Raw genomic sequence first — 144,179 nt, 5'->3', positions numbered from 1 at the left:
GATTTGAGTAGAAACCATCGGTAAAGATACAAAACTTGACATGTTATGTGGTATGTATAAATGTCACCAAAGGCGTCAATAGTGTAACATTTTAACAGATTCTTTTTATTTTCACAAAACATGTAACTAGTTATAGCGCACATAACGTGTTTTATTTTTCTCGGACGTCTCGAATCATGTTGTATTGACCAAGTGACTTTTATGCGTTTAATACCTGTATTATTAATAAATAGTATAATGGAATAAGAAAGTTAAAAATCAGTTACCCTATACATTTCGTCAGAACTTACTAAAACTGAGATAAAATGGTAGTGCTCATAGAAAATAACAGTGTTGGTATATTAGAAAGCTTCCGTCCATCAAAAAAAGAACGGAATGATTCAGCTTGTAGGGATTTTCATAATAATTTTAATAGTTTTAATTGTAAATACATCAAATAATAAATAAAATTATATTTTAGTAATAAACGGACAACCTATATCACTACTCATACGCGGAACTCTTTCGTCCTGCCATAAATTCGGCGGACAAGTAAAATAAAAAAATGACAGTTTGACAAGTGTCAATATTATTGTGTTTTCTAGGCCCGTTTGTTGCTATACGCTTGAATATTAATTTAAATCTTTCATTTCATCTTATATCCATTTCCCTCTTCTCTTACTCTGACTGCGCTTCACCTTCTATCAAGTTAGCTTTGAATCTATCGCTACATTGGTGACCCCGCTTTAACACGATGTCGCATACAAAGAGTGAGAACAAAGGAGCCGGAGAGCCGCTTTCGTTGGATCGCGTAGGCGTAAGAGTACCTCCTTTTTATCCATCGAAACCCAAGCTTTGGTTTGCTTCGCTGGAAAGCCAATTTGTTCTAGCTGGAGTTACGTCAGAGGCGACGAAATACCACTATGCAGTATCGCATCTAGAACCTCAGTACGTGGAGATCGTCGAAGATATCATCGAGGCGCCAGCTACGGCAGATAAGTATGAGACGCTTAAATCGGAGCTCGTAAAGAGGTTGTCAGCTTCCCGCGAAAAGCAGGTCCAGCAACTACTTCATCATGAAGAATTGGGAGATCGCAAACCATCGCAGTTCCTGCGGCGGTTAAGGGGATTAGCTGGTTCTGAGGTGCCAGACGATTTACTCAGAACTCTCTGGGCCAGCCGTTTACCCAACAGCGTACAAACCATCATTGCGTCGCAGGCTAGGATGAAACTTGATGAGGTCGCCGAGCTAGCTGATCAAGTGCTGGATGCAGTATCACCGAATTTGCAAGCAGCAGGAGTTTCCACAAAACACGATAGTGGGTCGAGTGAGATTGCTGCGTTAACACGACAAGTCGAAGCGCTAGCTGACAAGGTCGACCGTATGTCGCGGTCAAAGTCAAGAACCAGGCAGTCTTCAAGTCGTCGTGGTCGCTCTACGTCAACAAGATCGCACTCGAATTACAGGAAGTTCCCGACATGCTGGTATCACTACAAGTTCGGTGATAAAGCAAAAAGATGTGTCAAGCCGTGTGACTATACGGGAAATGCGTAAGGCAGTCGATAATGGCGACCGACGACTGCCCAAGTACCGGTCGCTTGTTTGTTACGGACAAACGGACGAAATTACAATTGTTAGTAGATACAGGTAGTGATTTGTGTGTATTTCCTCGCAAATTTTTAAAAGATTATCGTGCGAAAACAAATTTTGAATTGTGTGCCGCTAACGGGTCAATCATAAATACGTACGGTTTCTATCATTGCGTACTAAACCTAGGGCTGCGTCGTGACTTTGTTTGGCATTTTATTGTAGCCGACGTAACGAGGGCGATAATAGGCGTGGATTTCTTATCACATTACAATATTATAGTAGATGTCCGAAATCAACGCCTTATCGACGGTAACACTATGGTCGCGACCGTGGCTTCGCTTGCCTTTAGTAACGAAAGTATTTCTTCCGTGAAGGTGGTTTCTGGTAACTCTGTCTATCACAACATACTAGCAAAATTTCCCGAAATCACTCGCCCACATGGAATACATCGTACACTGCACCACAACACTGTCCATCACATCCGCACTACACCTGGGCCACCGGTCTCTTGCACTCCCCGTAGGCTTGCGCCTGATAAACTGAAAATCGCTAAATCGGAATTCGAGTCTATGTTACAGAATGGTACTTGTCGGCCTTCCGAATCAGCATGGGCTTCACCCCTTCATCTTGCGCCCAAGAAGGACAATGGGTGGCGTCCTTGTGGGGATTACCGCATGCTGAATGCCCGGACAATACCCGACAGATACCCCATTAAACACATTCATGATTTTTCCCACTCTTTATCAGGCTGCACCGTCTTCTCTACCATTGATTTGGTGAAGGCCTACAACCAGATCCCGGTCAATCCAGACGACATAGCGAAGACAGCGATCACAACGCCGTTCGGTCTTTACGAATTTCCGTTCATGACGTTCGGACTTCGTAATGCCGGACAGACGTTTCAGCGATTTGTTGATGAGATGCTGCGGGGCCTGGATTTTACCTATTCATATCTAGACGATTTTCTGGTCTTCTCGAAGGATCAGAAGACCCACGAAGAGCACCTTCGTCAACTCTTCGAAAGACTCAAGCAGTACGGCATGGTCGTCAACACGGCGAAGTGTGTCTTTGGCGCGTCTGAGGTAACCTTTTTAGGCTATAGAATTTCAGGTAAAGGTACGACACCCCTACCTGAGAAGGTCGAAGCCATCACCAATTTCCCTGTCCCAAAGACGGTAAAGGAACTACGCCGCTTCTTGGGTATGGTGAACTTTTATCGTAGGTTTATTTCAGGCGCCGCTAAACAACAAGGTCCTCTAAACGCACTGCTGACAGGATCAGTGAAAGGTTCACACCCAGTACATATTACTGGTAAGTCACTTGAGGCTTTTGAAGCCTGCAAAGAAGGTCTGTGTCAGGCCGCCTTGCTGGCTCATCCCAAGTGTGACGCAAGGTTGGCGCTTGTTACTGATGCGTCAGACAGAGCTATCGGTTCGGTGTTACAGCAACAGTCTGATGGTGAATCCTGGGAGCCATTGGCATTTTTCTCTCGTGGGCTGAGTCCTTCCCAGCAGAAATACTCACCCTACGATCGAGAATTGCTCGCTATTTATGAGAGCATAAAATATTTTAGGCACATGCTCGAAGCTAGAACTTTTACGGTCTACACCGACCACAAACCCCTGTCTTTTGCCTTCCAAAGTCGAAAGGAAAACTGCTCGCCAAGACAGTTCCGACACCTGGATCTGATTGCGCAGTTTACCACCGACATTCGTCACATCTCTGGTAAGGACAACGTGGTAGCTGATACCCTCTCGCGAGTTGAGGAAATTTCCCAGCCAATCGATTCAGAACAGCTGGCTGCTGCTCAACGTTCTGATCCAGAGCTTAGGCAACTTGCAGAAGGTACGACTTCACTGTGCCTTAAGAAAGTCAAGATTCCAGGTTCCAACACAGAGCTGTTTTGTGACACCAGCACAGACATGGTTCGACCGTTTGTTCCCAAGCTGTTACGAAGAAGGGTGTTCGAGAGTCTACATTGTCTCAGCCACCCTGGTGCCAAGGCAACAGCCAGATTGGTCTCTGAACGTTATGTTTGGCCGGAGGTGAAAAAGGACTGTAGGAACTGGGTGAGAGCATGCATAGCGTGCCAACAGTCTAAGATCACGCGTCATACTAGTGCTCCTCTCAGCAACTTCAAAATTCCTTCAGCTCGCTTCAAATTCGTCCATATTGACCTGATCGGACCATTACCTTCATGCCAAGGTTACAAGTATTGTCTCACAGCCATCGACCGTTTTACGCGTTGGCCTGAGGCAATACCCTTAGAAGAAATTACGGCCGAGGCAGTTGCAAAAGCTTTACTCAGTGGCTGGATTTCTAGGTTTGGTTGCCCTGCTGATATCGTGACAGATCGTGGCAGACAGTTTGAATCAGCGTTATTCGGAAATCTTTCACGCATCGCTGGATTTACTCATCGCCGAACAACCGCCTATCATCCCGCCTGTAATGGCCTCGTGGAAAGATTCCATCGGCAGCTGAAATCTGCCATAATCTGCCACGGTAACACAAATTGGATCGAGTCTCTCCCTCTTGTATTGTTGGGTGTCCGCAGCGCGTTCAAGGATGACTTACGAACTACCTCAGCAGAAATGGTGTATGGCGAACCATTGCGTCTGCCAGGTGAATTTTTTGATTCTGAAACTGACTGTCCCTTAGACTTGACGGAGTTCACTTCAAGACTTAGGAATATAGTCCAAAGCCTGAAGCCCACACCAGCCTCTCATCATGGGGGAAAACGTTCAACATTCGTTTTCAAGGATTTAACCACTTGCACTCATGTATTTTTGCGTGATTGCACGGTTGGTGGCACCTTGAAACCTGCGTATTCCGGACCATATGAGGTACTTCAACGAGATAATAAGGTATTCACTATCTTGGTTAGGGGTAAAAGAGTCACGGTATCGATAGACCGAGTCAAGCCGGCCTACATACTGTGTGACCCAGACACCACTCCATACATACCTTCAGATCACGCATCACACAAACATACTTCACAAAAGCATGACAAACACGACACCAATACACGTCATGTACCACAATCAGAGAATCAGAACCCACCTGATCGAGAAGTAAATACTAAAACTAGATCAGGTCGTAAGGTAAGATTCCCCGACTATTATCGCCCTTGACGGTCTCAAGGGGGGGCTGATGTAGGGATTTTCATAATAATTTTAATAGTTTTAATTGTAAATACATCAAATAATAAATAAAATTATATTTTAGTAATAAACGGACAACCTATATCACTACTCATACGCGGAACTCTTTCGTCCTGCCATAAATTCGGCGGACAAGTAAAATAAAAAAATGACAGTTTGACAAGTGTCAATATTATTGTGTTTTCTAGGCCCGTTTGTTGCTATACGCTTGAATATTAATTTAAATCTTTCATTTCATCTTATATCCATTTCCCTCTTCTCTTACTCTGACTGCGCTTCACCTTCTATCAAGTTAGCTTTGAATCTATCGCTACAAGCTGTTATGATTCGTTTAGGTAATACAGCGGTATCATTTACATTGTACTCGATATTGTGTTTAGTAACGTAGCTGTAAGGGTTATAATGTCATAAAGTTGTCAAAATTTTAAGTGGAAGTGTGGGGGGCAAGTATAGACCCGCCGCGTGGCCTGGCGGCTCCGACAAATTATAGACGAATCTCCAGCGGTATTATTTTTTCAACGCGGCCGGGTGAGAACTGCGTGATTGGGGACCGGCCTGAGATTACAGGTTGCAGAGACACGCCACAAGGCGAGTTCTCTCACTCACTTACAATCATCATTTTACCATATTAGAGCAACTAATTATGGTTGCCAGGTTACCGCCTGTGGTGCTAGTTTTCATTGATTTTACTCATAGATGCTTATTTGTTGATATTTTAATTTGTTTAATTGAATTAATATACTTACCGGATGAAAAGAATATCACCTCAAGGTGTTTTACTGTAAGTTGTTTTGCCATTTAAAACAAAACTTCAAACCGGTCTAAATCTATTTTATATAATATAAGTGTAAACCGGTTTCTACTTTAGCAAACCAATTTCATTGAATCCGATCTCACCGGCTAAATAACCAATTTTGACACGTTGAATAGGTACTATGTTAACTGTCATTAACAATTTTATGCAAATTCTAATTTGGATCACAGGTTTAAAATGGGCAAATTAGGGGGAAAATACAGGGCTCGGACGCCGATGGTACGTTTATGCGTTGGTGCGATCATTGGCTGCTCGCGCCCGCTAAATACGAGAACACAGAAGAAACCCCTCAAATGTGGGTCATATTTTTAATTTTTAACCACGAGACTTCGTTCATACTTATCTCTTTTTACCTATTTGGCTATATATAATATGTATCTATGTACAGTATTGCAATTAACACAATGTGATTATTATAGCTAAATTGTAGGTTTTTTAACAATGCCATCTATGATATATAATTTGTTTTTAGGGTTCCGTACTTAAAAGGTAAGAACGGGACCCTATTACGTAGCATCCGCTATCTGTCTGTTCGTCTGTCTGTTACCAGGCTGTATCTCATAAACTATGAATTATGTATGTATTTCCGTTGCCGCTATAACAACAAATACTAAAAATATTAATAGCAAATAAATATTTAAGTAACAAATGTGATGATGGTACGGAACCCTTGGCCAGTTTATTGACATAACTTTATCGCAACGCAAACGAGAGTTACTAGAGCAAATCACGAAATTTCAATTCCATACACTTTTTAATTTATATTACGCCCATCCTTCCGACAGGCCGGTTCGCAAGTCGGTGAGGACTTTTCGAATACAGATAAGTGGTGAATTAGGGATTATTGCTGTGAATAATCTTCAATTTTGTAGTCTTTTTACATATATCAGCAGTTTTATGATTATACGAAAGTAATAGATCTAATAATAAGCACTTATCCATCGTGATAACGTTTTATTAAAATGCATTTGAAATAAATATATCCGATATTTTTAATATAAGTACTTCAGAATATGGAACTTTTAAAAGAAATATTTTACCTATGTTTAAAACCTTCAAAACTTCTTATTGTTTACTCCATTCATACGTATCATATACAAAACCAGTCGAAGAATTTGCTAACAAATTGTTATGTGTTTGAAGTTAGCGCTGCGCGGCCGGCAGATTACAAGGCGACGTAATAGGCCGGCCGAGTCCCACCCTATACTCATCTTAATGCTCTCGCAATTTCACTCAAAATAATGAACACAATAAAAAAGACGTTTTTGGCAGATCCCTGAGATTCGAACACACGAGCCAACCGACAATATTATTAATGTTATTATGATTCCTGTGAAAGATTGCAAATTATTTTATTTTGGATGCACAATACAGTCCTATCAATGAATGAATGTCTCAAAATATTGGTATGATATTTACTAACCTAATTAAAATTTACTAAAAAAGGAAATAATGTTGAGGTATATCTTAACGGTATGCCTTATAAGTAAAAATATGTATGTATTTTACCATATAATAACTAATTACATATTAATATATACTACTACTAAGTTGCTGACATGCAGTCCGTGTGTGCATGACCTAATTTAAGACTGCCGGCGAGAGCTCAACTCCTCTCTCAATGCCTCTTGTATTGATCCCGTGAAGATGAACAAAGATCGTGTTGTTTGATCCAACGAAATTGTTCTACGAACTTACAAATGACTTTTTGTATTATTGGAACAACTTTTACTGAACGCTCTTCATCTAAATTGCGGTTTTGAGTTTGATCAAAAAGTAATTGTAAATTATCCGAAATCCTTTTTAATATCACATCAGTATCAGACAGTTAATAGGGTTCCAAAATACGTAATGAAAGGGATAAAGCTTGTTATAATTAGGTTTCCCTCTCACATGATATTCAATGTGAATTTTCAGGTAGCTGCTAAGCGCTACACTAACTCACTTTAGTATATTGATACACTAGTAAAAGTGAACGCAGATTTGCCTGCACCTCACGCACTGCTGTCCCCTTAGAATTATATTACACTAGAGACCCGCCCTGGCTTCGCATGGGATTAATTTATAAATTCCTCAGAAAACCTTCTTTCCAACATATCAAACAAAAATAAAATCCGTCCACAACTTTCCGAGATTAGCGCCTACATACAGAAATAAAAAAGAGGGATTTTCCTTTTATAATATGACTAGCGACCCGCACCGGCTTCGCACAGGTGCAAAATTCGGAAAAAATTATACATAAAAATCACTCTACAACACAAAAACACCATCATACAAAAAACCGCATCAAAATCCGATGCGTAATTTTAAAGATTTAAGCATACTACAGACAAACAGACTAAAATAGCGACTTTGTTTTATACTATGTAGTGAAGTGAAGAAGTTGTGTGCAGCTCACCGACTCAGAACAAAAGCGATCATGGCTGCGAATGTATTGTGTACAGAGCGGCATAGTATTTTTAGCTTTTTCTTTTTCTGCGACATCCTCAGAAAGAACAGAAGCGGTCCTACTTTACTCTGCCCAAAATCGGCTTTCAAAACTGCATCTGTTGTGATAATGCTGCCTTGTCTTTGTTCTAGATTTCGTCTCTATGAATATTTCCCATATGCGTAAAACTATGATACGTAAGTACCTACTTCGTATTTATTTTATTTTATAAACTACCACCTCTATGATCTCTATCACCCTACATAGGATACAGGTGTATTACAAGTAGATATCTGTTTATTAATACAACATTTGAAATGAGTTTCCGTGGAACTGTCGCTATATTCGTTGATAACGAAAGGCTAGCCCTTTGATAGGGTTGAAATAAACAGAATTGTTTCAATAGTCTGATTGCCGACCAATGCTCTCAGTCAGTCAAGTGGATGTGTCATCATGATCCAGATAGGCGGTTCCTCTGCAAATTTTGTACAAGTCAGACAATGTAAAAATCGTACTTACCATGAAGTAAGTAGGGCCCGGGGTTCGCTTATGACCACCATTATTAGAATCGTGGTCATAAGCGAACCCCGGGCTCCCCTGCAGAGATGTGACGTTGCATCCTGAAAAAGAAGACTAATAAAACAAAAGCCAAAAAATTATTAAAATTGTCATAAATGATGGATACAACAAAAAATATATAGAATAATTATAAAAATTATAAAATAGAAAAAAGCCAAGTATCAGCAACATGCTTCGTCAAATGGCCACAAAACCTCTTCAGCAACATTTGTGAATTCAGTCAAAGAATTTGAAATATTATCTAATTGACTGTTGGATCTACCCCGTAAGAAATACAGACGTGAAGTATGTATCTAATTTCCACGTGAACCGTATTTTGTCAGCCCTATCGAGTTCCAATCTGATACCGTTGGAATATGACGACAGTTTGCGAGCTGGCTTGCTACAGAACATTCCCGATACACCTAAGTACATATTCAGATAAAGGTTCTATGTTAACTGCTGAAGAATCGAAGTTCAACCTTCAGCTCTCACTTTTAGCTCCCTATGCAAAATTTACTTTAAAAGTGCTCACTTCATTCAAATAATATAAAAGTCATCAAATCATTTTCTTATGTGACTTGATGCTTATGATAGGAAAAGTCTTTTATGTAGAGATGAGGAAATCGGTTATGTATGTAATAAAAGCTAAGGTTTTTATGTTACCTGAAAAACTAAACTATTGTGTATAAAAATCTGAATCACGAAAGCACAAAAACAGAAACGCTATAGCAAAGCCACTGCTAACAATATCAAGAGTCGTCAAGACCAAGGCTTGATTTGTATAGTTCATTTTTTTTTGTCTATTTTCTTGTAAAAGTATTTCTCAATTTTCTTAAAATTGTTACGAAATATACGCAGAGTATCGCTGGCAAAATCAAGATAATTTTGAGCATCTTGAATAGGTAAGTATGAACAGGTCAGGAAGAAAAGAGGGGTGGAGATAAGAGCATGCCCATATTGCCCAGTGCCCATCTGATACCGGCTAATACGACGACACATCGAGTGCTCTACGCTTATTTTTCTATTTCTTGTCGTTCCATTGAAACAACAACAAAATAATCGTCATGAGGATTATGTAAATCTTATTTCGTTAATAGTAGTAGGTTTTTGGATTCAGCTACCAGTATGTGTCAATATGTCAGTACGGTTTATACGTACGTTAAAATATCGTAAATTTATATTTGTAGATAGAATCCATTTAGGTCAGGCTAAAACGATAATGACAGTTGTTTGTGTTGAATCAATTAACAGCTCAGAAATTACAAGTCCATTTACGGAACTCCTATGAACGACATTAAACGACAACATCAAACAATAATTTTGGAAAAAGCAATTATCATTATCCAGATAGGAAGGGTCGGGGACTATCGCATTAACATCATAAAAGGGGCGAAGTTTGTCTGTGCCCTCGGGAGGCCCGTCGGCGATGAGACAGTTACATATTACGCAATAAAGAGCTGTTCTCGCGGAAGGAAGTGTGAAAATGAACAACATCAAGGGGTTATCTTAAATTACTCACTAAAAACTTATTGCCAGAGCGAGCATGGATCGTGAGGAAACTGTCATAAAATACCTAGAGTACGGAAGAAAGTCTTGTCTGACTTACCCAATCCAGTACCGTGGTTATAGCCTTGGGTGAAATATATGTATAAGAGCGCAACCGGGACTAACGCAAGGAAGAGGATGATGATGATGTCAGAAGCTAGAATTTCGTAGATACCATACGTTAAGGTTAATTTTATTCTTCAACACATTACTTCTATTTAATTAATCGATACTATTTTGACTCGGTCTCTCCTTCGTATAATTCTACAGTGCCCATTTATGAAGTGTTGCATCTTACGTCTCTTTAAGTTACTACGAGGGTGAGCGGGAAGGGATGCGGGCGGATTTCCCGCGAACAGATAAGGGCGCGCTATTGGGATCGCGCCATTCTCATCCAATTACACGGTCGAGCGGGCGCGGCGTGGCGCAGATAAAAAGCGGAGCAACCTCGACGCTGTCTCCGCAGGGATCGTCGCTCTAACGTTTTCACCTACCACCCGTCCTTTGTAAGCGACACAATTTGTGCCATTTCACAACCAAAACGGGCCACGCGTGAAGCGGTACGGAATCATATGTTTTCTTTAAGCGTACGTTTCTTACGATTCATTCAACATACGTTTTTGCAGCGAGCTAAGACTGGTTAAAAAAATCTCTCTCAATCAAATTTACTATGAGCTCTTTTTTATTGTTTAGTCACTTTTGAACTCTACCGATTACTCAATATTTCTTTTTTACATTTTTCAATATATTTGGTGAAAAGAGGCAACTGAACGCACTATAGTTATAACAACTTTAAAAAAGAACCTACTTAAAAGGGTTTGAAAGTTTTCAGCTTTCATTCTTCAGTTAATAATTTTTGAACTGTTTTCTGTTATACACACCTATCATTTATGTATAAATTAGCACATAGGTTGAAACGGAATCAAAGAGAAGTCGTATTGGGAATTGCATACATTGTCAGACCACGAGCTCTTGATTCAATTAGAGCGATCGCCCTCGGGAGTTAACTCCAGCCTGGTTGTTAACTCTCTTCTTGTAGGATGGTACCTTTAAGTTCAGTTATTTAAATGGAACAAAAATAATTCAAGTTATAAAAAAGTCAAAAAACCGTGTACAATTATTTTAAAGCGGAAAATAAATAATAAATAAATAATAAATACAAGGATACAGTATAAAATATATAAAGGTAGTTGAATATCCTCCAGGTTAGTCAGAATGTACTACGTCAAAGGTCATATAGTACCTAGCTGCTACTGCACGACAAACACTGAAGACTTGTATAGTTTCTATTAACTCTTGGAATGATTAGATTGGATTTCTTTTTATCTGCCCCTAAGTATACTCAGCATAAGTCCCGTCTTAGGCTTAATAATGAAACCTAATAAATTACAATGACATTTGTTTTCGGTACTAAGCCCCACCCTCTGTCACAACAGAACCCAATCCGACAGCGCGACCGCCGCCGTATGTAAATAGTTTACCGAAAGTCGCCGCTCGTCCATCACGCGTTGTCACATAAATTATGCCGCGGTGAATCCGCGGTCGAATCATTGTTTGACTTTTATCTTATTACGTACATCTCCCGATTTTGTTCGCGTCATATTTCTTCTGAGTTATCGGCTTTTATCTATCGTTTTGTGGCGAGTCGCGGTATCGATCACCCGATCCCTGGTGCGGGCCGACAAATGTCTCAGAATGTTTTGAGTGGATTAGGTGAACTGTCGGTCGGCGGTCGGTCACGGCGATGACTAATACGTCTCTCTGCTTATTTGGAGCGCATATCGACTTATTGTCCCTTATCTGATGATATGCTGCGCAGTACCGCGCTGCCTGCAGTGCGTGGCCATTGCTGCAGCGCCACGATTCATTGTGACTAATGACTGCTCTTCAGAATGTCTAGGAATTATTCTACACTGATCGCTGCAATAAATTAAGTCACGCAATTGACTTTTAAAGAATGTTCGATTCAAATTAACTTACCATAACTTGATCACGAATTACACCTTTTTAAAAATGCAGATCGCAACTTCTTTTAATGTAGCAGATAAATTCATTTGTTACTTTTATAAAGCCCCGTAAATCTTTCCAGGTGAACCATCGGGAGGTGAACGGCAGTAGCAGCAACACGAGCCGTTATCTACGACGGATCACGCACGTGACACCCGACACCACGGTGGCATTCCCGGATCCGCGTTAAATTAATGAAAACATCCATCCATAAAGACCCAAAGACCTCTACTACCTTATGAATGAAATTCCAACCTGTACGGTTTCGAATCCTTTTTTATGATGATCATAAATTAAGCGACCAATTCCCAACCAAAGTCACAGTACGGATAAAGGAATCATTTTTATAATATCCTCAGCGCTTAACAAGGGTACAAATAATGCCCACGCACATTCACGCGGCTATAAGTCGGGATCGGGCAAGCTGGCCAGTGACTGCTAAACTGTTAATATAAATAATGAACTGTGTTATGGGCTGCCGTGGTAGGTAGTCGTTCGTTGACTTACAAGCTTTTTGTTGTTCAACTCATATCTTGGAATATAGAGTCTGGTCATTGAGCTACCACTGCGTTACCTGCATCTTTTTGGCATTCATCACTCTCTCGTGAAAGTTCATCGCTTAAGGGTACTCTTAACCTGATCTGCCACTAGTACGTGCCTGACAAACTTCTGAAAAGTGCCTATTATCATTCTGGTATCTTCATATTACCTATCAGCAATCTTCTTCATTAGGTCACTATGCTGTAAATGATATAATAACAAAGACAACAAAGTAAATTTTTTAAACATCGCCTTACAGAAATCTAGAAGTAAGTAGTTTTCATCTGCACAAATAGTGATAAAAGAATAATTCATCACCAAACCTACTTTCTACAATTCATTAGAAAACAGTTATGCGATCTTTAAACTAATATTATTTGCATTTAAAATACCTAAAGATTTTTAGTACCAAAATGTTTATGTTTGTGATAAACATGTAAAAAATAAACACATAATTTAAGTGGCACTTTATCATTGAATACAAATATGCGTTGCCATATAATTCCCTCGGTAAGCGTAACACAATACGAGAGAAGAGTTATAATTTTCGCTACTGTCGCCCACGCGGAGCCCGTGTCCAAAATGACGAAAGTAGAGAAGTAAAACAGATATATTTTAATATCTGTTTTACTTCTCTATTATATACTGATTGGTCTTCCCTGCCTCCTATTACATTTAATGGGATAAAAATAGATTGTAACGAAAGGGTCAAAAATTAAGGTGTTCTCTTTGACTGTCGGCTCTCATGGTCCCCTCAAGTGGCGGAAGTTAGCAGGAAAGTATTCGCTTCAGCAAGATCACTCACAAGGCTAAAAAAATTCTTACCCATTGCAATAAACCTTCACTTGCCCAATCTTAACTCCTTCCTGTCCTTGACTATGCTGAATTATGCTATCTCAATCTTTCTGAAGATCTACTAAATAAACTTGAGCGCCTTCAAAATTTCCGTATCAGGTTCATATTTGGCTTACGCAAAGGCTTATGACCACATCTCCTCTTTCCGTGCACAACTGAAGTGGCTTCCAATCAGGCTTCGTCGCAACTATCACATTCTCACACTACTTTTTTCTATACTTTTCATCCCTTCTACTTCTCAGTATCTTAAAGACCGCTTCACCTTTTTTCATCAGAATAACACTCACACTTCCCGTAGTCTAAAAAATTGCCCTTCGCCTCAATACTCCTATTAATATGACTGCCTACTCTAAATCCTTTACAGTTCAAATCATTCGTCTGTGGACTGCTTTACCCGTTAACATACGCACCTCACAAACAATAGGTACCTTTAAAACGATCTTGAAGAAGTACTATTTCTCTTCATAACTTTGTATATAATAATTTTCATTTTAATCAAGCTATTTTATATAGGTAAATGTATATCATCTTTATTATTTATTAATTTTGTGTAATATTATATTATGTACAAGTTTATAGTTTATGTATGTATGTAGTTTTTTTATTATTATACATATTATACATCTGTTAGGTAAAATCTGTTGGGCGCTACCCACCTGATTCCAGGATTTTACCTTTCACTACCCAAAGGTTGGCTGGATGAGAATAGTTAGCGATAAGGCCGCCTTTGCTCAACAAATTCATAATGTATGTTCTTCTACATATGTATTTTTTATGGGCAATAAAGATAATTTGTATTGTATTGTATATTTGATGTATAAATTTGCTTTAAATCCCTAAAAGTAACTAATAAATAAAGATAAATAAGATTCTCACTCTCTCTCTCTCTCTCTCTCTGTGTGTGTATGTTATCGTAACATGATTTTAGAACCTTGTAATGAGGTAAGATTTGTCACAAATATAAGATTTCATGAACCACGATCATTATTTTCTAAGCAGATGACACATGAGTACATTACATACACTTAAAGATCTTTTTCTGGAGCCCATTAAAAATTAATACTATTTTTCTATTTCTCTATAAAATTACATGACATAAAATCTTTAGGGACATCTGCTTTGAAAAAGTGTGTTGGTAAAAACTTAGAAAGATCTTTAATCGACAAGTCATTATTGAGTTAAAATGGTGCTATTACGATGGTTTTTATAGAATAGTATCTGATATAGTTTTTACATTTAAAGAAATTTTGTATGAAATTTAACCTTTTACCTAACTCTGTTTTATGGTCTCGGGCTCCGAGCATGACACAGAGAGGCCGTACCCTCAAATTTACTGACCCAGCTCATCCAGTCGACTGAATTATTTCATTCTCTATCACTAAAATCAAACAATAAGGAAATATGATGTTTTGTTTCTCGCGATAGTTTATACCAAAATACTGGAAGATTCTTCAGATTTGATTGTTCACTAGGAAAATGTTGGGTTCACGATTTTCATTTACTGTACCGTCACCGTCACGCATTATAAAGGAAAAAAAATTACATCCCGGAGAATTAGGTAAAGACTAAAATCACAGTATTTCCTAAAGTAACGCCTGTACAATATGTCTAAGTAATAAAGAATGGTCACTATGATGTTTTAACAAATTTGGACAAAGCTGCCAGGACACCAGTATAAATTGTCGTTTACATGATTAAGTGCTAAGTTACGACGCCCACAGCGCGCGCGCAGCGTGATCCAGTCCCCATTCACTGCTCCACAGATAATATTACCTTACTGCCGAAAATATCAAATCGACAGGAAGATGTTATCGCTGCGGAATGTTATAAAATTGAATATTTTCATATATTAAGTGGGCACTAAGGCATTACCCCTGCGGTGCATCTCTTCCGGCGTATACGCTTCTCATTCTCCGTGTCAGGGTTGCTTACACCTGAAATACTCGTAATAATGACTAGGAATACTCTAACAAGCACTAAGCTATTTTTTTATTACATAAATTTCCCATATTTTTCTCGTCAGTAGTCTCGAAAGTTAATTCTGAAAAGGCTTTCTGATTTTAGCAATTCTTAACAATTTAATTCGATATATCACGACAGAAAAGCAAAACAATAAATTTCGACTCTACGTAACATACATAATATGGTCAATTCTATCCCTTGTGGGGTAGACAGAGCCAACAGTCTTGAAAAGACTGATAGGCCACGTTCAGCTATTTGGCTTAATGACAGAATCTCTACGTAACTCAGTAAAATAAACCAAGAACCAACTAAATTATGATCTTGCTGTTTCATCTTTAGTAGCAGCCCTGGATCCAAAATCTACTATTCAATTTTTATGTTAGATTTTATTGAGAATAGAGATGTTATTTAATATTGATGTTAACGTCTCCACTTTGAAACATGGACGTTTTTCAGCATGCGTTACGGCCCATTGTTATCGAATTTTATTGGGCTATATATATATATCTAATAGTAACTGAATAAATAATACGTTCTCTGAAGATGCGTTTATTTCTTTTATTTAAGCTTTTTTTGTTATTAAAATAAGACGAAAGACATTTCCCTATTAATTATTTAAACTTCGATTTCTGATAATCAACTAAATAATAGAATTACTAAGTATAAAAACTTCGCAATATTTTCACTTTCACAAGTATGTTCTTTTATCTAAGTTTGCAACTAATTTGATAGCATATTAAATGTATCTATTGGACGATGGTTTTTACTCAAATATATAATCGTATAATCAGTACCACATACTGTTAGATAATTTGCTTGTAAAGACACAAGTATACGAGCTATGACACCTGCTATGGCCATCCTCCCGCCATTGATAGAAATAAAACCTGCTACTTTGAATAAATACTCTATTAAAAAGACATAAAAACACCGTACGCTGCCAAAGTGACCACTTAAAATGAGCTCTGCATTTTGCAATAGATTCAAACACTATTTATCGATCTAAGATGGGTTTACTTACAAACTGGTTATTCTTCACGTGTAATGTAATACAGCCTTATAAAGCTAAGTCTACATGATGTGCAATTTTGTTCTGTGAGTTAGGTGACATTTAACAAAACATCGTTTACATTACTTATAAATACATTTCTTAGCATAATTGTGCAATTTATTACAAAAAGAACAAATATGTCTATCTTGGCAATACTGAACTGCAGGCCTAAGATTAAATTAAATATTTAAGACTTAATGGATTTTATGTCATCAAACAGATGATCTTGGCCTTTCAGTCAGTCTTAAGATTACGGCTTTGTCTATCCCGCAAGAGATATAAACATGGTTATATGTTATGTTTGAATTTTTTCGGTGTAGTGTGTTAGTAACTAAACACACTTTAATTCACATTTTGAGAATCAATATCACTTAACCAAATCAGTCGGCAAATAAAAGTTTTTCAAAAGAGTAACAAACGCTTTTACTAAGCAAACCTCCATAAACAACCTTATGTCGATTTTTCAACAATTTAAAGATACAGACGGAAGAAAATACAAATGCACGTTTATAATCGAACTTTAATTTAATTCAAATATTTTGATGGACATAGCTTTACATCGACCGCTCTAGTGCTTCATTAGTCCACTTGGAGACACGCTTATTAGTATGCGAAATTGATTCCACTACCTACGCTCACTGCTGGCGGCTTCAAACTAATTCAAATGACACAATGATATTTTATTTCTGCCATCGAACAGTTTTGGCTTTATAAACAAAGAAATTAATTGCACAGTTCTCCCATTACCATCTTAATGTTTATGTCTCAATCAATGACGAAATGTTTAAATTATACTAATGATACTCATAAGTAAGGCGATTTAAATGCACATTTAAAGAAAAATCGCCCTAAAGTTCGCCTTAAAAGAAATTGAAGAAAAAGTCAACTCTGCTTATTTTCTTCCGAATAAGTTAGTGCACCTAGGCAGCTCATTTTAATACATGCCATGCCGTATGACATTGCGTAGTTGTAACGAATTTGTAATCGGTCTTCCCTCTAAGCTGAAAACAGTGTACCTGTTTTGTTTGTATTTTTTAATTTTTTATCGGAAATCGCGTCCGTAGTGTCGTACTGAATATCAATTAATAGGCGTCAGTGCGCGAGCTGCAAAAGTGTAAAGTGCAGTGAGGCGGCGGGCGTTTCGTAAATCACGCCCGGTCGCGGGAATCGACAGCTCTGATGAACTGGACCTGGACTCTTCATGTAGACTTACTACCCTTATCTGGTTCTATATTGGTTTTATGTATTTATAAAACACTGATTGATATGCTTTCTGGCCGTCATATCAAAGCAAAGATGGATATAGGGATTTAAAATTAAACCTATATGTGGTTTATGAGATCTATTAACTCTAAACTAAGAGATTCCTAAAGAAATATCGATGGATATCGATACATAATTTTTAATGCGAATTGAGCCGCGAGATACAGAGCTAAAGAATATCATGATGAGTTTGAAAACTATTAGCAAAAATTTTGTCTTTTTTCATAAATATGTAATTACTAGAATTCATCAAGGAATGTGGAATGAAATTCAACAGCATTCTTACCAGTAAATTTGAGTTGTAGACCTTACATCTTACTAAAGGATTAAGGAGGAGAGTAATGTAGTAAGAGATACTATAACACAAAACTTATTACCAATTCCACCGAAAAAGGTGAAGAATACTGCAAGACGTATAAAATAATGTCTCATGTTCTCAATTTAATAATTTTAAATAACTTAAATATGATATTACTATAACAATACAGTTATAACTGAATGAACTGAATGAATATACTCGATTACGAGATCCTGAATTAAAATTTTATTTATTTACATTGTACCAGAAAATTTACAGTTTCGCATACAACTTAATTTACAAGTCGAAATGCGAGGCTGGCAACACCGAAAAATTCATATGGTTCACAGGTGAAAAACAACTTTTTGTACCCAACTTTAGAGTAATTTTAACATCGAGCTTTCTGAATTAATGTAATACTTAAGGACATAAAAAGAAATGTAAACATACAAAGGACACTCAGATATATCACGTGTTTATTCCTTCCCAAGTAAACCCAGCTATAGTACCATGACTTATAGGCTGCGTTTAGCTGGACGGTTTTATGATGGAATTGACATTCAGGTAGCGACATCGCCTAAAAGAAGAATTTCAAATTTAGTACTTGCTTGACTGTTACAATCACCGCCGGAAAGGAAGCAATTAGCACACACTATATTCTTTAATCGCTCCCAGACCAACATCGGAGCATACATGCACAGGACATTGGTTTTTTTTGTGTTTCCTACAAAGGCGTAATATTTAGGTGATTTTAAACTTAAATATTTTTGTATTTCGTTTGTTCAATTTTCTTACGTGTACAATAAATATGCGTGCTCTACTTTGTGCAAAATCTCCACCAACTCTATGGGACCAACAATACATATGGCACGTGAAAATTATTGCCGTACGGATTTTTCGAGAGCATTAATGCAAATTTATCGGGCCGCGCAGCGCTAATTGCGAGCGACGCGCTCTCGCTGATTGTTTTCTCCTTCGATTTATGGCAACACCTATTGCCGATTTAAAGCTTTAATTGTAAACGATTCGCGTGTTTTATTGGATAGTCAGCCTGTATTTATTCGATTGGAAGCTCTGCGTGCGGTTTCGTTATTGATTTTCCGTTGAATGCGTTTGCAGTGGCTCGCCATTTTAAGTTTTCGTAGTCGTTTGCGAGTTCGAATGGCGTGAAATACTTAAAGTGACATATCGAGAACAATATATTTTAACTAATAAAGTATTTCTTTATATAACTGTATATGTATGCTACGGTATTGTATATAATGTTAATATAATGGTATTGCATTGTTAATATAAAAACACTATGATGTTTATTTTGCTTGATTTGAAATTGAAATTTTAATATTAATTAAAGAAAATTACACGAATAATATGAAACAAATAAAAGTTGTGAAAATTGTATATTACCTCTAGTCAATAGTAAAAATGTTAAATTAAGTTACGTCACAATCTCCGCCCAATGGTTAGCGAGGAACAAAGTTGCAGGAGCCGCGGGCGGCGTTTTTCACCAAGTTTTCCGGGAGCGGAAGTTCGGCCATTATTATTTTACGCGGGCAACAAGCGGCGCGATAATATCCTGCCTTTGCGCCGCTGCCTGCCGGCCATTAATGGTCGAACGTGTCTTCTTACTTCTCGCTTAATAGGTGTAATAACTTAAAAACGCAAGATTTGAATTTTACTTTTGATGCTGAAGGCGATTTACCTAAAAAGAAGTGAAGGTTGTGTTTAATGATGAAGGCGAGATGTGGGCATACAATAAAGATTTACCTAAACTGATTTTACCAATGACTGATAAATAAAAATATTTGCCTATGAAAGTTATTTCGCGCCTCTTTCCCGAAAGGCTCGATCATCTGTTGGTCTGATCTATTGCAGGGACATCTTTTGATTGTACATGTATACAATCACGTCTTTATCCCTTTCAGGGTAGATAGATCTAGTTTTGAAAAGACTGTAAGGCCACGTTCAGCTGTATGGCTATGTGGCGACATCTCTCCGCCACACGTCGCAACAGCCAATAACACAACAACTATCGATCATCGCGAAGAAATTGACGCGCTCAATCAATAGCAGCTAAAAATCAAAATCGCGCAAACAAATATTTCACAGATTGGAGCTTAAATACAATCTCCGACACAACATTATCGGAGCCGCGGTCCCCCAGACATGATATCTAGCCTGGCGGAAGATCTTCCCTTTGGTGGCGGTCAAGCCGAATATACGCTCCCGCTACGATGGTGACCCAACCTTCTTCATCATCAACTCCAATCCTCATCATTATTACTCCTCACTCTGCAAGCGGTCTCACAGCAAGCCAGCAATTGGGTATCGCAGCAGGTCCATTGCAGCCAACTCAACGAGCTTCCTGGTCCTGTCTCTCCACTCACACTCGCATCGACCGATGCATCTACCGCAGCCCACGCCTCTTCGACGGCCGCTCTTCTCTCCAGCGTGGCAGCTCTACACGATATTTTATACCGCTACAGCTTTATGATAGAATCAAGATTCAAATATTAGGAGACAGGGTGGGCTATCCCATCGCCTAAAAGAACAATCCAAAGTTACCAAGTTAATTTACATTTCCCTTTACATCTGCTTGGGCACAAAAGTAGTTGGCACAAACTAAATAGAGATACTATGTAGTTGGCACACACTATGTTTTTTCTTCGCCACCCGTTCAGCATAAAAGCTTATACCAAATAAATGAATGCGCTCCTTTTCCCTTAGTCGCCTTTTACGGCTTTTATTGAAAATAAATGAAGTGATTCTATGCTAACGTACCGGAAACTGAATCTAATTTTGTAAAAATAAGTAATAAAATAAAACATAATAAAAAATCTATTGACCTTATTGACCAAAGAGACAGGCCACAGAGAATAATGTTGTTTTCAATTCGGCACACGTCAAGGCGAACGGCGTGTGTTTTGCGTAATCCCCGAATAAGGCTTAGTGGGGTCTAAGCCGGGTCGGGTCGGCCACCTCGCACTTCGTCCCGTAAATCAATCCAGTCTTGCGACGCGGCAAAAATAAGAGGTCGCCAGTCCACAAAATATAGAAAGCTCGAATGAACGACTCCTTTACGTATATCCTCTAGCATTAAATATTCGACTCTGATCGAATCCAATTTGAGGACAAAGAAGGAAGGTCTTTTATTCATTACACGATTGTTGAGGTCGTGAAGAAACTACCAGGACTAAAGGACCAGAAAGATGAGAAATAATCTCCGGTCATCTCCGAATCTCTCCTTTGTGTATCCATTGAACCGGGTGCTTCTCTTCTTCTTCCATCTGGCGCATTCTCACCTCACTGTAGAGGTATCCGGGGTTCACCGTGACCATGATCCTGGATTGATTAAGTCAGGTTTTTATACGAAGCAACTCCCGCAACCGCTGTGCAGGGCCTTTCTGTCAATTCCTTATTTTGAATCGCTTACTTGCCGCCCAAATCCGCTTACTGCCCCGTTCACCCGCTACTGGTGTTCGCCTGTCGGTATTCAAGTCAATTAACTGGGTATTGGTTGGTTTATTGACCACAGACAAAACACTTCCACCGCTTTTACTAGGGAATATTTGTTTTAGTAAACATACAATGAATTCGAAATGCAGAGGATCGACTATTATAAACTATTCGACAAATTATTTCTTGGAAAGGACGCATGGTTCAAACTAACGAGGCTAACTCAATCTGTGTAATATGTCCCGTAATATATTTATTTATATAAGTGAGTTAGGGTTCCTATAACTTTTATGGTGAATATATAGAAACAAAATCTGACAAAATATATTATTACAGAATGCTATGACCATGATAAAAGTAAATAAATATAATAATAACGTAATTATAACAAAAGGTAGATGAAATAACCTTTAAAGCGTTACCCCAAAGAGTGCCTACGCCTACGAGTTATAAGATACAAAGCTATATAATGAGAAAGCTTACGTTAACAAGTTTTAAATGTGATTGTCTCCAAATGCTGCTTTCTCGTGACGACGATGGAACCATAAAGTAAAACAAGAACAGAAAAGTTACAAATTCACATAAAAACGATTAAATGTTTAAACAAATTTCTCTGAGCAAGTATAAAAAGCGAGTGTAAACAGAAATAAAAGAGGTAAGGTCTACATGAATATATGAAAGTTTCACTTCAAATGGTGGACGTTCTGGTGAATGGTCAAGGTAAACCTTGAGTCGAGAAGTTCTATGAAAAGATATAGCCCTTGCGGGGTAGACAGAGCCAGCAATCTTGAAAAAGCATAGAGACAACGTTTGGATTAATGATAAAATTGAGATTAAAAGAGTGACAGGTTGCCAGCCCATTGCCTAAAAGATAAATCCCAAGTAAGTATTCCAAATAGTAGCAAGAATTTCCTTGTAGCTTGCACAAAAACCTTATTTTATGATAGGATAGAATGGTAAATATAACGAAATAACATAGTTGACAGTCCATTGTCTGTTAAATTATTCACGAAATTCGTCGCTCTAGATCTTGAACGCGATTGTGCGATATGGGGAATTACACTCGTTTCCATATTTCATACGCGCCGGTGAAACTCTGATGACAGTCGTGACAGCCTTCAATCGGCTTTTTGTTTGCTGCTGTACTTAATGATGGCTCTTTGTGGACGAAATATCGACGAATAAATAACAATAGTTGGAAAAGCAACAGAAAAAACATAAGATTATAGTATTTTACTGTAGCTAATTGATTTAAAATTACAACGATATCATACAACGTTGGTTTATTTATTTTTTAAACTTTATTAAATAAAATGCAAATGCATACTGCATACCTAATACCTAATAATCTAAACTGGTATACGCCTATATGACTTATTGTTTCTATGCTCCTCGAAAACCTAGCATCCTTGATCAATACCTAGTCGTTACTACATCAAAATTGCTCACTTTTGTTTTTTTTTCTATCGATATTCTTTATCTCTTACGCATATTTAATGCTATATACGGTAGGAATAGGATAAACAATTACAATTATGTGCTTATAAATTTTCAACAGTGTTGCTTACACTTTTACTTTAATTTTAGACTGCGCCTTATATAAGTTGTGAAATTAGATAGTAGACACTATTTGTACTTAGGTATATATAATGTGCGTTATAGATAAACCGTTTTAATAGACAAACATTTGCACTAATTTACAAATCAGAAATTAAATTACGAAACAATCTGTTGCGTTAGTTCGCGTAATTGTTTCAGCGTCCGTCCACGTTCATTACGCCGACGTTTCAATTCGACACATCTTCAGGGTTTCACCTCGCCCAATAATTACCAACACCGTCATTAAGCCGTGCACAACAAAACGTAATAACCTTGCAATTAGACGTCTGTCATTAGGTCATAATAGAGTTTCGTACAATTTGTGAGTAAAATCGTCAAGCGTGTCACATTACCGAGGTGCATTAGGGCGTTTACACAACACGAAATTGAAATGAGCAGTCCACAGATTATCGTGATAGACAAACAAAACGCTTTGTCTGGGTAATAACGCCTTATAGGGGGTGCTGCCACCGCGGTGTCGCCTGTTGTTTACTGCTGCCAAGCTATGACAAATTGTTATCCGAGGGAATTTATTATCGGGCGGTACCCAATGTTTTATTGCTTAATAAACTGGAAGAAATTTGAGAATATTTTTAAAGGACATTCAAGCTTAAAAATAGTATCTTAATGATAGGTTAAATTAAGTACATTTGTAGATATAAATTTTGTAGATATAATAGCTGCAAAAATTAATTACAATCGTTTATGTTTTTCTGAAATCAAACAAATAAATATCTAACTTATCTTCTTTGGATTTATAAAAAAAATATTATTCAAAATTCATTTCATAAACTTTTCATAGAAAGACATATGAATGTTTTTGTAATAATATAGATGTGAATATTATTTTTTTTACTACATAAATTAGTGCATGGTCTCAAATTAAATCCCTAAAGTATCTTATTTGAAGGTTTCAAAGAATATATAATATTGTCAACATAACTTCACCCCGTATACGAATGTCTAAAAGCGGACATGTGTCGAATATCGTCGAATATCCGGCCGATTTCGGCTTCGGAACGATAATATCCACACGTCTGGTATTAGGAGCCGACCTGATAAGATCGTATCGCGGAACGTTAAATAACACGTTTCCTGCAATCATCGTGGTCATTTTAATATAATAATTGTTATATTTGGCCTAGCGGCTTTTCGGCGTAATGACAGCAAACAATCCGATGATTAAACACCGAAAGTTAGGTGAGCTGTTATTTTGGTAATCGATCTTGACACTGATCATGAAAAGAGCACACAATTATCATACAATGTTTTTGTCTTTCACTTTTCATTTTATTTAGCTAAATAGGTACATGAAGAAAGTCTGATCTGAAAACAAAATTTTAGTATATAATTACTTACCTTATTCTAAAAACATGAGAAGCTATTGTAATGACTTTAATTTTTACAATATTTCGTAGCTTAGATTCATTTAATTTTCATTCATTCAAATAAAAATAACTCCATATTATTTGTGGAGAAATGACGTAGGAAGATATATTATTACAACCCGCAACCTTTAAATTAAAGTAAAATATCTTTTGATGAACACAGGTAATAAATATGAAATTAAATGTGATGGAAATAAATGTCGTCACATTACGAAGGTGGGATCGCGCAGACGGCGATCTGCAACGGCCGCGCTAATGACGGCCAGCTTATTGTTTTAGATCACTGCCGCCCTTTAATTTACTGCATCGCCTGTAATTAAGGAAGCAAAAACACATCCATTTCACCCCTTCGTCATATAACTGCATCTGTGGTTGAAATATGGGGCATTTGAATTAACGAACCCGGCGAGCTTTTTTGGATTAGTTTCGGTTCAATGGGATCTTCCCATAATCCTAGCGATAGAAAATTAAACTCACAAAATGTCTTTCACTGACAAACCACTGTACCCCGCTTTGATTGCGTAAACGTTTCAAGCGAAAAAAGTTGTAACGGCCGTCCAATTAGTTTAAGAATCCACACAGAAGCGCTTCGCCGACCCTAAATTTTTCCCAATTAAATGCAAAACTCGGCCGGCACCCGCGGCTATATAAAATTTAAAGTCCATACAATTCGCGCAACACAAATTTTTATTACCTTACTCCGGTAAGTAAGTAAACAAAAAGAACAAAATAGCCAGCCTCAGCAGAAGATGTCGTCCGTGCTATATCCCACTCGGGACACAAGGGTGTAAAAAGTAAAACAATAAGGATTCCGCGCGGCTGCGAGGGAATATTTATTGTTAATGAAAATGGCGGGATTTGAACTAACGTCTTGTAACTAAATACCCTCTCACGGTTAAAGCGGGCACTAATTTGGTTTTTATAGCGCGTCTTTAATTTGATTTGGCGGCATCGCAACCGCTCCACTATTGCCTGTAGGAGCAATCAATTTGGCTGGATTATATTTTTTCCAAGGCGGCGCCCTGCGATCGCGACTCTCCCCGAGCAGAGCTTGCTTACGCGCCCGCAACACGATCGAGCCGGAAAAAAATAAAATAAAACTTAAGCCCCGTTTAATTTGAAGGGTGGTTCTGGGCTATTAAAGTAACACGCTTATGTATTGCAAATTATATTGAAATTTGTCTTCCATTACTGAGCGTCTTCCTCACACAAATGTTGCCCGCATTACGAGCGGGATTTTATTTCTCGCTACGCCCACCCTTGTCTCCCGGTTTTTTACGTCGGAAGTTTGTGGTGCTTTTTTCTCGCTAATTAAAACTCTTCCGCGCCGTTTCCTGCGAGAAACGAGATCCGATCAATTAATTTTTGGGCGGCGTAAGCCATTTAGAAATTTACTGGGCCCAATAAAAAAACAATTTTGTATTTAAAAGGGTATTAAAATGTAATTGATCAAATAAAACTTTGAACAGTCTCTCTTTTAGTTTAAAAAAAAATAATATTCATTTTGAATAGAATATTATATCACTTTTTCATGGGACAGGATACCAAGCAATAAACTCAATTTTTTTTTTCGTAATTGCGTGAATGTTACGTGTTAAATTATTAAAGCTTATTAAGTGGTTTTCTAATGGTCACCCATTTTCGCCACACATTGCTACCAAAATGAAGTAACAACATTTTATTCAATTGTACTCTATCATTTTGCTGGTAGATAGTATTTCATTTACGACATCCTTCATGGCTACAAACAATAACACCAGTGGTGGCTTACGAGTCCGATGATGGAGTCACGCGCGCTATTGTCTCGGAGTCAGACGACAGAGGCTTTCATCTAATATAAGTACTTGATACGCACGGCCCGCAATTACTTCAAACTACCGAAATTGCTGCCTACCTGATGCTTCTGTGATTACTGAAGGGTACCCACAGTGAGATTGCTTAGTCTTGGTATTGACTGGACATTTGGGACGACGCAATAGAATATACGATGCGGTACATGTATAGATCGGTACATTGAGTAGATACTTAAATGTTCTACGCAACACTTTAAAGCAAACAGGCTAATAAACTTGGGATTCGTTTTTTAATCGATGGGCTAGCAACCAATCATTATATTATCTCAATTAAATCATTTAGCCTTACAGCAGAACGCGGTTTTTCAGTCTTTTCAAAATTATCATTAGGTATACGAACCGTTCTATGTAATACGAACTTTTTCGGTCTGAAATAAAAAAAAAATATTTTTATCCAAGTTTGATATCAACTACTGTCAAGTATTTAAGTTAAATTTAGGGCCTACATGAAAAGTGTAGTAAAAAGCACAAAGTACTAGTAAAGGAGAAAATTTTAACATAGACAGGTGACTGACTTAAAAGTCGGTTATGTCTGTAATTCCCCGATCAACAAATAAAATTAAGCTTTCTACAACCGCCATCCGGCACAAGCACGACTATCAACTACTGAAACAAAACATAAAATAAATAATATAGGTTCCAATAGCACTACCCTTCAATCAGAGGAAATGAAGGCTCCGCCGGAGTAATTTGTCGTTGTTCCACAGTAGGCGGCTCAAGCACGCGCCGAATTAAATGGAAATCAATAGCAATCGGCGAACGTGACCGGTGACCCTTACATCTCGCCGACAGGGACCGACCATCGCCGTATGCAATGCAACATTAATACTTATAACTGTTTTTTTTATTTGTTTGTGATCTACAGTAAAATAACGCAAACAGCACTTGCAGTAGCACAGTGCTTTTATTCTGGATTGAGTGCGTCAGGTTATTACAAGAAACAACTCCTATCCGACCCTCAGCGACTTTTGCAGGGGAACCTGCCTAACCCGTATTAGAACATGGTTACACACACAATTTAGTTGCATGTATGTGCAGGTCACGAGGGCGATGGATACCTAATAATATAATAATTTATAAAGAACTTCAAATGCATACATACATGTATGAAATAGGTACCTAAAACATACATGTACTTACTTACAAAGACTTTATGTACGTAGGTAAACAGGAACAAAACATCATAAAAAGCATAGAAACTGGATTCAAGAATTCGACATAATAATAGTCGTAATATTTCTATACATAATAATACTATAATAGTTATATACAACGCGGTATCTTTCAACGGGAGTTGAATTGAACAAATCTTGCTGGAATCACTACTTTCAAACACAACAATGACTGGACCAATCGTAATAGTCTGTGATTACGTACAGTCAAAGACTATTACTGAAACAGGAGTAGGTAACTATCAGAAATTGTTAACCTGGCTCAGAAATTCCAACGACCGATGGATAAGCAGTGCAATACCAATTTTTTTAACTTTATGTGAAAAAAGACATGCGGTGATTTTTTTTATTCACCAATTCATGTAAACAGAAAACATACTTATAGGAATGATAAACTGAAGAAACAATAGTATGTACTGTACATAGATTTCTAAAGAAGATATCTTCCAGCAGACCAGAGCCAGGAGACATGGTGAAAAAAGAGCGTGTACATTTTCAAAAAATAGACATAATATAAAAAAAAATATGTTTGTAACCTATTGTGAAATGGTCTAAAACTATGACTACACTCTACGCTCTGTGGGTGATAAACTAAGGAATCCAAAAGTAAGTATTTTCCTCCATCAAGCAAATGGCAAATAACAGAAATGGTTGTCACTTCAAACATATGTATAATACATTCTATCAAGTATAATACTACTATAATACCTAACAATATTGTAGTCTTTCTAACTCGACATAGAGTTTCTCATTTTTCTATGACAGTCCTAAGGAACACGTACACAGAGAATACGGCCCCACTTCCTTCGATTGTCGGCGTTCGATGATTGATCAATCGGTGCAATGGAAGGTGGTCTAATTGGTGTAATTCCACGTTTGTTTGTACTGGTGACCATGCCGGATTACTGGAATTCTCTAGTGCCTTCTGGATTCTATATTTATCGGCAAAAATGAATCAAAGTTTGGTATTACTACTTTATTTTGGTAGTGTTTGCGTAAAGATCTCACATATAACTTAGTCCACACAATTTCTGTTGTTGTAGATAATGCACAAAATTTCGCCATACATGTTTTCATTTATTACTTACGTCATTATCAACACGTTCGTCTGTGCATTTAAATCCTATTATACAAATCACAATTCCTATCCATAATAACTTTAAATATATTAACAAGTAAACTTAATTTCACATATAAAGGTATAAATACGAGTATATAACATAGACAGTTACCTACATATACCTACCAGTTTTTACAAAAAAAAAAATATTCCTGACTATGCAAGTACCCACCCACCAAACAACCTAATAAGAAAATAAGGTAAATACTCGTACCATTACTATTTAGGTGACTTTAATGTCTCACTCAATCGTAGTTGTTTCTGTTCAGAAAATTAGCGACGATTCACTTAATAGTATTTAAGTTAATGACAGTAATTTCTCTGTTTAAACAATGAACAAGTTACGAGAAACATTATTTTGTGCGGCTATCTGATGGGTTGGGTACACTCATGTCTGAAGCAATATCCGCAAAAGGACAAAATATCGCTGCAAATAAACGTTTAAGTTTATGGACTCGAAAGATATTACCGATTCGTGATCTCCTTTTTCTTTAGTTTCGCCCGGTCGGCCATATTGGCGACATGTGGCGGGAGATTTAGGCGGGAAACGTGCCCCGCTATATTAGATTATGTCGAAATGAATTGAGCGCTACTATTGGATATGTTATTGACGTAGATTTGCGATCGGAGGAACGAACTGATATTTCGTATTGTTATTAAAGACTGGGCGCTCCCGCAGGACGTGCGCGGCGTCCCAAGCGCCGGCTCGCCCGATACGCCACCCTTATGGACCTATCGTTTAGGCCTCTTTATATTTTTCTTATGTAAATACACTTTCATATCCGATGAGCTTTATTTATGTGGGAATCGTTTTAGCGAGATAAGTCTCTCTGTTTCAGTGTTCACCTCTCGCGATGCATGTAAATTTTGTTTGTTTGGAATACTGATTTATTTTATCCCGGGCTTCGCGTATCTTACCTGGTATTTTATAAGCTTCATAAAGGGAGAAATGATAGATGTTTTTGATAAATATCCCGTTGGCTTTGACAAACGGCCGCCTCGGTTAGCTTTGAATTATAGCAAGCAATACGGGTGCTGGTAAACCAAGAACACGTTATTCTGACTTTTTTTAAGTAGCGTGTACTGCCTTGTAATGATATTATTTTTACTTTCTTTTACTGGTAATAACAACAGGATAAACTGAATAATGCTCAATCATAAATCCTTGTACTGATTGAAGTCTTGAAATCAGGGTTGGTAAAAGCATGGTGGTAGTGGAATAGTGTTGGTAAAAAATATCTAGTTCTGAATTTATTATAAAAGAAACATAATAACACATTTTCCATTTCTGCCAATTACTTTTAAAATTTAAGATATACGTACTATTACGGCATCTTTCAACAATGTATGACTACTTATAAGTGGTTAAAGTGAATATACTCGTAGACATGTGTGTTTACATTATCAAATATGTCCAAAGTGTCGCTGAACATCAAACGGGGTTGTGCCAGACCATCAGCGCTGTTAAAGTGTGTTCAAGGGTTTCAGCGCGATAAACAGTAGTACTTCGGAAGCCCAGTACAAGGGAAAAACGATAACAGTTTTACCTACATCTTATGTTTTCCAGTAAAGTAAAACAAACTTTAAAGTAAAACATAATACCTAGTAAACATTCATCATCAGCTAGACCTAAAGCAATATCCGTTATATATGTAAACTCATAGTAATAGACACATTTATGATAAAAAATAATATTATGCCAATAAAAAGCAAAAGATCTTTACCAAGCTAGGGATAGAACGCGAAACCTAATTTTCAGAGATAACATTACTGCGACTGAACTTTGGACTACTACTTCGCCTGTAACTTAGACCACAAGTCAAGGGCGGGCGCACGCGCCCCACGTCGGGCGGCATCTTTGATGTCGAGGGTAGTTACGAAAATTAATAAAGAGATGCATGTAATTGCTTCCTATCTCAGAAGATTAGTGCACTTTTTCTGCTTTTATCTTGCTGTTTAACGAGCCCCGCAATACAAACATTTAAGAAAATTCTTAGTAATTTATCCGTAAACACTCAACATTAAAGAGAAGAAATAAATGCCGCTAATGAAGGCTATAACACAAATTTTATAACAGCAGTGAGTAGACTCTGTAGCTCATAATTATTAGTGTCAAAAGAGACATAATGCATGAATTAATTAGTATTTTTCCCGAATTGATATAGTTTATTTGACATAAGTATTATTTCACTTATTAACAAAAGAACAATCCAAATTAATTACTGCGAGTAAATTATTGTAGAAAGGAGAATGCATAGATCGTGACAAGTGAAAAGATAAAGCCTCTACCTTAACGTTTGGAAATGAGGCGTGATTTATTATATGTAGGTAAGCATGTTAAAAAAATACGAGAGTAATTATAATTATAGTAAGAATGGAATCTCTATTTCTAATTATACTCGAACACTAATTAACCAATTCTTTAACTATTCTCAAAAGAATATAAACTATCTTTAAGCCACTTACAATGAAGGCGTAGCAGATAAGTTATCAAAGAGTAAAAAGTAAGCGTTCTCCCGCGGAAAGATAAAAGCTAAAAGCTTATTACTCGTATCTGGCAATAAACAGTAGCTTAGACTTGTGGTGCCTCATATCAAGTATCTTTTATTAGTGATTAAGTTTATTTTTAAATTTATTAAGTACCTAACTCAAAGTTAGGTTTTAGTAACTTTTTGTTTAACAAATTACAAAACGGTAAAAATAATATAAATGTATATATGCATCTACATTCTGAATTAACAATTAACATAAAATGTAGTTAAGGATAATACCTCGACCAGGTTTATGAAACGCCAATCACATCTATAAACGGTTGAATCATTACTAAAACATTTGGAATATCTCGAGTCAACGAATGAATAATGTTAAAAGAAACCTATCAATAAAACTGAATTTAACGTGTCCCTAAATAAAACACTTTGTTATTAAGTTGACAAGCAACCGTAAAAATGCTCCTTTAAAATGTAAAATAAACAGATCAATCATGTTAAAGCGATCCCACCGGGCTCGCTCGATCCCCGAAAAGAAGCCTACGTAAGCGTCTATTATAAAGCACAGATGTTACCACAAGACCGATTTCTAAACCCGTTCCTCTCTCGCAAACGTTTCGCGAACTGGACAGAGAAAGACAACAATAAAATGATACGTATTTTTTATTCTTTTTCAAAATAAGAATTGTTCTACATTCGGTAGAGTGATTGACACGCGGTCGCCCGCGGCACCCCCCGACGCGCGACATTAAGCGTTTCACAAGATGGCCCTTGTATTATTATCATTTTATAATTTATTACGCTAATTATGAAAGGGAATTATTTAAAAATGAAACAAAGGTATCACGGATGCCATTTACGCGCGGTAAAGCTTTGCGGACGTGTGGCGTGCTACTTTTTTAAGCAAATAAATCTAGGAGGCCACATCAATCAAGTTGTCTGATGGACGGGAAGTCCCGTCCGTTCCACATTATTATGTAGATCCGTGATTAAAGCTTTTTTAAAAAATAACGAATTCACAATCTGTAGGTGTAACATTAACATACCCCTTTAATTTGACGTGTAGGACGTAAATACCGGACAGAAAGGGTGTATTTTTCTAATTCATGTTTTTGTTGGAGATATTCCTTTAAATGTTGCTTTATATATCTGGTCCAAACAATTAAAGGGTAATTTCACATCAGATTACACTTATTAAATACCGTCAGCAATATAAAAACACAAGGTACTTTAATTTATTTATCACTTAATTACAGTGCATTGTAAGTAGGTATCTATTGGAATAGTTGTAGCATCCTAAGCAATGTTTTTGTTTCGTGTAAAAATATCGACATGCCGATAATTCATATTGTAGCCTAGATTCATTCGCATGATTTGAAAACCATGGCTTAAAGCTAAACTGGCAAACTAATATTATGTTCATAATTCGCACAATCTTAAGACACAAATGACACACCCATAAGATACTCGTATATACATATTCATGTGCGGTAGTAATAAACCAATATTGTCATTCGGGTGGCCCCAGAGCGGTCGGTCTAATTGAAACTCCGAGCCCAACACGACGTGAGAAGACTGGCCATCGGCTAATCCCTCGGACTCTATTGCCCGGTGCCCCAGATCATAGAACCGAAGGAGATGTGGCAAGATGAACAATGGTTGTAAACCACGACCTTTAGAAATAAAAATCAACTTTGTGTGGTTGATGTGTAGACACTTTTATTTCTAAAGTATATTCTTAACAAAATTTAAAGACGCCTAAAACTAGAATGGGGTATTTTGCATATACAGGGTGACATTTAAAACAACTGCATCTTTTTAAACATAGACTATACCCATGCTTCTAAGCCGTTTAAGCCTATTTTAATTTAAATTAAACGTAATCATTTTCACATTTAAAAACCCTCAAAAACTACGTCACACGATTTATTAAAAACCAATACTACAAAAAGAAATTAAAACTAAACATGTAAATAAATGTGTGAAAAATAAATTATTTTTCTAGTATCAAGATCAAGTAAAGTACAGAGTTGTCGAGATCGCTCAGCTGAATGAATTGTGTCGTTGACCTCTGAATCTTACGCGTCGCTTTTCCGCCGGCCGGGGTGATATGACGTATTTAGGATCGTGGATTTTGACACTTTTATTTTTTTTCGTACTTTCTAAAATATGAACCGATATTATTCTTTTAACGTTTTTAAATATCCTTTAGATGAGTACACTTAACAGTTAAATTTATGCAGTTGAATTAAAAGTCACCCTGTATAGTCATGCAAGTAGTCTTTTTTTTTAAATAAATTACAGTTATTTCTCTGTTTCGTGACTCTTGGCTCTGTCTTTCCCGTAAGGAATGAAGACGTGATATATGTTTGAAGTTTCGTATTTTCTGAAGAAAACCTCTTACTTGTGTAATTTTGCAAGAATAATATTTCAGTAAGCTCCCCTTGGATATTCAATTTTATTTCTATGATCTTAACACAGGCCCATACATATCTATGTAATTGGAGATTTCACGAGATAACACTATGACCTCTAATTATATTATGGGACAGAGTATAGCAATAAAATTACTTCTGCCACATTTGTTGGACACCGTTATACATCTGTAAGTAGTATTGCAATCAAATAAAATATTCGAAACCAAAAGTAGTAGAATGAAAATATCGTTTTACGTAAATACCTACATAAAATCATACGCCGGATAAGTAGGTAGGCAGAGACTTCATCTTTCTAATGCAATGAACACTGCACAACCTCTGACATCCCCTCTTTCGCATCAACGACGTAATTTGTTTTTCCGAGAATTGTAATGAAAAGAGATTTAATTTTTTAACGCCGATGATATAATTCAATATATTTTGCAATAACAAACTGAATAAAAAGTATAAGTAATAACTCTCATTTATTGATCAAGTAAGCTCAACTTTAGCTAAATGAGAAAGTTGAGTTACTTTAGCTAATCCGTTTAGTCAAGTAAAACGCTATAAACCTTAAGCATCGGATTAGAGATTATCATCATCGACTCCAAAGACCATTCTCCTAACTTGAGCTAAATGGGGCTTTATGCAATCAAGTAGTGTTCTATAAGAAAGTAATTTACAGATTCTCAAGAAACTTCTACGCATGTTTATTTATTCAAGTGGGCTTAAAAAAGAATACAAAAGCTTGGCAATGTGCGCATACTGTATTTGTATCAGTAAAAAAAATAACATTTTAAATATGATACAGTAAAAAGTAATGAAAAATTTACTGGATTGTGAGGGCAACTAATGTTTTGATGACGTGTCTTGAGTTACGTGTGCCGTGTGGTTCTCGGCACCAATACAAAAAAGAAAAGGACCACTCCATATCTTTCCCATGGATGGGACAGGCTTACAAACTTGGGATTCTTTTTTAGGCGATGGGTTAACAATCTGTCACTATTTGAATTCTATCATTAAGCCAAATAGCTGAACGTGGCCATTCAGTCTTTTTCAGACTGTTGGCTCTATCTACCCCGCAAGGGATATAGACGTGACCATATGTATGTTCTTGAGTTACGTAAGTATATAAGTATGATTGCTATCCGATATTCTGACGTAAGATAACTTGAATCTTAGTTTTAATTTCCAAAAAAATAAGGAAATCCCTTATAGTATTTAAATTGAATGTAACACCGACAGTTTCAATCCTAACTATAATTCGTACGATCCAGGAGAATTTCGTGCGTGTTTCGACGCTTTCTGTCACAGATCGTGATCCCATAATCCCGACGCACTTGCAATTGAAACATCGCCGTAGAGCCTAAAACAGCCGTGGCTTAACGCTTCTTGCGCAAAACTTGATGCCAGGCTTCTAATTTGTGATTCGGGTCTTAGGCGCCGAAATAAGGCAAATTCACGAGTCAAATACGCTCGGAGAGAAGAGCTTTGTGAATCGTAGGCGATAAAATTTATCCAAGATATATTTAGGTTTGAAGTAAACGAATTGCGGGTATTTGGAGCATTGGACATGAGAATTGTAGCGTGGGGCCGTTAGACGTCACAAGGGGCTCTTCGTCTCCGCAAGACTGTGTGGCCAGTAGCCTAATCCTTATTTATAGCAAGACGCTCTGCGACGCCTCCTCTGGACCAACTATTTGTCAGGCACCGGAGGTCAAACCTGGCATCAATCTTTGTTGCTAAATTAGCGCTAACAATGGGTCTTTCATAGAGGGTAAGCTAGAAAATTAGTTTATAAAATCGTAACTCAATATTCTTATTAGCATGATCTTGGCGTCAATCCGCACTTCCCTTGACAAGGTGCAATCCTCACCGATATAATTTACGTTCAATCGCGACTCAATTATCTGAAAAATTATCATGTTAATGAAATGATCTGGCTTTTATAATAACATTTTTCAAACAAAAGTTTATGTGTAAATAAAAGCGTTTGTCTAAACCACACCAAATTGCCCACATCTCAATGGCAAGGATGCTTTGTTACATCACACTCCACAATCGCAAATCTCGCCATTTATCATGACAGCTACACAACGATCGACTTCCCCGATTTTATTAATAGTGACAACGTTATCTACTGACCACGTTAACAATACCAAATGGACATAAACTGATCAGCTAAACTAGAACAAAATCACCCCCGACAGTTAGACACAACGGGCACTCGACAAACAGCCGGCAAGCCTTCGTGTTGCTCTAAATAACACGAAAGTTACACTCATCTGTCATTATTACGACTTTATTTTGGCAAGTCACAACAGGGCGGGCGTGGCGACCGCAGGACACTGTTGACCATTACCCCCCTAAATACTAGTGCAGGTTTTTTTCTCATTCATACTGTACTGACCACTGCCCCTATGCGGGGTGCCGAACGAGATAAAATCGTAAATTATAACCCAATTCCATGGCTGTTAAAACTTGACAGATGAAAAGGTCTGTGCTTGGTGTATCGCATCTACATCGTTAACATTTAAAATTAAATGAGGGTACTTTGATATAGAGACATTTAGAAATGATTAACATCCACATTTTGAATTTAGTATGATCATCATTGCAGCGAATAAAATTTTCATCATATTATTGTTATTTTTTCTGAATTAAATATTTTAACGAATGCTTGATAATATTCAACAAGTATTTAGTCGGATTTTCTTCGTAATGTGTTGAAATACCTGTTTTTTAAGTATCTTTAAGTATGCCAGTTAGTAAAACTTTATCTTATGATAAACAGTTCTCTTTCAATTTATAAAATAGCTAAAAAATTAAAAGGCTATTCTGGGCTGCATTGTTCAACTTCAGAAAAAAGTTTCGTCATTTCCTCAGGTAAATGTTAAAGAAAGCTTAAGAAATAAAGTGAAATAAGTCACAACCAAAGAAACAAATTAAAACAATTCCTCTTTAAAAGTAATCACACAGAAGCAGTTGCAAATACTCAGTAGCAATTACATGATTTATATAAACTGAGGAATTTTTCATTTTAGCTTACTGACTACATTCGATCCAGATGGAAAAGGGCTTCGTTATACAAAACAATGCACAATTATTTATTTTACTGACAGGTCTAAACTAAAACCTATGTTAAGGGGCCATATGTCTAGTCAACTAATCAATAAGACCATCTAAGAATGACTTTGCGATGAACAGGAAATGAAGCAATATTAAAGTACAATAAAGATCTGCAATAACAAATAAGATAAAATAATAAATAAAGGATAAAAATTATCCTTAAACCTACTTTAAGTTTACTCTTTCTTATTAACCCAATGCAATGAATTAGGTATTGAAAATGAAACAAAACATGTAAGACTCAGTACAGCGTATTGCGATCGGCCCACTAAATACCTTTAAATTGTTACAGCGCCTCAGCAGACATGTTCTAGTGTTGTGCCCATGCGATTAGGATTATTAAATTAAGACTGGCCGGACCCCCGTCGTTCTGGCCCATTCTGTCGCCCACGGAACACACGGAGTCCTGATTTTGTGCGAGAAAATAAATGCTCTCGACATTCTGTGTTATGACAGCATGATGTAGCGTGTGGTATTCAATATCAATCGGGAACAGTATCACTTTTACATCACAATACGTGTAATGTGACGGTACAATGATTAATTATTGAGTCTGTAGAGCGAGTAGGGATGGCATATTGTTAAAACTCTCGAAGTTGTAAATGTTTAGAATTGTATTACAATCTGGATGCTGAACATAATTTTAAGAACCTTCCTTCATTACTACGAATATCGGATACCTACGTTTCACAACCTAAACTAAATTAGACCTAAATTCTATGTCAAGACAACTTAATTCTATTAGTACCTACCTCAGAAACAAAACTAAAACCTATCCACTTTTTAACTGATTATAAATATAAACAAAAGTGATAAAATTTTTAGAACTAATAACATGCGCGTGCCACAGGGATTATTTCCCTTGTATAAAATAAACAATCGTTGTATTTATGGTCCATGACAAAATTTAAATAAAGGTAGGTTCACACGATGTCGTGAAAAGAAAATTAAAATTTAGAAGATATAGATGATAGCAGCCTACCTGGAAATACATAGCCTACCATCACTTCATTCTAATTTGAAATCCTGGTATGACATATTGTGATGTCACAAGGTCAGATTAAATATATCAGTGGGGAAAAATCACAACATTATGTGGAAAATACATCTGCTCGCGCTGCATGTGAAACCACCCTTGTAATCATAACCTTTGTACGACGCATTCTCGATGCATTCTGACTAATAAAATAACTCATGTCCAATTTATGTTAATACAATAAATAGTGACATAAATAATTTTGAACGAATGCCGAGAAGACAATTTAAATTTATGTAAGAGTGACGTCTTTAAAGTAGCGACTGTTTGAGTGCCTGCAATTGAAAGATTTGTGCCTCGCGGCCCACCCCACATAGATGAGCTCTACTAAATTTATATTTATACTATAAATGGTGTTGAATTAACAATAAATGTACCTACTTTTATGAAATCCCTTATGATCCTTATTTCTAAATTTATACTTAAAGCGAATTGTCAGGTATTTGCTGTCTGAGATAAGCCTTGTTTAGACTTAGGTAATACCTAAATTAATCGAAGATAAGTACATCCACACTTAAATGTGAATAGTTATAAGTACAGTACGTATTACAATTTATTAATAGCAATTTTCATAAAATTGACTAAGGGCGCTACAGTGTACTTTCCTGAAAGTGGCTCTCAGAAGTAGACATAAAACCATACGATTAATAAATGGCTTGACAAGCTCTATCCGATCTTATATCGGGAAAATTGTAAAGTACCGTAACTGAGTAACCATCAAGCATCTTTACTTACGTTTACATACATGCATAGTACTTTCTATTTATTTAATATTTTGACTTCAATTGAATGTGAAGAAAGATAATTAGTTAGAATGGGAAGTCTTCAAAGAGATATTTTGTATTAAATAAATTGTCCCTACAGAGTAAAGGACAATTATGACATTCACATTGAATAGTAGTGAAAGTCTTTAAAACGCCTTCTGTCTCCCATTGTCATGTGAACGGCTACGTTAAAACAGGCTATTTACACATCTCCAGGCGATGTCTGTTACCCGGAAAGTGTTCAGGTTACCACAATAATAATGACATAGTAAAATAATTGTATCAAAAGTACAGTAATTTGTAAAGAAAGAGCGACAAACCCGACAGATGCTTGCGGCCATCTTGTGGCGACGGAAGCTAGTTTCGTGACTTTGCGACCGCAATGTCGCTTTGAAATCAAATTCCAGTAATTCTGCCAAATTACCAACAAAACGGCATCGAAAGTTGAAGTATCGTGTAAACGAGGTGCCGACGAATTACCATAACTCTTCATTAGTCATCTCCACCCTGTAATTTCTGCCAACTTTCTAATTAAAATATTACGGCTCCTATCTTAACGACAATGTTGGGGCATGTTATGATAAGTAAACACGGCAGTTTCCGTTTCAAAAGCTTAATTGTATCTACTCAACTTGACACAGGTTCATTTAAATTAACTATAATGGAATTTTGACATTTTACACTTAGTCTATCGGTAAACTACTTATCGCGCACTAAGCCCTACTAGCAGCCTTCTACATCAATAGATAACCACCTACTTCAAGTGATTAAAATGTCCATGTGTAAAGTAAACTTTCTCAAACTAAAAATAATTTCAAAAAATATATACCTAACAAGATATCTCTGAAATTAATTTTTTCCCCGCTCAATTTCATAGCGAGGCGCCGTAACCGTAAAGGCCATGAAAACGTGGGCTAAACAGGCCGGGTTTATTAATCAAACGGATGACATCTCCAGGCTTAGTAGCATTTTTCTCAAGGATGTCGTGTTCATTTTATCCGCCGGGATGGCGGGCGTGATGAGAAATTAATCCAGGGCAGGTGCCCGCTGCAGGTGCGGGCCTGGCCAATTTGCTTCAACGATAAGCCGCGCCTGAATCACTGGTCGGTGTAGGGATCCTGAAGAAAATAGACTTGAGGTTGTAGCCTGCAGCCTACGTTAGGTAGCAGATTTACTTAGATTAACAGCTTTATCATTGAACAGTATAAATACTGTATACATTTTGACAAAAGATCCTTCTTTCCGTAGATAATATCTCGATTCTTTATAATAATTTAATCAAATTAGGTAAGTAACATAAAAGTGCAACTTTTGATACTTTAACACAACAAACATTATTTGAAATGCATAGAGAATCATCAAGTGATAAAATAAACCTAAACATGGTTATTTCGTTTAATATTAACATTATTTTGTAAGTTTGTTTTTAATTTTGAAAAGCTGAATAGAACCTAATATGTTGGGTTGGTAGTGTTGGTACGGACTGAACATAAGAAGTGAAGACTAAAAAGGCCTAAATATGGAAGTGGAATGTTTTAGAAATAGGGGAAGACTGAAAAAGAAGGAAATAAGTGACTATTTAGATGGCAAATGACAGAAGCAATCGGAAAAACCTAATATACTGTACCGCCCCAAGTAAATAGTGGGAAACGGTAATGATGAAGAAGTAGTATGTTACGTACATTAACGTAACTTGTAGCACAAAAAAAAAATGTTTTTCTGTCTATCAGTCCCAAATTCGAAATACCTCTGTAAAACATTATGTACTTACCTAAGGTTTAAAATTAGGTACCTACTTAAAAAAATTAGAAAATTGCCATCAGTCCAGCTTAAATTGAAAAAATTTTACAAAGTTATCAAAATATATGAATGAAATAAAAAAGACCGACCGTGTGGTTCCCGGCATGACCGTGTGGTTCCCGGCACCAATGCAAAAAAGAAAAGGACCACTCCATCTCTTTCGCATGGATGTCATAAAAGGCACCTAAGGGATAGGCTTACAAACTTTGGATTCTTTTTTAGGCGATGGGTTAGCAACCTGTCACTATTTGAATCTCAATTCTATCATTAAGCCTATTAATAGATATTATTAAATAGCTGAACGTGGCCATTCAATCTTTTCAAGGCTGTTGGCTCTGTCTACCCCGCAAGGAATATAGACGTGACCATATGTATGTATATATGTAAATAAAAAAGCACTTACCCGATATTATAAAAAAACTATTTTTTTTATGAAATTACAAGAAATAATACAGTGATTAAAACCAACCTACCTCTAGACCAAGCGAGAATTCAAGACGGCAGCTGAATAACTTCAGCAATTATTATGTTTCAGTTTGTTCCAACAGGAACGGAAGCGACTGCGGGTAATCCGAACATATCTCAGTACATTGCTCAACGCGACGCAGCGGGACTTAGCGAAAGCCGAGCAGATGCTTATCTCAATAACAGTTTTATTTTATTTTTGCAACGGTTGAGCCGCTCCCGGAGGAGCTGTCTGATGAAAACAGAGGAGGCGTGTGCAGCCACCATGTTTGGAAATACATGCATAAATGTTCCTTAGTAGGTACGCTACTGAATATATATACAAATGTGGTTGTATATTATTCTTCGTGTTAAAAAAATACAGTTAGTAACTGAGTGTGTTTGTAACTAGTTAGTTATTATTAATTCTAATCAATCGCCAATTTATCATACATAATCAGTCAGTGTAATAGAACTTTCTGACTAACGTACAACGCGCAGCTGAAATTACTCAGCGTAAGAAGTGTAATATGTAGATTTTTTGTGAATTCGCATAGGAACAGAACTAGAAATACGTGATTTTAAAATTGCGGAGCCGTTGGCAATAACAACCTTAATATATAAAAAGGCAATAATTAACCGAGATTACAACGCACAGTCCAAATGGCTGGTTTAAGAGATTTGAAATTTGGCATTACATAGGTTCCTTGTGTGGTCTAAGGGCATATTAAGGAGGATTTTCTCGAAATCAAGAGGGAAAGGAAAATAATGCGATTTTTCGCTTTGCGCAGGCGGTGTCGCGAGCTTACTGTAGTTGTCAGTATAAAACCAGCCAAAATTATGAGCGTGAATGAGATCAGCGACAAACTTGCAATGAAGACTGAAGTTTATTTAGTCGCGAATTAACGACCGCGTGCAGTAAACCGTGCTTTGGGATCGTGGGTCGTAAAATACACATTGTGATCTGTTCTGTCGACGTCGCCTCAAGACATTGACTAATTAAATAACAAAGATAATCTATTTAATAACAAACAAAAATGTTCATTATACAATTTTTAAAAATCACGCGTACCATTCTCTTTGGAGCAGAGTACCAACTAGATCGTTTTTCCTGGAGTGCCTTTGCGAAGAGAGCAGCTTATAATGCTCGAAGAAGCTCACTCTCCTCGGTTTTGAGGATATGACATAGAAGAGGAAGAAATAAATGAAGGTGCAGGGTGGATTGAATCAAAAAACTCATTTTGGCTTTAAACCTTGATCAAAACACTAAATCCGACAGTAGGTGACGCTACTGGCGCTACTGTATCCGACGGTACAAAGGACGGTAGTAATAGAAAGGAGTTTTTGCTTTACGGTGTAACTTAGGCACTTAAACCGAATGTTAAGCACTTACTTACTATAGGTATTTTGATAAACGGATAGTAAACTAACTTTATAATTGATTGTTTCCAATAACGAAATATTCCGTCAATCCACAGTAATAAATATATAATTATGCACGAATCCCATTGCACGTTTTACAACCTCCAATCTAAAAACCGATGCGATGGTAGCGGTTAGTATTTTAATGAAACATTTTTCTAAGCAAATTCAATTAGAAACTTTATAGGACGGACTTTTTATTATAAGAACTTATTTTGAAGTAAACATATTAAACCTTATATCCTAATGTACAGTAGCGTTAGTTAAAAAGTGGTTAAAAGTAAAAAAACTAAAAGGTGAAAACCCCCGCGAGCTGACGGCAAAGCAAGCACCACCGCCAACGTCTCGGCTTCTAATTAGATCATTTGCAATAATTGCCAGCCCAGATTGGTTTTTTCACGTCGACAATGTCCCGCGGGACCCCGGAGACACTTGCTCTAATGAACACTTCTAGAACAAAGCGTTGAATAAAAATCCAATGCAATGGTTTGCTGTGCCCTCTTAACTGACCTTTTTATTTAAACCTGGAGTAAAAGATCGGAAACTGCTACGTATAAGTTTAAGTAATAAGATGTGATTTATTTTTGAAGCCTTTAATTTCGGTTGTGTCTGGGAAGGAACGAAGGAGTAAAGAAGTGTCTGTAGATGGACAAGTTGACATTAATCACAACATGCACCTACTGGGCCCTAGCTGCTGGTTCGGCTTATATTTCCTGGCGAGCTCATCATGCAGCAGCATCAGATGTTCGCACTGCTCCAAATACTACCTATATCTCGGCGCTCTGAAAAATAGTTACGAAAAATGCGACGTAGAACCCACAAAGATTAGACCGTTTGACAATAATTTATTAGTCCAAAAATCACAACATGGACCCGCTGGGTTCTATAACTGGTGGTTGCTGGTTGGGTTTGTCTTTCCTGGCGAGCTCGTCACGCAGCAGCACCAGGTGTTCGTAGTGCTCCGCGGAGACATCTAGCAGCTCCACGCACAAACGCAGAGCGGCAGCTTGGCGGTTCTTCTCTTCCAGCATGACTGTATCGGTGGCTTGACTCACGGTCAGGACTTTCTCGACCATGTCGTCAAGGCTGCAATAACAAAATGCTCAATATAATGAGCTCTTAATAAAATGTACTTACGAAAGCACTTATGTATTAGGAAAACACGCAGTTAAATATGTGTTAGATATATAATAAGAAATTAAATAAAGTCAGTTAATAAAGTACTATGAATACGGAAATTTTCTTAAGATGTATGGTCTTATAATTAAATATATCAACTAGGCCTATGGTGTAGGTGTGTTGTTTATAAACATTTATTACCTAAATGCGTTTAGCGAACACATTAAAAATATCCTATTAATATAAAAAAATAATTTAAATACCTGAAGCAACTTGCATATTGAGATGCTTTTATTATGGTTATTTTAATAAATCAAATTTCAGCGATATCGCGCAATGTTTTAGGCTGGGCGCTATCAACTGTTCATTACTTCTTTTTGTGAATGTACCATATAGGTAGTTATTAATTATTTTAAAAAAGAAATCTTGAATTGATCATAAATTATGCTTACTTCCGCTTTCGAATTTCAAGGTAAAGGCTGAAGAATAAAATCAAGAGCGCTACAACAATGGCATTGAGTTGTGGCCATGAAAGATGCTGCTGGAGTACATGGAACCTAATGACCCGAACCTTGGGTACCACGTCCCACACGGAGAAGTCGGGGATGAGTAAAGTTAATGGCAGCGCGAACACAACGATGGCAATCACCACCACTACCGTATCACACTCATTTTTGTTGCTAGACATCACTTTTGTAGAAAAAATGCTACACTACATTTTTCTTATGATTGACTAATGTTAGACAAGCTTTTGTCAAAATTTTGTAATAGAACTTTTCAGTACAGGTATAAAGAAGTTTTTAGTTAGAGGAATTGAAGCTGCACACGTGTCAAGCATACGGGGGATGTAACTATGGCTCAATTTCAGTACTCAGGTCTGAGCTCAGTGTCTGAGACTCAAACTCTGTGATCTCGTGAGTATCTCAAACTCTACAATCTTAAAGTATAATTATAAGGTCTATGTTGCTTAACCAAGAAGTTCACTGGGGAAGTTCATAAGAACAAAGCCAACACAGAGCATGAAATTCAAACCTTAGCTTGGGTGCTTACTAGCTACTTTTTGTGTAAAGGTAGTAATCTGAAATAAAATTAACTGAAATCAAAACATCAAGAATGAACACTTTTGTAAATACCTGTCAATGTTAACGTCGCAAAAATAGATTCAGGCCAAAGAAGAACTGTGTCCATCAGTGAAACGATCCGGCGAGGTCGCCACTCGCGCGGCATATCAATTTCGACTAGGTACAAACAATAAAATTGGACGGTCTCCGGAGAGGGCTTAAACGATTCGCCGTTTTGTCTCGGGGCCCAGCTGCGTAATGACCGGAGTAGGAAAAAATTGTCAGCAAGAAAACGCGAGGGTAGTTGGGTTTATGTGCACGCGGCAGCTGGCGGCATCGGGCGACGCGCTCCTAACGGCCTCTGCTTACCTCGCAAAACCCGCGCCAATTTTATTTATCGAAAATATAAACCGATTTGCGGAGGGCCGTCGTAAATTCTGAAAGGTTGATTTATGGCGGTTGCAGGGCGCGCTTAAGACAAAGTTGCTTCTTAAGAACTTCCCTGCACACACTAAATCCGTTCTTCTAGTATTCCTCATAAAACAGACATGAAGATAAATATAATATTTTTTTAAATCGGAAACTCCTTCTCTTACAATAGGTACAACTGACTTGCTTACCTTTCTTCTATAAAATAAGTGACAACTATTTATTCATCACAGCTATTTGCTTCGAAGCTCCGGTTCTTAGCATAAGTAGGTATAAGTAGATAGTTGTTAGCGCTTATGTCCTTTATATAATTATCTAAATTCTACGACGAGACTGATACACTTATATTTATGTCAGAAATTACATTTAACGTTTGTATGACATGGTAAAAACTCGTATTCCTCTTAAACTCTCTTAAAACTACCTAAGGTAGGCTAACACTATCAAACCAGATCTTGGCCTCCGAGAAGTTGCAAAGCCTTACAACAGGTACCTACTACCTTTATTTCGTCGCAAGTAAAAACATATTCGCGTGCCACTTATCATTATCTTTCTGTGTAACAAGGCCAAGTCTCTGGATCCCTGGTAACCCTCAAAGGACCTGTAACAGAAAGTGGTCGTGTTTAAACAGACAACCCACGCGATTCAATTAGGCAATTTGAGGGTTGTGGGGTAGAATGCCGCTCCAACACTGAATCAACACTTAAGTAGGTTTTTTATGCACGTTACCTACCTATAAGTGGTACTTATGTCTGTGTGTACTTCGTTTAAGTAGGTATAAGGTTTTATCGAATACAATTTATCGTGGAAAAGATTTTTTCTAATCAGAATCTAAAATAAAAATCATCATAACATTTACTACAATGCGCCCGCGGCTCCTGTCTCATTTTCCACTTTTTTTGTTTACAAATGGTAATCCCTTTTTAGTAGACTATAAAAGGTACCTACATACCAGATTGATCTAGAGATTTCATCTCTTGACCAAGGCTCTAGACCAAGCAGATTTGGCTGTGCGTTGATATAATATCAGTCAATCCGTCAGTAAATGTCGTTTTTTAAACGTAAGAACTCATCACATAGATACGAGTAGTTTAGTGACCTGTGGAACACACAGGTTATGCTGTGTTCACAAGCCACACATCTAACCTATATTTCAACCATTTAACCCACAGGTACAGGTTTCTTTTATTTTCCTATGAATGTCTAGAAAAAAAAATATCGTTAAGTATCTTGTAAATCAAAAGCAGATACATAATATTCCTCTTAAACTCTCCGTGTGCCGTGTGGTTCCCGGCACCAATAAAAAAAAGAATAGGACCACTCCATCTCGTTGCCATGGATATTGTAAAAGGCGACTAAGGGATAGGCTTATAAACTTGGGATTCTTCTTTTAGGCGATGGGCTAGCAACCTGTCACTATTTGAATCTCAATTCCTTTATAAAGCTACACAGCTGAACGTGGTATATCAGTCTTTTCGAGACTGTTGGCTCTGTCTACCTCGCAAGGGATATAGACGTGATTATATGTATGTATGTATAAATAATATTCTAAATCTTCATGCATATTCACAATCGTATATGCAGTAACATAATATCAAGTCAATGTACTTACCAATATGAGTAATGTACCTATATGTAATATCCCTTAATTCTTTATACCCCTGCGCTGACCCTCTCATAACGTTGTAGTAATAACACGCAACCAATTCACTTACAAGAAACCAATCAACAAATACCTATCACGTAAAGTATGAGCCGAACTGATATGAGGACATTAGCCACATGGCCCCCGAAATTACAGGGAATCTAATGCCGCTTATATCGTGTAATTGGTTCCGAATTAATTTGCTTTTATGAAGGGCAAATTGTTTTGGTGAAGCCCCGATCAATTTTGTAAATTGATTAGTGTAACAAGTCTCTCACAGGTAAACGTATTGGGTCTAGCGCATAACTCATATCGTACCACTCCTTTGTTACATTTCATTCTATTTGAAGAAAACTACTATAAATTTAAATGTAAGGTCACATTAAATCGGAATAAAAGAAGACAATTACTCCGATTTGTTTGAAATACACACGGTTAAAAGGGAAAGGCTTAGATGACCCGTTGCAAGGACTACCTTGCTCAAACAGGTAGGTAAGTAGGTACGTTCTGATAAAATGTCAGGTCTACACGGACTACATTAAACCAACGACCTTACATGAAAAGATTTATGAATGAATATAAATCAAACATATGCAAGGCTTGAGTTTCTCTTTAAGGCGATGGGCTAGTATCAAATCAACCTGTCACTATTGGAATCGCAATTCCACTATTGGGCCCTGTCAATCTTTCGAGACGGTTGGCTCTGTCTACCCCGTGATATTAATGTATGTAATATGCAAGAATCGTGATAAGTGTAAAGATGTATAAATTTGTTTTTCATTATGCAGTTTCTAGATTAGATCTTGGCTATACACTACACATTGGGTTGCATGGAACGTGCAGTTTTCCTTAGGGTCTATCAATCTGAATTGTATAGGTTGACCTAAAAAGCGGATTTTTGGATTTTTTCCTTTACACAATTTTGGACGGGATTCATAGCCCTGACCTGACCCTGAAGTCTGTCCGGCCATTACTTAATTATAGCGACCTGGCAACCCTATGTCAAACAGACAGCACCTTTCCGCTTAAATGATGATGATAACTTAGCACCCATGTGCAAATAGAACAAAACAATTATCAGGTAGACGTAGAAGTTATTATTTTACAAGAAACGCGTCTTTATGGGAAGATATTAGTAAGAAACAACGAGAATCAAAAATCAAATTGTAAATATAAGATTTATTATCTATATGGCTACAAATGTATAAAATATCAGTCACCTTTATAGTACTTAAAATATGTTTACACATGTCTGTATACCTGCAACGCTGCATCCATGATCTCCAATCAGTCTCAAAAAAGTAATTCTATGTTTAATATTTTTTCTGATAATCAACTTTATCGGCCCACACTTATAAATTTGAATTTGCATGAACCTTTGCTTATCTTGAGGAAACAATATAATTTATGGTCACATGATATACAAACATCTATAAATAGGTTTTTCAAAAAGTATATACATAAAAAGCTACACTTAAACTAAAACAATGGTTATCACAATACGTGCAAGAATAAAAATATTCTCAGGTTATAATATATGTAATTTAAAATTTTCGATTCGTGTAAGGAAGTAAGAATTCAACAAAAAATAGTCATTGAACATATTTGATTTAATGACCGCAGATCGATTATGAGAAGAAAAGCATAAATCTATCTAATAAAATTGTTTTTTTACTACTTATTTCATTATTATAACCTTGTTAGAGGAAGAAAAATATTCAATCCATAAGAAATATTTTGTCGTAAAAAGTCCAAAAAAATCTCTTTTCTCAATTCCGTAACTAAGACCGTAAATAAAAATATGCCGACAAATAAACGATGGGGAATTTGCAAAATTTCATTTCAAAAAGCCCTCATTTTTCGGCTTGATTGGGGTAAAACTATTTTATATATTTGTTACTATGTATCTTAAAACGCATACTAATCATCGGATCATAAAGTAATCTTAACTTATCAATTAATGACTGTAAATATGAATATTAAAAACCTAGGTAGTAGCTACTTTTTTTTACTGGCCAATTGTATGATTTCGTTAAAAGTTTAGAACAGTATTATTACATTGTGCAAAATATTACACTCCATCAATGTAAAAGTATATAAGTTACCTGCGAAAATTTGGTCTTAGGGTGACCGCAAAGGCCGCACCTCACACACTCGAGTTACTTTATACGAAGTTGTATGCAACTTACGCGGTCACCTGCGATGCTGTCGCCGCACAGTAAATTTTATTACAGTAAAACATTAGAAAGATAATTTATGCTTGATACTGAAGCAAAATATCACAATTAAAATGAAATATAATTTTACTATAAAATTAAATCATTTTATAATTTTTACAATTTTAAAGTGAAACAATATGTGATATACAACGCAATTCTAAAATGCATTTCTCTCAACGAATATAATTAATACGTTTTTCTTATAAGTAAACAAATAAATGAGATTACGCTTGTCATTAATATCGAAACTGACATTTCATGCTTGCAGTGGTTTAGTCATACCTGTGTTGCAAATAATTTTTTGTCGTTATGTCGAAAAATGTGTCTAAAATTTTTTGTGATTTTATAGAAAAACATGTTGTTGATAAATTTTGCTGCAATTGAGCCTTTATAAAATCTAGCTAAACTAAATAACGTGTGTCCAACTGTGTGGAAAGAAAATATTTCGTGTGTCACATATAATAAAATGTTAGTTCGCTTAATAACCCTATTAGAATTCAGATTTATTTCAAACGACAGTGGTAGGCGTGTTTATCTATATAAACACGCCTACCTCTATAGGTACATGTATTTAATAATTGTTTATTGTTATCATTCATGCTATACCTATCCAAAGAGAGAAATATATAATATTGAGATTATTTCCTTTGATTCGCCTTTATTGGTGAAAAAGACCAACTCAGAATATAATATACATTATGTGCCTTATATACACATATAAAAGCTTATATTTTTATATTTGTGACCTTTTTATTTTTATTTAATTTTACGACTAGTAAAGCACTAATTTTATTTTCTCCTAGATCCCATCACTTAAAGGTTGATTGAAGATTATAAAACAAAGCAATAAATTGACCTCTGATATGATTTTGTCGTGTAAAAATACATGGACTTAAAAAGTTTGAATAACATTTAAAAATTCCACAGATCTATAATTGAATTGACAAATTCTTTCAATTTCAATTTTATATTTTTTAAAAGCCAATGTGTGCGATCATTATTACGTTGCATTTTTTGTTTTAGAACCACTTTCATACCAAAAGCAACTAAAATCATTATGATGATTTTAACGCGTTTAAAAGTAATTAATTACAAAAATTTTTACCTTTTATAGAATTGAATCACAAACGCAAAATATTACTCTGATTGTGGTTTTTATCATCTTTTTTAAAACATAAACAAATTCTCTAAAAACCTTATTCTTTCTTCTGTCCTTTTAAGGTCCCGATACAGAATTCCGATTGTTAATAAGAATAAAATCTAGTAAATTACAAAACAGGAGCCCTCATTTCCCGACATTTTCAATGCTATGCTTTCAATATTATGCTACATCAAGTAGATTCTCTAAATACTACATTCACTTCAGAGCACATCCTTTATGATAGAGAGTACAGATAATACTAGGTCTCAAAAACTTATCGCGTTATTGAAATTTTTTTCTTATATCAGGTCATACCTTAAGCAAGCAGAGTTAAAGCTTTATCCTTAAAAGAACTACATTATACTGTAGGATTTAACTCGTCGACAGCGTCCATGAGACTGGCCACTGAATCCACCTTCATACCTCTCTTGCGAAGAGCATTTAACTCCTCAACTAGTTTCGATTTATCTCTGCCTAGGGTCTCCCTGAAATGAAAACAAAACAAGTTTTGAAAACACGAAAATATTAAACAAAACAAACTACCTAAGTGATTTAATAATGTTACTGTTTTTTAAACCAACTTCAAGAATTTTTTCAAGTCAACTGTGTTATTTTATGTATGTATCGTATTGTGTATATGTATTTTTATGTATCTTCTTTGGTATTTATGATCTGATTAGAAAAAATATTTTTTGACTTCAAAAAATGAGGAGGTGATCAATTCGAGCATATTTTTTATTAGTCAATATCACCTGGCAATAATTTTACAAACAAAACGAAACCCGAAACAAGCTTAGGATATCTTTATTACATATTATGTATCTTTGTTGAGTAGTACTTCACTGCTCCATCCATGCATATAAAGCAACTTTTGAGCTATTCTATTAATTAAGAAAATATAGTGTGTGCCAGTTGATTTTATTTCTATGCGAATTGTTAATGTAATTATAGGGAGAGCCTTATTATAGCGCTGGGCTAACAACCCGTCACTATCTCTGAATTTCGAATCCATCATAAAGGCCTTTGTGATTATGTGACATTTGGCTGTCTTTTCATGATATCTATATCATGACATATATATGTATATGATATCATGACATATGTGTGTATCTCAACTGTAAGAATAATACTTTAAAGACTTTGTAATCTAAATCGCGTCACGGCTTCCGATGTAATTTAGGTTGTTACTAAAGCTTTACATCTACGAGTATAATGATAATGTAATGTAAACATCGTAATCTTCAAGCAATAAAAGATAAGGAAGGTAAATATTAGCTTGAGATTAACCTACAAAACTAGTATAATATACTTTAAGTACCTATCATATTAACAATAAACTCCAATCTATAAATATTTTTTTCACCTTTCGATTGTTAACCCGCGAAATAGAGAAGTTGTGCAGATGTTATTATGTATTGCTTGTACCTCGACAGACCTTTGAATTTATTTCAAAAAATCTCAAAAAGCAATAGTTAACAGAAAATCTTCAGTCTCACTACAACTGTACAAAGAATGCCTCCGTTCCAATGACAATACATATATATGTTACTGGAAGCAAAGACTGCATTTTATTCATAAAAAAATTGCAAAACAATGCTTTTTAAAATTTTCACATTAAACATAACAGAAATCTGACTCACCATATAGATATACAAGTGTGCAGCAACGGAATGTAAATGAGCAGAAGATCGCTGTCGCTGACGGCTTCGTACCGGCGCAGCGCTAGTTGTGCCCAGCGCTCCACGGGGCCCGCGAGCGCCCCGCCGCTGGCGCCCGCACAGGCTACGATGCGGCATAGAGCACAGAGCACAACGCGAGACCTGTCTGTGTACACCTGAAAAACATATTAGTAATATTAATAATAGGTCAAGTTATCCAAATTCGACCAACTGGCATGAAGAGTTATGAATGTGGATGAAGCCAAAGAAGTATGCAGGAATCATGGCAAGTGGGATAATATCGTTTATATATATGTATAAATATTTGCTAAAACTAGTCTATGACTAAGCATTAAGACCAATTATTTTAACATTATAAGATATGGTCTATAACTTAATAAATTAAGTTTTGAAGATGATTTTATTCAAATATATTCTTACCTTATTTAATAGTTTGAAACTGGTTTCTAAAATAGACAGGGCTTTATCATACTTCTCTTCATGTATGAGCCTTTTTGCCTCATTTAATTCAGTATCCTGAAAAAATGTTATGGCTGCCGGAGATTCTCTTAATCGGGATTCACTTGCGATCAGCTCTAGCAATGACTCAAAGGCAGAACATCTTGATGATATCAAATCTGGATCAAAATTACCCACCATCATCTGAAATTTTATAATACAGAAAATTAAGATCTAAATTTAGTTTTCATACAAACTGAAAGTTCATGTTGTAAATTATTTTTAAATCTCCTGAGAATTATATTTCTTAATTAATTAATCTTAATCCTAGGATTATTCTTATTAAAATCGTTCAATTATAATTCCTAACAATTTTAACTCCACATTAAAAGATTATAAAAAAAACTAACAGCCTTATGAACTGTGAAGTCTCAAATAACCAATTGTTTCTTTTATCATCATGTCAAATTTTTAGGCAGTTGTACTAGGAAAAATTCTAATTACCACTTTTTTGTGATATTATTTGTCATTCTGAAGTACCTATCCATTATCACAAAGGTAACAGTATAACAATATGATATTCATATGGTTAAGTACAGTATTGAAAAATCATCAAAAACAAAAACTTACGTCATTTAGGTATATGTGCAGATAAGAACAATGCAGGTACTTAAATTTACCTATTAATCATTTTGTAAAGGTAAAAAAGGAAAGTATTGCACAAGAATTGGTACACACTCAGCTAATTACTTACGCTCTATCAAACACAAAGTGCCTAATACGTATACAATATGCATAGGTAGGTAATTAAATAGCTTCCTGACATTGTTCTGTTCTTCATGACGTAGTAACAATGATATACTTACCTACATAAAAGGGAAATTACCTTTCTAGGAAACGATACACCACTAAGCAATGAAGGATATTCCTTTCTCAAGCCATTGTATAATTCCAGAAAATTGGTATAACGCCTTTCTACATTCGCTGGATCTGTATCATACATTTCGTTGACTCCTTTGTTGTTCCGACTTGCTTGCATCATGTATGCCACAAATTTCTTCTCATCACCTTCCACAGTTCTCGACGAAACTATTTCAAACTTTAACATGATTGTTTCATAAAATAATTTACTATTACGGGCGTTCAAATTTATTTAAAAATCTTTATCCGTAAAAACAAACAAAAGCAATAAGTCTATTAAACATCAAAATATCAAAGAATGACTGACAGGACAGGTGACGGGCGTTGGTTGAATGACAGAACAGCCAAAGTGTAACCAACCTTCACTAAAATATTCCCAATATCGTCGTATTGAGTTTTTAGTCTGTTAACTGTCAAGGAAAATAACAGTCACAGGCGTGAACATACCCTCTTTCGTCTATTTTTGATTTATTTAATATGGCCAAAGATGTGGTTTTTAGAATTACTATCTGTCTGCATGTTTGTATTTGCATAACACAAAAACTATTGCTTCGGTTGGAATGCAATTTTCTTATAGGTGTTTTGTTAGATCCAATTTAAAAATTACAAAGTTTTCTCCCTCCACTACTCCCACTAAATTTAAACTATTAATTTTAAATATATAAATTTTAAATTAACAATTAAACACCCTGCCTCGTGGCGAGGCGTTGGAATCTCTATTCAATTTGTAAATATTGTGTTGATTTTATATCAAATTTGTTAGGTTGTAGCGGGAGCAATGATTCGGCTCGATCGGCCACCAAATGGAAGATCTTCCGCCAGGCTACGTGTTATGCCTAGGGAGCCGCGGTTCACCAGGCATAACACCTAGCCTGGCGGAAGATTATCCCTTTGGTGGTGGTCGAACTGAAACATCGCTCCCGCTACAAGGTTAATACTTTAATATAATTTTTGGTCTATTATAGATTCCATTAAGTTGATAAATAATAAAGATATATTTGAATAATATATTTAATATTCGTCCAATTAGGTACCTATAATTATATTTAAAACTTTATTGAACTTCAAAGGTACAATAGGTAGAATTAGTGCTAATAGCATTCTCTACCAGTCAACATCAAGAAAATAGCAAACAGATAAATTATCCGGTGATAATGCAAGAAAAAAATACACAATTGTTTAATTCATAAACATACATAAATAAGAATATAGATAAACATACATAAATATTATAATGAAGAAAAAACAATGTACTTTTCCCTTAAACTTATGCCTGTTGGATGTCCGTCTGAAGTCTTTGGGTAAGGTATTCCTGAGTCTTATAGTTTAAAGAGCAAATTTTACACTTAAGGTTACGCAGATTTTGTTTTACGGGGGATGAAATCGCAGGCAATAACTAGTATTCAATAGAAATCGTCCGTCATTGTCATGGCACCTAATAGGACAGGTGAACAAAAATAGTTCTTTCGAATTTGGAAAAAGTAGGTTTATGTCATTGGTTCTGTTCCGGCTGCCTTTGATACTTGGAATCCCGAAATTTAAAAAAAAAGAAATAATCACGTTCACGTTTCGATTCCTATTAATTTCAAAATTACGGGCAAAAATTCTATGCTGGCAAGCGTGAAAGAATGACTGTCAACGTGACATTGACAGATTAAATTGAAAAGTGACAATGACAATATTTTTGTTCTTTTCTCCCTTGTGGCATTTGATGAAGAATTATGAAAAATAAATCGTTGTGATTGTGACAATCAAACTTCTTCATTTATTGCCTGTGTCGAAATTAAGTTAATCCCACGTCAATCCTCGGTTGTCCTCGTTCCTCGAGTACCAGCTATGGGTGATTTACTTCGTCCATTCTCGGGACTTTTTGGAACAATATCCGTCACCAAATCCGTTATTGTAACACTCGTGCTTGCACTCGACAAAAATCATTAATATAGTCGATCAAAAACACATTTTGGAAAAAGTAATAAGAACCTAAGATAAACAAGGAGAGTGTGGAGGGAAAGGTCGGAGTGGGAAGACCTAGACGAACGTATCTTGATCAAATTAAGGACGTCCTGGTAAAGGGTCAGGTCAACAGTACCCGAAACCGAGCTTGTATGAAGAGAGTTATGAATGTGGATGAAGCGAAGGAAGTATGCAGAGATCGTGGCAAGTGGAAAGAGGTAGTCTCTGCCTACCCCTCCGGGAAAGAGGCGTGATTTTATGTATGTATGTATGTAATAAGAACCTATGTACAGCACAAACGATATTTTTTTAGACTTACAACCCGATAGGACCACCTATTTCTCATAGATTTTATTAAGAGTCGATTAAGGTAATAGCCCACAGACATATACCTAAATAATGTTTTCAATCTGTAGAATAGGCACATTTATCTAGTAGCAAAGTTAAATGATGGTGATATGTGTCTGACCTCTTTTGACAACTCCGGCAACCGTGACCGTGAAGTTAATTTTTTAATATCAACTCAACACTATCACCCTTCTTATTTATAGAGAAATTTAAAGAACCGAGGGACCGTCTATGACCATGACCCAAGGGAACGTCTGGTGGCTATTCAATTCAAGGTGTAACTCCAATCACATCTGACCTCCATAACCGTGTTATCTGGCAAGGAAAAGGGAACGCAGCTTAAATCATAGTCACACATTAATCTAGTTTCCCAATGCAAGATTTCTTTCAATGTAGCTAGTTAGCTAGCTAGTCAGTTGTACTGACTAGCTAGCTAACTAGTAGTAGTAGTAGTAGTAGTTGACAAAATGTGGGATGCTCAAGCGGGATTTCGAAAGGGAATGGGATGTACTGATCAGGTCTTTTCCTTGCGGTGCATAGCCGAAAAGTTTTTGGCCAACAGTCAAAAAGTCTATTGCACATTCGTAGATCTGGAAAAGGCCTATGACAGAGTTGAGAGGAATGAATTGTGGTCAGCACTTTCTATGCATGGGGTGAGCAGTCTCTTAATACGAGCACTGAAATCCTTATATGAGGATTCGAGTGCTTGTGTCAGGATAAACGGAGCGCACACTGAGTGGTTTAAGATTGAGAAAGGCGTTAGGCAAGGATGTGTTGCGTCACCGTGGCTGTTCAACCTATTTATGGATAGTTGTTTGACAGATTTGAAAGAGTCTGAAAGTGGATTAAGGATGAATGAGTTACTCGTCAAATGTCTGCTCTATGCCGACGATCAGGTTATACTGGCGTCATCAGCGGAGGAGTTACAGGAGATGGTAAACTTTACGCATGAAGCTTTAAAAGAGAAAGGAATGAAAGGGAACGTAAGTAAAACTAAAACACTGGTTTTTGAAATGGAGAAAGAAATTACAGCATGTAATATTTTGATTGGAGGGGAAAAAGTTGAGCAAGTGAAAGAGTTTGTATATCTAGGATCAAAGTTTCCATCAGATGGCAAATATGATAGTGATATTGAAAGGAGAGTGAACGCGGGGAACATGGTGAATGGAGCTTTGCATGCCTTTATGAGCAGTCAGAAACTATCCAAAAAGGCTCGACTGGCTGTGCACAGGGGCGTGTTGGTCCCGACATTAATGTATGGGAGTGAAAGTTGGGTATGGCAAAAGAAGCACGAAAGCAGAATAAATGCAGTGGAAATAAGAGCGTTAAGGAGTATGTTGGGTGTGAAATTGAGTGACCGGATAAGGAACAGCGTGATAAGGGAATGTTGTGATGTGAAAGAAGATGTAGTTACAGGAATAGAAAAGGTATGTTAAGATGGTTCGGTCATGTGGAGAGGATGAATGAAAGCAGGTTGACTAAGCAGATTTACAAGGAGAGTATGGAGGGAAAGGTCGGAGTGGGAAGACCTAGACGAACGTATCTTGATCAAATTAAGGACGTCCTGGTAAAGGGTCAGGTCAAAAGTACCCGAAACCGCCGAGCTTGTATAAAGAGAGTTATGAATGTGGATGAAGCGAAGGAAGTATGCAGAGATCTTGGCAAGTGGAAAGAGGTAGTCTCTGCCTACCCCTCCGAGAAAGAGGCGTGATTTTATGTATGTATGTATGTATGTTCTTTCAATGTTAGCCATCAAAATATAATATTTTTTCTCTAATTGCTCTCAACATGTTGAGTTGGCATTCTATCTTATAAGGTATCTACAAGACTGTGTACTTCGATAGGTAGTTAGGTCAGTCAGTACAGTCTACAATTAATAAATACAAGATATTATTTTTAAATTAAATATTTAATTGAATAAATACATATTTATTACTACCTACTTACCTACATAGGTAAGAAGATAGGACATTATAATTTATTCTGCCACGCAGCTGAGGAGGAATACATTTTTGTGAAAAATCAACGATCTATATCGCCAAATACAATATCTATAGTGGCAATAAGTACAGCTACATCAGAAAGCATCAATTTAGGCGCCATTACCGAGAGTGCCATTAGATGTGTATATGAACAAGGTCTCAAATGAACCCTGTAAGGTTTCGATGTACCGTCAGCTACCATATATACACCTAATTCGCCTTTCGGACATTCAACCGCAGCATAAGTAGATCCAGGAGGTACAGGGTAACCTTCAGTGCACAACTTGAAATGATGAATGAGTGATTCCATAGACGTTTTCATCTCTTTCCTAGAAGGGAGACATATTTTGGAGTCGTCGGTCTTAACTTCACCCTCGGGCATTGTATTAATTACTTGATCGATAATTCGCAGGGACTGCCGCAGTTCTTCCAAACGCAGCAAATGGCGATCGTAACTATCACCAAAAGTTCCCACAACAGCATCAAATTCGTACAAATCATAACCATCATATGGGTGAGCAATTCTTATGTCCCATTTTACACCGGTACATCGTAACATAGGCCCCGTAAATCCTAAACTAATGGCATCATGCGCAGTGAGTACTCCGATACCAGCAGTCCTAGCATAATAAAGCCTGTTGCCAGTCGCTACATCTTCTGTTTCATCACAGCGTTCACCCATCTTCATGCACAATTCATGAACATCATCCATAAAACCAATAGGCATATCTTGAGACACGCCACCGGGACGCACGTATGCGCAATGAACTCGAGCACCACACAGCCTTTCAAATAACTCGTAAATTTTTTCTCGTTCTTCGCACATCCAAAAAAAAGGTGTGATACCACCTGCATCTAAAATTGTGCCCGATATATTGAGTAAATGGTTTGCTATTCGACACAGCTCGTTCCCCAAAACACGTATGGCTTTAGCTCTTGGAGGTACTTCTATATTCAGTAATGTTTCAACTGCTATGCAAAAGCCGACTTCATTAGAGATCGTAGAGACATAGTCCATTCGATCCATATATGGCAAGCTTTGGTTATAATGTTTGTTTTCCATTAGTTTCTCGGTCGCTCGATGTAGAAATCCGATGTGCGAGTCGGCCCTAACTACAGTTTCTCCATCCAGTTCCAGTATGAGACGGAGAACGCCATGAGCGGCAGGATGTTGAGGACCAAAATTAATCCACATATTCTGTAGTTTTCGTTCCACTGGTTTCAACATGGAATTGTATATCTTTCTATAGTACTTCTCCGTAGTTTCACTTGGGAACATGACGGTTCCTTCAAACTGTTTTACATACGCTGGATCGGGAAACCATCTATGCCCGAACATAGGATAATTTATTGTAAAATAACGAAAATTGATAGTTTTCTTACAGAAACAACGAACTAAATGTTGCATTTTTTGAAAACTTTACAAAAATAAGAGGCAATTGATATCAATTCAAATTGAACTATTTCTTTTATTTTACTGTAGTTGCCCTTGACAACAGCTTTTTTTCATGTAGATATCTAATCAAAAAGGTTTTTATTATTTTCATTTACTCAGTGCAGGACACTATAAAATTTGTTACAACGCATAGATTTATCATTCACGGGTATTTGTTTTTTTTTTTTATATTCACGCGTAGATGTATACGAATTTCCGTAAATAATAGACTGCTTCCGCGCTTCTACTACAACTTAAAAACAGAGCCAAAAGTCTTAAAATTACTAAAATACCGTGTTTAGCTGTATGGCTTGATGACGGAATTGAGATTCAAATAGTGACAGATTGCTAGCCTTTCATCTAAGTACAAGAAGAATCCCAAGTTTCAGCCTTTACCTTAGTCGTTTTTTACAACATCCTCGGGAATCCTATATAGAGTGGTCCTCTTCTGATGAGCCGTGTGGTCCTGGTATTAGTAGTAGTAGTAGTAGAATAAATGACAAACAAAAATTTAGTTTGAACGTATATGTGTCACCGGAAAATAACAAGAACCGTAAGTTTATAAATTTCCTAGAAAGTTTATTTGAAGTCCACATTTCCGTTAATTGATAAACTTACGCGTAAAATAATAAGTAAGCAATAACGTTACGATGCAACTTTTTTGATCAGGCATATTTTTATTTTAGTACCTACTACTTTAGTATAAAAAATACTTACATATTTCAATTATTTATTCGGTGAATAAATCTATGGAAATTCTTATCTGAATAAATGAAGATAAATATAAAAAGTTATTTCTAACAATAATATACATCGGTATCAAAACTTGTGTAAATGTAATGATATAAAATTCCTTATAAAAATATAATGAATTAAACTAAATTTGTGTTACTTAATTTATTGTAATTTTTGAGGTGTTTATTAAGGAATGTCTTCGATTATTAACAAACTTGTTACATCTAGTTATATAGCATGCTCTTTTCAAAGCAAACCCTTAGGAAACCATGCAAAAAATATATCCACACCAACAATAAAGAGAAAACATTCGTATTTTTGTATGTATGTATTATATACATTAAGGAATAAATTAAGCAATACTTTTTTCTAGAAGGGAAGCCCCACGCTACCCCAACTAGTCTTTGATAATTTTGTGTTCAGTGCATACCTACCTATATGTACCATTAGGCGCTTATTAAATGTTCAAGTTTTTATACATATATCTAAGTTTATACAGTAAAATAAATAAATAAATTAAGATTTACCTACGTCACAGACACCTTTGTTTATCCTTAAAAACAACAAACACAACATAAAACATTCAGATAATATCAGAGAGCAATAAGTTAGGAATTCGACTACTTATGTATTTTTTTGCGTTTTTAATGTCTGAGTAAATTATGATAGGTATTGAGTTTTTTTAAAATAAATAAAATATATAAATTTTAATACCATAAATATATTTTCTTCTGCTATATAAGTAGAACTAAAAAATATAAGTTGGTATATTGCGTATACCAACGTAACGTATATATACTTATATGATCTCATTTTGAATTTAGGGATGCCTGCGTAGCTAAATTTGATAAGGTATGTCCAAAGTAAACAAAGGATTATAAATGAAAGAAAAAGTAGGTAGGTACTAGTGTGTGTTCGTATTAGTTTACTGACTATTGCATCTAAGCGGCAGTTTTATAAAAAAAGGGTCTATAAATAAAAATAAATATTAAAAGTGTAATGTGTGTGATTTTAATATAAACATTATTACATTACACTAACAATTTGAGATACAGTAAATTTCCTTAAAAAATATCGTAGGTTCCATAACAATTAAGTATTTTTCTAAATTGAATGTTAAAATATGCTTGTGTAACATTTTAACAATCAATTAGCTTTATTAAAGTTTTTGTCCTTGAGTATTTTAAGAGCGCAAAATGTAGAAAAATAAGGAGAATGTGTTCGATTATTATATAGGTACGTGACGAGATTAGAAAGACAATAGATAACAGAGGAAGACCAAGAAAGAGATAACTAAACAAATATGTAAGTAAAACTACTTGAATAGTCTTGAACCAAAAAAAGATTTTACCCAAAATTCTCATATTTTTCGTAAATTTAATAAATATCGTCTAACTCACATGTACTAGGTATAATACCAAACTAGGCTCAAATAGGTAATAAGTACCTAATATAACTCTTATTTTTGAGATAAATTAGTATATCTAAGACAATAGAACGAGTATTGTATATTGTTTATTAGTTTATAGACACACAATCACAAGAAATAACTTTCACTTTGTTATATACTAGCAAACTCACACAGCATTTACGGAATAATGAAGACACACAATGCTTTGATATTTATGTAGTACTAAAGGCCGCCCGCGACTTAGTCCGCGTGGAAACCCTATCATAACGTAACAATCAATCCCGCTGGAACTCCGGGATAAAAAGTATCCTATAGTATGTTATTTTGGGTATTCAGCGTAATCAGTTAAGTTGTATTTGCGTGAAAGAGTTACAAACACCCATACATACATACCCCAAACATTCGCATTTATAATATAAGGATAGTTTTAAGCTCGTCTATTAAATGTCTTAAAATATCACAATAAGCGTCATACACATATAACATATTGGTCCTTTATATATTTGTATATTATGTACATAACAAAACAATTTCTTTTCAATCAATTCGACAACTTCTCTAATGAATCTACATAAATACATGAGCAAAGTTTTTGTAGGAACCTTAGAACGCCAGTGGAAAATTTATTGTAGGCGTCGGGTTTGTTCTCCCATTTAACACAAAGATAATATACTGGTATACCAGAAAGGAGTATGGCTATCCCAATGGCTGTGTCCTTTGGGTTTGTGATAGCTGGAATAATGACTAAGCATCCGATAGCAATGAGGAAGAGGAGTGGTATGATAATGTTGACTTTGATAGGGCGTGGAAGGTCAGGCTTGGTCCGCCTGAGCCACAGCATGCCCACAACGGAGGCTCCTACTGAGAGCCAGAGTATCTGTGAGAAGTAGTTGATTAGATCGAACACGTTGCTCGTTGTCAACATGAGAAGGGAGAAGAAACACTGGAAAACAGAAAAAGACAAAATGAGTTAAATTTTATAGCAACTTCACAGTAAGGCGGTAAAATTAACCTGGTTCTGAAATTTGATCAATAAAAATATAAGTATAACTGAAACCTAAACAATTGGGGAGAAAACCAACAAAACTTGAATTAGATTTAAAAGAAGAAATAATAATCAATTTTAACTCACCGTGAATATCAGTGATGGTATCGGTGTCTGCTTATCAATATGGAAAAGTGAGAAGAAAGCAGGCATATGTCCCTCTTGTGCTCCCGTGGCGAACAGCCGTGCTGATGTGAAGAGAACTCCATTGACCCCGCCGAAAGTGGACAACGCCACGAATACTGGTATCAGCCAGCTCCATCCTCCAAAGAGGTGGTCTCCGAATATCTGAAATATTGTATCTATGTGCTTTCTACTACACGGCGTGGGAGATACCTGGACCACATCCCATAAAGGCGAGGTGTACAGCTATCTCCTGATCCACCGTACTTTGTACCCATAAGAAGGTTAGAAGGGGCAGAGAGAAGAAATCTTAAGATAAAACTAAACGGATTTATTCTTTTCTATCTTTGAGTGTCGATAAATCAAGTTGCGTAAAGAATATTTCTTAAAAAACTTAAATCCTCTTTTTATTATATATCTTACTGTGTTACCTATTTATGTTTCTGATCTCCTAATTACGTAGATATACATTATAACCACCAACCGTCGCGTTACTTAGATATAGTTTCGTGTATTTTATAATATTGGGACATTTTATCAGTTAGTTAAATTTCCTAATTTTAATAATAGCTGTGTACCAAGCATCAATAAATTTATATTTGCAAGTTAAGTTTATGGCTCTTATTTATATTATTAATGAGATATATCACTTTGTAGTCGGACAAACAAACAATTAAATTTACAAATAAAACCTACTTGATAAGTTAAGCAAATTAGTACATTGATTTGAGGTTACAATTATTTTGCTATAAGTATGCTGAGTAGGTCAAAGAAACATAGAACTTAATATTTATATGATTATTACTAGTTACGACCACCGACCGTCGGTGATCGAATCGGTAAGGTACCCGGTTAAAATGTTCTCACCAATACATCAAGACTCATCGCTGGAGAACTGGAGAGTTCTTATATTTACGCATTCTAACGTTTCTTGAATTGAGGACCGACAACTCGCTAGACGATTTCAAGTAATTTTGTTTAAATAAACAGGAAATAACTAAGCTGACCTAGGTCAAGCCAAAATTCTTACTTTAGCTACAGGAGCAAGCGACATCAATTCCATTCTTGTGACGACGGCAAAGTAGGCTAAGTTTGCCATCACGTAGATAATGGTGACCATCGGCATGGCAATCCATATGGCACGCGGCAAATTCCTGAAATTAATAAGAATCGTGTGAGAATGCCCAGTATTCGTATCGTGATGACGAGGAATTATACGGGTTTTATTTTCTAATAAATTCGTGGAATAAGATAGGTCTTTTTTAATAATAAATAAATCTTAGTATATAATAATATATAATACTTAGTACATCAAACCTAGATCCCACCTTATGTTAGATGTATAAGTAAATGTGAAACAGCAGAATTTTAGATAAATAGTTATATTGAATTCAGTCAGCTTATATTGGATCACATTATCATCACATAACAACATATAATACAAATATAACCTCATCCTTTAAGGGGTAGGCAGAGCCCACAGCTTCGAAGACTGAAAGGATTTTTTATAACTCCACTGCAGCATCTCGACTTTCTATTTTCTAAGCTTCTTCAATAGTATTATTAATAATTAATTATTATTAACAAATTATAAATATTAATAACCTACGTTAAAAAAATTATCGTTAAGAATTTGAATCGGAACCACGATCATATTACACACATGATTGAAGTCATGATTATAATTATATTTAGAGTAAAAAGGAGTATGTATGTATATACGAATGGAGAAGGCGGATTCCACGTTGGCTTTGTGCCAAACATTAGTCATAGTAAAATTATAATCGTATAAAAATCGCAAAAGTTTGTGTCTAACGAATCACCTTGCAATGCAGTAACTTTCTCAAAAGGTATTTCTCGACTAACATAAAAAGCATACATAAAAAGAAAATGAAAACTGGTTCTACTTTCGCCGTAAGTTAAGCATCGCGTCGAATTTATTTTACATGTACCTTCTTAGTGATGATATTAACAAACAACACAAAGACTGGTCAACAAGAATAACTAGTTCCCAAAATTTGCCAATTATAAAACTAGTATACGTAGTATTTACGTGATACTTTCAGAGTAGGTACATTTTGTCCCGGAAAAGTACCTAATCTCTGCGTGAGAGACAGCCGCAGACGGAAACTAGTCTTAACTGTTTCTTGGCCATGGCCTAAATTCTGTTATCTTACTTTCGTATTATCAAAGCTCTCGTTATCAAGGAACGGAAAGAATAAATTACCATTCATTCAGTCAACGCCTTCTCGGCGTCTATGAATATTTCATGTAATAAGAAAAGTGCTCAATAAAGAACAATTTATTTTATTCTATCGTGTTACACTACATTTTTTGTCTCAGTATTGGGAACTTTAAGTTTTAAATAAATTTATCTCGCTATTATTCAAAATCAATAATGACATTAACCATATACTTATTTACCTAAAATGGTTAATCATACATTGGTAGAATATAGGGAAAATTGCATTCTGGAAATTTAAAGTAAGTGTGACCGTTAACGTAATGTAGGACGTCATTTTATTACTGATTTAATGTTAATTTAGTTATCATCAAGTTTTACCGTGTATCGTAAAGCTATTTCATAATTCAATCAACCAAATCTATCGAGCAACAGTCTTCCATTCATGGAATAGGTAATTAACTCATGAATCACAAAGCTATGTATGAACTTTACTGTCAAACCCTTTCAAATAACTCTCAATCCAACTAAGAGGCAATGGGAAACCTAAGCTATATTTGAGGAACTCTCGTGCGAGCCACTCAATGGCATTTGTCATTTGATTCATAATAAGGTAGTTTTCCACCGATGACCTAAGCGAACTGTCCACAATTCGATAAGTCCAATACGACAAAATGTATAAGTAATCTTTAATTATAGAATGTCAATTTAAACATTAGCCCTTAATACAGTGGTCTATAAGATGATGTTAGTATTGTATTATTTATTTTATATTAGACATCTATATATATAAAACTCTTCCGTTACTGAGTGACTGACTGACAGACAACGCACAGTCGAAACTACTGGTCGTAGACAGCTGAAATTTGGAATGTAGGTTCCTTGGGATATGTAGGGGAGCACTAAGAAAGGATTTTTGGAAATTCAACCCCCAAGGGGGGGAAAAGGGGTAAAAACGTTTCTATGAAAAATCTTATTCCTTGGGTTTATAAACTTGAAACTTGGCATGAACACGTACATAGGCAAGTAAATATGTTTGACATTATAAGTTTTTTCAAACTACCCTCCAATCGTGATTTAGGGGGTGCGATTGGGTGACTGATTTATTAACGCACAGCCGAAACCGCTCGGTATAGGAGTCTGAGATTTTGAACAGAGGTTCCTTTAGTAACATAAGTGAGCACTAAGAAAGGATTTTTGGAAATTCAACCCCCAAGGGGGGGAAAAGGGGTAAAAACGTTTCTATGAAAAATCTTATTCCTTGGGTTTATAAACTTGAAACTTGGCATGAACACGTACATAGGCAAGTAAATATGTTTGACATTATAAGTTTTTTCAAACTACCCTCCAATCGTGATTTAGGGGGTGCGATTGGGTGACTGATTTATTAACGCACAGCCGAAACCGCTCGGTATAGGAGTCTGAGATTTTGAACAGAGGTTCCTTTAGTAACATAAGTGAGCACTAAGAAGGGATTTTTGAAATGTCAACCCCCAAGGGGGGGAAACGGGATAAACTGAGCCGGGGCTGCGGGAAAGTTCTAACGAGATACCGTGGCCCCGGAACGCAAAGGGCAACTGAAGGAACGAGGTGGGTTTTAGTCAGTAAAAGTCTGACACTCCCTTCCGTTCCACCCAGAGCGGGAGAGGTCATTTGATGATTTCCCATCCTTAAAAAAAAGACTTTGTATGACAACTTTCAGTCGTCTCTTTAACATACATAATTATGTACATACATGCATAACATTAATAACATCACGCCTTTAAATCCCTATTTTGTGTTAACACTACCCATACAAACAGCTAAAAGGAAACAAGTGAAGAGACGAAATTTGTCCGCATCCATTTTCACCTAAATTCTTAACGTTAATGAGATTTACTTTTTATTATCAGGTCAACCTAATAGCCTCACATGTACGTATAACTTCGTAAGAATTTTCTTTCAACTCCTAACCGTTGAGGAGTTGTACTTTCCATCATCAGCTCATTCACATGGGATGATGACTATCAGACGCAAATACTTAAACAGAAGGAAATCCTGTAAGGCCTCTTCGTCCTATAAATCCTGTTTTTTTTTTCTTTTGAGACGATGATTTTGTCTCGCTTTACTTTTTCTATATAGATTTGTATGTATACTAATATTATAAAGAGGAACAATCTATTTTTTTATATGTTTGTTTGTTTACACATGTAATCGATAAACTCCGAAACTACTGAATCGATTTCAAACATTCACCATTAGAAAGCTACATCATCCCTGAGTAACACAGGCTATATTTAATTCCAGTTGTAACAAGATTTCAGCCTGTGGAAGAAAAAGCCCTGTCGAGATCATTAAAAAACGCTATATATAACCGAATTACACGTGGGCGAAGCCGCGGGCGGAAAGCTAGTTTATATATAAAAGTACTTAATAAAAAGTTGTTATAGGTATTTCACAATTTTATATTTATCAAATTACGATTCTCTGAATATACCATAGTAGTATCTTTCCGACTTTATTAACGATCCGACATCGTTCCCCTTTTTGGCAAGCCAGTGGCAAACAACCTTAGAAGCATCGGACCGTCTTTTACGAGGACCAATTCGTACTAGATGGATGACGCAACACTCGCCTATATTGCACGTGGTTCATGGTCGACATAAACATGGAACAATTCTTGATTTCTTGGAATTAAATTAATGTTCACAAAACCAGAAACCCCTAACAATACTCGTATACTTTAAGGGGTTCTATCCAATAACTACCGGTAGGTAGATTTTGCAAAGAAGAAAGAAATATGTAGGCACTTAAATAAACCGTCATTTGGTATGCCTCACAGAAATACAAGTTAACCTAATGTAATATTTTCTATGGTTTGTCAAAAAATAAGGTACAATAAAAGTAAAATTTACACTCTCTAGTTAGTCGAACTAACAAGCAACCTTTTGTTGTCTTAAGTAGGTAGGTACTATTAAAATTCAGTGGGTCAAGGTCGTACTACAACCACGTTATAGTATTGTGGTCTTTTATAAAGAGTGAAAGGTAGGTTTAGCAATATGTATTTTCTCTAACAATGCAAAATGTGTGTCCTTTGTGCAGCCTCAAAATATGTTTTCACATAGAAAACGAGATACGTAATGACAACTTATTAAGATTTAGATATACCTACGGTAATGATACCGTGATCTGATTTCGAATAGCTCTTCGTTCTTCAGTGAGAGCTATTCGAAATCAGAGCGATACATCGGGGTAAAATCGTAGAATAGTATCAAAACGTGATCAAATACAACGAAGCTTATTGTGAGACTACGTTCGTATACAATGTTCTATCGCCTTATTCTTTTATAGTTCTTTTACTTGTCTTTTTCGAATTACGTAGGACTTTTTTTGGTGCACATTCTTATTATTGCAGGTATGTACCTTTTTGGGTATAATATTGAAGTTTAGTAGTGACAGGTGCACCGCTGTTAAAAAAATAGGTAATTATAAGTAGTACTTGTCTTTGAACGAACGTACAAAAACTGATTTTTTGCACATAGGTAAGTAACTATATAGTTTTTTAACGATATTGAACTTCATTTTAAACTCAGATCGGTTTTAAAAAACTTTACCTACACGGATTAACTTCGTGTTCATGCTATTTTGGTCGTAACTTTTTATGCGATGTCTAAAAATAGACAGGAATTAAAATGAATCACCTTCAATAGAAAATACCTGTGAATCTAGTTGATAACACTGATAGTATGTGACGTAAAGTACTCGTAGATACGTTATAAACTGTTATCAAAGTATGGGGCATGAAAAAGATAACATATCACGGACACGGAAGAAAAAAAGCATAAGCACTTCATTACTCAGTGCTCGCATATGAGCTATTAAGTTGCTGATATTTTTTTAATACGTTTACATATTCATAAACATTATTGATATTACGGTAGTACAGAGATAATCGTGCACCTGTTGTCATATTGATTACTAAAAATTTAATTGAAAGTTGAAGAAACAAAGCCAAACCAAAAGCCTCAAATAAACTCATGAACTAAATATTTGAACATTTACTGGAATTCGGCATGCATATATCTTATTTTAGGGATGTTTCATTAGCCATGAGAATTGCCACAACTAAATAAATGTACTTACTTGTAAGGATCTTGTAGTTCTTCAGTAACGAAATTTAAATAATTCCAACCACCAAATGCAAAGAGGCCGGAATAGAAAGCTAGCGCTATATTTCCCGCGCTATAGTCGCCCTCAAAAGGTCTTTCAAAGTTCTCCGTATTACCTGTAGGTACCAGATTAATTATAATTAGTTATATCACCCCAAGTCTGGTAAAAGCAGATTCTGTTCTAGCATATATACTATGAAAAGACAACCTCAGTCTATTTCAGAGGAGAATGGAGCATAGGATCGTATTTCAATCCTCAGAAAAGAAGTTCTATATATACAGTTATATGTAGGTAGGTAAGAATGGCCATAAAAGCTTGAATGTATTAAAATATTCAAGGATCCGTTTGATGAATGATTGATCTATTGAATATTTTTTCGATTTCATAATAAATTTTCTTCGTCTTAAATATCTTAAAGTCTTACTTTAAAAAAAATATAGTATGATTAATAGACAGACAAATCAATAAATATTAATTCAATTATCATACAAAGAGCGCTCTTATCAAAGTGGACCAATCAATTTATTGCGTAACACATAGATGGGCAAGCTTTCTCGAAGCAAACTCATTTTATACATAATTTAAGACGGTCTCAGTCTTCGCTAACGACTTGTTGAATACAATGAATAATTCAATGGACCTTCTGTAGGTAACAAGAGCCGAGTTGTGTTAATACCGCAGAAATAATTAAAGTATTGAATTACGACGAACTAAACGGATACTGGAATTATTTCTAGATTCAAACGCGTATCCCTACTTTTTTAAGGCAAGTTGATTGAAATGTTTCTTAGTAAACATAGATAGCTAACCGAAGAAATGATGCAAATGCAAATCTACTGATTCATCATCAACTACAATTATGCTTATTAGTAATCTTAAAACCAGAACAAATTGAGTTCGATTGCATACGGTTTATGCTACGCTGCTGATAAAAAATATGTATGTATGTTGTTTTATGCTAGTGTTGACCATACTCGCTTGTTTAGCTGCACATCAAGTAATTCTGCAGAACTCTATGACGTGATAATTTAGATACTGTTGACTATTCTAAAACATAAAGATAAAGACCAAAAAGCAAAGTTTTACCTGCGCAAATGTAATAAATTCCGGAGATAATAATAACAATAAGGGCCAAAAGTTTGGAGGTGGTGAACACGTCTTGTATCCTCATCGTCCAACGCACGCTGATGCAGTTGATGGCAGTCAGAATACCTGTTGACAAAAAGTTCTTGATTTGTCATATAAATCGCAATATCTTGGATAAATGCTGCAGTGGTTCAATAAGAACCAACTTAAATACGCATAACATAATATTTGGTTGGACGTTGGCAGATGCAAGCACAGTTACTAAAACGCGGCACAAGTTCTGAGAAGAACATATAAAACCATTCATCCAGAAATAAATTTAATTTTATAGGGCTTAATAAAAAGAGAACCTTTATGTAGACAATATGTATATACCTACTAAGCCCGTGTCAAGAAAAACAGTGAAAAAATTACTAAGAAAATAATTCAGTTGAGAAAAGAAGTCTAAAATTTGTGTAGAGTACTCATTTGTATACAAATAGGTAATCAATATTATTATTTTACTTATCAGACGGATTAAAGTTGAGGCACAATGGTTGATAAGATTTTGACATTTTTTACTACCTACCAGCGGAAGTAATCCCCTCAATATTACTCTATCAGACACCAGACAATTGAAGATAAGCTCTATTGTACGAGAAACACATGTTACGAGACGGATCAGCCTAAAATCGTACACATTTTTTTAAAGATATTTTTACATTATCTTAGCTCGTGTTCTCTACGTTATCGTATCTACGATAAAAACAATTGTTTTACGTGAGGAGGTTCCAATAGAAGTGGATTACTGTTGGTTATTATGACGGTTAGCCTTAATATTTCGCCTGTTTGATATGTAAAAAATCTATTTCGTTATCGTTGTTCCATTAGATTCATACAGTTCAAGAAAGGTCGCCGATTTATTTAAAACCAAACCTTTCCAAAAATATCAATAATTTTATCTACGCAAGTAGTAGGTATATTCGACCATTCAAATTTTGTTCCAGTTACACTCGCCTGTATATCTTAGTCATATACCGTACTTACATATAAATCTCAGTTTCAGGCTAATTGAAAGACTCAATTACAGCGTCAGAGCTAGGCAGCATTTGCTAACGGAGTCTCGCTTCAAGATGGAGTAACTTCCCTTGTCAATAATTAGGTTAAGTGGGTGCGTCCGCCGCTCTGCTCCCAAGAGTTCGAGGCGCAATGCAATCAAGGGAATTATCGGATACCACACTTATTCATCGAGCCCGAGATCCGCTAGCCGCCCACGGCTAGCTTTTAAAGGAAATTCACAGCAATTTATAAAATTGTTGCACCTCGCTAGTACCTAACCTACTACGCCCAGCAATAAGCCGCATAATGAGAATTTATAGCTTTATCAGTTATAGAGACTACAAACAACAAAATACAGAAGATATTCCGTAGAGACATAGTAAGTCTTGAAATTTAAATTCAGTTTCGTTTTTAATCTCTAGACGGATAAAAAGCTTTTTAAATCAATGCGCATAAGTATTATAAAGCGTAGTAAAAAGCAGTGTCGCTTTTCTTATCTTTATCATGTTCCCAGTTGCACCCACCCGCACCAAATATTATGAAAATTCAAACGAATTAAATATAGAACGGATATGATGTACTGCACTTAATACTATCAACGATGATCTAGCAAGAACGCCTAATGACATAAGTAATTACAACACCATTAAGAAAACCGATTACAGAAAGTGTAAGTGATGTAAAATGTCATTAACCGATATTATAAACAAAACAAATATTAGTCCTTTTACATAGATTGTTGACAAACTTTCAGAATATTATCATAATGTTTGTTACATTCATTTAATTATTGTCTATAAACTTAATGCCTAATGAAAGTCTAGACTGTTGTATTGTCGAAAAATATTTATCAAAGTGTCGGTTTACGTTTACATATGTAAAAATTTAAAATAAAAATCATTTAGTCTCTGAAAGCAATTATAATCTGATAAATGAAACGGCCTTAAAAATAATTAGGATGCTTATCCACGGTAATTTAAAAGGTAATTTATGACTTCGAATGTGAAGCGATCGCGAATAATTTAGCTGTATGTATACTGTATAGTGCTTTTAGTAGCTACAGGTACGTCTCTATCTCTATCTATTTATTTCATAAATAACACATTATTGTATAACTTTTAGGTAATTAAATTTAAAAAATCTTTATTTTATTTAAATAAGTTTATTTATTTATTATAAGTTTATACATATATATTTAGTGGATAGGTATATGTCTATATATGTATTTCTGTTAGTATATTATTATATTGTTGCTAAAAACACAGTGACTTGCCGCTTTTTACTGAATTATTTAGTTCCTTTATTGTTTTGCCGGTTGACTGGAAGAGATCCCTTTATGGGATAAGTCCGCCATTGCTAGTGATTTGTTTATTTTATAACTTTGTACTATTTTCTTGTTACTGTGTAAATTTCTATGCAATAAAGATATTACAAACAAACAAACAAAAAATCTCTTTTTTTCATAGATGATTATAAAACTTTTAAAATAATAAACTCAATAAATAAAAAACTCTTCGAGAAGGACACACAAAAATTAAATAAGTACATTATATAATAAAGTAAATACTACTAAAGTTTGGTAACGATATAGATCGTCTAAACTTTATAATAGAATAAAATAATAGTGGATCGTACCTGTAGCTACTAAAAGCACTATACAGTATACATACAGCTAAATTATTCGCGATCGCTTCACATTCGAAGTCATAAATTAAAACAAGTTTCTGAACTACTCGTACTAACCCCTGTCAATTAACACTGCATTCGAACTCCGGTAGAGCAAGGCTCTGTTTTGTGCAAATAAAACAAATACATTCATTGAAACTAGGGTATTTATAGTCGCTTTTTCAAGATAAGTTTAAAGCGTCAACTCTACCTCCTATTTTAGATAAGTTGTAGCAGTAGAGTCAAGTCGACTCCACATTGTACCTCAGATAATTTTGCAATTAACTAAAGTTTTTAATATTGATTTCGCGGAGCCGACTTTTAAACTCCACATTATATTAGTTTAAGTTACTAGCTTTAAATGAAACTGAATAGGTTTCCATAAAAACAAATTCATAGCAAAAAGTGAAATATAAAATTTACTCTCCCATACAAAATTGGTTGCTCATTTGATCGGTCTTAGTATGGGAAAGTTTAAATATTGGGTGGAATGGCTGTACATGTTGAAAATTTAATATTTTACTTCAGTTATTTTCAATGATAATTTTTTTCAGTATGATTTTTCGACTCTACATTATGCTTTATACTAGATTTTACACTTGTCGCAGTTATTATACTTATTTTATTATACTATTACGACTTTACACAGCGTGGAATATTCAACTGTACACCATAGAGGATTACACCATATCTTTAGAGGATTTAAATGTCGTCTTTGTCTCTACTCACACAAAATGTAATTTGATGAAATGCATGGCAAGTGGTAATATAACAATACCAGCGGAATAACGAGGACGATTGTTGTGGGCTGTCTATTCAACCACAAGTACTGCAGTGGAACGTTGAGAGTAAGGGTCCAGCCAATAGATCCGGTCATAATCATAACACAAATGTGACTTGGAAGCAATGGGATTGTCGTTTTTTTCTACGTTATTTTATTGCTTTTTTTCTTTAGTTTTATTGTTCGCCTTGCGGATGCCTAAAAACTATCTGTGGAACAAACATCTAGCTTTGCCATTCTTGTCCGGTCCAGGGGTAGTGCAAAAAATCCTAGCTTAACGTAGCGAAAGATGATGAACGTGCGCAGTGCTCTTAAAACTAAAGAAGCTGCAGACAGGACAAAGTGATAACAGAAATGTCGGATAGCGGACCCCAACTAGGACTTTTGCTGCAGATGATAATGTTTACCTTTTTTTACAACTAAATATGCCAACTGTACGACAAGCCTTCTCCAATTCAAAACTTTGTGTATCCCAAAGATATTAGATGCGTATCATCTTACAAACTGTGTTTACGCGAGAAAGACAATGATTTCAATCAAAACATCTTTGTCACCTACATTCTCTCGCCAAAACATCAGTCGCATTCTCAGACTGGTAAACAATTTTATTAAGTTGTCACTCGTTAACGCACCTATTTATTGGATATGGTGATCTTCCATCGTTTAAGTGTCAGAAGTCAATAAGGAGTCAGACCCAGTACATTGCCCGCAATTTATCGCCGGAACCATCCCTGTATATCGATGATTTCATTGCTCGGAGAGTGTGCAACTTTAATTTAGACACAAAGATAGGACACAATGTATCGAGAAATGGCCGTTATCGATTAAATAACCTTAAGAGTGTAACGATCTCTGTTTCCCACGCAGTTGTTGCGTTAAGTATTGCAATATTATACTTCCAACGGGGTTGGGACATAAATTAGGTAAATAGTTATTCCATTTTCTTATAACATTTTGATTCGAATGTAAAGGATCAAACAAGTTTTCAAAAAAAGAAACATTATAATTTACATTGAAATGGCAGGTATTGAAAGGACTGATTGAATTCCAACAAGTCTTACCTTGGTATGGACTATGAATTTACAATTAAAACTAGATACTTTTAGAAAAACTACATTTAGTTATAGTAAAATACAAGATAATTGACCGTCGTCATGTCAATTTGCTATTATGTTATAATTGTTGAATCTCAATACTATCATGACGCCATACAGCTGAACGTGGCTTTTCAGGCTTTTGGCTCTGTATACCCTGCAAGGGATATAGACGTGACTATACGTATGTATACGTAAAATTTTATTTGCGCAATAATACTTATTTGGCCACCTAAATGAAATACATTTATTTAATTAGTTGGCTCAATAATTAATTCTTAGCACATCGTATACAAAGCTGGCGGTTTCTAAAATGAATAGGTATAAACAAATACCTAAACGAAACTTAGCAACCCATATCAACTTTGACCATTTATCTCTAAAGAACATTGTGGAGGCGAAATTACGATAACTTAACCCGAGGACACCTATAAATAATAGTTACTTACATAAACAAACAGCTGCCAGCAGCCGGATCGCGTTCTCAGGCGGGTCACACTCAGGGAAGAAGATCTTGGAGACGTACTGGCCAAAGGTCAAGGCCACGATGGCCTGCGTGGTGGGCCTGATGATGAGGAGCGCTATCCATAGCCTTAGGAAAGCTGGTAGGGGTCCGAATGCTGTGTAGATGTAGGCGTAGTCTCCGCCTGACCTGGTGATGGAGGTGCCGAGTTCGGCGTAGCAGAGAGCGCCGAGGGTGGACAGGAGACCGCTGAACAGCCATATTAACAATGATGCTGCGACTGACCTGATGACAATATAGATTTAAGTTTACAAATTTGTTTCATAAAACTGCCTTAGCTTCATCGTCTTGGCATTGTTTGCGCTCTATTTGGACAGGTAGAGGCAAGACCTCATAGGCGGTCCTACCTCTACCTGTCCAACAGTACATGACCCAACAGTGGGCAAAACTGAGTTTACTCATTATCTAAGTATAGGTTAATTTTACCTAAAAGTGACAGGTAAATGTACAACCGTTTTTATCTCAATATTGGTAAGAATTCAGAAGACTTAACAATGAAACAGAAAGTATAAAAAAAATTTGAACATTTTAGATACCTATTTATGAATATGTACTAAGTATATATTTATATAGAGAAAATAAATACATTTAAAATTAATCAACTAACCAAACAGACTGCGATTTTAAGAAAAACGTTTTCTTTAATCTTTAGTGAAAATAATGTCCATTACATGCTTAGGTAAATACGTGCTTAACTACATTAAACAAACTACTTTGGTATAAGGAAAAATATTAAACCGTTCGTAGAGTACACTTGTACCAATATTTATGTATTAGGTACTTACATTAATAAGCAACCAATAAGTTTTTATTGTGTTGAAGAATATTTTTACAACTACATAAATCAATCTACTGTTATTTAAACAAATTAATAGATTACTTAGAGCTAAAATTTGTACTTACTTACGAAGTTATTTCGATAAATACAAATGAATCCTGACTAATTTACAGGACATACATAACGTTTTCTATTTACCTAAACTTATATACAAACTATGACCTGCGTGCAAGGATTCCAAAGACCATGGTCTACTAGTTCTACTGATGTAAGCTTGTCATTGTGTATTATAAACATGATCTTTGGATCAATAAAGTTGTAGAAAAAGTTGTATATCTTAGAGAATTTATAAAGTTTCCTTTGTTCTTTTCATTTTCTTAAAACCTATACAATTTCAGGTGCATTCTGCATAATCCTTGACTGTTGATTTATAGGTATGTCATTTAATTACAAAAAATAGGTAGGTACTGGATAAATCCATATTTTATTATAAAATCAGATCGAAATTCTTTGAAATAATATAAGATTACCTATGTTATGATTACAAAAAAGTGTAAGTAACTTATTTTAGTTTTCCAAACGTTTATTGCGACAAAGTATGGACTGTAGTACTTATGTAGTAGTTAAATAAATAATTTAATATAGTTACTTACAAAGAACGCAACTTGATATTAAATTTTATGCAAACGATGGCAATGCATTCTCAGAAGATTGTTGTTCATAACTTTTTTTGTTTATGAGTATGTATATATCGGTGTCTATGCTTTGTTCAAAAAGATTAGATAAATTAGGTAAGTACATACCTAAACACTCTTTTTAATTTTCGTATGATCTTGATATCGTTTTGTAAGTGACTTTTGTCCGGGGCTTCCGTCAACTTTGAAATTTATCGGAATTCCTTTAAGCTCTGTGATAGGTAATATTGGTAATTTGGGATTACAGATTTCAGCACATCTATACTAATATTATAAAGCTGAAGAGTTTGTTTATTTGAACGCGCTAATCTCAGGAACTACTGATATACTACTACTATCTTTTCTTAAAACTGTATCAAAATCGGTTCAGCGGAACGCGAGATTTCGGAAACATACATACATACGAGTACATTCAGGTCAAACTGAGAACCACCTTTCTTTGAAAGCAGTTAATAAAAGTAGATATTTTTTTAAAATTAGTAATATTTTCGGTCAAAACTAGGATATATATTCGCATTAAGAGATGGTCTCGAAATTTTCTGTTAAAATTCAACCTTGGACTCGTTGCCAAGTCGGACGTTTAGCGTTCAGCGACCTACCAGTAGATAGGTATGTAAAGTACCTTCCTAACAAGTCCATGCTGTTAGCACCCAGTTTGCAGTTAACCTCGATATAGACAGCGTAGATACAGTATAGAATTATGTCGACAAATCTTTATAACTGCTATGCTGGTCCGGTAGCTAAGAAAAAAAGGTGTGCCACAGCCAGCTATTTACCTGCCTACCTGATTACTTCTCGCAGTCTTGGCCGGCAACGTTCTAACCTTCTGAATCTCAATTCCTTCGTAAAGACACCTAGCTGAGTGCCTCCGAGTCTTGTTACCATTGACTGTCTATTCCGTAATGGATGAGTTTACACCCGCTTCCTGATCTCTTACAAGTTTTAAACCAATAGTTAGGCCCATAAATAATTAATTGAAGGACAACTGTGTGACAACATAGAGTAGCATACTTGTTGCACTTGCATTGTTCAGTAGGTAACTAGTTAGGTACATCTTGCGACAAAAAACGCGACATAAGTTTGTATAAAATCTACCAATGTAAATATAGTACTTAGGTACCTATCATACTGTAACTTTCCATAGTTTGATTGCGGCTCATGTAATCACTATACTTTTGAGGCTCAATCATCTACGTAGCTAGCACGTAAATTAGTTATAGATTATTTTTAAAAAGACCCAGGTTAGGTACCTACCTATAACAGGTAAGTAGACAGGCCGTTATTCAAAGACAAAGACCAACTAAAGTGTAAGACCGTACTTATTCCTTAATTTTCTACCTAAACTTCGATACTACCTAAGCGAAATTTAAATTCTTGTGAAAGATAATGCCGTCATAATATTAAACGATATTTTCATAACTTGAATCAAAATTATATCTTTAATTAAGTATACCTAAACGAATAGGTAGGGTTGTTTTTTAAATACACGACTTAGTTTTCTTACGAGTATTATTTTCTACCTACTTATTTAAGTTTTTAAATCGCAACTGCATATATATTTCTTTCTGAAGTTTTTCCCAGTTACCATTAAAGACACTCGGCATTACTATTCACATGAAATATTATTTAATTTATTGGCAAACTACTTACTACAAAACTTTCCAAAATCCCTTTCCGGCTTATCTATCATAGAAGAAGACTGAAAGTGAAAAACTTAGTAGGTATTATAAACCTTTATGCACTCATGCTTTATGTTTCCATGAAATAAGTACTTACTTAGTATTCAAAAACACGCCGGTCGGAGAAATAAAAATCCCGGAGCCAATAATAGTCCCAATAATGATACCCACTCCATTAAATAACGTTATTTTACGTTTTAATACAACTTTACCGTCGTCGGCTTGGGATTCTTCGCCCATTCCGCAAAAAATCAATCACGCACCGGTTTACACACGCACGTGTTACTAACTGTGAAGTGAATGAATAGCCCGCGGCTGGCACGTTACTTGTTCCCGCAGGATACTAGCCACTGTACACACCACGGATTCTCTTAGACGACTGAATCATTTTCTGTTACCATTTTTACGGGCGAACTAGTAACTTGTTGACGTCAAATGCCGCGATACGACTCCGCCGAACAGTCGCCACGGCGCATGTGAATTTGAGGACTTGTGGATTGCGGGGCGACCGCTACATGTAGAGATAGCGTCGCAAAACACCTATGTACCGGAAAGAGACGCAGAAAAACCCCCTCCCGGGCTTTCGATAGGGACAACTGGCAAACGAGAATGGAAACCTGTGATCTAAAACCTGAAACACCTGGTAAAGGATAGCTAAATAAATAATGTCCTCACTCAACAAAGTGAAACACCCATCAATCATGGGCTTGCGACGAACGATGATGAAATACTCGCCAACGTCTGCGTCAAGCGCCATATGGAAAGAAGGTCGATGCAAATTTTAACAATTTTCAGTCATGGACAGCGTATTTATTTGCTTCAACTAGGTAAGTAAGTACAATTATGGAGACCCGCATGAAAGCGTTTACATTTCTATGTCATGGTCATAATTCGACTGACGACCGTAACTATTTTTAAAAATACTTTCTTGTGAGAAAGTTTTTATACAGATTTAATTACTCGACTCCAAATTCTATTTTTTGATAGATCAATTTTATTATTGTTAGGTACCTACATTTCTTGATATGCATAGCCTGTAAGGCTTTAAGCCTTAAATTATAGTTTATAAAGAAAACGTAGGTTTTTGTAGACTCTTAAATTTCACTGCCGATTGCATACCGCGAAGTTTAGACAATTTGGACACAAATCCTAGATCTAAGCAGGATAAATAATAATATACCTATAGGTAAGTAAAAAAACCCACACGGCTCTTAAAACTTTATATTTTTGGGATTAAAAAATTAAATAAAGATATCATGAACTTAAAAAAAATCTTTCTATTGGGAGGTAGGTCGTTTTCAAAAACCAACTAAAACCATTCCAAACGAATTTCCTCTTTCAATGCCGCGATATATCAACGCCTTCGGTGTCAAAAGAACTCAATGGCCACTTTTAAGTTATGAATGAGTGTGAATGAAATTGAATATAGACCGAAATATGTGACGAGTCTTTTGCCTAAAAAAGGAGGATGTTATTAATTATATTTATTGAATATAAATCGGTCGGTGCGGAAAAAACTTTCACACGCTGTTTTTTACTTCACTATCAGACCAGCATCAAAGAAGGAATTTACCATATTTCCCCAAGTGGAGTTTTGGAAAAACTTTGCTTTTAATTCAATATTAAAATGCTCTATGTAACTTAGGGGATTTCATAGATTTCAGGATTAAATACACCAATAAAAAACGTCCAAATTGGAATGAGCAGCAAAAAGCGATTGAAACTAGATCCTACAAAAGATATCCAATACTCGCAGCGTATTAAATGTTGCAAGGCCCCAAATTCAACTCTTAAATTTTCTTGGGCTTTGCCGCACACTAAGTAGGTACTGTACTACACGGCGAAAAAGCCTTACTTCAATAAAAACACTTAGTTTACAAAATATCACACCAAAGCCATCTTTCATTTTATACGTTGATATTAGAATACGGATAATATTAGAAAGAGCAGTTTTAATTTGAGAACGAGTACCGTTTTTATCTAATCTCGTGTTTGACAATAATACAACTCAGAATCTGATAGAAAAAATGCCGATAAATAACTATTAAAAAAGTTTAATTCCTAAGTTCCTACTAGTGCTATCCCTAAATAATTTATGTCGAATTAATACCCAAAGAATAACACTACACCAGAGCTTTTAATAATTGTTTTAATAGATTTACGGCACACATTTATGACACAAAATGATATACCGAAAAAATTTTCTAAAGAAAGCTCTTATTACCCGTACGTAGTAAGTAGGTATTTCTGTTAGCAATTTTGCTCAAACATTATTGATCCTATTCTATTATTGAATTGCACATATCCCAAGACGGGTTATAGAGCATAATAATGTTACATATGTTTCTCAAAAATATCAAAAAGATGAAGTTATCTAACAATTAATAAACCAAGAAAAATACTTACATATTTTTTTTAAACTAGAGGTTGTCTTAAAACTTGAGATTCTTTTTGTAGTCGATGGGCTAGCAACCTGTCTCTATTTGAATCTCAATTCTACCATTAAGCCTTATAATAGCTGAACGTGGCCAATCTGTCTTTTAGACTGTTGGCTCTCTCTAACAAGTGATATAGAAGTGACTATATGTACATATGTTAATTTTAAAAATTATAGAAATCAGAACATCATTGAAAATATCGAATCGATTACAAAAATATTTCATGAATTCCTAGAATTGGGCAATAACTGTATCAATAATTTAAATTAAGGTACTTACTTATTTCTAGAGCTAACGCTAGACTGCAATAAATTAGAAACCTCTTTTCTGTAAACACAATACCTAGTTTTAATTGTACTTCACGATGATTCACTTCTACTACACAAGTAAAGCTGTGGCTAAGACACAATGCAAATCAGTAAACATGTAATGCACCTATATCACACGCTACGACACTATCTGCTGTGATCAGTTTTTAAAGACATCGCGGGAGACATCCTGAAATAACATGAATTTGCAGCAGCCCGCCGATGCGCCCGCGCCGCGGCGCTACAGTCGCCCGCTTATCCGACGCCATTTTCACACAGTCCGTGAGCTTTCCCGCATCCAGGTATGTACTCTCACACTGTCACTACTGATTTTCATGCAAAAATTAATTTGCCAAAAACCATCACGAGGGCACGAAAGACGACTCAAAAATGATAAAAATGTAAATGATATGAAATTTAATAAACACCTTTCAAAAACAAGAACATTGACCCTCGAGAGCACACGTAATAGTTAGCATGTTTTTGGTTCTTTTCTATGTTTACTGCCTATATTATTACAATAAAAGTTACATATTTAAAGCTCGTCTCTCGTGGTAAAATTATTCAGCGAAATAATATTATTTTTTATGTCTGGGAGCATTCGAGGGCTAATAACATCTAAAAGTGAACTAAGGAATGTGACCGTCATGTTTCGGTTACATCAACGTATATACAGGCCACAATGCACTGCCTATTTAACTGGTCACACTAATTAGACAGTGTTTTATTCTGTTCGAAAGTCAATCTATTTATGTCATCATGTCCTTATTTTTTTAATAGATCAGTAACCATCCCCCGCAGCGGCAGTGTTGCGAGACACGAGTTGTGTCGCAAGTTGTGGTGCCCTTTGCACGTGCTGAAGTCAAAATCTGTTCTTCATTCAAAGGATTGCTTTCAGCTTAGAATTGTCTTAGACACAGACCGATGACTCTTATTCAAAAAACTTTCGAATCGAAAGCAGAATCCATGGATAGACTGCAGACCAAAGATGATAATGGCAAGTCCCTACGCCCCGTAAGAAACAGACGATACACCAGGTCAGTGAAATTTATAACTTTTCTATCACTAGCCTATTATTTTTAATCTGAACATTTTAATGGATTGCAATTTCTTTGTGAGTCACGCACGAAATTGTAGTAAACTGAATTGTAGAGCACTGCACTGTCAAGTCTTCATGCTGAAATACGTCCATAGTGTTTACGCGACAAAACATGTTTCCTTTTATAAAACTTTTAACATAACTTTCAGGCGAAGTTTAGTGGCAGGCCAAAGACCTCAAAAAAGATTATTTACTCCAGAAATCAAGAGATATTTAAAAGATTGGCTCGTTCGGCGTAGAGAAAACCCATACCCAAACAGAGAAGAAAAAAAGTTTCTTTCCAACGAAACAGGGCTTACATATATTCAAGTAAGTGCTTTTTTTTATTACACATGCATGAACCTAGTAGGTATATCGTGTTAAGTTGACTTTGAATAACCCAGTTTTCCCAGCAGTGGCCCACTTAAAAAGTCAAAAAACTAGGTACCTTGTAGGTAGGTACGTAGTCTACGTTTTATTTTCATGTATTTTAAGTATTTAAAATTAAGGTTTATTACGAACATGACCCGAAATCCAAAACCGGACATGGGTTGGGTTACGATTCAAACTTAGGTTTGAATATACCAAAGGGTTAGCCCTTTGGTATAAAAATGCATGCGCACTAGGAAGGTCCATCATTTAAACCTAATATTGTAAAAACTTAGATGTGCAAGTTTTCAACTTTCCGGATTGCTGTTCCTTACACATTGGTTCCTACGACAACCTAATTGGCATACTGCCAAGATTTGCTTCTTGTACCTATATAGGCACTATTTTTGTAACTGCTTTGTTAACAACGACGTCTCTTTACAATTTTAGTATAACGTGTCGTTTTTTATAAGTGTCAAATGACATAGGGGTCTGAGGCGTTACTTAAAGTAGCTTATTATTTCTGTTATGGTAGTTTTTATGCCTAATGCATAAAACAAGAAAAAAAAGAATATTAGTTAAAGACACTTTCAATGATAAATATGTATGAACTATAGATAGTAGTATGAACGACACCATGTCAGGAACTAGATAAGTCACGAATATCTGCCATAAAAAATCGAAACTTGTGATTTCATTTTCAGATTTGCAATTGGTTTGCTAACTGGAGAAGAAAGCTAAAAAATGTGAATGCTGAACGAAATCAACAAACATGGGGACATCTTATACGCACATATAACGACCGTGCACAGGGAAATGTTGAGCAATTTAGCATTTGCTCTGACGATAGCATATGGAGCGAAAACGAACAAGCCAGTCCCAAAACAGGATCGATCGACTTGGCCCACAGTACGAACAACAGTCCAGAACAAACACAGCACCCGGAGTATGATTCAGATTCATCGTCCATTTCTAAAGAAAGAAGCGATAATATAAATAACAACTCTTATAATGTTATGCACGATAATTGCAATCTTGCGGAGTCCAATAGTGTTTCAAGTCCATTACTGCTCAGCAAGTGGTTAGAGAGTGCAGCCCGCTTTCAACCCAGCGAAACCAATTACTCATGGTGGGCGGACGGAAAACGACGAAAGCCGGAGAACAAAATGCAACGAGCAGTCAACACAACCCGCCATGACCGAGATGAAGTAGAGGCTGCAATGGCTCTAACCACATTGGCTAGTGCTACCAGACGTCTAACAGCGCCATGAAAGAACAATATTTTGGAAATTCTAATGTTTAGGTGGTTTGATTTGCGATCCAGCTACATAGCTTCCAATAAACTGTTCCAAATGTGCACATTTCAAAGAGTATTCTTTACATTTGTTTCTTTATATCCTCAAATAAAATTCGATAAATCCATAATATGAGATTGTTAATAAATAGAGCCGTTACTAATGTTCTATGCTGTATTTGTGTGAAACAAGTTTAAAATATAGATGTATCAAAGTTAAACATTACAAATTCTATTGCATCTTTAGTTTCTAAATGGTACATAGATATAATAAAATCGTCGTTAAATAATTGTCATATTTGTATACAAACAGTAACTAACAGAGTTATTAAGTTTGAAATAAGAATATCAGCAGTGGTTATATGATGGGTCTAAATGTAAGTACAACCAGGTTACTCGCGTTAATGTCTGTACGCCAAATTCAAATGTTCTTGCTCAAGTATTACTAATATAAGAAATTATAAAATACCTATATGTTGTATGCAATTATGGTTATATTTTGATCTCCATTAGTTTAGTGTTAAGTTAAAATACCTGCCAAATATAATAAATGTGTTAATAAGTTTCATCTCAATAAATGTTTGTTTAATAAAAGTATTGCCATTAAATTAAAATACCTTTACCCAATACATTAACATCTGCAGCATGACAGCATGATGTGTTGCTTCTGCAGCGCAGCATGACAAGAACCAATTTACACCATCACATAGTGTCGCAGACGAAATGCATTTTAGGTTTTCCTTTTAACATTCAATAGATCCTTTTTAATCTATTTTCTGTCCCTCTCGTGGAAATTCAAACACTGGTCTCCTTTCTCAGTCAAGCACAATGTAGAAAACTTACATGTGTTTTTTGTCTTACTGTCACATACCTTGGCCAGATGGGCCAAGTATATCCCAGAATTGTGAACTTTACTTAGAGAATAGTCTGGTGCCCAACCCTGATTTAGGAAATGTGAGTTCTGAAAAAATAGTTTGGTCCAAAACATTTCTCATCCAGATGTTACATTATGGTGTACTGCTCATGTTGCCACTAAAGTGACAGCTTATGTGCTGGCACCCATGACAAGATTAAAAAAAATATATTAATATAAAACCACTAAACATAGTTCTCTAAATAATACATACTATTTAATAAAAGAATAAATTTAACAGCTTTACATAGCCTATATGCAAATATTAGGTAATCTTCATTGAGATTTTTTCAAGAACTCTTATATAACATTTATACACATCTAAGAAACAGCTTTCAACTCTCCATGTCTTGATCTTTAGGTTTATTTTGAAGTTCCACATGCTTTTCTAAATAGGACACGAGCATCTGTTGACTCTGATTCAATTGTCTAACTAGACTACATCCAGCGCTGTCCAAAACAGCACAAAGCTGACTGCGGGCCATGTCAATGCTGGGCATTTTACTGAATTCCAACAGTTCATTTTTAGACATAAATTTATCTTGAATTATCCCAGCTGAAAATGTAAGTTTAATATATGAATAAGGGGTATAACAATTCATTTTGATGTATATTGCAACAGTGTACCTGGGAAAGGTGAGAAGAATTTACTTTTTAACCCTTTCCATGCGGCTGGCGTAATATCACGTATAACTAAAAACCGTTGGCCACACGGTGGGCGTATTATTGCGTCCAAAACAAATCCTTGTGTTAAACGATTAGACCAATATGAAAGTTGGTTCCCCTGTACTGTAGTTATAAACTCAACAACCTTACGTGAAACGGTGGAAAAATACTTACTTATTATGTATATACGAGTGCATGGTTTACGCCGATAGTGTTGTAAGCTTTTTATATCAAAAGTCTAATAAAGAGAGAATAATATGAATGGTAAGTTTACTACTCTGTCAAGAAAGTAGCAGGAAAAGATCAATAATACACAAACTGTTTGTTATTCATCCAAATTTATTTTATCACCTTCAAAATATGCTCCTTTAGAAACGATACACTTACGCCAACGAATAATCCAATCATCAAAACATTTTTTAAACGCTGTTTCCGGAATTGAGGTCAGTTCTCGCCGCGAATTCTCTTTTATGTCTTCTACCGATTGAAAACGGGTGCCACGAAGTGGTAATTTGAGTTTAGGAAAAAGAAAAAAGTCGGCTGGAGCCATATCTGGTGAATATGGTGGTTGCTCGATGGTATTTGTTGAGTGTTTGGATAAAAATTCGTTCACAATGATGGCCTTGTGCGAAGGGGCATTATCATGGTGCAAACTCCAAGAATTTTCTTTCCACAAATCTGGCCTTTTTCGTCGGATTTGCTCTCTTAAACGCCGCATAACACTCAAATAATATTCCTTATTTACCGTTTGACCTTCCGGCATGAATTCCGAGTGCACAACACCGCGATAGTCAAAGAAAACAGTCAACATGACTTTGACTTTTGAACGACTTTGGCGTGGTTTTTTCGGTTTCGGTTCAGTTGGAAGGCGCCACTCCGAAGCTTGTTGACTAGTTTGCATGTCAAACTCGTAAACCCACGTCTCGTCACCAGTAACAATGCGTTTCATGAATGTTGGGTCGGAATTGACTCGTTCTAGCATGTCCTCAGCGACTCTCATGCGATTGAGTTTTTGAAAAAAATTCAGGTCTTTTGGGACTAGCCGAGCGGCAACATGTTTCATACCCAAATTATTAGTTAAAATGGTACGGATCGACTCGTGAGATACAGAAAGTTCGGTGGCTATCTCTCTCAAAGTTGAATGAGGATTTTCAGTCACTATTTCCTTCACTTTTGCGATGTTAACTTCAGTTGCAGACGTTGATGGCCTACCAGAGCGAGGCAAATCTTCCATCACATCTCGACCGCTTTTGAACGCTTTGTACCACTCATAAGCACGAGTTTTTGATAAAGTCGATTCACCATAATCCTTCTGTAACATTTTCAGTGACTCCGAACACGATATTCCATTGGCAATGCAAAATTTAAGACAAACTCTTTGTTCGATGTTTTTATCCATTATGAAATTAGCAATACACACTAGATATGATATAACTAAAAATAGCACTGTATTTAATGTAAACAACAGATGCAACTCAAACTCCGCGCCAAAATGGAAAACAGTTGTGCCAATCTAACAACAACAAAAAAAACAAAAATTTTAATTTGGAACCATAAATAAATAATCCATTCCCGATACTTTTCTGACTGAATGTATTACTTATAATTCTTAATAATGTGTTTTACCTCGAATCCTTTTGATTTCGATAATATTTTTAAAGATAAATCTTCAGATGAGACTCAAATTGACGAGCATGAACCATATTCGCAACCAAATTTTATCGACGATGATGAGATGTCGCAAAGTATTTTATCTAGGAAACGAGGAAGAAACAATGAAATTTCTCCCGAAACTATTGACGAGGTCAAAGAATCTCAAGTATTTAAGATACCGCAACGAATTTTACAAAATAAAGTGAAATGTTATGATGACTCTCCAAATCCGATAACACCATGTCCAATACAAACACGATACAATGTACAAGATATGTCAACTAGCCAGTTACTTATTGTACCCTCATAAATTAAATTTTAAGCTACCCTCGTTACATTTTATTATAACCATAGATTTTTTTTTAAAAGCATGATAAAATAATATAAAAAAATTTAAAATGAGTATGTAAAAAACTGAGTGTTAATTTGCTTATATGCTTGCTCATACCTAGTTGCCCAAAAAATTATTATGATTAATAAAAATTTTATTTCAATATACTACATAATTCTTTTTTTTATAAAAAACTAGCGACCCGCCCCGGCTTCGCACAGATGCACAGCCGATACTAAATATATCTCTATTAGAACTAACTAAAGGACCGCCCGCAAAGCGGCCAACTAAGTCTTGCTCACTTCGCAACGGGCCGTGCAGCAGAAATCGTAATATTTTAATTTCACCACAACTTCAAAACCAAATGTCCAATTTTAATCATTCAAAGACCAAATATTATCTACATAAACTGTACTTATTGATGAAATATTTATTTTGATAAGGATTAATAGCATGAGTAAAAAAAACGCGTTTAAATGTAGACCAAAAAAAATTCAAGATTTTTAAATAAAAATGTGGTTGTTGTGCCTCACTCGACATAGATAGGTATAGTGTGTCGCGGACTTTTTTGTAGATATTTATAAGATCTACAATTAATTAAAACATTTTATGGTTCTATCTTTTGTAGTTTAGGCAGCGTACGCAAAATAAGAAACTTTTTGGTTTATTTTTTCAGTTTGTGTCCGAAAAATCCAAATATATTACGGAACCCTATTTTTTTCCAAAATAAAATATAGTCTATGTTACTCGTGGATAATGTAGCTTTCGAATGGTGAAAGATTATTCTTAATCATAAATCAATTTTGCTCATTTCTGCTTATAAAGACGTTATTGTTTCAAGGTATGGCAACACCAAAATTGTCTATATAATTTTGAAAACGAAATAATACGCCAACCGCGTCTAGCGAAAAAAATTACAGAACGCAATAATACGCCTTCCGTACAGTAGAACCATTTTTGTTAGGACGTAATATCTCGCCCATCGTTTTATAAAAGGGCCTTAATACAAAACCGCCCGTACAGAGACGGCGAAATTGAAATAATGCTTCCGCATGGAAAGGGTTAATTGACATAATTTCTAGACTGTATAAGACGATAATATGATTTGCCCTATTACCACCTTAAGATAAATTTTAAAATATTTTAATACTAACCCATGACAACCAATTGTGGTGCCTTTTTCAGTATCTTAAACATTTTGTCAGCTTTATCTGGTTGACCAAAAATTATATTTTGGTGGGAGGTAAACAATTGATTTACAGCTTCATACCGAGTGCCTTTTGTAGCCATGCTCACAATTTTTTTACCATATGTTCTAAGATGCATATCATTTTTCTTCAAAGTCGCAAATATAGGAGTTTTATCTTCCATACTAATTGAATTAAGATGTAAGAAAACAACCATTTTGGATGTATTGAACCAATCTAGACATTCTCTGGCTAAAATTCGTTCGAAAGGGTTATCTATTTCCGTTCTGCTTGATTGCTTGCTTTTATCGCAAAGGGCATAGTCAGGTAAGCTATTTTTTCGTGGACCATAATAAGGCTTGCTTAGGTCGATCAAAAGCTGTCTCTCAAAATGGGGTTTACGAGGTCTCTGAATATTGATTTTTCCTCGAAAGCGTTTCACCAATATAAACGGTGTTTTAACTGGTAGAATCGCTGAAAAGTATAAATATTATATTTATTTACATTCCTTACAAGTTTTTAATAATTGGTCACAAAACAAAACATTTTCTTACCTCGATTAACTAAAGCCATAATTGATTTCCCAAAATTTTGTTTATTTCTCTTAAAAAAATATATGAACAGTTTAAAACTGTTTATGAATTAAATTATGTCGGAGGTAATATGTATTTTTTAATATAACAAAAGTATCTTCACAATCACAGGTCTAACCAGGCTAACCTAAAATTTATTTAAAACATCAATGTCAAATCCAAAACATGCATGACATGACAGTGCACATCACATCACACACACACCATGTGTGAGTCACACAGTGTGACACAGGAGAATAGCATGAAGGGAAAAAATTGATTTATCTGAATTATTCTCTTTTGAATAAGGCCAATTAGAAAGGAATAATTTTTATTTACCGTCGTTTGAGGGAAATGAGAATATATCAGTGTTTATTTTGCGATGACGTACCTATTGTCCGGCACTTTAGAATATGACCACCTAATGAACTTGGACATAAAGCAATGGATTAGTAATGGGTATATGGTTAGCAAACTGTATCTATTTGAATCTTAATTCCATATTATGTTCAACTAAGGCCGAAAGACCTGTTTGGTTGTTGAAGTGTTTAAATAAGTCTTATTTAAAACACTTCAATATTACAATAATCAATCATATTCCCTGCTTATGAACACCTGATACTTTGATCCATTGATTTGAACAATGATCTCAGCCAAATACCAGATAGCCAATACCTATAAGAATTATTTCGACGAGAGAAAATAAAAAAAATAACTTATTATTTCTGACATTGACTGTGACATTTACGTGAAAAAAAAAAACAATGAACACATCTTTCTTCCTTAATCTTAAATTATAAGTAAGAACAGAATGGGCTAACCTATAAATGTATAATGTGTTGATGGAATAAAGAAAATAAAAAAAGTATTTTTGTCCTAGTTTCTACAAAACTTAAAGTTCGATAATATATATTTATTGCGATAGGCAGAATTAAGATACTTAAAGGTAGTGTAAGGTTGAAAAACATATATTGTGCAATCCTCAAATACCATTTGTTAATAATTTAATTTTGTTATGTTTATAGTATTTAACTTACTATTTAATTACTTTATTAGGGTTTTTTAGAATGAAAGACATTCCAGAGGACACCCCCCCGTCGTCAGTGAGCGGAGATGAGATTTCTGCTATGGATGCCGATGGCGTTATATATTTAGATGAAATGGAAGAGATTCAGCTGGACGAGGAAATGGAAGATGATGAGGAATATATTGAGATGGAGCCCCCCGAGGACCACTCAATTATGATGTTCGATAAACATATAGGATCAGTATTTTGCTGTGATTTGCATCCTGATGGCAAACTGGCTGTAAGTGGGGGAGAAGATGATAAAGCGTATGTATGGTCTGTGGAGACTGGACAAGTTGTGATGGATTGCACTGGACACAAGGACTCTGTTGTGTTTGTTGGATTTAGCTTTGATGGCTCATATCTAGCAACTGCTGACATGGGTGGTGTCATTAAAGTTTGGAAATGTATTCTAGAAGAAAACCAACAACTTCCATGGCCAGTTGTTTTCGAATATGAATCAGATGACCTGAGTTGGGGAACATGGCATTTTGGAGCTCTTGTATTAATTTGTGGAGCAAATACTGGTGATATTTATGTATTCAAAATACCCTCTGGTGAAACTAAGGTGTTGCAAGGCCACAATGTTAAAGTTGAATGTGGAAAGGTAAGCATCTCATTAGCACATAGGTATATCCTTAACACATTACATTTCAATTCAAAATACATGAGTTGTTGGATCAATTTTTCTTTTTTTTGTGCAGTGTGGTTCTCGTCACCATTAGAAAAGAAAGAATAGGACCACTCCATCTCTTTCCCATGGATGGCGTAAAGGCGACTAAGGGATAGGCTTATAAACTTGGGATTCTTTTAGGTGACAGACTAGCAACCTATCACTATTTGAATCTCAATTCTGTCATTAAACCAAACAGCTCTGAATGTGGCTTATCAGTCTTTTTAAGACTGTTGGCTCTGTCTACCCCGCAAGGATAATATAATATAATTTTTCTTTAATTGCCTTATGTGTTTGATTCCATGTGAATTTCCAGAAATTTCAGAAAAATGACATACAAAACCTTATGACTCCTTATAAGGTTTACATGTCATAATTCTAGCTAAATATCTTTAAAATTGGTCAAAGTTGGATTGGTTTTTATATTTAAGGAACAAAAAATATTTTTCAATATTAGTATGAAAGTATGAATAAGGCAAACTTCATAGAGATGTGGTATTACATAAATATAACACACCTTATAGCAGCAGATATAGTACACACATTTTGGCATCAATGTTTTATGGTAGAACTTTTATATTGGAGATAGATACCCTAAATCAAATGTTTTTTTCAGTTGTTTAATGATGGTGTCCGTTTGGCAGCGGGATATGAAGATGGTGCAGTCAAAGTGTGGGATTTAAAGACAAGTTCAGTTCTGCAGCAAGTCCCTGACAGTGTGCATGATCTCAGAGTGACGGCTATTGATACTCACCATGAAAACAATTTGATGGCTTCCATTTCTGAAGATGGTAATATTTTTAATTCTTAACTTAAATATTCTGATATGTTAGCTTACCTTACGTAGGTTGCGCATACCTTGACTGTCTGCAAAATTATCAAAATTGTTCCAGTAGTTTTTGTGTTTACAATAAAATTGTAACTGCTTGATGTGTGCTTGAAAAATATTGTAAAAAAAAATTGTATCTGGATCTATTAAGACTAGAAAAAGCCAAAATATGATTTTTTACAGTTTATCTATTTTCATTCTGTATGACGAGAAAACAATATGTTTGTACTCGTATAACGAGAAAACAATTGCTCTGATTTAAATTCGGTTTTCACATATCTTATATTTTAATCAATCAACTGGTTAACAAAAATTTCTACCTTACCCCTCTAACGAGCAATACGGAGCTCAGTTTTACATTAAAAGGAATCAATAACTAGTTACAAAAAATATTTTCTATTAATAATACTAGTATACTAACATATTCATTGGAAGAAATATATGAATCACAGAAGGTAATGTGTTTTTTTTTCTTTTTAAGAATAACAGGTACAGGTTTAGCTCTACTCATTTGGTTCTACATATTGTTTATATTGAAATAAATTTTTAAGTACTAATATTTTTCCTCCTTAGGTAAGATTGTTCTGACCACAGCCAATAATGGCAAAGTGGTTGGTGAGTTGACAGCAGAAAATTATTTGGAAGTTATAGCATTCTCCAAGGATCCTCAAATGGATTATTTTGGTACAGGTATGTATTTTCAATAAACATAATAAGAGTCAATTTTATAATAAGGATGATTGGCCTGGCCAGATCTCTTTCAGGATCTGCCTAATGAACAGTTACCAATTAGACAGTTTTTGCCATTTAGCACAATGAGAAGTCGCGATATAGTCAATTTTACATTGGTTTAATATTCAATAACCAATTATGTATTAATTTAAATAACTTTCAGGTACTCTAACAGGTGCTATAAATATTTGGGATGTACCCAGGCAAATGATCCGCCACGAGTGTTCTAAATCGGACGAGGATTCGATTGCGGGCGTAACAAAGATGATTTGGGTTCAAAACTGCCTAGTGGTTGGCGGGCTCGACGGATCTGTGAGGGCCTACGAGGGGAGGTCTGGACAACAATGCCTTATGTTGACAGGCCATAGATCAGAAATCTTAGATTTTTGTTACAACGCCAAACAAAACATCATCCTTACCACTTCTGATGACGGTACTGCAAGGATATTTAAATATGAAATCATTAAAGATTAAGATTAATAAACTTATTTATTACGATGATTTTTTTTTAATGCTCCCTAAACCTGTTAAGAAAGGAAGTGTGTAGTCGCGATATCGTCATGAAATTTCTGTACACGACGAATATTTAAAGTATGTATCTCCTTTTTAAAAATTTATCAACTAAAAGAGTTGATTTTATCAAGGGTACCTGTAAAACTATGCAAATTATATATTTTGGAGAACTGTCATTGACCTCCGAGTGGTGAGCTATAAAATGAATCGCCCATATCCTGCAAGCCTGAAGGATATTACTCACAAGCACTTATCTTAAAAGATGCGCGGTCATTGTGCCTTCTTATCAGTTCAGTGGCAACAAAGTATAAGAAAACTATTTTGGTGAATGTGACAATGCGTAAAAAAATAAAAATGTATGTCAAAAGTAGACGCACGTGGTGGCTTTGGGGGACAGAGACAACAAAAACCAGTTGTTCAAACTTGGCAGTGAATTCTCATCACTTGTTTCAACTTCGAAAACAAGTTCTACTGCTATGCTGTAGAGTTTATTTTTCAGAGTTTACCGCAAACACCCATGACGTTTTAATATTCAAGAACCGACCGGCGGCGACAGAGTGGTGCCGGCAGACGAATGGTTAACTGCAAAGCGGTAAAATGAATAGTAAAGTAGCACGCGTCATACGTGTTCACCTCGTCTCCGCGAACCATCATGCGATATAGGTTTCGATCTCAGAAGCGATTTCAATATTTTCTCCCAATACATAACTCTTAAAAAACTCGAGCCGTCTTTAGATTTTATATATTTACTTAGCTTCAACATATGGCTTTGTTTTATAAAATTTGATGAATATTTTAACCCTATTTATACTTGTTTTACGCGTATAGTTGTTCATGTCAGCACATTATCAGTGACTAACTCCCGTTAGTTAATTGTGTCCTTTATCAGACGACGGTGGTTTCATGGTGTTCGGAAGCGCACGTGGTCGTTTCCCACTACCAAGCCGCAGTGTGATGCAATATTTGCGTGAAGAACAATCAGAGAAGTTCAAAATTTCGCTGAAGATATAACAGCGGTTAAGTTAAACATGTGTTTAAACTCAGTGCTTAATTAAAATAATATTTTTGTTGATAATAAAACGTTTAAAATGGCTAAAGTGTCGACAGTAGAAGGATTGGCGCCGAAGACTATGGATGTTGGTGTAGAAAGTCGGGAAAATGATGACGAGTCGTCAAATGGTGGTGTTCGACTCAAAAAGGAGTTAAATTTGTTGAACGGTGTTGCCATAATAGTGGGAGTAATTGTAGGGTCCGGGATCTTCGTGTCTCCGAGCCTGGCGCTGAAGCATTCAGGGTCGAAGGGAATGGCCCTTATAGTATGGGTTCTCTCAGGATTTCTATCAATGGTCGGTGCACTCTGCTATGCCGAGTTAGGTAAGTGTTAACTTGATTATCATTTTTCTCATTTTCTCTTCGTTATTCACAAGACAAGAAAAACTTGTTTCGTGTTTTAACTAATGTTTTGCCAGCATGTAAGTACATTCGCGTGAAATATTTTGTGACTAAAATCTTTTATCCTTTTTTCTAAAGTTATTTGAAACAGGTAAATAGGTACCTGTATCCACAATAAACTGTTCCAAATGGCAGCAATAAATCGAGTTCACATTTTAAAAGAATGTAGGCAAACTGTTTGGCTTATTTTTCTAATGTCTATTGGAAGGTAAATATTAATTGAGATTATGATTATTAAGATTTATTCTTTTGGGCGATGAGTTAATCGCTTAAAAAAATCAGTCTTTTAAAGACTGCTGGCTCTGTCTACCCGTATCATTTAGAACGTAATTTACGTGATGTGTATAAGAAATCGAACTTTATGACTGTGGTTCAGTGTTTGAAATTAATACTTATAATGAATACGTTCAGCCTCAGTACAAGTAGATAAAACTATATTTCAATATAATAGATGAAATTTAAAATACTTAACAATTTTAGCCAGGGTTTAAATACAATGACCATTGATCATACATAATCAGAACAGAACAACGAAGATTTGGTTTGGGTTTAAAATTAAATTATGTTCAAAAAGCCAATTAGTTAATTGCTTTTTATATCTGACGTAGGCAGTTCTATGGAAACTTGATTGCTAGGTAAAAAAACACTACTGGCCTTTATTGTAAACGTAAACAATAATGTACACCTTTTCGAGGATCATTGTTTGATTAATCTTCCAGGTACAATGATCCCGAAGTCTGGCGGGGACTACGCGTACATTGGCGAGGCTTTCGGTCCATTGCCGGCTTTCCTGTACCTGTGGGTGGCTCTGTTTATCCTTGTGCCGACCGGGAACGCAATCACTGCCCTCACCTTCGCGCAGAACATCCTTCAACCACTGTGGCCCGCCTGCACGCCGCCAGTCGAAGCTGTAAGCCTGATAGCGGCTTTAATTACCTGTTAGTTAAATTCAAATAACTTTTACATTTTTGAATATAATCAATAATATGGTTTCTAAATTTAGTACATCGAAGATCACCTACAGTTCAGGGAAATATTTAAACGCATAGATTAAAAAACATAAACCCATAAGACCTAAGCTTAATTGTCTACCCTTTAGTGATACTTTCAAACTAAGCAATTCATATCACCTTTCATCACAGACACGCGACAGGAAATGGGAAAAATATTTATTTTTATCATGCGACAAATTAGTTTTAGATATTGGTCTCATAAATCGTAAGATAACATTTACTGCCAGCCAGAGGTTATCACAAAGTTCACACTCACATGCCTAATAATTGTTAATATTGACGTACTTAGCTGAGTTCCTATGCTATTAGTTAGATATTTTATTACTACCTATTAATGCCTCTAGTAAATGTACTTAGTAAGATGTAGTATGTCCTCTTAGAGATAGCATCAATAGGAAGGTACGTGATGAGATTTTATAATAATGTGGAGACCCCACAAAAGCATTGAATGTAATGAAATGTGTAAGAATATACGAACAATTAAAGGTAATTTCTGTACCCATTAATTTGTTGAAACCAAGAAAAGACATACTTAATAATTTAAAAATACTTATGTTAAGACTCTGCAATGTTATGCAAAACACTTATAATAAGCAGAGGGAATAAATCATCGAATAGCATGGTAACTTATTATCATAATTTAACAACTATTACCGGCTTTCAGAGTCCACTTTGGAGTAACTCGTTAAAGTAATGAAAAGGGTGTCTTGTTTTTTACCCCATGCAGCGAACAAGTTTCTCGGGTTTCGCCAAATTAAATGTGCTTGCCATTCTTCGAACTGCGGTCGTTTTCATTCCCACGATATTTTCAAAGAAAACAAGTTATGGTGAATTGAATTCTTAGTTATTTACTTACATACTTAAAGTATTCGCATACATTATTCCATCTCTTTCCCATGGATGTTGTAAAAGGCGACTAAGGGATAGACTTACAAACTTGGGATTCTTTTTTTAGGCGATGGGCTAGCAACCTGTCACTATTTGAATCTCAATTCTATCATTAAGCCAAATAGCTGAGCGTGGCCTTTCAGTCTTTTCAAGAATGTTGGCTCTGTCTACCCCACAAGGGATATAGACGTGACCATATGTATGTATGTATTATTAAGATCGCAATAAAATGTTCCCACCGAAATGTTGAAAAGTCTGGAAATATTCTTTTTTCCTCCTGGTTCCTAATTTCCTATAACCGAGGTAGAAAAATAAGCGTCAATGTAACGAGTATCTTGAACGACTAATAGCGCAAACCTCTCCAATTTTGAAACCTCTTGAGGATCCCAGCTCAAGTTCAAACATACAATAGAGCTAAGTCCATTGTGTAGTCAGTAGGGCGATATGTCCACGTCTATCGCGGCGGTAAATAGTACTCCGAGGCGCGGTCGTACGTTGATTGGTCCTGACAGGATAATACGAGCTTCCTCCCGCATCGCACACGCTCTTGTGCGGAATTATCTTGGCGAACGTTGTTGTAAGGGCACTTAATCGTCACTGCGATTGTTGATTGTAAGAGCGTCCGCTTTGGTCATATAGATATTTGGAAATCATCGATAAATAAAAAGATTTTAAACATTGCGCTACATTTTTCGTCACTTCCTTTTGTTTGTAATATCATGAGTTATAGATTAATTAATGAACTAAAAAAATATAAAATTTTGTAGTAGACACGTAGTTAATAATAAATCAAACAAATAAATAATTGTCTAGTCTGGGGTATATTTATGCTCATTAGGCTTTTTAATTTTTATTCACATTATCGAAATGGATTTGTCATTTTTAACAATGCAGACCTTATTATTACACATTTGAGTTCAAATGATCCTCACGTCCATGTACTTACTTAGATATATCGATCGCTAGTTTCCCCTATCCGGGAGCGAATGACCGGGAAATGCCAGTAACCTGTAGGTACAATAAGTACTTATTTATGAAAGAATATTATTTATTTACTTGGTTTTTTCTTTCTAGTGAATATGTACCTACTTATTTCAAAGTAATTTTAGTATTCAAAAGGTATCAATCTTCGTCTGTGTTAGGCGAATAAGAAATAATGACTTTCCAAGTAATAAATCTCAAAGTAACAATTACCTATGAACGAACAAACTAAGAAAATTATTTCTCTCTGGTGCGGACGTTAATTAATTATAGACTTATTTTATTATTGCCTTGTGATTTCTGGCACCAATAGAAAAAAGAATAGGACCACTCCATCTCTTTCCCATGGATGTCGTAAAAGGCGACGGGCTTGCACTTTATATGCATCTCAATTCTATCAGTAAGCCAACAGCTAAACGTGGCCTAGCAGTATCTTCAAGACTGTTGGTTCTGTCAACCCCGCTAGGGATATAGACGTGATTGTATGTATAATGTATGTTTATATTTTTTCGATCAATCTACTTTGCATATTGTAAAAATTTTCAAACCAATAAAACTTAAAATTATCATATTTGCGTCCAAGTTATTATACTGTTTTCGTGACTTTGCCAACATACTTAGTAACCAATTTTTTATCACTTTTCAGGCTTTCTCACGGTCATAAACTGCTACAACGTGAAATGGGTAACGCGACTGCAAGACTCTTTCACGGCAGCCAAGGTCCTGGCGCTTCTCGTAACATTCTTCGCCAGTTTGTGGTATCTGTTCTCTGAGCACACAGAAAATCTGCAGTCCATTATGCAGGTAGGTAATCGTTGCCTGAATGAAAAATCATAAGTTTATAAACATTCCTTGACATCTATTGACAAAGATCGATTGATTCAAAAAGGAGCAGCTAGGCTGGGTCACAATACCTATGTTTTTGTTACTATCTGATCAACGTGAAAATAAAAATAGAAAAAAAAATATATGAAAAGATATGAAAAACAAAGCCAAATCAATAATTGGTTGATTGATATTACAAACTAGCACAGTCAGATAAAATTTTTGGTTTTATTTGCAGGGTACCAACATGAGGGCAGGCGAGATCGCTATAGCATTCTACACAGGTCTTTTCTCGTATTCCGGGTGGAATTATCTGAACTTCGTCACAGAGGAATTGAAAGACCCATACAAGTATGTGTCCATCCTAAGTACAACAACGTTCTTATCTTTTTTCCTACCTATGGACATCGAAAAGTTCATGTTATTCATAGAATAAAAAAATAACTGATTGGAATCTTTGTTCCTAAAATACCTACAATACATCCCAGCATCATTATGAACAAATTATGAAAGTTCGACAAGTAAAAACATTCAATAAGCCAACTATCATTCAAGGTTCATAAGAGTACCCAAGTAACGCAAAGACTGATAGAAAAATCATTCTTATTGCACGTCATCGTTTTCCAGAAACCTTCCCCGAGCCATTTGCATATCAATGCCCGTTGTCACCCTGGTGTATGCCCTCACCAACGTGGCCTACTTCGCCGTGCTGACCAACGACGAGATCCGGGCTTCTGAAGCCGTTGCCGTGACCTTCAGTGAGAAAATCCTCGGCAGTTTCTCCTGGATAATGCCTCTGTTCGTCGCATTGTGCACATTTGGATCCTTAAATGGAGCCATATACGCTTCCTCGCGCTTGTTCTTCGTCGGCGCTAGGAACGGCCACCTGCCTCTGGCTATATCGTTGATCGATATAAGGAGGATGACGCCTGTACCATCCGTCATATTTATGGTATGTAAGTTTTTGCATTTTATCTGATTTTATTTATGTTTTTGCATTTTATCTGATTTTACTTTCCTTCCCATATTGAAAATCATTATTGTCTGTTGTCCATATACAGGGTGACATTTAAAACAACCGCATCCTTTTAAACATAGACTATACCCATGCTTCTGAGCTGTTTGAGCCTATTTTTATTTAAATTAAACGTCGTCATTTTCACATAAAAAACCCTCAAAAACTACGTCACACGCTTTATTAAAGACCAATACTACAAAAAGAAATTAAAACTAATGTAAATGTAAATAAATGTCTGAAAGAAAATTATTTTTCTAGTATTAAGATCAAGTAAAGTACAGAGTTGTCGAGATCCCTCAGCTGAATGAATTGTGTCGTTGACCTCTGAATCTTACGCGTCGCTTTTCCGCCGGCCGGGGTGATATGACGTATTTAGGATCGTGGATTTTAATACTTTTTTTTTCGTACTTTCTGAAATATGAACTGATATTTTTCTTTTAACGATTTTAAATATCCTTTAGATGAGTACATTTAACAGTTAAATTTATGCAGTTGAATTAAAAGTCACCCTGTATTTTTATTAATTAGATATTGAATAGATGAATTAAGAGTTACCATAAGCTCTAACCCCCGTAATTAGAAATATCACGGTAAAAATAAAAGTATGTATAATAATAGGCGACTCGCATTGAAGTAGCAACTAGGTATGCATACCTAATTGAGAACTGTTTTATCATCGAATCAAATTAATTCGAGATGGTACTGTAGGTAGAATTATATATTCTATACTTAATATATAATTTTGAAATAAAAAACCGTTTATCTCCTTTTTGTTTGAATCTTTTAAAATTATCTAACCACACATCCTAGTGTAAACTAATTGAACTAGACTAACCTGATAGGTTATTTCTTCGGTTCATATAGCAGCCTGATAGCTCGTTCGTTCGGTTAGCTACATTAGATAATCAAGGTAGTATACTTTTTTATGCGTCCCATTGTACTTAAATTAGATGAAAATATAATTACACTTGGACATATCTCGTTACGCTCATAATAGAAAATCAGTTATTTTTATCAGATATGATGAAACAATGTTGACAGATCTTTTATCAGAGAATCAGTAGTCTGGAGAATGATAATTGTGTGTAAAAGGCTAAGCAATGCACATAAAGTTTTCATTATATTTGTTTTTTTTTTATGTACCTACTCTCATTCCTAGTTACTGAGACAAATCACTTTTACAACGTACAAAAATTTTTATTAACACATACCTATACTCGATTGACTTTAAAAATATAAGGAGTCCCATCGTAGCTAAATATTTGCGCATGACAAGTTATTTAAGTTTTTTCTTATTTCTCCTTGCTTTAGATTACATTCTTAATTACCACTTTGGAGAAGAGCCGGGGTTTTTGGATTTGATTGATCATTTTTTCCACAACATGAGCATCGGTTATAACCTAAACGAATGTACATAACTTCGAAAATAGTCATTGGTACATGGCCGAGCTGAGATTTGAATGCGCATCACGCATTATAACCGGGTACCTACCTTACCGATTCGACTTAATTAGTTATTTAAGTTTTATGTGCAAATATAATTCATATCGTTCTCGGAGACGTTGGCAGGCTAAATCTTTACACTTCGTTAAGATCCTACATAGGTACTTACCTACTTCTTTTGCTTTATCCACATTAGGTAAACCTTTTCATGCAGCTCGCGCGTTTTCTTATTATGACCTTTCACTAGAACGTCCTTAATTTCATAATAACACGGATGTCTAGATCCCTTTACAATGATTTTATTTACACTCGTCTTGTACTTTTAAATAGAATAGAATAGATTTATTTTCAAAATTGGATAGGTACAAGGTATCACTTATTGACGTCACATCACTTAAATCTAATTATAACTACTACCGCTTCCAAAGTGCATGTGTAGAAGAAGCCGCGCAACAAATTACACTGCAGCATTTTCATCGGACGTCAATTTACAAATATAGATCTCTCAAATCTAAATTGTGGACGAATGCATATTGCCTACATTAAACAACATGAATGAATGTACAACTATAATAATTATATCAATACGAATATTTAAAAAATAAATAAAGATAAAATAAAATATGTACACACTGTACAAAGTATGTCAACATGTCAAAAATGCACAATCTGATTATATATCCAAATTTTATTCATCCTCTCAACATTAATGGTTTGATTAAAGCGTTGGGCTTTTTATCGTTATAAATAACTTAGAGAAGACATTTGACGAGTAACTATTTTGTTCTTAATTATCTCTTATTACTTTAACAGTGCATATGTAAAATTTAAATAATGTAATTTTGCTACAAAAAAATATTCGCAAAAATCGTTTGTTTCCTGAAATCTAAAATAATTTATAGGATGATAAAATTACAACCAAACTGACTAGGTACTTAAAAAAATAATTAATATTTTCAGTGCCTGGTGACCTTAGTGCTGCTGATGACCAACAATGTGGAATCTCTTATGATCTACGTGACCGCCGTGGAGGCCATGTTTACACTCTGCTCGGTCACCGGCCTGCTCTGGCTGCGGTACAAACGACCACAAATGACACGCCCTATAAGGGTCAACCTCCTCTTACCAATTGCATTCCTCGTTATATGCGCATTCCTAGTCATTTGTTCATGCTTTACAAACCCTAAGGAAGTCGGACTAGGTATCGCCTTCATTCTCATCGGAGTACCCGTCTATTGTGTCTTCATAAAATGGGAATCAAAACCCCAATGGATGCAAAATGCTTGTTATTCCTTCAATATGATGTGTTCTAAACTATTTCTCTGTTTGCCCGAAGAATCTAAGGAGTTATGATCTTAACGTTGGTAAGCTTTATATCCTTTATCTGAGATATGAGTGATCTTATATTTTTAATTTAAATTTGTATAGTTGAACTACAATATTACGCGTTTAAGGCTTATTATTGTAGGTCGACGTACCAAGCATAATAATATAAACATATAATAGCTTTATGACAATACATGATTCCTATGCACTGTAAGATTAGGTTTTTGAATATACTGTTTGTATGAAATCATAATAAATTTCGTATGACTAAATTTTATTGCTCACATTTTGTTCCTAATCCTTGTTCCCTTAATAGGGAAGATGCAAATATGATATTTATGAAAATTTTACGTATAAAATGTTAAAAAAATATAAAAGAAGAACTTCTTCAACGTTTTTATTTTAAATTATGTTGATTTTTAGCAATTATTACGAATTAAAATTACGTTAAACGAAACGCATTTCAAAACACCAATCAGCGTTCAGTGACGTCACTCGTGCTGTGTCAACTTTTAGAAGTTAACTTTGCGATTAATAGGCAGTAGTGCTATATTTACGTATTATTTACGTTTTTAATAAAAATGGATGTTAGATTTAATAAAACAGACTCCAAAAATTTACCAAAAAAAAATTTTTTGTCGTGAGTGCAGAGTTTTCAAGTGTAGAAATGAAAGGCACTAAATTAGTACGGTATGCATGAATGTTTTTAAACGTTGTTTGCATTTTATTCAGCAATTTCTAAACATAGCAGTTATAATTTAGCTCAACGAGAGAAAGAGAATCTTACGGCGATAACGTAATCGGTTATGTGCAAATTAAAAGAGATGGAGATGGATTAATTATGTACAGTGAAAAGTCGAGTTACTCCAGAGCACAAAGTACGAAAAGAAGGTTATCGTGTTACAGCTGTAATAAATGAAGCACAAAGCTTAGTTCTGTCCTGCCAATGCGAAGATTGTGCAGCTTCTGCAGGTCAAGTATTACGACATTAATGAATAATTAAACTGTTCAAAAAGAAGATTATTTTAAATGCTATGAGGTATTTATTATCATGACTAAAACTTTATCATATACAGGTGGGTGCAAGCATGCTGCTGCACTATTGCTATGGTGCACAGAAAGTCTGAGCAGCCTCCAATTACGTCCGTCACATGCTATTGGAAGAAGTCGAAATTATCTACATGTGCTTCTGGAAAATCTGTCATAAAAGCCAAAGAAATGGGTCAAGTTTCAGTCAATCACAGTTTCTCTCAAGTAAGCAGCTTTTTTATTTAAAGAGATTGAAAAGAAGTTAAATGTGTGTTACAATAATAACTGCATATTTTTAGGTGGATATTTTATAAGAATTTGTAGATGCTGTCAATAAAAAAGATTGTCGGGGAAGTATTCTTCGCTACTTTCAAGGAGACAAGCATTCATAAGGTGTGTTCAAGCTTGATTGGAAAGTTGGACTCTCCAGAATCATTTCTTGAAGCATTATCAAAGCAAATGACCACTGATAATATAAATATGGTATTTTCCACCACCAAACATCAAAGTGATTCACCAATGTGGTTTGAGTTGAGGTAAGTAGTAAGACTTCTAGCTTAGTTTTGTTTATTGTATTTATCACTAAAATACCATGAATAAAAAAAATATTTTGACAAAATAAACTCATTATCATACTCACATAACATAAACTTGATTGGCATATTAGCTGTATATAAGTTTATTTTTCTATTTTACAGGTACGGCAGAATTACTGGCTCAACTCTTTATGAAGCCGCTCACTGTAGAACTATAAATGGTTCCCTTCTGAACGCAATTATGGGAGAACATTCAAAATTTACTTCCATTGCGATGAGTAGAGGGAAAATATTAGAAAAAAAGTTCTCAAAGTAGTAAGCAAGAAAGAAAAGGTAAGTTCGGTGGTTTTTGTTTGTTTGATTATTATGAATAAAAGAAATTTGTAATGTTTGGTTCAATGCTTTTGTAGTACATAATTCATATTTTTGTTTCTGCACTTCAGATTGAAATTGAAGAAGCTGGACTACTTCTTAATACCGAGTATCCTATTTTTGGAGCAACACCTGACGGGCTTACTGAAAATTATACAATAGAAGTCAAATATCCTTCAACCGAAGCTGCCATACTTTCCTATGTGAAATACAATAAAATAACACCAAAATGTTGTGTGCCATATGATAACAGCATTGTATCTGTTATGAATATTGCAAAGAAATTCTGGATAGATGCTGTATTTCCGAAATTAAAAGATATATATAATATATAAGCACATTTTTTTGTTTTTCAAATATTTCATAAATTTATTAAATAAAACTATGCTTCGAAAATATTGTTTTTTATTCAATTTTAATTAAAGGTGATTAACAAGTGCACAACAAATGATTATACTATAGTCTATTTGGGGTATGAGAAAATGATCTACACAGACATTTAGAAACTTTGTTAAAGTAGATGGACACATAGGCACAAAACATGAGTCAACACGTTTTTTTATCCGAATTTTTTCGGTATTATGTCTTGTGATCACTTGATGTGGATGGTTATTCCATTTTAAATTATTACAAAAAACTTAGTGGAAAGTCGAGAAAATTTATGATAATCAACCAGTGTTTCCACTATAAAAATTTTCTTTCCCATGCCTCAATTCCGATTTCCCCTTTTCAGAACTTTTTTCCCCTCAAAAATTATTTTGCTGTAGTTTTGGCACTTTTTTTGTAACCAAAAGTTTAATTTTTAAATATATTTTTTATAAATATATACGGGACAAATTACACTGATTGAGTTAACCTCGAAGTAAGTTCGAGACTGTGTTACGAGATACTAACTCAACGATACTTTGTATATTTTATAATAAATACTTATATAGATAAACATCCTAGACCCAAACCAATCAGAAAAAGTTCTTTTCTCATCATTGACCGGGATTCGAACCCGGGAGCTCTGGTGTCACAGACAAGCGTACTACCGCTGCGCCAAAGAGGCCGTCGATATAATTTTATATATAATAAAAATTAATATATGATTACCTAAAATTTCCCCTCTTATAGTATTTCCCCTTTTTCTTCCCCTCTGGACCCTGATTACCCCTTAAAAGGGGAATTTCCCCTCATTGTGGAAACACTGTAATCAACGAAGGCAAGCACGACCAGTGTCAGACACGTGTGACGTCATTGGAAGTGTAGGTCTGTTTTGGCGCGAAAATTTAAACGATCAGTTTAAAGCCGCATTTTTTTACGATAAATTAGATTGTTTTAATTTTTTTAATATGTTAAGACCTATTTTACATGAAATTCTTTAAAATGAAATCAAAACTAAAATTATTGCATGTTCCCTATTATATGCGCCGCATTATTTGCATTTCCGTTTTGTTCCTTAAATTCGCAATTTGCGTTTTAATTTCTCTCACTATTGGATGGTATATGAGTAATTTTTTTATGTTGATACTTGCCTTGTTTTATCTTACCCAGAGGAGATCTTTTTGTCGAGGGTTCTGTAAAGACAATAATCTACTGCTTGTTGTCTTACTTACTGAAGTTACCTTATACTTAAAGCAATTAGGTATATTACAGCGCCTATACTTTCAATCTACAAACGGTACCGGTCCAGTGTATTTGACATTACAATTAAGCTAGGAAAATTCTAAGGGAAAATATTAAGTTCATCCCTATAAGACAGAACCAAAGAAAAGGAAAGCAGTCCGTTCACGAGCAAAAGGCAAGAATACTCGGTTCGAAATCAATAACAATCATCTGGTCATCAAAAATTCCCAAGGAACATGCCCTGGGATATTATTACTTTGTTCCACCCGTAGATCTGCCCTCGTTTAACTAAACTTTATTTGTACTTAAGTTTCAGTGGTTTAAATGTGAAGAGGTAAGAAACAAGCTTACTTTCGCAGTTATGATATTATATAGTGCAGTCGGGATAGGCATGGGAGGTTGGAGGGTATATTATTTCCCTGGCTGTAGATACCTATTTATCTATGTACCTAAATAAAGTTACTTGCCGCGTCCCTGTCTCTTTTCGCTTCATACTCTTTTTTTGTGCAAGCTAGTCGGTAAGTAGGTAGGATAAGGGTACCTTTATACATACTCTTGAATTATGCTTCGCGAGGACGTCTGTTTTTTATCAGACACTTTCTTCTTAAATATTACCTTCAGTTTTCCTATTTGTACTTGTCTATAATTGCCATAGGCTATAGCTATACAAATAGCATAACTGGTTCTTTAGCAAATATCAGGAAGGAATATTACAAATTTTAACACTTTGGTACCACCTAGGCACTGCGTATTTCCAGAGGCATGTAGAAGTGCAATTTTAGAACTACATATTGGACAGCACTGCTGTAATCTAAATAAAATAGTTATAAGTAATGATGCCTGTGGATTAGGAATCGGATCCCAGGACCCGAAGTATAATGGCCGAGGGTGCAACTGCATGGGACGTTGCATAGATGATTGAAAGATGTATGAATTACACTGGGTATGATTTTTTTATGACGTCCATAGCAGAGAAAAAGTACTATACAACAATAGGTAGTTAACGGTCTCTAAAAGGTGTAGTTAGGTTTTACAATGTCATGCTTTTTTAAAATAGGTATTGTACTTTATACAACTGTATTATTAAAAGCAGTTAAGTTATTATTATGGTACATGTAAAATGTGCACGGGCCCATAGGGATCCGGTCATTTGGGAGGCGTACATGGGGCCGAAGCCAACATGAAGAGGCCCTTTGGTACCTTTTGTTCTAGAGTGAGATGGCTGCAGCTGTGGAGGTCTGTCCCTTGATGAACCATTGGGATACACCAACGGACAGCCCTCCACAGCTGCAACTATTGCCAGGAAGGGATTTACTTAATTTGGGTCATGCGGATGGGATGCCAATGGATTGGATTACTGGGCTATGGAGTGAGATACGGACATCTGCCTCGAAAATCTCTCACATAATTTTGTTTAGGCAGATGGTGACTCGCTGCTCATTGGCTATACAGCAGCCTGTGGGCACCCTAAATAAGCCACCATGCGGCGGCCAGGGCGCAACACGTTAAAAGCAGCTATAGGATGCCGAGAGGTGCGGCCCCGGTTTCACGAGCACGAGGCATGACCCCGTGCTGGTTTCCCCGCTATTACGCCATTACGTGCAATACACTTCCATCCTGGAGCATAGGATCTGCTCTTGCGACTCCACTCTGGCCGGCCGACTAAGGCAAACCAGAGGCGGGGAAAGTGTCACTGTGTGTATGTGTGTGTATAGCGCATGTCTGTATGTTCCCCAGGAGGTAGGGTCCGTGGTGTCGCCACTCACCAACGGCTTCGCCACAAACCGCCCCGCGGAGACTGACTGCACTGGGAAGGAAACCCTTCCACAGAGGGCGATGGGGTCGTCACGTCCCTACGCCTTTATTATTATTATTAGGTATTATCTAATTTGCGCCAAAAATACCTAAGTTATCTTTTGACCTTTTGGCTTACGCTGTGAAGACAGCAGCTACTCTTACCCGTGAGAAGTCAATACGAATGCTGACATAATAATAGGCACCAATGCTGTTCAACTCACATTCACACGTTCAACTCAACAGTCTTGCCTATTGTTTGGACGACTCAAAAAACATCCGAACTGTATGATTAGTTTTTAGTTTCATCTGCCACATCCTATCATTGTAGTTGACGCAGCACAATGCCGAAACTGATTTTTCAAGGGACTTTTTACCTAATCCGAATATCACCAATGATCGACATATGCACACACAACCTACACAACCACTACCCGCAACTTCGCACGCGTGGAAATACGTATGACGGTACAGTCAATGACTTGAATTAAAAAAAATACATAATGCGGGATTGGGTAAGTCAGGTATTAACACGAAGCTACTCTACGTTGCCTCCGCAACATTGCAGGGGAACCCATATTATATTAGGTTAAGTACGAATAAGGTTTCTGAATGTGCAGATTTTCTCAATATCTTTCCGTCGCCGTTAGAGCATCGGTAAATTATGAACTCATTTTGATATAGGTATTTACTTTTCAATGTATTTTTTTGTATATCTGGGTTCATTCCCAGGAAAATCAGAACTTTAACTTCTGATTTTCCTGTGTACCAATATTAAATCTTTTCCATTCATGATTTGATTAAACATACTGTAGTCAACACACGTCCACACATCCACACTTTCTCTTCAATTGGAAAATAGGTAGGTATCTACTCGTTTATGGTAAAAGTTTTGCAGTTATAAAGGTCCAAGACTAAATCATGTTACTGTACATACCAGTTGTTGGGATTCATTTTCCTTTTCTTTTATCTATTTAATACTTATAATTTTAATCATATACCACTTATTTTTTCCAATTCTCATGACTACCGATAAGAAAGGTCCTTTAGTCTTTATAAAGAAAATATTTGACTAGATAAATTTCAGAAGTTGCCAAGTCCAATAATCATACAAAGCGACTCCTATCATCTTGAAGTCTTGCGAATCTGTCTTCCTCGTAAGGAATGAAGACGTTTGTGTGACTCGCATCTGACTTCATTGACCCTGTTAATATCGGAACCTAAACCAGCCTGTTTTAAGGTTGTTGCACTAGGTGAACTGCTTATTTTGTTCCGTTGTAATTTTAAGGTTCGTACAATAAACGAATTCGGTTAAATACACGAACCATAAAATAACAAATTTCCGGACGACCTCAGTGAAGAAAAATACTTTTGCAAAGAGTTGGAATATAATAATGCGGAAAATTTGCGACTCTTCCGGCAAACGGCACCAAGGCACCACCTAGTACCTACCTGATACCGACTTGTAGAAATGCCAAAATAGAATAAAAAAAGGCTATCATGTTATTAGCTATATTTTTTTTATTTATTCATGGTCAGCCAGCATGACTGCACAATGGCAATAGATAGGTATCGCCGTTTTGTAATCAAAATCGAGATCATTGGCGCGTGAAGACTGCGTGCCGGTGTTCCTCAGCACGAGCATGAGTCAAGTGCTATGTTCTGCCTTTTTATCATAGTAATAAATAGGTGTAAAATGAACATCTATTTATTACCATAAAAAGGCAAAACTAACAATGACATAAATATATGTTAGAATTCCAGATTAACAAATAAATGTTGTTAATCAAATTGCGTACACAAGGAAAACACAAACTACCTATTGTTGTCTTCTGTCTAGACCAGAATGGTAGACTATAATAAACGCATTTGGATAAAATAAATACTTACAACACAATAATCGTGATCGGTACACAAACACGATAGTTCTAGTCAACAGGTAAAAAACGTAAATTGTAACTTTTTAAATTACAATTTACCTACTACATTTTTGTGTGTAATACAATGTTTACAGTTGATAAAGTTGTTTAAGTTTGAATATCAAAGGAAAAAGCCATTAAATTTAAGAAAAATAGTACTTATTTTATTAAACTACAATGTTGCTGAGCACTGCTTTTTTTCAATAGGTAGATATCTTTTAATGTCCATATAACATACATACTATCGTATTGACACTGGCTATCTATATCGGTGGCTGTGTATATTTACTTTGGTTTGGGCGTGTTCGGTGGTCGCATTCACATGCGCACAAGAGGATCAAAAACATGACTAGGACATCGGGCGGTCATCACCTTACCATACACAACTTATAATCTCATTGGTTTCAGTTTTCCTTAAAAAAAATCCTAGTAATTCATTTAGAAAAAGGAAGTAATGCAAAATTCAAACACATATTAAAGTAATTTACGATGATAAAATGTTTTTTTTATGAATGAAAACGTCTATAAATCATCGATAAAGAAAAAAGGTTCTTTACATACCGTTTTTCTTTCAAAGAAAAATATAAATACATCTAGGTTAGGAAACTTAGCCCTACCTAAACGTAGATATAATTGTTGGACACAACAACTTCTCAAGTCCACATTTCTGTCTGTAATAAATCTCTTTGTCTTATCTCTGCATCTCCCCAGATTAAACCTCAGCGGTAAAATTTAAGAACCCGGGGTTCATACATCAACGTTTCACGAGCTTATAACAGCATCAGTAATACTGAGAAAATTACCTACATAAGCTAGCCCTAGAGATAGTATTTCCGGTATTTAGATATACAACAGTGACAAATAAACCTATTTATGTTTTTTTTCTAGTTTGGTCACCTGGGTATATATAGCCTACACAATGAAAAATATATTAAGGTACCTATATTTATCACTGTAGACCAAGACCTGCAAAACCTACAAACAATGCGTGGGTACGGATTACACGTATGTGTTAATGCGGGTTTTACTCGATCATACGAATCGAGCACATCATAAATTCGTAAATTTCTATGAGATTTCATCAGCATCAATTCTACTGATAACGCGATGGCACTAATGCAATTTCGTACAAATTCGTGTTCGCACTGATCTCTCGGTATTCAATATCCCCGACCACCGCAACTCTCGATTCACCAAATATGTTATCATGCGAACCAAAAATCAAAATGTCTGAGAAAATGACCGATATCTTGGGCCCAGGGGCAAGAACATTAAATTTTACGTCATTGATTTCCAATAACTTGTTTACCGCAAGAATCAATCCAGTAGAAAGTATCGCTGATGTATCGTTTGATAAACATAAACAACTATCTAAAATATACATGAACTGTTATGATAAAAGGCTATTTTATTTCTTTCCCCATGGGTAAAAAGAGGAATGTGGATGTGTAACAATCATCCAAAACGAGTTTCTTTTCCCCTGCAAAGGTTGCGGCAGTCAGATTCAAGACACAGGAGTCCTTCGTGAAAAAGGTAAATTACCCGTAATCCAGGATCCATGTGCACCTTTGATAAATTGAAATTTAAGCGACTTCAAAAAAGAGGATATCGATTGGCGGCGATTCTCTTTTTTTACCAAAAATTATATGGTTTCTCTGACATTCACCGAGCACCCACGGACTTAACTTTAAACAAACAAGCATAATACATACATTCATATAATCACGTCTTCCTTGCGGAGTAGACAGAACTATTCTTATCTTGAAAAGACTTCTTATAGGCCACGGTCAGCTTTTTGTCTATATGATAAAATTGAGTTTCAAATAGTGACAGATTGCTAGCCCATCTCCTAAAACAAGAACCCCAAGTTTAAAAGCCAATGCGACTAAGAGAGTCGCCTTTTAAATATATACATGGGAACGAGATGGAGTAGCCATATCTTTTTGTATTGGTGCCAGGAACCACAGAGCAAATATAATAACCCTCATTTTATAAATTTAGAAAACTATGGTTAAGTGAATTTCAAGATTATCTATATTTAACAAACATATCGGCAGGTAGTTAAGTAGTTAAAACTTATTTAGACAATAACCTTTTCTTTGCAGTCGGGAAACAATCTGTAATTTTTTCAATATCATACAAAATTATATAAAACAGAGAATTCAATCAGCTTTCAATGGTACTAAATAATACCAGATGAGTAAGTTTATAACTAAACTATACCTATATAACTTTTATCGTCACTTTCTATAGGCACTTATGTTAATTTGATGACGGAGTGTCATGGATTACTCGCACATGGTGATTGTAATCCTATATGGCAAACAGATAAAGTTCTACTCAAGTTAAACTTACATTGATGCAAATATTATTTAGAATTTACAACAATTGACAAGAGTACTTGTACCTACAATAGAATAATGTAATAAACTACAATTGTTAGCAAACCATTGCTCCTTTTTCTTTCAACGTTTATGTAATACGAACATTCCTACTAATAATAAAGTTTGTATTCCCTAACCGTTTAACGTTTTGTTAGTTTTCATTGAATCGACGTGCGTGAATAATATAATTTCTGGCTCTGAGCTCCACAACAAAATGTTACTATTTTCGAGTTATTTTACTCTTTTATAATACAACAATCAAAACACATTGACGAAATCGAATTGACCACCTCAAAATATCTTTAAGGTTAGACTGCTAAATATAATTTGTACGGATTATTTATTTAAAAAAAAAAGATATAAATGCGTCATAAGTAATCAAAATTAACCATGTCTTTTTATTCGTCTAAATAAATTACCATATTTCCCGTTAATTTTTTTACTATTCTCATAAGTATAACGTTTCTTCTAATGTCTTTGCAGGTACAGAGTGAAGACACTAATTGAGCGGTAGGAAGCACACGTGTGTTTGTGTGTGAATAATAATCGCGATTCGCACGTGGGCAGACTGACAAGCGAGGTAACGCCAAAATCTATACATTCTATCCAAATAAGTAATATCTCTAACACGCAGCATCGCAAACAAAGAAATATGCAATAACAAAAACTCGCACGTCATAACTATAAATCTACACTTCAAAATATGAATCTAGATCAATTTGAAATAATATTTTATCAATATATTTGCTGATAAAATTTTGTCGATTGATATGATCCGCATGAAGCGAACAGTAAATATTTCCATCGCTTAAGTATATAAGTAAAAACTAACTAACATCGGCTGTTATGCTGAAGTAGTGCGGGGAGTCGATAGTCTAACACCTTGAAGCCAGGAGTCATTTACAGCAATTGCATGAGTTAGGATCACTTGTTGCCAATCACTTCGTAAATACACATTTATCAGTAACGGTGTCAGAAACCGGCCTCGAAGACACCAGCCAGCGTCGCAGGTGAAAGTCGCAGACGCATAACTTGCTTCAACTAACGCGAACGTTCGCAATAGTGTAGTTCGTCGAGTGCGATTTTCTTTTGTCAAATCCCAAACAAATAAACAAAGGGTGCGTCATTATCACGTCTAACGAAGCGCACTCGAGGCTAGTCGGTGGTCGGCTGATAGTGTGTGGTGTAGGCGCGGGCGCACGGGCACCGTTTGGCTTCAGTCGCGAACATGTGGACAACGTGCGCCATCGTAGCCGCCGTAGCGACACTCGCTGCGGCCGCAGACATCGCTACTAACCTGAACCTGGATGTGAACAATACACTGCCAGTGCCAGCTGAACAAAATGACACACTACCTGCAGAACAGTTTTTCATTGACAAGATATTCGATAAATATGGAGATAAGGGCGTAATCACATTTGAGGTAAGTTCATTACCTGCCTATTGGATTCACATTAATGAAAACTATCATAATTTTTATTAAAATACCCGCAAAACCCGCAATTAGTTGATGTATGTTTGTAGTAAACCCGCACAGAAAGTAACATGAAAAAATGGTGAATTAAAATTTACTAAAGTATCTACTTATGTATTTGACAAGTTTTCCTATTTCTCAAACGGAAGTTCATCGAACTTACTATTACAAATTTGTAACGTTATCTAAATCGAAGATACTTGCTATCTGATATATAGTTAAATCCATAGACCATTGATAAACATACTAACGGTAGTAAGTATAACTTTTAGTTAAGTATTTAACTGGCATTTCATACCTACAGGCTTATTCTTTTGCCTCATCTTATAATCAACTGTTTATTATTTGCTTGTGTTATTACATGCTGTTTGTTTACACACAGTTTGTGTGTTGCTCAAAAAACAAGTTTTATTGAAAAGTATTATTAATTATAACTTGCAAATACCGCCGATTATTTCATATTCTTAATTTTTATAAACGAAGTAAACAATTTCGGTGATATAATTCCGCTTAAAAATAATTCTGTCCCGCAAGTTCATCCTACACTTCTTCGTCTGAAGGACCAAGTGATCTATTATAATTGCGGAAAAGGAAATAGAAGATTTGAGTCCCGTGCGAGTTGACTGTATGTGTGCACAATATGTCTAAAGTACACGATTAATATTAGATATGTACCTAAATATCCTATGTTGAACCTACACTATTTTTATATATTTAACTTACCTAAGTTTAATAAATATTATTCAAAACTTAGTATATAAAACGTTAGTTTATTACGATCTTTACTAGTAAATAGAAAATCACTATTAAAATCAATAATTGTGTACTGTAGTAACTAAGGCAATAAGTTTAACCTATCTATCTATAAGTTATAAAATTGCGGGGCAATATGTTTATCATATTATACACTGCATAGGGAACCCAAGTCTGAAATATAAAAGTCATTTCGTATTAAAAAGAACCTAAGAATTTAATTGATCTATAATCAAAATAAAATACTCGTTATATTTTGTCTTACTGTGGAAGTTTATTATTCGGGTCGTAGTCACAAGCTAAGATCGAACGTGTTTTCAATAAAGCAAAATATGTCTAAACCAACATCGTAACAATTAGACTTATAAATGGAAAAAAATGTTTTTTAAAAGTATAAAAAAACGTTTTACCTATATAATTTGGACAGTAAAACAAATTCAAGTAAATTTTTGAGGCGGTTATGGAGAACGCAAATATAATGGCCTTTTACGCATATGTGTCTTTTATTTCTAGATTAGCTACAAGCTCATTAACCAGTGAAAAATATACCACAGGTATTGTTCTTGCCAGCCAAGATAAACACGGCCCCAACAGATGTTTCGAACTATGAACACAACTGGATTTAATCTTCATATAGTTTTTGTGTACATTTTTAGGTTTTTCTTATAATATTAATTTAGTATTCATAGAGAACATGATAACATATATGTATATTCATTATAAAATAAATTCTACTGGTGGAGAACCTTATTTAAACCTGTGCTGTTTAGGTCAAACCTACTAAAATTAAAAAGTAGAAAAATAATCAATTATATGTATGACAGTTATATGTATAATTAAGTCGCACGGTTCAACTTATAGGTATAATAACAATGGAAAATATTCTGATATTTTTGAAAAATTCTTTTTATAAGTATAATAATAAAGCATTACACAACTAACTATATTCTAAAACTAGATAAGTAGATACTTATGTTATACTTAAAAATCTAAAACAATTATAAGGAAGTTTTAAGAAAGTTCCGTGTGGTTCCCGGCATCAGTACAAAAAAGAACAGGACCACTCCATCTCTTTCCCATAGATGTCGTAAAAGGCGACTAAGGGATAGGCTTACAAACTCGGGTTTTTTTAGGCGACGGGCTTGCAACCTGTCACTATTTGAATCTCAATTCTATCATTAAGCCAAATAGCTGAGCGTGGCCTATCAGTCTGTTCAGGACTCTTGGCTCTTTCTACCCCTCAAGGGATATAGACGTGTCGTGTATGTATGTATATTTAAGAAAGCTATGCGAGTTCTCCAATTATATGTTTCTTCGGAATAAATTAACTTTTAAGTCTAAATATAGTAGGTATCTATATAATTACTAAGTCGACATAATATTCTTCTTTTACGCAATATTTGACTTAAACTTACCTACATACGCAACAGAATTACGCAACATTCGCTTCATTGAGTACTTTCACTGTTTAATATTTTATTTAGATTTACTTAAAATAATGCTTTTATGGCGCTACTATAAAGGCAAGAAACTTCGCACAAAGAGTAGACCTTTGGAGGTTTAGTCTATGTCTGTGTCAAAATTTATTAAAATCGGTAGGTATAGTATTTTTGAGGTTCACTAATTCGTTTCATACACAAATAAGAAAATTAAAAAATCTCTTCTCTTTTTAATATTAGTATGGAAAAATTGATATGACTATAGATATCAGAACAACTGAAGATAAATAGTTGGAAAATAAATCTCTGCAAGCAAGACGGTAAGCACATGGTCATTAACCTTTACCTCTCGGGCACCCACCGTTCATGTCACCTTCAACTTGTGAAGTAAAAAGTAAATAAATTTGATTTTAATTGAGTAATTAAAGTAGTAGAAGTAAGTATGTTTTTCTTGCCATTTTAATCAAAAGTAATGTATTTGATAATTGAATGACGGACTTAATTAATGCACCTATACTTTCCCTTTTATCCGTGACCATAATTAAATATGATTCTCTTCTTATTTTCTTTTAAATTAATTGATTTCGATTATGGTTATGTTATGGTAAATTTTTGTTTATTCATTATGGCAGAATTTTAAGTCAATGAAGAATATTGAAACCACATACAAAAATTATAAGTCAATTACTTACTGCAAGCAACCGTAAAAAGCCAATTGCATTAGTTGCGGGTTCTTTACGCAAATATTTGTAAACAATGCTTGTTTTGATATGTATAATAATAACTGAGATAACCGTGACGGTCGGTTTTTGCATAAGTATATATTTTCTTGCAAGATATACTTAAATGGTAAGAAAACATTAATAATTTCGGCATAGGTTTCTCGAACGAGATTGTCTCAAAAGAAAAGAACAAGTGGAATATTAGTTTGAAAAAGTAAATAAAAAGTAAACCTATGTAAGCATTCGCATTGCAGTGTTTTAACCACTTTTATAATATAGAAAACAAACGTAAAAAATAACAAAATTTTCTATTTTGGAATTTAATTCATGTGGATCTCAAAGAAAATACGTGAAACAATCGAACTGGCCACTTATAAAATAAAGAAAAAAAGACGCGACACAATGTGGAACAAATTACGTTCAGGGCTCAATATGTTCAGTAAAGGTAGTTACCTATTGTTCTGAGGTTAAATAAGCCGCCTACGACATGAGATGTTGTTTTATCTCCTTACTCGCTGTGCCCGCGACTTCGTCCGCGTGGAATAGTTATTTTGGGCATCATTGAAGTACTCAATTTTCCCCGTTTTTTTCACATATTCCATTATTTCTTTGCTCCTTACCTATAGTTGCAGCGTGATGTTATATAGCCTAAAACCTTCCTCGATAAATGGTCTATTCAACGCAAAAATAATTTTTCAATTCGAACCAACAACTCCGTTTGCGTGTTATTGTAAATACGAGGGTTACGGTTATTAAATTTACTCAAATTTCGGTCCATATTGCGGAGTAGCTGGTCCCTTTGGCTTCTACATCGCATGATCCAGATCTTCCATTTTTTTTTTCGCCAATGTTGATGAAAAATGAAAATGCTCATCAGGTTGAACAAAACAACTTTTGTTAAGACATCATTTCGATATTCCTATAGTTTAGCTGAGTTGTTATGGTTCGACGTCAGCTGTTCCAGATTCCAAAATAAATTATACCCTATGTTTACCAGGCATAAGAGCTATACAACAAAAAAGTTTCATTCAAATTCGTTCAGTAGTTACTTATGGAGATTAGCGTGTACAAACAAACATACAAACAGACAGCTTTTTTTTTAATTCATGCTCAGTTACTATTTTTATATCGTTATAAATTGAAAATATACTCAATGTACGGACAAAAATGTTTTACTGTTTTCTTAAGTATATGTATTGATAATATAGCGCCTTATTTTGTCTGACAGATTATAATCTACATGCTGATAGAAATTTGTTTGTTAACGTAATGGATTTGTTTTAGTTAAACCATATCATAGACCTAGGTATACCAGAACGGGTCCAAATCTGATGCGGTTCAAAAATTAGCTTAAAGCCATTGAAGCCCCATCACGAACATCGTCTCGGCCGTGAAGCGTTTGACAGGTGAACACAAGGTTTTTTGTTATTACAAATGTTAGAGTGTCTACATCCAAAACAGTTTGACGATTATTAAATAAATAGAACACACTTGTAGCTAATTCCATTAGTTACATGCGTCAATCATAACAAATAGAATGACAATATTTACAAAGGCAAGTTTCAGATGCCTAATGCCTCATAGAATTGTAAAAGAAATATGCTTTTCTTTTTAAATATGTTTTATTGTCGCGAATTTGTCATGCCGCGAATTTACCTAATGGATACCTTTGGAGATAAAAACTTAAACTACAAATCAGGGAAATCTTTTTACTATTTCCGAAATAGATTTAATCGACTTCAAAAAGCTAACTCAAAAGTGATAAACAATAATATGAGGTCATACTTTCAAGAAAAATAAAAAATACTTGTTAATTCTCTTTTGTCTGTAAGTTCATAATGTAGTTAAAAATTATAAACTAAGGTTAAAAAATAATAAAAGTGGACAGTACTAATACTTATCAGTGTATGTACTTTTAGCCGTAATACAATTTGGCAGTGAAATCAAAGGTTTATTTGCGAAAATATTGAGATAAACCCAATTTATCGATGGGCTTGACTGTGATACAACGTAGCCTTACACTTGACATTGCAAATTTAAGTGTGTAGGTATTTACACCTACATATATAAAATACTACACTGAAGGTCAGCATGAACCTCGAAGATAAGAAATCCTTTGATAGTTATCTGTCATTAATACCTATGTAACTTGTGGAAAAATCTACCATATCAGTCAATAAAGGGATTACTTATATGTTGTACATTAATATCTAATATGGAAGTTATTTTTGATAGATAGCATAGCTTATATGAACTGCTAAATAGTAATAGTGTAAATCTCGTGGCATTTCATCCGATTACAAATGAAAAAAATCCTTACACGCATTTTTTTTGCTATATTTTCCTTTGGATTTCAGGTTAATGACAAAAGAAAGTTTGAAATAACCCAGAACATCGAGCTGAGAGAGAAAAGAACCTTTGTTCTGACAGAGTACCTAGATAAATGGCACCGACCTATGCAAAAGAATAAAAAACAAATGTTATTAATTAACCACCAAATAAAGTCTTCACTGCGTGTGCATAAGCAAACATCAAATAATACTTTATAATAAATATGCAATACAAACAAAAACAATGCGATTTACAGTTGGTAGTAAAACAATTCATGTGCAAAATCATCATGAACCTACTTATAACAATCAATTTTCAATCAATCAATTTATATCACCGAATTCGTAATTTTATTGTTCCAGAATATTACATTCATAAAAAACTTTTACCTAATAATATTGATTCAATGAAATATTTTGTATTACAACAAAAAGATATTTATAAATTTTATCTCCGCCAGTATAAAACTAATGTCTTCATTTTGGACAGCACGCATATCTCATAATATATAGCCATTCATGACAAGAAGTTACTAATAAACTAAAACAATAGACTCGTTTTGATCACTCGATCGAATAGTTTTATGTAAACATAAGAAGAATTTATATGTGTTTCCGAAAACATCCCAAGTAGGATATCAAAATACCGCATTATACAATCAAGCCTCTAAAATAGGAAGTACAACGGGTTCAATACTGTATATATATATTATAACAAAATATAATTTCGACAATACTAATGTTATTTTTAGGGCTTCGAGCATCTTATGGACAGCCTTGGGCTCGGCGGCAGGGTTTTCAACTCGCCTCACGACGTGGCCCTTCACCGCGTCAACGGATCCTTCCGCCAACTTCATGACCAACAGCACCGGCATAAAAGATCACCAAAACCTACAGGTCAGTGAATTCTGTGGTCTTAAATAAATTAACCCGTTTAGTTTTCTTCATAACCTTTAGCTGTTAATACACTTGATGATTAGAAACGCCAAGTTACTAGAAATGCCTACTAAAGTAGTTAAAAATTGATCAATTTTGGTTTTAAGCATAGTTATTACAAAGCCTATAGACGTTTTAACATATTTCATAAACCGTAGTACCTCACAAACGGATGAATGAAGCGATTTCAATTTAGATGTTTTTATGTTATTATTACTTCATGATAAATCAAATGTCTATGAACTATTGACCTATTTCGTAGAGTCTACGACGTAGGCCATCGTAGCAACTGTTGTTCGTAATGAAGTTCAAAAATAGTTGAAGACTGTAGCATACAAAGGGAGACTAGTAGTTTGTAGTACCTACATAAATACATACATATAATCACGTCTATATCCCTTGCGGAGACAGAGCCAACAGTTTTGAAAATACTGATAGGCCTCGTATAGCTGTTTGGCTTAATGATAGAATTGAGATTCAAATAGTGACAGGTTGCTAGCCCATCGCCTTAAAAAATGGATCCCAAGATTATGACCCCATCCCTAGTTTATAGACTTTAATTTATTCCATTATTTCAACACATGACAATATTAATAAGTACCTACTTATCATATTTTGAGAATAATTGACTGTAGTGTTGAGGACTTAACTTATTGCAGACTCATACATAAAATTAAATTCGGAGGCAGGTAGGTATTAAGATAATTAATGTTATTAATTTACGCAAGTATTTAGTATATCTGCGCCTTCCATTCTCGTGAACATTTCAAGGAAATTAATTTACTTACGGGTGTAAGTATAATGAATTTTGAACTTCATAATAAAGCTTCTCAAATTAAAAAGGTCGCAATCGCATATTGTAAATACCTACTTATGAAGTTTAAATTATTTGCCTTAGGTTAGAAACGTTTGGGTCCAAATTAAAATTTACTTATCTCAATAACGAAATGATAAGATAATGAGGTGGAATCATTAGAAATAGTAAATAATAAACTTCCGTATTCTAATTGTTTGCCCTTGACAGTTCCCACGAGTGAAGGAAAGGCGGAAATTATTGCCACTGATTGGTTCCATTACAAATGCTGTTAAATTTGTCCTTGCATAAAGAAGTAAGTATTGACGATCGATAGGTAATATCGCATAAATCTTGGCCGATTCTACCACTAATTGTAATTAATATTTGTTTTTAATTAGTTATACGTAATTAGATACTATTACGGTATCGAAGATGTTATATCGATTTTTAATGCATTACTTTATCAAGGCCTTCATCAGCTTTGTCAATTCTTATGATGTAGTTACCCGTATCTGAGGTACTCGTATGTATTTGTTTATCGATTAATTCGACAATCAAGTTATATAGTGTTATACAATCAATGCAATGAATGATTGTCAAGGTCAACTATTGTTTGGAGAGCGTCGGTAGTCGAATCGGCAACGTTAAAATGCGTGATGCGCATAAAAGGCACAGGTTCAAATCCCACCTCGGTCATGTAAGTACCAATGGCTATTTTTGAAGCTATGCACATTTGTTTGAACATTAACCGATGCTCTTACGGTGAGGGAAAACATCAGGAGGAAGTAGATTGATATCAGCAAAAAATAAACAATATAGGTACCTTACCTACATTTTAATTTGTTATGGTCCTTTTCTGCCTTATACTTCTTATAAGTATCTACGTGGCGACTTTTCTGAATGCCAACGAACTACAAAACCTCAGACATTTGATCAACTTTTTATGCTTACTCTAAATAAGCATAGAAATCTTGTTACCGACAATAACCTCTGCTATTTACGCTAGTGCTCTTTTTTGGATAGGTATAACTATGATCTTGTTGTTACACCTTTTTTTTCTTATTTAAGCTGTGGCTAATCGCTGTTGATTACACTACTATGGTATGGCATTTGAGTAAACATTAGAATTTATACATTATTACTAGAGGTGAAAATTACCGAAAGTTTCGGAAACTTTGGAAGTTTTCAGGAATATTTCGGGAAGTATTCGCGAAAACTTCCAAAGTTACGGTAATTTTGGAAGTTTTCAAATCGATGATTTATTTACAATAACAGCAAAAAGGGCTGCAATAAACTTAAACAATGTCACTATTTAGTCACAAACCAAGCGCATTCGTAAGTAGAAGTATCTGTTTGACGAAATATCGGTAAATTTCGGATAGATTTCAACATTAAAAAAACAAAATTTTTGTTTTTCATTTTAAAATGCATACATACATACATAAAATTACGCCTCTTTCCCGGGGGGTAGGCAGAGACTACGTCTTTCCACTTGCCACGATCTCTGCATACTTCCTTCGCTTCATCCATATTCATAACTCTCTTCATGCAAGCTCGGCGGTTTCGGGTACTTTTGACCTGACCTTTTACCAGGACGTCCTTTTCTATTCCTGTAACTAAGTACATCTTCTTTCACATCACAACATTCCCTTATCACGCTGTTCCTTATCCGGTCACTCAGTTTCACGCCCATCATACTCCTTAACACTCTCATTTCCACTGCATTTATTCTGCTTTCGTGCTTCTTTTGCCATATCCAACTTTCACTCCCATACATTAATGTCGGGACCAACACGCCCCTATGCACAGCCAGTCGAGCCTTTTTGGATAGTTTCTGACTGCTCATAAAGGCATGCAAAGCTCCATTCACCATGTTCCCCGCGTTCACTCTCCTTTCAATATCACTATCACACTTGCCATCTGATGTAAACTTTGATCCTAGATATACAAACTCTTTCACTTGCTCAACTTTTTCTCCTCCAATCAAAATATTACATGCTGTCATTTCTTTCTCCATTTCAAAAACTAGTGTTTTAGTTTTACTTACGTTCACTTTCATTCCTTTCTCTTTTAAAGCTTCATGCATACAGTTTACCATCTCCTGTAACTCCTCCGCTGATGATGCCAGTATAACCTGATCGTCGGCATAGAGCAGACATTTGACTAGTAACTCATTCATCTTTAATCCACTTTCAGACTCTTTCAAATCTGTCAAACAACTATCCATAAATAGGTTGAACAGCCACGGTGACGCAACACATCCTTGCTATAACAGTGGCTTCCAGCGCTTCCCGATTGCACAGAAATTATTCCATCATTAGAACATTGCCACCTCATCGAGTCTGGCTTGGCAACTTTAAAGTTTTCCTTTATCGTTACCATATTTAGCTTTTTGCATATTCTCAAAATAGGCTGATTCAACGTGACGTTTTTTTTATATAACTTATGATTTTAATAACTGTGTCATTGAGAACTTTAAAGTTTTGTTGTTTTACTATATCTTTTAAGAGCAAATTAAAGGCTCGCGATGCACAACCAACTGCAAATGTATGTACATATTCATCTTCCACCATTCTCCACAGTGCTTTCATGTTATTTGTATTATCGGTAATTACCGTGACAAATTTTTATGGTCCTATTTCGTCTATCACACATTTTAACTGAGTGAACAGATAGTAAGATGTCTATTAGTGCCCGATTAGTGCTGGGAAAGACGCATTTATAAAAGAAGGTTTAGGTGTAGTAATAATAAAATTAATTGTACCTCTGCCATTTATATCAGTCCAACCGTTCATAACTAAAGCCCTTGCTTCAGCTCGGTTTATAATATCAGTTGTTTCCGTTCTTATACGTTCGTACTCCGCATTCAAAAAGCTATTGCTAATCATATACCTGGTTGGAACTGTATATATTCGGGATTAAGGGCATTGATTGCATTTTGCCAGAAACTTGATTCTAATATATTAAATATCGCTCCTGTGGCGTAAATTTCTCGTGCAAAACTAAGGTCTATTCTTTCTTTTTCTTTGCGGTAATGCAATGAGTTGACTGTTGTTGTTGATAAGATTGTGAATCTTGGGTAGAACAGCACGACTACAGCGTATTTTCTAGTACAAGATTAGGCGTTGGTGGAATAAACAGCTGGCCATGGACTTGTTTTGATGTTGACGAAAGTGAGACAGTTGAAACAGAAGTCTTCTTCTTGTGACTGACTGTTTCATAAGGGCGACGGCGGCATTCGGCTCATACAGAGGCGGCCATAGTACTACTACACAGCGGCGTACATATCTTTGATAAAAGCCGCCAACCTTGACCTTTAAAATAAACTATAGATTTTATATTTTATTGATAAATAACGTTGTAATTTTACTGTAGTACACTCACTGTCGTGATCCCGGTTCCTTCATTTGTCACAGAGCGAGAGCTCGCTTTCCTATTTTGTAGTTTATTACTGCTTGTTAAATATAATGATATGTATAAAATATCATAATTAATCGTGTAAAGGCATGTCCCTTGCATTGGAATATTGCTGTCGTAAGTAAAAAAATATTATTTCAAAACTTCCAAAACTGCCGGCAACTTTGGAAGTTTTCGGGAAAGTTACCTTACGTTAGGAAATATTCCTGGTAATTTTCATCTCTAATTATTACCTAATGTCACAAGCAAGATTAGTCGCCCTTATCCTGAATATTTTAGTTTCTTGGAAACATTCTTTTGTTAGGTATGTAGAAATTACTCAAAAATGTGTGAAATATCTGTCATCGCGATATACCTAAATAAGTTAATTTATTTTTTAACCGTTTGCCGTGTGGTTCCCGGCACCATTACAAAAGAATAGAACCACTCCATCTCTTTCCCACGGATGTCGTAAGAGCCGACTAAGGGATAGACTTGGGATTCCTCTTTAATGTAAATCCCTGCCAATCTAAGGTCTGCCGCGCCGATGGATGCATGGCTAGGGGCGAGCCTAGTCTCGAGCGTGCCACTTCCGCCATGGGGTTGGGCGACCCCCAGGTAATGGCTAGCCTTACCCTGGCATGCGGGGCTCTGCTGGGGCGGACAAAAATTTTTCCCTAGCGTCTCGTGGGAATCGCATTATGAACCTTAAAAAGCATATAAATGGCGGCGATGGTGTCCGCACCCCATCACGTCTCGTTCCCGGCGGGAGCGGTATGCGGTCTGCTGAAAGCCGCTTTGCGACGATGAATGTAAGAGGAGGAATGAAGGATAAGATTGAGGAAGTATGCCAGATGATGGATGAAAGACGTTTGGATGTGTTGTGCGTGAATGAAACGAAGCGGAAAGGATGCGACGCGACGCAGCACGGCCCTTACACGGCGTATTGGTCTGGAATTTCCAGTACCAGCCGAGGCTGTCAAGGGGTCGGTCTAATTCTTTCTGCACGAATGGCTGAGTGCGTGAATGAGTATGAGTGTGTCAGCCCTCGTCTTCTATGGATTAGGCTGAAAGTTGGAATCACTCGGATCTTCGTTCTAGGTGTTTATGCACCTTGGGATGTGGGTTCGAGGGGTACAACATCAGCAAAAAGCGAAAACGAGGAGTTCTGGAATAGTGTAAGAGAAGTATTGAAAGTTACCAAGCCAAATGAGAAGATTATTATGTTAGGTGATTTTAATGGATGGGTGGGTGTAAAGCGTGATGGATATGAAAAGGTGCTTGGTGCGTTTGGTGACGAAAAGGTGAATGATAATGGAAGAAGTGTATTAGAAATTTGTCTAGAGTGGGATCTTTTTGTGTCGAACTCAATGTTTCAACATAAAGAGATCCACACCTACACAAGAGTGGAAGGTATTTTAAAAAGTATGATAGACTTTGTGATTGTAGATGAAAGATTGAAGAACAAAGTGCTGGATACCCGTGCATATCGCGGTGCTGGCATTGACTCGGACCATTTACTGGTGATATCCCGGATAAGGGGTATCTTCAATCGCTGGCGGCACAGGGTAAGGGAGCAAACCAGCGCTTTGGAAAGAGTAAAAGTAGAAAATTTGCAAGATATGGATGTAGGTAAGAAGTATATTAATAAACTGAAGGATGAATTTGAAGATTTAGAGGAAATGAGCGATATTGAAGATGGATGGAAGGAATTGAAAGAAAGAATTGTGAAAGTAGCTGTTGAAGTGTGTGGTGTAAGTAGAAGAAGGAAAGGAAAAAATCACAAAAATGCGTGGATGAGTAAAGATGTGCAAGAACTTGAGCGATTAAAGAAGAAAGCATGGCTGGATTTGTTAGCAGCAAAAGCTAACTTAAGAATGCAAGAGGTTATAGATGAAGATGTGAATGAAGCACGTAAGGAATATAAGAAAATGAAAGATTTGGTTAAGAAAGCTGTGATTAGAAAGAAAGAAGAGTATAAAGAGGATTTTGATAAAAGGCTATCAGAAGACTTTCAGTCAAATCTGAAAGTATTCTGGAAATCCGTAAGGTCAGCCCGAGGAAATACTATAACCAGAGAGCTGACTAGGATCAGATGCCAGGATGGTAGCGTTGTGAAAGGAGAAGAATGTGTACTAAAGATATGGAAGGACTATTTTGAAAGTTTATTTGAAAAAAAGGAAGGAAATAAGAAAGATTTCTGCTATAGCGAAGAAAAAGAGAATGAGATGGAAGGCGAAATTGAAATGTTCGAAATTGTGGAAGCACTTAAGAGTATGAAAGCGGGAAAGGCTGCTGGGTGTGATAGAGTGTCGGTCGAGATGCTTAAAGCAGGAAAAGGCGTAGTAGCTAGTCAGTTGTACTGCCTTTTCAATTTGTGTTGGAGAAGCGGCCGAGTACCAAAAGATTGGTGTAAGGCTGTTATCGTGCCACTTTACAAAGGAAAAGGGTCACAGCTGGACTGCAAAAATTATCGTGGTATAAGCCTGCTTAGCGTCGTCGGCAAATTGTATGCTAAGGTATTGATTAATAGAGTCAGGAATGAAACTGATGACAAAATATGGGATGCTCAAGCGGGATTTCGAAAGGGAATGGGATGTACTGATCAGGTCTTTTCCTTGCGGTGCATAGCCGAAAAGTTTTTGGCCAAGAGTCAAAAAGTCTATTGCACATTCGTAGATCTGGAAAAGGCCTATGACAGAGTTGAGAGGAATGAATTGTGGTCAGCACTTTCTATGCATGGGGTGAGCAGTCTCTTAATACGAGCACTGAAATCCTTATATGAGGATTCGAGTGCTTGTGTCAGGATAAACGGAGCGCACACTGAGTGGTTTAAGATTGAGAAAGGCGTTAGGCAAGGATGTGTTGCGTCACCGTGGCTGTTCAACCTATTTATGGATAGCTGTTTGACAGATTTGAAAGAGTCTAAAAGTGGATTAAGGATGAATGAGTTACTCGTCAAATGTCTGCTCTATGCCGACGATCAGGTTATACTGGCGTCATCAGCGGAGGGGTTACAGGAGATGGTAAACTGTATGCATGAAGCTTTAAAAGAGAAAGGAATGAAAGTGAACGTAAGTAAAACTAAAACACTGGTTTTTGAAATGGAGAAAGAAATGACAGCATGTAATATTTTGATTGGAGGAGAAAAAGTGGAGCAAGTGAAAGAGTTTGTATATCTAGGATCAAAGTTTACATCAGATGGCAAGTATGATAGTGATATTGAAAGGAGAGTGAACGCAGGGAACATGGTGAATGGAGCTTTGCATGCCTTTATGAGCAGTCAGAAACTATCCAAAAAGGCTCGACTGGCTGTGCACAGGGGCGTGTTGGTCCCGACATTAATGTATGGGAGTGAAAGTTGGGTATGGCAAAAGAAGCATGAAAGCAGAATAAATGCAGTGGAAATGAGAGCGTTAAGGAGTATGATGGGTGTGAAATTGAGTGACAGGATAAGGAACAGCGTGATAAGGGAATGTTGTGATGTGAAAGAAGATGTAGTTACAGGAATAGAAAAGGGTATGTTAAGATGGTTCGGTCATGTGGAGAGGATGAATGAAAGCAGGTTGACTAAGCAGATATACAAGGAGAGTGTGGAGGGAAAGGTCGGAGTGGGAAGACCTAGACGAACGTATCTTGATCAAATTAAGGACGTCCTGGTAAAGGGTCAGGTCAAAAGTACCCGAAACCGCCGAGCTTGTATGAAGAGAGTTATGAATGTGGACGAAGCGAAATAAGTATGCAGAGATCGTGGCAAGTGGAAAGAGGTAGTCTCTGCCTACCCCTCCGGGAAAGAGGCGTGATTTTATGTATGTATGTATGTATTTTTTAACCACGATGAAACTGAGACGTTATGCATTCGAAGTGAGAAGATGTTTGTACAATTCAGTGTTACCATTTAGCTCCAAAATCACTAGTTAGATTTCAACGCGTTTTGGGATGGACTGATGTACGAGTAGGTATGTTATTAGAATTAGGTGTTACGATTACAACTCACCAGAGGGCGCAGCAGTAAATATTTGTTTGTTTAAACCAATTTTTCCAATTATCTCCAAAACCAAATTCAATGCAATTTTCTACGGGTTTAGAATGTTCATGTTCTTGTTAAGGTATTACCGTAAAGTCAAAACTATTTTGCCATTTTTTAATAATACTAAGTGTTTCCCAATCGCTCTTATTCTTCCAATGCAATTTGACATGCACAATAAATTGCAAATAAAATACAAGCTGAAAGCTTAGTTCCTAGATACTAGGTAAAAAGATTAAAATAATTTCATTAATATAATTTTTTACCTAGTGTTCATAGAAAACGTTTGAGATATTCAAAGATTCCGCCCCGCAGTAAATCGCGGCAATTACTTTCCCGACCGCTGGACTACGTGTAGCGCGAAAACGAAGTGGACTATATTTTTAACCGATATAACATTTACCCTACCTCCTTTTCCGAACTCCACACTATATGAATCTATACAAAATTTAAAGTGGTGAAGAGGTAACTGACACATTTATAATATTTGTATGGTTATAATACCTAATAAATAAAAAAGAAAATCAGAAAAAAAATCGAGGCACTTTTAAGTGTTGTTCACGTTACGTTATAAAACTGCAAAACTTGGTTAGTTCAAATGGCGGGAAGGATTTTATTGCGCTTCTACTAGTTCATAGGATGACCTCTGAACTAACCTTTACTAAACATATCCCGCCTTTAACATTATTTTTATCCATCAATTTAACTGTATAACCTTTATCAGACAAATACTTGATAACAGTGGTTAAGTAATTGAGGTAAAACAAGTAGCTTGTTTTACACTATCGATAAGGTAGAGATTAAATTTGTGTGACTACACATTCATTATCGTGCGATAATAAATAAAACCAACTAGAATGAACAAAAAAAGTAGAGTCCTATTTTTGAATTTAAGACAGACAGAACTCCACCTAGACGAAGCGAGTCTGTTTTGATCCCGGGCTTTTGATTGCACGGTATCAAATGTTACCTACATTTTACATATTTTTTTTAGCTTTGTGTTTAAACTACAAAATGCAAAAAAAAAATACTATGTATTTGGTAGGTTTGTCTTGCTACTCATTCCAGTAAAAACTAGTAAACGAATTCGGAATTTTTAGCAATAAAGCATATAGATACATATATATAACAGAATAACACACTACAAGCGACAAAGCCTGCTTATTGATAAATCAGTTTTTGAAACAAACATATAAATATAACCACATCCATATATCTTGCGGGGAAATCAACGAAAATCTTGATATATAAATTGATTGTTAAGTTTCGCAACCATTCTCTACTTATTAAGGTTCTGTACCTACCATCCTCATAAGAATCCGGTAAAACTTGTCCACGTGGATTAAGATGAAAGCTATTCATATAGCTACTTTCTCGCACTGACTTGTTGGCTTACTAAATGCATAAACCACTATTACGTGTTACAAGTACTTAACTTGTTATATACCTTATAAAGATACCAGTAGAACCAGGGGCAACTTAAGCATCCGGGTCAGGTAAGCCTGATCATAGAAATCTGACCCCCACAACACTGTACTCGACATTTATTCTAACATTTATATTTTATAATTAATTATGTAAGTATAATTAATTTTTCATTGCCTGCTGAAAATAAATTACAAAAACCTAGTAGGTACGTTTTGAATAAAATTTGGTCATCAATAAATGAAATAATGTCAGCACTCCGAAAATCCTTCTTTTATGATATTAGAAGAATATTATAAGTTCTTTAATTTTTGAACAGCTGCGTATACTGGATATGAGTATGTGCCATCAGATGATACGAGTTGCTACAACGGACAGTCATTTATTACTGCGATTATCCTATTAGTTATCCGCTCCGGGCATCAGGCCGCTCCAACTCTCAAAACGTGAACTATATGACGGCCAGGCGTGAACTTGCACTGGTTAAAGAATGATTTGGAATTAAATCAACCGAATATCAAACACGCCAATAATTTCTTTTGTTAAGTTTTAATGACATTTTGACCTACTACTACCATTTTATAATACGTTAGCGACCTCTCAGGGACGTCATATTCCTATCTAGACTACTGGCATGTTGTAGATATGTACATGAAAGGTTTGACCTTTAAAAGTGTGAAGGAAAGTGCCTAGTAAAATCTCTGTCTCTCATCTTTGATCTCAGTTGAACTCACAGCTGTTATGCTTCGAGGCATGAGGTTCGTATGGAGTGCCTATCAAAATAGTTAATTCCATCTTATCAAGAAACTAAGTATAAACCCAAAGTCTAGAATAACTGGACGATCACCATAATGTTTTTTTGTTCTTGAATTGAATCGGCATACATGTGTTGTTTTTATAGAACGATTTTATCTTCACGTCCAGTCAATTGATTGATAAACTGTAGTGTACTATAGCCATTGTTTCGCGTGTAGGTATACCTAATCTTTGTCTTTTATATCCCCGGGTAAACTTTAAATAATCAACAAAATTAGTCGTTATAAGTTAAGAAGTGCCGTGTGGTTCCCGGCACCAATACAAAAAAGAATAGGACCACTCCATCCCTTTCTCACGGATGTCGTAAAAGACGACTAAGGGATAGGCGTACAAACTTGGAATTCTTTATTTAGGCGATGGGCTAGCAACCTGTCACTATTTGAATCTCAATTCTATTATTAAGCCAAATAGCTGAACGTGGCCTTTCAGTCTTTTCAAGACTGTTGGCTCTGTATACCCCACAAGAGATATAGACGTGACCATATGTATGTATGTATGGATGAATGTAGTTAGGAAGTAATTTACTTTCTATAGATTTCCTTCTGATAGAAACAGAAATTGGGAAAACACCGTAAATATAAGTTGTATATTTGCACATATTGTTCATAGTGCCGTGTGGTTCCCGGCACCAACACAAAAAAGAATAGGACCACTCCATCTCTTTCCCATGGATGTCGTAAAAGGCGACTAAGGGATAGGCTTACAAACTTGGGATTCTTTTTTAGGCGATGGGCTAGCAACCTGTCACTATTTGAATCTCAATTCTATCATTAAGCCAAATAGCTGAACGTGGCCATTCAGTCCTTTCAAGACTATTGGCTCTGTCTACCCCGCAAGGGATATAGACGTGAACATATGTATGTATGTATTGTTCATAGTAACTACTTTACGTAAATAGGTTGTTGCTAAGAGGTTTCCAGCAAGTCACTACTCAGAGTAGGAGAAGGAGTACTGCAGAACTACTTCCCTAAGTGCACCCGTAGATGTAGTAGATGTAAATACCGTCCTCTAATGAACTGACAAATAAAGCAATACAACTATCAATAATAAATAACAGTAAGTTGAAAAAAATCCTCCATCTCAACAATATTATTGAGCTTGTTCGTGAAACAATCAATACTATCATTACAGCTGATCCTACGCTACAGAAGTCATGCCTATCGCCAAGGAAGATGCTGGAAGTGTACGGAATAGAAAGCGAACCCGGAGTGATCACCATCAACCCGAAGACTTTCCTGGAGATGTGTCCAGCATTGGTGTACCAACTGGATCAACGCACGTGTTTCAAATCAGAAGCACCACCTCCTCAGATTGAAAGACATTGGAGTAAGTACACGCGTGTTATCAATCAATCAATATTGGAAATGACGACACAACAAATCGTTTTTAATCTGATGAGCATTTTCTCTTGACGTATAATTTTATTTTATTTTATTTTATTTTATTTGGAAATCTAACACTTCTTATAACTAACATAGTTATTCATACTCGTATATAACATACGAAACATAGCTGAAACACAATGCTTGCTTGTAAATATTTAGAAGGATATATTTTAAAGATAAATCCAGTTTACAAATTATCAGTCTTAAGGATCATTGCCAAACCACTGTTTATAATGGGTATTCCTAAACTTGTAAACACTTGAGTTAAATAAGTCTAGCTTGTCTTCATTAACCAGGTTGTTTACAGCCTCGGAAGCTCGGAAAAAGAGTTTCTCCTATAATTAGTGGCACAGGAGGGAACGTAAAGCAGTTAGGGCGTCTCAAGGTTCTATTTGAAACTCTTATTTTCAACTTGGATAGACTGTGCGTTTTTGCAAGAAGCAAAGTCTCTGTCAAAGGAAGTAAATGGTGTTTATTGTACCTAGCTTCATAACCGTCAATTATAGCATTACTCCTATACTGTATGTAAACACTTGAGTACAATATGGTAATATACTCGTACAACGCACATAAGAGCAATATAATTTTGATTCGTTTTATACTAGAAAATTGAGAACACGATCTTATTATAAATTCTAACATTTTACCAGCTCGTTTAACCTCCGACATATATAAGCTATAATCAAATATATAGAAGCTCGGCTATAATCAAACATATCAGTTAAGCTTTATAAATTCACCATTCAGAAACTCGTAAGTTGTAAAAGCTCTATTTTTTAAATTCATTGTTATTTTTATTTCTTTGCAGCTTGGATCTATGCGAGCTTGAGTATTTTAGTCATCAGCGCCACCGGTTTACTCGGAGTGGCGATAGTTCCTCTTCTTAAATCCGTTATGTTCAGCTACGTTCTCCACTTTCTGGTTGCAATAGCCGTCGGAACGCTGTGTGGAGACGCCTTACTTCATCTATTGCCACACGCTCTTAAATCACACGGGTCTTCTTCTGAACCGCAAGAAGAAACTGAAGTCGTCCTCAAATGCAGCGTGACTTTCCTGACTATTTTGTTTTTCTATACTGTTGAAGCTGTCATGCAAACCCTGCATGGAGGTCATAAACATTCACACGATCATTCCCAAGGAAAAACGGTGGAAGAAATGAAAGCAGAATCAGCTAAACAAATCGAACCTATCGAATTAGGAGCTATGATGCCAGGTTCTCCGCCACCACCTGCAGAACGCCCAATGACATCAACGGCACTAATGGTTATAGTAGGAGATGGATTACACAATCTTACCGATGGTTTAGCTATCGGTGCTGCGTTTAGTGGCGATCCAGTAACAGGATTTGCGACAGCTCTAGCTGTCTTCTGCCACGAGTTGCCCCACGAGCTCGGAGATTTTGCCGTGCTTCTTCGCTCCGGCATGAGCATTAAACGCGCTTTATATTACAATTTATTGTCATCTGTTCTTAGTTTTATGGGTATGGCTGGCGGTATTTGGTTAGCGGAGGACCACGAATCCGCTTCACAGTGGATTTATGCTGCAACTGCTGGAACCTTCTTCTACATTGCTTTAGCTGACCTAGTACCGGAGATAAACGAAAATAATCATGGAAGAAGTATTAACTTACTGTTAGCAGTGTTAGGTTTCCTCGCCGGGGGCGTTATCATGTTGCTTATAGCCATGCATGAAGACTCAATACAATACCTCTTTAGGAGCTCAGAACAATGAATCTTGAGCAGTAATATAATAGGTACTTCATTATTGTGATAAAAACTCATGGTTGTTGAAAATGCTAGCAGGTATTGCCAGTAATAGCTATTAATTTTAGTTAGTAATGAGTTTAATTTTTTCGGGTTTTTAATGAATAACAGAACTCATAATAGTTCCAACATTCTAAAGAGCCAGCACCAGGTAAGATATAAAATATATCTATGCCAAATTTTGTCTCCCAACACTAAGTAGTTTCGGTCGACGCTCTTTCAGTAACTCATATGTACTTGAATAAAGCTACACTTTAGTTAGTTGGACTGTTGAGCACATAAAAGAACAACATTGGAGCTATATCCAAAAAATGTTTTTTTTTTTAAATAGTACCATAATAAACTGTTACGTAAATAATATAGAATGAAAAACGACATTATTTGAAAGGCTTTTCAGTAAATTTTACGAACTGAATCAAATTTTATGAGCCTATTGTTATTCTTTCATCAAATCAGCATATATCATCATAAACTGAAACAAAATTAACACTGGCAACAGTTTATTTATATAGTTACAATCGTAACTTTTCAAATAAATATTTCCATAAAGAGGATCTATTTAGAAGGTTCTTTTAAATGGCACTATTGCCAAGTTTGGGAGACTTCATGGGTATATTATAGGTGCGTTATGTAGAAAGTAGAAAAGTAGATACATTCCACACAGTCTTCCAACTTTTAATTAGAGTTAAGATGTATCTAAGTAATTATAGGTTTTGATGTTAATCATATTGAACATGGAAAATTTGGTTAATTTAACCCTCAATATAAATAATTTGCCCTAAAATGTTTATAAGGTTGAATTGGTTTAACCCTCAATATAAATAATTTGCCCTAAAATGTTTATAAGGTTGAATTGGTTTAACCCTCAATATAAATAATTTGCCCTAAAATGTTTATAAGGTTGAATGCGATTTCTTTTAAATTATTTTCAGGAATAAAGTTATTTCATTTTTGTTCCAAATATTCCATGTCGCTTAATATCTAGATACATACCTGCCCATCTAAAATTTACGTAAGTAAATCTACGTAATAGATTATTCATTCAAGAACGCTCAAGAGTCTAAAGAACCTAGGTCAAACATACAACTTAGATTTGGTACATATTTTAAAACATACGACGCATATAATATACCTAGGTATACTTGTTTCATCAAGAGAAATGATACTCGTAATACTGTTTGTGTAAACTAGGTACTCTACCTACAATAAATTGGTGAGCTCTAAACATATCGAATAGAATTTTAGAATATAAATAAATATAATTTAATTATTATTGATAATATAAGTAATTTATAAGAATAGTCATAAGAATAAAAAATAAAGTGAAATTTAGTAAATTAATAATGATTGTCTTTATTGAACAACATAATCCTATACCCACATTAATATAAATTATTGATTTAAACAACTTACCAACTCTACAAAGGTAAGTTCCTTCTTTATTTAAAATAATAGTTAATACTAAAACATACATACATACCTACATATAATCACGTCCATATCCCTTGCGGGGTAGACAGAAGCAACAGTCTTAAAAAGACTGATAGGCCACGTTCAACTGTTTGGCTTAATGATAGAATTGAGATTCAAATAGTGTAGAAAACACTTTCCTGAAAACCGCATCAAAATCGGTTCAGCGAAACGCGAGATAATTGCGGACAAAGATTAATACATACATACCGGTTAAACAGAGAACCACCTTTTTTTGAAGGCGGTTAATCAGCGCACACCGTCCGTGAGAAAGATTTCACAACTAAAAAAAATTATTAGGTACAGTAGGTAACAGTTAGTTTGAAATATTATATCAGCCGTTAAAAACATATTAGTTAGTATTCAGTAGCGCACACAAACGCACCTAACACTCGACGAAAATTTATTATTTATGACACATAGCAGTTTGAACTAATATATTAAAACGTGATAAATATTACCTTTTGTAAACCCTTATAAGCAAATAAAGATTCTATTATAAATTATATTCAATTATGTTAAAAAATAAAAGCTTAATCTCATAACGCGTTAGCAAAATAGGCTTCTGATAGATGGCGTTACACTTAAATTTGTCGCTTTTAGTAGATGACGCTAAATTCACGCGGGCGACTAAATATTAATAAAGATAAAATTCTAATTTAAGCAAAAATCAGAATTTTTATCTTATATTTATATTTTTATAATGTCATTGAAGATGTAGCTCGCTGCCAAACCAACATGGAAGTTTGTACTTGAAGAATGTGCAACTTTTCCCTTACTTGCCTTTACAGCATCCATGTGAAAAATATAGACGTCATATAGTATAGTGTCTCATAGAACAGAATCTGTACAATGTATTGAAAGAAAAATCATTTTGGCAACGGGTATACTCATTCAAGAACGATATTCGTGAATATACCCGCTGGCCTGCCTGACCAATGCACAGAACCAATGTTAATTCTTGAAAGGAACTATGCACGAATATCGTTCGTTATTAGACAATGTTATTATTAGTAGTATTGCTATTGCTTTGCACGAAATCGTTCGTTAAAAACCCCCGCTGACATGATAAGCCGGTAATCATTCTGTCAAAGTCAAATTAAAAGGTTTACATTACAGTATGTCAAATCGTTAAAATAAGCAAGAAATAAATTCAAAATAATACGAAAATATCGTATTGATTTAATTTAATGAATTTGTGATTTATGATTTTGCGATAACATTAACAATACTGATATTAAATTAATCTTTACATTGTGTTAATTATAACTCCAAAGGTAACCATAAATCTAACAATGCTCAAAGGAGTGGTAAGTTTGAAATTGTGAGTAAAAATATCTCTAAAAACAGATTGTAGGTATTTCGTAATAGTTCCGCACGATGAAGGTAGACCAGGACATTGCTATTTTAGGATGTGTTAGAACATTTTCATAAATATACTAGAGTTGTAATGTATAAATAATGTTGAAACTAGTAAGTAGAACAAACTTCAGAACTATTCCTCGTGTTGAGGATAGAATAGAGTTATTGTGGAGCAATACATGAGACATTTACTGTAAAGTCGTTATTAAAATAAATAAGTAAATACGAAAATAAAAATTGGAGGTAGGTATTGACTATAGACTGTAAGCTTGGTATAAAATCATGTCTTTGTCATGTCTAAAAAAATTAAGTTTTAACCTCAGGTGCAACATAAGAAACAAAGATTCAATACCTACCCACCTACAATACAAAGTGAAAAGGTACCTAACACAAAACTTTTTGAATACACTTTCACAAACTTTTAATATATTTTGAAATGAGAATGTTGTCTAGTTGACATTGTCAATATGTAATGTTCAATATGAAGAAACAAAAATAACTAAAAATATGCATTTAAGCAAATCCTTATACAAATAATCAAGATACATATAAACCAGCCATGGGCTGTGTTTTTTCTTTGGTCAAAACAAGTGTAAGTTGATTTTTAGATGACATGAATACATGCTTTGTATACCTACATAAGTACCTACTCATGAATACTATCTAGCACAAATGGTCCCTGGTGTTAGTCTCATGTAATTGTTTAAAGTTACACCAAAAGCTACTTTGCCTGCACAACTGGAATCCAAATTGTCATTTAATATATGCTAAACTTGTAGACAAACTAAGCTGATAATTACTTATTTCATCAATCAATCAATATTGTCCCAGGATTACTTTTGGCTTCACTCCCAAGCAGAAGCAAAATTATAATTTTGTCAATAAGAAACCTAAGATTTCATATGCTAATGCTGCACACACACACACATCTAACATAACCAAACAAAGGATTTATTTTACCTTTAGCTCTTGTAAAAACATTTTGTCATTTCTTTACAGATAATATTTGGCTCTGGTGTATACACTGGAGTATATATAGCTCAAAATTATCAGGTAAATAAAAATTTTAATACTCAATATTTGTCGAGTATTTCCGATTGCAAATGAAAGTCAAGACTGTCAAAAATTATCTAATTGAATGTTTTAAAACCTTATATAGGGTATAATATCAAACCAATTGCACACTGCTTAATATGTGTTTTCCTTATAACTGTCTCTAACAAAAACATGCTGGGTGCAATTTCAGCAGTGAATGTAAAAGCTACAGAAAAAAATGTTTTTTTTTTGTCTATATTGTTGTTAATGATAATTTTAAACAACTACTATTGTTCAAAACAAAATATTTTATATCTTACACATACATGGCTAACAAAATAGGAAATATTAAGCCTCCATAACAGTTTCCAGGACCTAGACGAAAACCCTAAGTCATAAAAATCTCACGGACAATAATCATGAAGAGAAAATTCTGTTTTAAAAGGACATTACAGCAGTAGGTTACATTTAATCTGTATCATGCTTAACAGATAAACAGCTAAATCCACAGAGGAGGCCATGCCTTATTCAATTGTTCATTTGATTCAACTTCAAAATATGCCTCAGCAAAATTATTCCTGGTTCTTTGTTTTTTTATAAACCCTACCAGGTAAATAAACATGTTTATTCATCTTTCCTTTTTTAATTTCTTATTGATTGATATTTATCTGGTTGGGAGTTTATTAGTATGGCCTCTTTTGTGTCTCGTCACATTATTTACTTTTAGTTTATGAACATAATAAGGTAAACTTTTTTTAATGCAGGGTCTGATTCAATATGCATGTAAGAAAAAAATTGAACAATGTGACAAGGCCATAGAAAAAAAGAAATGGTTTGTTTTTTTATTATTTATTTTCTGTTAGAACCAGGAATTGTTTTGCTTTACTGGTCCATGGGGAGGTATTATTTTATGTATGACACAAAAATGACTCAGAAAGTAGGTAATATTAAGCCTTCACAACAGTTTCCAGTACCTAAATGAAAACCCTTAGTCATAAAAATCTCAATGACAACCCTCATACAATTTTTTTTATTCTGTAAATATTGTTGTAACACAGATACAGGCATTAAACTGGAACAGCTTTGACAAATCAGTGCAATTGCTAAAATAAATATTTTTAATTATTTCAGATAGACAAAGTGGAGGATCCGAAGGTATTATTCGAAAAAGCACAAGCTTTTATCAAAGACAAAATGGGTGATTGCAAAAAAGGAGGAAAGGACTAAATTTAATAATTGTAATATCTGTCTGTAAATACCATTTATTAGCTCTATACAATGATAATTTAAATAAATACATGAAAAAATATTGTTTATTATTACTTGGTTCACAGTAAAGATAGACCACCCCCAATATGTTCCACTCTAGTTTGAGGTTCTTCAAATGCTAACCAGTCACTGGAATGTGTTGGAAGCAAACCCATACTTTGACATTTATATAGTGCAAGAAAGATGTTAACTATATTGCCAATAAAGTAAACAAACTTTTGGCCAATCGCTTGAGTTCCTTCCACCATCTTGAATGTGCTCTGAGTAGCAAAAAGGGCCTTGACTGGCCGCACTATCAACATTCCTACCATCATGATAGGGAAAATCGAGATAGAATTCCCGGCCATATACATAATGAATAAATTCATCGGTACTTGTTTTAGTGGGCCTAATGCAACATCCCATAATTTTTTTATCAGGAGCAAATTTGAATCTGCATCTTTTGAAGATTCTGTGTAACTCGAATTTGAAGACTGGCTATAACCCGGTGGATAAGGTAGGTCATTTATCTGAACCTTGTTTCTGAAAGAAATATTTTTTATTAATGAAGTATGATTTTAGTTACATAGTAAATTATATTTACAGAATAGCATCTAGTTACAGTGCTTACTTCGGGTTGAAGTCCAGGGCCCATTTAAACTTCTTGCTTGATTTTACTTGCGACATTTTTTAATTTTATAGTGTTTGAACCGCTGCGAAATGAGAAAATATAAATGGATTTCATCAAATCAACATCCAAATCGAATTTACTTCCGAGCTCAACTCAGGATCAGAGACAACGGCACAAACTAATAATTAGTAGAGATACTGTCAGTGACTAACTTCAGATGTGACATTGACAGATATTGATTGACACTAATAAATCAAAAGTTGACGTTGACGCCTGTTGTTGAATTCTTTGTTCTTACTAAGTCAAAGAATTAACCTTTGATATACACTAAAAGAAATAGACTCCGCGTTACACTTTTAGATAGCAATAGTCTCCCCAAAGGTGTTGTCATACTATAGGCAAAAGTTTTATAAAAGGCGACTTAGCGATAGGCTTATAAACTTGTGATTCTTCTTTAAGGCGATGCGCTAGCAACCTGTGACAATTTGAATCAACATATTTATATCATCATAAAATTATATCACCACATCGTCAATTATGATTATACATTTGTTCATTCAGCTTTTTGGTTTTATGTCATAAAACCAAAAAGCTGAATGTGAATGTCGCCTGTCTTTTCAAGACTGTTGGCTCTGTCTACCTCGCAAGGGACATAGACGTGATTATATGTATGTATGCAATAAATATTTTTTTAGTCATTCACTGTCAAACAAAACAAATGTACATTTGATATTGATTTTTGTTACCTCAATCTCCTAGTGATGTGCCTTCGGGTGTCGTGAGAACGAAAGAGTCGTGATAATAAGTAGGTACTTACTAAATTTACAATCAAAATTATTATTTATTTGTAAAGGGTCAGGTCAAAAGTACCCGAAACCGCCGAGCTTGCATGAAGAGAGTTATGAATGTGGATGAAGCGAAGGAAATATGCAGAGATCGTGGCAAGTGGAAAGAAGTAGTCTCTGCCTACCCCTTCGGGAAAAAGGCGTGATTTTATGTATGTATTATTATTTATGTGAAAAAATTTGTCACTATTTTATTTCTCAATTTGATCAGTAAGCCATACAGCTGCACGTGGCTTTTCAGTCTTTTGCTACTCTCTCAACCTCGTTTTAAACGGTCTACCCCGCAAGAGATACACATGTTTAATTTTCCCATATTGTAAGAGATCGATAATTTCACATTAGGGTTTCCAGGTTCTGTTCCCAACTATGGATAGCTAAAAAACCCAGAACATTATCTTTACTAATAAATAAAAAACACGTCGTCGTTGAGGTATAACAAATAAAAATATATAAATAACACATAAACATTTATTGACATACAATAAATGTTTATAGTACGAGATCCGGCCGCAAAATCACTACGTTCATCGCGTAGTTAATCAAACTCACATTTTAACATACATTTATGTATAGGATAATACATAGATAATAGGGTGCCAGTCAATAAGTGGCCGCAAGTAATTTTAATTAAATTAATGTTAATTAATTTTCCAAAAAAAATTTCGTTCACTTGTTTTTTAAATAAAATATCATCCACATCATAGAAATGTATGTAAAGAATTGGAAAATCAATGGGTGCCGTTACACACTCGGCCGCAACTACTACGCAGCCAGGTGTAAACAGGTAATATTTTGGTCTATTTATACGTTCATGTCGTACACGCATGTTTTTTATATCAAATTAAAGCTAATTTTTTTTTAATATGATGATATATCGCTGCCTGTGAATAAATGGCCGCAAATTAGGGTTGCTAGCTGTTAAAAACTCGAGGTATCCGAGATAAAGTGAAAGAGAGTTAGCGCGTAACGCCACTTGTTAGACAAGGATGGCGAGTACCAGCTGTGCGAGTATTTGAAGCCATTGCGCACGCGTAATAGGGTTCTCAACAGTGCAGCTAAATTATTCTTATATGCTAACCTTCTTTTTGAGCTCGTTACATTTTGAGTTTTACTACACAAAAAACACTTTTTCATTTTTCTAAAATGTTAATATTACTTTTATCAACGTAATAACACTTTCAAGTTCAATAAATAAATGATATCAACAACGTTGTGTATACTTTATCTCGGATACCTCGAGTTTTTAACAGCTAGCAACCCTTATTTGCGGCCATTTATTCACAGGCAGCGATATATCATCATATTAAAAAAAAAATTAGCTTTAATTTGATATAAAAAACATGCGTGTACGACATGAACGTATAAATAGACCAAAATATTACCTGTTTACACCTGGCTGCGTAGTAGTTGCGGCCGAGTGTGTAACGGCACCCATTGATTTTCGAATTCTTTACATACATTTCTATGATGTGGATGATATTTTATTTAAAAAACAAGTGAACGAAATTTTTTTTGGAAAATTAATTAACATTAGTTTAATTAAAATTACTTGCGGCCACTTATTGACTGGCACCCTATTATCTATGTATTATCCTATTCATAAATCTATGTTAAAATGTGAGTTTGATTAACTACGCGATGAACGTAGTGATTTTGCAGCCGGATCTTAGACTATTATGTTATTTCAGTAAAATTTCAATATTTTTAATCATGCAGGATCAATCCTTAGCAAGGGAATGGTTTATTTTTAATATCGAGTACCCAGATACTTTTTTACACAGAGGTAAAATTATAATCTCTGCTTTGGGAAAATAAAAGATTAGTAGAAAAATACATAAAAAAAATCTATTTATTACACATTATGTAGGTAAACTAAATTTATTCCGTACATTTTATCCGGCATTTTGTAGCCTTTAGGTCTATACTGGTAACAAAACAATTTAATGTGTAACTTGTAAATTAGGTACCTGCTCTACAAATTCATACTCGACTTTATAATTTTTCAGTTTGAGCCAGAACTCGCGGTATGGTGTTATCGCAGATGACTTCTTTGTCAATGGACAAGGGTATATCGCTGCTATTGTAATCCACCAGTCTTTCTCTTGGCGCAACAATGACGTTCTCTTGGCAGAAAACTATTATTCTGTGGCAAGCCTCGCGCATTATATCTTCTGGCACGGTCAGAACAATACGCATAAAGTTAGGATAACAAAAACACTGGAAAGAAAATTATATATCAGTATACCTATAGTAACTTATAGGTATTTATTTTGAAGGAAGTCCCACAAATACTTAGTAACTTATCATTCACTAAACTTAACTATACATTCACCTTGCGCAGCTGTGGATGACAGTCAGAAGTTGCTTCGTGTTAAAACCTGACTTGCCCAATCATGACCAACGGTGCACCCCAAGCTCCTCTCCAAAGGAGTTAGAATGTAACAAGAATTTACACCAGAAGGAAACTGCTACTACTACATCCTATACCATTATCTACCTAGGAACTGTACTTAACTGAAGCGAATCTCTCACCTGCCCCGGTAAACAAAACACAGACTGCTCAGCAACCAATTGCTCTACAAACTGAAGTTCATTTTTAAACCTCGGGAACATGGACATCTTAATTTCAATCATCATGTACATGGCCCCCTGTGGCATCACCGGTTTAAGCCCAGGCGCCTTTCGAAGTTCGCTATATGCTAATTTTGCTTGATTCTAAAAAGAAATAAATTATAGATAATTACTAAATACAAAACATGAAGGAAAAACATAATATGACTGCGAGTAAAAAAAATTAAACTGTTCTAGCTACTATTATTTCAGTGTCTAGTTCTTCCAGGTCGTACAATACAAAGTATGCCTTTAAAAAATAATTCACTACTCTATTTAAAATATTGTTTAGTGGCTAGATAGTGTAACCTAGACCTCTCTTCACTTTAGAAATATGTGTACTTCGTTATTATAAAAAACAACATTCCAAATAACATATTTAGGCAACACTTTAAAATTCCACTCACCTCAATAAACAGAACAACTTCGTCGAAAAAGCTTTGCGGTGTATTTTTTAAAATCGACGGTAGAGCCCTTTGTACCAATGTACAGGGTCCTAAAATTTTACTGGCCACATTATTCAATCCCTTGCGGATCTCTTTTCCTAATATATTGTGCCTGTCGTGTATAATTAGCCAACCCATACGCCATCCAGGCACTAAAAATCTCTTCGTTAATCCTCCGCATGTAAGTACAGGAACGTCTTGAGATAAAGCTGACATGGCAGTGAATTCGCTTCCAGAAAATACAAAATGTTCATAAATTTCGTCAGCTATGATCGGCACGTGGTATCTAGCTGCTATGTCCAATATATTATTTAAATGTTCTTTCGTATAAACTGACCCACACGGGTTTGACGGGTTGATGACAACAAGTGCGGCGGTGTCATCATCTATTTGGCTTTCTAAGTCGTCTAAATCTGCTTCCCATTGTCTCTCAGGCTGGAATCAAAGAAATTGTTTTCTTATCGGAATGTAACTATTATTTATAAATAACCTTTAAACAAGGATTTACGCAGCTACAAAGAAATTAATGCGTAAATAATATGCAAATTTTGTAAACTGGAAACTTGTTATGATTCTAGAAACTTATAACTACTCGTATATATGTATAACATCCCACTACCATACTCATATACCAGCATTACCAGAATTGAAAGCAATTTCTTTAATACAAAGAAAGTGTAAATTTAGGAATGTTTGTATAATTTTTAGGCGGCTTGCATTATATAATTACTCACATCTTACGAAAGGTAAATTATAGGGAAAATATAATATATATTTAAGGTCCTGAAAAAAGAGCTTCGGAGCCAAACCTTCAATCTCTGCAACATCATTATTCAAAGTTTTTAGTTAATTCCTTTTATTTCAAAACAAAATTTCCAATTACACAACCCCAGTTTTAATTTACAGAACGCCATTAGTGGAAAAGTTTTATAATGAAACCGCATTGAAAACTCTACATTAAGATAGAGGAGGTACCTATGTATAGTTTAAAAAATTACGCCCATCTGCACAAAAAAATCTGATAAGAAAACAAAATCACTTACTAGTAATTTGTAAAATTTCATTTTAATTCCTAGCCCCTCAGCCACTGTTTGGTATATCATAAACGCTGGACTTGGCACAAGAACATTTTGTCCTGAATCTGCGAGTACCGTGATCGCCAACTCGATAGCGTGTGAACATCCACTGCACAGAATAACATCGTCCGGTGACACATTACCCTGGTGTGCGGTGTACTCTGCCACTGCTTTCCTTGCTTCATAATGCCCTACTACAGGAGCGTAGCCTCGACTTGTGTGCCATTGAACACTCTCGCGAATACTATCTAAAACTTGCTCTGGTGGATTGAGATTCCCAAAAGTTGTAGGGTCGCCTGCAAAAACATTGTCCCTTAACTTTTCCATAACATCTTAGCAATAGGTTACGATTTATATATAGACTTAATTGTTGCGAAATCTGTATCCTGTTTAACCTTGACTTTGCCATTCTTTTTTTATTAATTTACATGGAATTATAATATAAAACCTGTATACTGCTACGTCGCGTATATCACCTGAGCTGCTTGTGGCATATGAATGTAACTATATTATATTTGAAATAAAACTTTAAATTTTTTTTTTAATGTAGTTCTTTAAAATTGTTTTGGTATTTAGATAATAAGAAAATAGTTTGTACGTAGATGAGCAGATATTTGTTACTTGTTTATTTCAGGCTACATAAATTTTGAATGATAAAATTAACAATGATGAACTTACCAACAGACAAAGCTATCAACTGTTTGTTTGGGTTAGGCTCGACCTGCAGGTTCTCAACTATTCCTCTGATCAGATTATGGGTGTTGCGAGCGAGAGTTGAAGCTCGCACCTCCCACTCCTTTTGGTCTCGTAGTCTCCTCGACATGGACACAAACACTTATAACACGTTCAGCTGTGGACTCTTCTAAACTTGAACTGTGAATATAGCCTTCCTACCAGGCCACCTTACTTTTGTATCAGCAGTGTGGCGTTGGATAAGCCAGGCTCCCGAGTCTCGATTGAACAGGTTTTCAAATGCAGATGAGATGACGGTAGTAGACGAGTTTATTTAACATTCCATATATTAATTCACGTTATCATACACATATTTTGCAATTTCATTACCTGCTAATAAAAATAAAACAATCGTGGTATTTTAAATTATGTATTGTTTTTTATTACTTCATGATTCCATTAAACTTTAATACATTTTCTATGTTATTCTAGTAGAAATTGCAATGATAAAATAAGTAATGTAATTATTAATAAATAATTAAAATTTAAATTGATTTTGAATAATCTTGGGCTTGTAAATAAAAAAATATATATTACGTTTTCTACCGTCCAGACTTAGCCAGTGAACCCGTTATGCTAAGTGGGATTCGATTGCGACACCTTATTTTATAGATTTGCATTGCCGAGCTTATGAGCAGAAGTTTCCACTCCAATGTAGACATTTCGAGAACTATAGCGTACAAATAACTCTCTCTAGAACCATACAGTGTGATTTTTTCTCAATTGCATAATCAGGTACTACATACATATGTAT

At 35.4% G+C, this 144,179-nt stretch overlaps 13 protein-coding genes and 1 long non-coding RNA gene across 20 annotated transcripts; 7 read left to right on the top strand and 7 right to left on the bottom strand.

The window, feature by feature from the left end:
* Nucleotides 1-733: 733 nt before the first annotated feature.
* Nucleotides 734-1,534, top strand: LOC106143003 (uncharacterized). Its single transcript, XM_060954379.1, has one exon. It carries the CDS (start codon nt 734-736, stop codon nt 1,532-1,534), a length of 801 nt encoding a protein of 266 aa, XP_060810362.1.
* A 41,448-nt stretch (nt 1,535-42,982) lies between these two features.
* LOC106143675 (uncharacterized) lies at nt 42,983-43,951 on the bottom strand. Its single transcript, XM_013345810.2, has 2 exons — nt 43,716-43,951; nt 42,983-43,230 (listed from the first exon to the last, which is right to left on the bottom strand). Exons 1-2 carry the CDS (start codon nt 43,949-43,951, stop codon nt 43,005-43,007), a joined length of 462 nt encoding a protein of 153 aa, XP_013201264.1. The 3' UTR covers nt 42,983-43,004.
* A 4,758-nt stretch (nt 43,952-48,709) lies between these two features.
* On the bottom strand, nt 48,710-53,116 carry LOC106129019 (sorting nexin-20). The gene is made up of 4 exons (XM_013327446.2): nt 52,762-53,116; nt 51,858-52,079; nt 51,399-51,592; nt 48,710-50,243 (listed from the first exon to the last, which is right to left on the bottom strand). The coding sequence occupies exons 1-4, from the start codon at nt 52,981-52,983 to the stop codon at nt 50,117-50,119; spliced, it is 765 nt and encodes a 254-aa protein (XP_013182900.2). The 5' UTR covers nt 52,984-53,116; the 3' UTR covers nt 48,710-50,116.
* A 3,974-nt stretch (nt 53,117-57,090) lies between these two features.
* On the bottom strand, nt 57,091-59,091 carry LOC106143668 (NADH-ubiquinone oxidoreductase 49 kDa subunit). The gene has a single exon (XM_013345803.2). The coding sequence runs from the start codon at nt 58,485-58,487 to the stop codon at nt 57,120-57,122; it is 1,368 nt and encodes a 455-aa protein (XP_013201257.1). The 5' UTR covers nt 58,488-59,091; the 3' UTR covers nt 57,091-57,119.
* A 972-nt stretch (nt 59,092-60,063) lies between these two features.
* LOC106143628 (large neutral amino acids transporter small subunit 2) lies at nt 60,064-77,979 on the bottom strand. Its single transcript, XM_013345757.2, has 7 exons — nt 77,596-77,979; nt 74,273-74,571; nt 69,246-69,371; nt 68,133-68,274; nt 62,859-62,982; nt 61,793-61,993; nt 60,064-61,603 (listed from the first exon to the last, which is right to left on the bottom strand). Exons 1-7 carry the CDS (start codon nt 77,736-77,738, stop codon nt 61,202-61,204), a joined length of 1,437 nt encoding a protein of 478 aa, XP_013201211.1. The 5' UTR covers nt 77,739-77,979; the 3' UTR covers nt 60,064-61,201.
* Nucleotides 77,980-80,220: 2,241 nt separating this feature from the next.
* On the top strand, nt 80,221-83,502 carry LOC106128984 (homeobox protein Mohawk). Its single transcript, XM_013327392.2, has 4 exons — nt 80,221-80,546; nt 81,025-81,281; nt 81,493-81,652; nt 82,396-83,502. Exons 2-4 carry the CDS (start codon nt 81,169-81,171, stop codon nt 82,960-82,962), a joined length of 840 nt encoding a protein of 279 aa, XP_013182846.1. The 5' UTR covers nt 80,221-80,546; nt 81,025-81,168; the 3' UTR covers nt 82,963-83,502.
* A 704-nt stretch (nt 83,503-84,206) lies between these two features.
* LOC106128985 (large ribosomal subunit protein uL10m) lies at nt 84,207-88,478 on the bottom strand. Its single transcript, XM_013327393.2, has 3 exons — nt 88,290-88,478; nt 87,703-88,209; nt 84,207-84,454 (listed from the first exon to the last, which is right to left on the bottom strand). Exons 1-3 carry the CDS (start codon nt 88,306-88,308, stop codon nt 84,234-84,236), a joined length of 747 nt encoding a protein of 248 aa, XP_013182847.2. The 5' UTR covers nt 88,309-88,478; the 3' UTR covers nt 84,207-84,233.
* A 615-nt stretch (nt 88,479-89,093) lies between these two features.
* LOC106128983 (angio-associated migratory cell protein) lies at nt 89,094-92,096 on the top strand. The gene is made up of 5 exons (XM_013327390.2): nt 89,094-89,253; nt 89,374-89,980; nt 90,663-90,837; nt 91,449-91,565; nt 91,771-92,096. The coding sequence occupies exons 2-5, from the start codon at nt 89,375-89,377 to the stop codon at nt 92,079-92,081; spliced, it is 1,209 nt and encodes a 402-aa protein (XP_013182844.2). The 5' UTR covers nt 89,094-89,253; nt 89,374; the 3' UTR covers nt 92,082-92,096.
* An 87-nt stretch (nt 92,097-92,183) lies between these two features.
* Nucleotides 92,184-101,336, top strand: LOC106128982 (large neutral amino acids transporter small subunit 1). Its single transcript, XM_013327388.2, has 6 exons — nt 92,184-93,494; nt 94,292-94,510; nt 97,101-97,258; nt 97,518-97,630; nt 97,907-98,231; nt 100,701-101,336. The coding sequence occupies exons 1-6, from the start codon at nt 93,209-93,211 to the stop codon at nt 101,091-101,093; spliced, it is 1,494 nt and encodes a 497-aa protein (XP_013182842.2). The 5' UTR covers nt 92,184-93,208; the 3' UTR covers nt 101,094-101,336.
* Nucleotides 101,337-101,384: 48 nt separating this feature from the next.
* On the top strand, nt 101,385-103,549 carry LOC132901824 (uncharacterized). 4 transcript variants are annotated; one of them, XR_009656914.1, is made up of 4 exons: nt 101,385-102,038; nt 102,143-102,631; nt 102,794-102,964; nt 103,075-103,549. XR_009656914.1 is itself a non-coding variant. In XM_060944568.1 (2 exons), the coding sequence occupies exons 1-2, from the start codon at nt 102,420-102,422 to the stop codon at nt 102,945-102,947; spliced, it is 366 nt and encodes a 121-aa protein (XP_060800551.1). In that variant the 5' UTR covers nt 101,385-102,419; the 3' UTR covers nt 102,948-103,008. The 4 variants fall into 4 exon arrangements, 1 of the variants encoding a protein (XP_060800551.1); XR_009656913.1 differs by having other exon boundaries at nt 101,385-102,320; nt 102,395-102,631; XR_009656912.1 differs by having other exon boundaries at nt 101,385-102,631.
* A 7,959-nt stretch (nt 103,550-111,508) lies between these two features.
* Nucleotides 111,509-133,314, top strand: LOC106129039 (zinc transporter ZIP10). Of its 2 annotated transcripts, XR_009656931.1 has the most exons (5): nt 111,509-112,131; nt 118,179-118,323; nt 129,954-130,148; nt 131,016-132,764; nt 132,871-133,314. XR_009656931.1 is itself a non-coding variant. In XM_060944926.1 (4 exons), the coding sequence occupies exons 1-4, from the start codon at nt 111,937-111,939 to the stop codon at nt 131,936-131,938; spliced, it is 1,458 nt and encodes a 485-aa protein (XP_060800909.1). In that variant the 5' UTR covers nt 111,509-111,936; the 3' UTR covers nt 131,939-133,314. The 2 variants fall into 2 exon arrangements, 1 of the variants encoding a protein (XP_060800909.1); XM_060944926.1 differs by having other exon boundaries at nt 131,016-133,314.
* A 1,209-nt stretch (nt 133,315-134,523) lies between these two features.
* On the top strand, nt 134,524-137,175 carry LOC106129063 (uncharacterized). Of its 3 annotated transcripts, none has more exons than XR_009657042.1 (5): nt 134,524-134,750; nt 135,802-135,855; nt 136,203-136,294; nt 136,602-136,669; nt 136,969-137,175. It is a non-coding gene; the product is annotated as an uncharacterized LOC106129063 (long non-coding RNA). The 3 variants fall into 3 exon arrangements; XR_001228458.2 differs by having other exon boundaries at nt 134,525-134,764; XR_001228457.2 differs by lacking the exon at nt 136,602-136,669 and having other exon boundaries at nt 134,526-134,764.
* LOC106129062 (ER membrane protein complex subunit 4) lies at nt 137,084-137,893 on the bottom strand. Its single transcript, XM_013327502.2, has 2 exons — nt 137,717-137,893; nt 137,084-137,628 (listed from the first exon to the last, which is right to left on the bottom strand). Exons 1-2 carry the CDS (start codon nt 137,770-137,772, stop codon nt 137,166-137,168), a joined length of 519 nt encoding a protein of 172 aa, XP_013182956.1. The 5' UTR covers nt 137,773-137,893; the 3' UTR covers nt 137,084-137,165.
* A 2,563-nt stretch (nt 137,894-140,456) lies between these two features.
* LOC106143667 (tyrosine aminotransferase) lies at nt 140,457-143,522 on the bottom strand. The gene is made up of 5 exons (XM_013345802.2): nt 143,372-143,522; nt 142,661-142,989; nt 141,579-142,052; nt 141,094-141,276; nt 140,457-140,778 (listed from the first exon to the last, which is right to left on the bottom strand). Exons 1-5 carry the CDS (start codon nt 143,514-143,516, stop codon nt 140,554-140,556), a joined length of 1,356 nt encoding a protein of 451 aa, XP_013201256.2. The 5' UTR covers nt 143,517-143,522; the 3' UTR covers nt 140,457-140,553.
* Nucleotides 143,523-144,179: the final 657 nt, after the last annotated feature.

Source organism: Amyelois transitella, chromosome 2 (genome assembly GCF_032362555.1).
Source record: "Amyelois transitella isolate CPQ chromosome 2, ilAmyTran1.1, whole genome shotgun sequence".
NCBI classification, from domain to species: domain Eukaryota; kingdom Metazoa; phylum Arthropoda; class Insecta; order Lepidoptera; family Pyralidae; genus Amyelois; species Amyelois transitella.
Note: the sequence above shows the minus strand (reverse complement) of the source record. Positions and strands in the feature narration are given on the sequence as shown.

Excerpts from the sequence above, each read along its gene's own strand:
- LOC106129039 (XM_060944926.1), top strand. The coding sequence starts at position 111,937 with ATGTGGACAACGTGCGCCATCGTAGCCGCCGTAGCGACACTCGCTGCG. Across the intron at positions 112,132-118,178 it reads AGGGCGTAATCACATTTGAG|GGCTTCGAGCATCTTATGGA; the intron begins GTAAGTTCATTA and ends TGTTATTTTTAG. Across the intron at positions 118,324-129,953 it reads AAGATCACCAAAACCTACAG|CTGATCCTACGCTACAGAAG; the intron begins GTCAGTGAATTC and ends CTATCATTACAG.
- LOC106128983 (XM_013327390.2), top strand. The coding sequence starts at position 89,375 with ATGAAAGACATTCCAGAGGACACCCCCCCGTCGTCAGTGAGCGGAGAT. Across the intron at positions 89,981-90,662 it reads TTAAAGTTGAATGTGGAAAG|TTGTTTAATGATGGTGTCCG; the intron begins GTAAGCATCTCA and ends TGTTTTTTTCAG. Across the intron at positions 90,838-91,448 it reads GGCTTCCATTTCTGAAGATG|GTAAGATTGTTCTGACCACA; the intron begins GTAATATTTTTA and ends TTTCCTCCTTAG.
- LOC106128985 (XM_013327393.2), bottom strand. Across the intron at positions 84,455-87,702 it reads ACCACAATTGGTTGTCATGG|CTGGGATAATTCAAGATAAA; the intron begins GTTAGTATTAAA and ends TTACATTTTCAG.
- LOC106129019 (XM_013327446.2), bottom strand. The coding sequence starts at position 52,983 with ATGTTAAAGTTTGAAATAGTTTCGTCGAGAACTGTGGAAGGTGATGAG. Across the intron at positions 51,593-51,857 it reads GTTTCAAACTATTAAATAAG|GTGTACACAGACAGGTCTCG; the intron begins GTAAGAATATAT and ends TATGTTTTTCAG. Across the intron at positions 50,244-51,398 it reads CACACTTGTATATCTATATG|GGAGACCCTAGGCAGAGATA; the intron begins GTGAGTCAGATT and ends TTTTCATTTCAG.
- LOC106129062 (XM_013327502.2), bottom strand. The coding sequence starts at position 137,772 with ATGTCGCAAGTAAAATCAAGCAAGAAGTTTAAATGGGCCCTGGACTTC. Across the intron at positions 137,629-137,716 it reads GCCCTGGACTTCAACCCGAA|AAACAAGGTTCAGATAAATG; the intron begins GTAAGCACTGTA and ends TATTTCTTTCAG.
- LOC106143628 (XM_013345757.2), bottom strand. The coding sequence starts at position 77,738 with ATGGGCGAAGAATCCCAAGCCGACGACGGTAAAGTTGTATTAAAACGT. Across the intron at positions 69,372-74,272 it reads GCTGGCAGCTGTTTGTTTAT|GTATTCTGACTGCCATCAAC; the intron begins GTAAGTAACTAT and ends TTTTGTCAACAG. Across the intron at positions 61,994-62,858 it reads CGCTTGCTCCTGTAGCTAAA|ATATTCGGAGACCACCTCTT; the intron begins GTAAGAATTTTG and ends ACAATATTTCAG.
- LOC106143675 (XM_013345810.2), bottom strand. The coding sequence starts at position 43,951 with ATGTCTAGCAACAAAAATGAGTGTGATACGGTAGTGGTGGTGATTGCC. Across the intron at positions 43,231-43,715 it reads CTTGAAATTCGAAAGCGGAA|CCTTGACGACATGGTCGAGA; the intron begins GTAAGCATAATT and ends TTGTTATTGCAG.
- LOC132901824 (XM_060944568.1), top strand. The coding sequence starts at position 102,420 with ATGCTGTCAATAAAAAAGATTGTCGGGGAAGTATTCTTCGCTACTTTC. Across the intron at positions 102,632-102,793 it reads CCAATGTGGTTTGAGTTGAG|GTACGGCAGAATTACTGGCT; the intron begins GTAAGTAGTAAG and ends TCTATTTTACAG.
- LOC106128984 (XM_013327392.2), top strand. The coding sequence starts at position 81,169 with ATGACTCTTATTCAAAAAACTTTCGAATCGAAAGCAGAATCCATGGAT. Across the intron at positions 81,282-81,492 it reads AGAAACAGACGATACACCAG|GCGAAGTTTAGTGGCAGGCC; the intron begins GTCAGTGAAATT and ends CATAACTTTCAG. Across the intron at positions 81,653-82,395 it reads CAGGGCTTACATATATTCAA|ATTTGCAATTGGTTTGCTAA; the intron begins GTAAGTGCTTTT and ends TTTCATTTTCAG.
- LOC106143668 (XM_013345803.2), bottom strand. The coding sequence starts at position 58,487 with ATGCAACATTTAGTTCGTTGTTTCTGTAAGAAAACTATCAATTTTCGT.
- LOC106143003 (XM_060954379.1), top strand. The coding sequence starts at position 734 with ATGTCGCATACAAAGAGTGAGAACAAAGGAGCCGGAGAGCCGCTTTCG.
- LOC106128982 (XM_013327388.2), top strand. The coding sequence starts at position 93,209 with ATGGCTAAAGTGTCGACAGTAGAAGGATTGGCGCCGAAGACTATGGAT. Across the intron at positions 93,495-94,291 it reads ACTCTGCTATGCCGAGTTAG|GTACAATGATCCCGAAGTCT; the intron begins GTAAGTGTTAAC and ends TTAATCTTCCAG. Across the intron at positions 97,631-97,906 it reads GAATTGAAAGACCCATACAA|AAACCTTCCCCGAGCCATTT; the intron begins GTATGTGTCCAT and ends ATCGTTTTCCAG.
- LOC106143667 (XM_013345802.2), bottom strand. The coding sequence starts at position 143,516 with ATGTCGAGGAGACTACGAGACCAAAAGGAGTGGGAGGTGCGAGCTTCA. Across the intron at positions 142,053-142,660 it reads TGAAATTTTACAAATTACTA|CCTGAGAGACAATGGGAAGC; the intron begins GTAAGTGATTTT and ends CTTTGATTCCAG. Across the intron at positions 140,779-141,093 it reads TGTTTTGTTTACCGGGGCAG|TGTTTTTGTTATCCTAACTT; the intron begins GTGAGAGATTCG and ends TTTTCTTTCCAG.